Source organism: Varanus komodoensis, unplaced genomic scaffold, assembly GCF_004798865.1.
Source record: "Varanus komodoensis strain SLA01 unplaced genomic scaffold, ASM479886v1 scaffold10, whole genome shotgun sequence".
In the NCBI taxonomy this organism is placed as follows: Eukaryota; Metazoa; Chordata; class Lepidosauria; order Squamata; family Varanidae; genus Varanus; species Varanus komodoensis.
The window spans coordinates 19,175,300-19,319,478 of record NW_025335269.1 but is presented as its reverse complement, the minus strand read 5'-3'; the positions used below and the strand labels follow the sequence as shown (position 1 = coordinate 19,319,478).

Sequence of the window (144,179 nt, the reverse complement as noted above, 5' to 3'; positions counted from 1 at the left end):
ATTCATAAAGAATGAACCTAAAAATAAATAAGCACAAGGGTCAGGAGGAAAATCTGCAGTCTCCCACGCACCTCACTGTGTACAGCAGCTTTACACCTATCAGAGCCAGGCGTTAAGCAGCAGTGTGCAGTGAGGTCATATATCAGGGAGGAATGTCCCCACAGGCATTAACTGTAAATGGGGAAACACATGGATCACTTCTCCAAGACACTGAGTTTGGCCTTAGGAGATGGCGTAATAATCATAGCTTGAAGAGATAACTGTGCAGCATAAGAGCTTTACCTCAAATATCTGAGGAACCAGACTCCAGGCCTTGCACAGACTTTCAGGAATCTTGCCAAAAAGCATGTCTGTGTCCCTGCTCACATTTGCACCTTTTCCTTCCCTCCCCTTGCCTCTATTTCCTAACTCTTGAATGCCAAGGAATTTCTTATCCATTTGCCATGCGCTGCCAAGGCATACATTATTTTAAATCCATATCTGGCAGATTCTTTTCATATTTATTCTAGTGGCCCTAATCTATATCGGATTCAAAGGGTAGCAGGGCTTTGAAAATCTGGATTGGGCCCTTGATGCTGGATACGAATTTAAAGTAATGACTATTTAAAGTAAAGCAATGTCTGTTTTGGTCCTGAGGAAATTTGCAGTATGAAATACTGATTACATCAAACTCATAATGTACCTTTTTTCCTGAGTTCTTCTGACTTATGTTCCAGGGCTTCTATGCTGTCATCTAAGCCATCCGAAAATATCAGTACCACCTACAAAAAGTTAGAACAATTGTTTGTGGACTTGCTAAAACGGTATCATATATTGTTGGTTGTAAATGCATGAGGATGAAACTAGAGCACTTACCTTTCTTCGATTTGCAGATTTGATTTGGAATGTTTCCCAAAGGGAATCCAAGAAGTCTACATTCAGATGAGATGCATGCTGGATGGTGGTGCCCACAAGACTGTTCAAAAGCTTTTCACTGTCAATCTGGAACTTTGGTGTCACTGGTGGATCCATGTTTCTCACTTTCAGTGCCACACTGGTTTGTGACTGTGATCCCACATTACAACTCACGTTAGTTAACGAAGTGAGGGCATGCATAATTTGAGGAAGGTATGTTTCCAGTTGGGACTGCCCGTGGAATATGTGGTCACCTTGTCTTTGTGAGGAGACATCTAGTCCCACAACAACATCTATGAAGCATGCTGATTTTTTTTGAGGAGAAAATAGCAATAGCATCAATTACTATACACAATGGATAGTAGAAAAAACAGCAAAGGAAAAATAATTACAAGGCAGGAGGTGAAGGATATGGATTGAGATTTAGAATCACTGTGAGTCACACAACCTTAAAAGGAAGACTGGGACACCTAATACTGAAAGATCTAAAATCAGACCAGATGCTTGACTCTTTCATTACTCTAAACTGGTCATTTCTAAACATTGTGGCAGATTTTGCAAAAATTTATTGACAGATACTGAAATAAGTCATCAATCAGTTGTCAATGAATCATGCTTTTGCTAGAGATAGTATCGCTGTCATTTTTCTACAGTGCTTCTCTCAATTAAAAAGTTTACGGACAGCACATTCTGGCCATTCACTGATAGTCATCATTACCATTTATGGATCAAGGATGGATTTTTGGTAAATTTGTGGCTGGATGGAGGAATGGACATATACCCCACTTTTCTCAAAGTCCCAAGGACAGGGAATATTTAACTGCATGAATGCTTGAGTGTGAATACTTACTTGTTTTATCTTCTTCCTCACAAATATCATCAACTAGTCTTTTTTTAATTACCTTCAGTTCGCTGAAATTATCAACTGTGTATTTCCTGTCTGAGGAGCCAGCTATCTGACTAAGCTGCAAATGGTCAATTCTCCCTACTCCTACGGCATACATGTCAACACCTCTCTTTCTCAGATCTTCTGCTGCTTTAGCAACTTTATCGTGTGATCTGCCATCTGTGATCACCAGCAAAATCTGTTGGATGTTTTCATTGATTCTGCTGCCACCTTCTGGTGTAAAGTAATGCTTCACTCTCTCAATAGCTGCACCAATGAATGTCTGAAGTCCTTCCATCTGTCTAATGTGTCCAATTTGAGTTTCAAGTTCTGATTTGCGTGGGAAAATATTCAGGCTGAATTCTTCCCGGTACCTGTCACTGTACTGAGCAATACCGACTTGTACATTGTGGCCAGTGTCAAATGGGCGCACTACTTCTTGCAAAAAATTCTTCATCTTTGTGAAGTCACTGTCACTTATACTGTTAGACCCATCAATCAGGAATACCAGATCTGCTGGAATTCCACATTCTGCAAAGGAGCAGGGGGAAAGGAATGAAATTAATTACATGTATAGACAAGTGCATGTCAAAAAATCATGAGATCTTGGAGAATAAATTAATATTATAGACTAGTTAGATTTGTTTGTGTTTTAGCTCACTTTCCTATGTACTTGGAATGGATAAGTCTCTGTGTTTTGCTTTCTACTATAGATCACATTGTTTTCAAACACAAGTTTGTTCTATCCCATTCACATAAGAGTGCAGTTTTAAGCAAATACTGTATAAAAATTCAATATAATGTACCATGTGCACATAAAAATCCACACACCTTTGTGCTCAATTTCCCCTAATATTTTGCAATCACTTTACAGTAAAATATACATTTGATATGTAATTTTCCCATTTATAATATTTTTATTCACAATTTCCTCTAATACACACATTTTCTTTTATCAGATAACTGCTTTACAAAATGCAGAGTTAAGTGGATACGTGTGTTCCAACTAACATATTATTTGCAAAAGTAGAAATTAAGTTGTCCTCATCTCTATTATGTGCACTTTCATACACAGCCTTTCATGCAAAGGAAGGTTCTAGTCCATAAGGAGGAGTACTTGCTGCCCACAGAGAGATTTGAAATCTCCTTCAAAGTTTCTTGCCCAAACCTTGCAATGCTCTGATTAAACAGGAAGGAAGAGTGATGATTTGCTGCTTGAATTAGGAGTCCAGCATCATATGACATGCAAATATTTCCATTCAACTATCAATGGTATACAGGATCTTCTACAGTGAGTTTGTCACTAAGAATATAGGCAGTAAACCATATTTTGGAGCACAGCTAAATGGGGGATGCTAGGAGCACAGTCCATAAATCTGTTTAAGACTGCAATCTAATGCACACCTACTTAAAGTAAGCCCCACTAAATACAGAAGGATGCTCATTTGCAGTAAGCAAAGGACAACACTATAATTCCAAAGGCTTAGGCTGAAGTTGCTTTTACACTCCATCTTTACTGTTAGGTGGATCAGCCTTTAATAATAAAGGGTGATGCAGTTTTCATGCAAGTCTTAGCTTAAAACAGAAGCTTTTTAATAAAAAAAATATAATTGCAACCTACCTGGTTTTGAGACACTGCATACTCTGTCAGATACATTGCGATAGAGATGTTTTAGCCCTTCAAATGTATTTACATAGAAATATTTATCTTCTGATCCTGCCATGGTCAAGAGCTCATCTGGCTTTGCTCTTTCAATTCCTATAGCATAGATAACAATGCCATGGGCTCTGAGTCTCCGGGACACTTCATCAAGTTCTGCTGTATCATGGGAGTCCCCATCAGTTATCACTATAAGAACTTGGGGGACGCTGCTGCGTTTGCGGCTGCCATGAGCCTCGGTGAAAAGACGCTCTGAGTGTCGCAATGCCTTCGCGGTATAGGTTGTCTGCCCGATAGGCTTATCATTCTTGATAGCCTTAATGATTGCTGATTTTGTGCTGTAGTCGTTGAGATAGAAGAAGGTCTCTGGCTCTGCAGAGTATTTGACAGCTCCAAACTGAACTCGGTCACGGCTAACGTCAGATTTTTTTACCAAGGCAATCATGAAGTCTTTCATAATGTCATATTCTTTGGGATCTATACTTCCAGAACCATCAATGACGAAAACAATATCAAGACGTTCTATCCTCCTGCACTCTAGAAAGAGGAGGAGGAGGAGAAGTCACTAATACATGTCAAAATAAATGTATTTATAAATAAATAAATACGGATCAGACTGGATTTCTCCCAAAAAGATTCAGTGTTTGAGACTTCCATGCTGTTTTAGGCTACACAGATTAAAGCTAGACATGTGTGTATTTTGTAGACCAATATTTTCTCTAGCTCTGCCATGAAACAGATTGAGATGACTGCCTCAGAGAGTAAATTCTGAGCCTCCTTAAAGGAGAGCAGCATGTTGGTTGGTCAAGTGATTATGTCACTATATTAATTACTCAAGAATAGTCACCAAGAATGCTTACAAGGTTTCCATGAAGGACATGTATACCTCAAGACAGGCATGGCTGATGATGCCAAGTCAGCAGGACTCCTGAACCATTGTACCTTTTCATTCTGAGCTTTCTAGGGATGATCCATGTTGAACTCCAGTCCCAAAATAGCTTCACCACCATGGCACCCCTTGGATAGCTTCTGGAAGTTAAAAAAGGCTACAGTGCATGCAGCATAGCAGTCACTAGTCTCCACTGCCTGAGTGGTTTAAGTAATGGGAAACTAGAGAGGATTCAACAGGGACTCTGGGAATCCAGTCACCAAGGTACAGTGTTCAAGGGTTTTCCTGCTGCTTTATGCCCTCTTTGAACAAATTTATGTGGCTCTTAAAGCTTTGATAACAATGGAAGCAGTTTGTCATCAGAAATTATACTGAATCAAAGTCCTTGCAACTGTTTTAATTCCCAAGATTTTCCCCAAATGTAAGTCCCATTGCAAATAAATATAATGTAGCACTGAAAGGATCTGTTGCAATGTCTTCTATTTGCAAGTCAAATAAGTGTATGACAGAAATGTTAGGACCAATTTGGTCTCCTGGAAGTTCATTAGCAGATGTGGGGATAAGTGCTTCCTTTATGATGATTTTTATCACAGAAATCATTTTTACAAACACTCTTTTGAATTCAAGTTGTAATGTAAGGTCAGTCTTTTACTAAGCCTTACAATGTGCTCAACTGTTTCTCCCAGAAGGAGTATTAAGCACATTTCAATAAAACCTTCACATCTGGGCCTTATCAAACTGGCTTAGTGGTCTAGTTTTTCCCCTCCTTCTGACTTCCAGTTGTATTTCTTTATGTATCCTACAGTTTTGTTGCCATTCCCTGACCGCAGACATAATTTTACTGCCTAAGACATATCTTCCATGTCATGTCTATTAGCTTAATAAGACAGCTTAATGTCCCACTATAAAGGCATGGATCCAAACCCAGAGAAAGGAAGGAAATTAGCCACAAGCACTGCTGCTTGCACACAGACTTTTATGAAGTACTGTAATAGGTTCAACAGCAGCTCTCATTTTCCACTTGAGAAATGTTTCACCAAAGAAGTGCTGGGTAGTGCTTGGAAAGTTGGACTGGAGCTCAAGATATCTGGGTTCCAGTCCTAACTGAAAGGGCACCTTTGGATCCAACCCAATGAATTTTGCACCCTTCTTTTCAGAATGGGGTGGATCTTTCATCAGGCAAGACACTCCTATGATTTTCAGCAGTTCTCTGAATATAGTTTATGTTGGCACTACTGCACACTTTATAGCAACTATGAAAATACACATATGAGCAAGAAGCATGGGTGTAAATTATTCTAAGATCCAGGTTTAAAGGGACATTAGATTATTTCATTAGATTTTTATTTATTTATTTATTTATTTATTTGCAGGGGTTAACTAAGGACAAAGAGGGGGCTAAGGTTCTACTGTCTGTTTGGACTTCCTCTACACATACAGGTCATTTACTACCAATTGCATTGTGGGAAGAAACCCAGAGGCAAAAGAGAGGATGGCAGACCAAGGTAACGTTAACCCTTTTCCAGTTGAAATTTCCCTTCCCCTCATCTCCCACCTTGGGCAATATGCACATTTTGGTCAGTGTTTTTTATTGCACATATTTTTTCATGACTAAATTTGTGTAAAATTGCCAAAGGGTCTGTAAGTCTGCAGAGTCCACCCTACTCAGGGCAAGCTGGTCCACTGTGGAATTCATGGCTCAGATTCTGACCATTGGCCAGACCCAGCTGATGGGAGCTGGAGTACAACAGCATCTCTGGGATCTCAGGCTCCCTTTCCCTGCTCTAGTGAGAAAGAAAAGCAAAGAGTGAGTCAAGAGGACCGATGAAGTATTCTGGGGGCAGAGCAAGCAATATCGCTTCAGCATTCAGCTCAGTGCTGTAGCAATTCTTCCCTTCTGATTCTGAAGCCAGGAAAAAGCATGTGCTCTCTCTGCCCCAACAGCTGTGAGATGCTGTGACAACAATCTTGGAAGTCTGCAGTCTGAAACCAAGCCAGAATATGAGAAGATTTATGGATGATGTGAAAACTGCTTTTCTACTCACCATCATAAGGGCTACATATTCCAAAGAGAATCTGACTTTCTAAGTACTTCAGAACATCAAAATCCTCCACATAAAACACCATCTCAGGCTTCCCACTTATCTCCGCCAGCTGTGTTTTATTTGCGTTAAACATGCCCACTGAATAGATAATGACACTTTCATCTCGTAAAGCTTTTGCAGATTTTTTCACCTCATCCTGTGCTTTCCCATCGGTGATGAGAATAAGAACTTTCTTGACATAAGGCCGTGCCCCCTTGGCAAGCTTGAAGTACCCTGACACAGACTGCAGAGCTGCTCCAGTGAGGGTGTTCTGTCCCATAAGAGACATTCTCCCAATAGCATCAATGATGTCACTTTTTGTTGAGTACTGGTTGAGCTGGAATTCTTCTTTATTTCTGTGACTGAACTGGACAACACCAACCTGCACATGGTCAGGACCAATGTCAGATTTGATCACCAGTTCGCTCATGAAGTTCTTCATTTTCACAAAGTTCTCAGGACCTATGTTATGAGAGCTTTCCACCAGAAAGAGAATATCAGCTTTCTTTTCCTTGCAGGCTGTTAGACGAAAAGTAAAAGAATTCTTATTTATTTATTTATTTATTTATTTATTTTTCGATTTATATCCTGCCTTTTTCCTACAAAGGGCTCAAGGCAGCTTACATTATTCTCCTTCTCCATCTTATCCCCACAACAACCCTGTGGGGTAGGTTGGGCTGAGTGTCTGTGACTGGCCCAAAGTCACCCAGTTGGCTCCATGGCTGAGCGGGGACTAGAACCCAGATCGTCTGAGTTCATATATGGTATTTTTAAAAACCTGCATATAACAACATACTGTCCCTGGAGACCCAGGTGACAGTGGTGGTGAGGAGTGCCTTCCTTCAGCTTTGGCTGATCCAACAGCTGTGTCCTTACCTGGACGAGCTCTGCCTAGCAACGGTGACACATGCCCTGGTAACCTCCCGGTTGGATTATTGTAATGCACTCTACATGGGGTTGCCCTTGAAAATGGACTGGATACTTCAATTGGTACAAAATAGAGCTGCCAGGTTGCTGACAGGGGCCAGCCATTGTTCTCATATAATGCTAGTCCTCTAACAGCTCCACTGGCTTCCAGTTGAAGTCTGGGCCCAATTCAACGTGCTGGTTTTGACCTATAAAGCCCTAAACGGCTTGGGAGCAGGCTACCTGAAGGAATGTCTCCTTCCTAATATGCCCTCATAGCTCTTAAGATCTGCAGGAGAAGCCCTGCCCCAGGAACCCTCTCTAAGAGAGGTAAAAAGGTCATCATCTTGAAGTAGTGCCTTCTCTGCTGTGGTGCCCAGACTCTGGAATGTACTCCCCAGAGTGGTATGCCTGGCGCCATCTCTCTACTCCTTTCAGCGCCAAGTAAAGACCTTTTTATTTAACCACCATTTTAATAATATCAATAATTTTAATAATAATAATCTTACACAGTTGCATGTTCTTTTTCTTCTTTCTTTCCTTCTTTTCTTTTTCTTTAGTTATGAATTGTTGTTTATGCTGTGTTATTATTGAATGTTTAATTGTATTTTATACCGCTATTTTTATTGTTTGTACTGTAAGCCGTCCTGAGACTTGTTTCAAAGGATGGCATAGAAATGTCTTAATTAAATTAAATTAAATTAAATTAAACATACAACACAGATTTGGTCCTGATATTTATTGTTATATTATTTTTAGCTGTTTGAAACCATTAGAAATGTTTGTCTATGAATGATTGTATATCATGCTTTAGCCTGTTTTATTTGAGGGTTTTGTAAACTACAGAGCTTTGGCTATCAGGCAGTACAGAAAATATAGTCATTTCTGTATGGCCTGATACAGTACAGGTAGCAACAAAAACAACATTGCAAGATTTAAGTCCCAAAGAAATACATTCTTGTGATTTTTTTAAATACACCTTAAAAGGAAGGTGCATTGGTGAATGAAAGTGATCCTTGTAGGTCTGCAGTCCAAATAATGGCCAGAAAGGTGTACTGCAATTCATTAGCCCAAGTGGGCCATGTGATCTATAAGGCCAAAGGAAGTCCCAGCTGGCCTTAATTGCTTCTGCAGGCAGCAGTTCCAAAGGCTCCTGTGCCTCATCTTACCTGACCCCTTTTTTTCCCCTGGATTCCTTGTTTTTGAAACCCAACCATCTGCTGGCCTATAGGGATGTCCACACATTACCTTCTGCACACATAGGTCCCACACACAGTTATTCACATGTAGCATTCAGCACATGTACAATCAATGCATGCTTATCCCAGGATTGCTGAAAGTTAAAAATATGCATATTCGTACACATGCACCCTGAATTAAGTAAGATATAGTACCTGCATATGTGAAGGAGGGGCAATTGTATGGCTCCTGCTGAGGTGTGAACCCTGGGAAGGGCCCTCCTATGCTTACCCTCGAGGCTGGCTTGCGGCTCTATCTGGGTATGTTGACAGAGGAACCACACTGCATTCAGTTATGTGATCCCAGGGACTGCTGGTAACTTCCATCAGGGCTAAGATCTAAAGAAGCCCTTAAAGACACCCAGTGTTTTTGTACTTGCCAAGACCAAACTGAACTGAATCAAATTCGGAAAATGCTGCTGCCTGGGCACATGCATATTGTGCCCTAACGTTTTTCCTCTTTATCACTACTGCTAGGTGCTAGAAAGCTTGGCGAAAATGGGTTTTAGCATAATTTATTTTAGTGGGAACAACAGGAAAAATGAATGCCAAATGAATACTTAGAAGATAGCAACCTTAAAGGGAAATATTTTGCTTGAGGGTATTAGAAATAACTTAATTTTTTCAGTGTAAGATAATTTTCAAGTGTGCACTTTGCAGTGGAGATCAGTGAGAAGTTTCAACATGTCTCTAGTTGCCTGGCAAAGCACTGTGTAACAACCCCATTGTCCAGACTCAGGGAATTGTTCCTTTCTTGCTTGGGGATCTTGGAAACAGGAATTCAGTATTAGTCACATCTTGTTTTCCATCTCAGTAAAAAAATCATTTCCCTTGGGAAAGACACACAACCGCTAATGGAAAACAGGATTGGAACTGGCATTTAAATCAATGCTTCTCAAAAGAGATAGAAGATAATAAACTAAGGGAAGCCCCAAGCAATCCATCTATAATTCAAAGTCTTACATCTTTAAAAGATCCATGGAGTTGTATTTCAAATTTTAGACTTGTTAGGAATGCAATAACAGGGACCAGATGGTCTGAACATGTAACACCAATTCTGGCCACTTGCATTGCCTGTCTACTTGCTTCCAAGCCCAATTCAGGGTACTAGTTTTAATCTATGAAGCCCTACATGGTTTAGTACCACAACACCTGATGGAAAGCCCTTCTCGACTATAACCTACCTGGACTGTATGATCAAGATACAGTTGATCATCACCCTGCCTCTGACTGCCACCTCCAAAGGAGGCTCAGTTGGTGGCAACAAGAAGAAGGACTTTTCCAGTGGTGGCCTCCCAGTTATGGAACAAGCTCTTTATCAAGGCCCTTCTGGCACCAACTGTAATATCTTTTCTGCATCAAATTAAGGCTGTCCTCTACCAAAAGGTATTTAATTAGTTATCTATTACATTACGACTTATGCTAACTGTTTAAACATGTTTTATGGTTTATTTTGTTTCAGTGATTGTAGTTTTTTACATTTGCTTTAAATTTGGGTTTAAAAATTTATCTGGCAATTTTATGATATATTTATTGTTGTCTGTATTTTATATTGCATTTTATATGTCATTGTAAATCATCCAAATAGCCTCAGCTATTGATGGTATATAAATAATAAGGGTTCAGTTCTTAGGCACTTGAAATAGGGCATTAAGAGAGCAATCCTATAATCCATGACTGGGGCAGGGAAGTGTCCCAAGCACCTCATGACATGGAGCTTTTCTAGGTGAAATTGTTGATCAGCTCTCAATCTGGTTTTGTCACAGAAGTGAGATTTGGGCAGGGCACAAGGAGCATTTCCTTTCTTGCTGTTCTGCAGCACAACCTATAAGGGGCACTGTGGTATAGCAAAGTTGCACAAATTCACAGGAGGAAGGTGCACTTTCTTTCACACTGGCAAGTAAATTTCTCCTAAATTTCATGCAGAGTAAATTTTTCCTACTCTAAAAAAAACTTTACCAAAAGTGTTGGTTAGACACAGAAGCAGAACTAGAGGCTCATGGTGTCATCCATATGTAGGGAATGATGAATACAAAAATGGCCCATCAAGAAAAGTCTGTTGTTTATAGAAATGAGGTCTTTAAGCTGAGAAAGGGGCTCATTGCTGGAAGACTCTTCATTGCATGGATTTAAACCTCTGCACATCTTGTGCTTTTGGTGCTCTAATTGTGTTAGGGGGCTTTTGGGGTCATGTTGGAGTGGGGAGCCCTTGATTCCAAAGCTCTCTCATTTCCTTCACATCTCCTGAAGCAACTCCGAAAGTAGCCAAGGAGCTCCCACTGATGTCAATGGGACGTAATCCTTAAAAGCAACAACACAGGAGTGAAAAGCAAAATTAAATAACTAAAGAAGCTTTCCTCTCCCTTCTCCCACAGTAAGCTAGCAGAACATAGAAAACTGCACAACTATAGCTGATTTCTCCCCTGCACTTGCTATTGGATCATCCTGCATCCATGTATGTATTCCTATTACTTGTTTATTCAGAGACTGTAGGGCATTGCTCTTGGCATTTTGGACCATCATCTTGGATTTGGAGCATCATTACATTATCCTCTTTGGAGAACAATGATTTTTATGAAGTCTGAACATTACTGTGACTGATCTGTTATCCCTCTTACCTTCTGCAGCACAGATGCCTTGAACAACTTCATTCTTGATATATTTCAAGGAGGCAAAATCACTCACAAAATAGGCTTGATCCTTAGACGTGGCAATCTCATAAATCTGCGACTCGTTAGCATGTCTAACACCAACGGCATACATATTGACCATCTCATTCTTCAGCCACTTGACAGGCGCCTCCACATGGTCCTCTGAACCCTGGTCCGTTAGCACTATAAGATGGCAGGGCACGCTCCTGAGATGCTGCTCCTGGGACCTTCTCAGCAAGGACTGGATGAATGCCAGAGCTGCTCCTGTGTGAGGGCTCCCACCCAGTTGGCGGATATTATCAATAGCTTTCAATATATCACCTTTCTTACCGTACTCCTCAAGTCCAAATTCCAGCTCATTGGTTTGGCCATACTGCACAACGCCAAAACGAACCTTATTTGGTCCTATGGCAAATAATTTCACCACATCTTTTAAAAAACGTTTCAGATCCGCAAAGTCAAAATAATCCAGGCTTGATGAACCATCGATGAGAAAATAAATGTCAGCTTCTTCAGTATCCACACATCCTATGAGGAACAAGTTTTTGCACAGGATGATATATTAGTGTATCTATTCTTTCCTTATTAGTGCTTCTATATTATCTATATAGTGCATCTATTCTTTCATCTCTTCTGTTTTAAGTAAACAACAGGGAAGAGCTATTACTTTGGGGCAAGTAGCTGAAGCTAGGAAAGACATGAAAGGAATACAATCCATTTGGTAGACTGGAAAATATGGGTTTTCCCCACAGGAAAAAAAGTCACAAACTTGGCACATGTCCCTGGTAGCTCTTGAGGCTAGTTTGGTGAAATGGGGAATTTATTAAATGAAGGATTTCTTCACATGTTATACTTTTTAGACAGACGTCAAAATGTTTCAAAATCTACATCTAAAATGAAATGTGTGGATGTGGCAAACATGCATTTATCACCACATGGAGGACACATGTATCTAGTTCAACAATGAAATTCACTATCACAAGATGCCAACTTGGACAACTTAAAAACGGTTTTTAAAACACATTCATGGAGTATATTATCTTCAGTATAGAGCAATAGGCCTCTGTATGGCAGTTGTGAGGCTGAGAGAATGCTGCGGCATTTACATTGGCCATAAATATCAGTTTGGCCGCTGAGGGCTGAATTAGATGGCTGTTTGGTCTGATCCAGCATGGCTTTTTTATGTTCTTATGAGCTTGCCAGGGAGCCAGGCTCAGTTTTGGCTGAGTCTGCATCTAATGACAAACTTGGATTTGCAGTGTTGCAATGTGCGCAGGGTCCCTGGGGGCTTTGTTCCCATGCCAAATTGTTGTTACATTCCATGGGAGTAGGCAGAAGAAGTAGTTTCTCATGCAAGGTGCCCTCTTCCCCTCTCCCTCAGCTAAGGCAGTCAGCATGAAGCATGAATTAACTTTGAAGCTTCTCACCATCACAACAATTCACTATGAGAGAGATGTGGAGGGAGCACTCACTTGGACTGAAACTAGTTTCTCCTCCTCTCCCTGCTCCCATCCTACCTTGACCACTAGGAGATGTGGCAAGAAGCTGTGAGCTCTGTGTGAGAACTCAAGCTCGGGGGCCTACATGGACACTTCCACAGCCCTTGTGGCTCTCTGGGCTGAGCCAACAAAATGTTAGGAAGCGACACTAAGAGCCATTGGCTATTTTCGCAAGCTGAATGGAAAACTTTTTGTCATCAGAATATACATTCCAAAATATCTCCCACATGATAGTATTAATACCACCATTCATAACAAGTATCATATTCCAGGACTAATCCCACATCATGGTAAGTGAATCCTCTCCAGGTACAGTGGAAGAACTACCTGTTCTGCAGATCAATCACATTTGACATGGTGAAAAATTGGAGTCTATATATCTGAGTTTCTTCAAAGTTAAAACAAAAAGTAGAAATGTGGGCTTTTGATTGGTTGAGGAACTAACCAGAAACAAGAAAGCTGTTCAAACCCATGAGAGAAATAAGAGAAAAATAATCAGACAAGGGGCTGCAGAAGTCTATTTGTATTGTCAAAACTTTTGAAATTGTAAATTTTGAAGTGCAGGCCCTCAAGGTGCCCTCAAGGTGCCGAATAGGGTCTTAGTTGCCTATTCACCGCCAAGTCACCACAAAATTATTGATGTTACATTACCCATAACAATAGAGTGTTGCAGGGGAAGGGGAAATGTGATCTCTGGTCTCCAGCTACTGTGAGGAGAGCGACTCAGCTCAGAGGGATTCAAGAATGCTGATGAGGGTGGCAGATGACATCAACATTCCTGAAAAAGCCAGGTGAGGTTCTATGACACCATTGGCTTTATGGCACTGGTTCAAGAATATTTCCCTTTTCCTGTTCCTGTGTTCTTTGTTTTTCAGTTTTCAGTTTCTCTACTATTCTCATAAAGTTTTTGAGAATAAAACAATATTTTTGCCACCCCTTTGGAGATTTCCAACTGGTTTTTCTGAAGAAATGAACCTCTAGCACTTCTCTCCCAAAGTATGAGCCCCAAATAGCAGCCATTTGACAAGACTTTACCTCTTTTGAGAAGTTCTGTTCTTTGGGTGTCCATATAGAGCTTTTGGTGAATTTGATTCATAATCTTCTTATGGAAAACCAGGGCTTGATGTGGCAAATGGGAAAATATGTTTAAATTAGTAACATAGCGTCGTGGTGGGTAAGCAGCTATCTGGACTAACTGGGTGACATTGGCCCCTTCAACGCCAATGGCAAACAGAGTTACACCAGCCCTCCTGAGAACAGTTGCAGCATCGCTGACACCATCTTCTGAAGACCTGTGAGTGAACACAATGGCAACTTGCTCCACCCCCTGAGTCTTCCTGCTTCCTCCACTTACTGTAAAGACTTTCTCCCTTGTGAAACGAAGAGCGGAACCAGTGTTGGCCTTTCCCGACCTTGGAGAAAGGTTTTGTATGTACTGCAAGACATGAGTCCTATCAGTTGCCATTCTCAGTAAAAATACCACCTGGGGCTTATCGCTGTATGTCACCAAGCCGACCCTCATGCATTTCTCCTTCACATCCAGGGAAGACACCAGGTCTTTTAGAAAAAGTTGGATCTTCTCAAATTTGGTTGATGAAGAACCTGCATCCACTATGAATACCACATCAGCAACTGCATCACCTTCACAAGCTGTAATGGAGAGGTAACATGACATTGATATTTGACTACTACTTGGCTATTTCAGGTAACTTAATTAATGCACTTTGGTTTCTACCATTCTTAGGCATTTATAACATCCATATAAACATATATATTTGTATGTGCAAAACTGGCAGAGCAGCGGAGCAGCAGAGGCAGAGGCTAGGAGAGTGTGCTGAGGGTGGCCAGGGGACTGGCGAAGGCAAGAACTGGGCAAGTGAGAAGTAGTGCAGGACAGACAAGGCGGGGGAACAAGGTAGGGTCTCTGAGGGGTTCCCAATGTCAGGCCAGGAGATGGCCTTGGCGGGAATCACAGGTGTCGGGAGAGGCAGGGATACACTTGCCCTCGGTGCAAGCTTGTGACCCTCCTCCAGGAGGAGGTGAGGTGTCTGAGGGCCAAGAGAGCTCTCCAGGGCCCCTGGGAGCAGTCCTCCTCCAGACAGAGGCTTGAGGGAAGGGCCACAGGAGGAACAGCTGAAGAGACATGGAGACATGCCGCCCATAGGAGGAGGAGGCCATGGATGCAAAAGGAGGTGGTTAGAGGGATTAGACACAAGAGGAACCTCCGTAGGAAATGGGTACTGGGGCAAATAGACAAAAGTGTAGACCGGGAGGAGGAGGCCCATTGCAAAAGGATTCTTCTCAAGGCTAAGGCTGATTATAAGCTGAGACTTGCCAAGAATATCAAGAGCAACAAAAAGGGCTTCTATCAGCATGTAACTAGCAAGAGGAAGGGAAGGCAAGCAGTGGGATCACTAAATAAGGAGGAAGGGGATCCAGACACAGATGCTTAATGACTGTTTTGCCTCTGTGTTCTCCCCAAAGCAGGACAGGGGAGATCCACCTGGGAGATTAGATAAGGCCGGGGACTTAGGGGCACAGATTAGAGTCACCCCCCTAGAAGCTGAGGGGCTCCTCAGGGCACTGGATGTTACAAAGGTGCCATATCCTGATGGGTTACACCCGAGAGTACTTCGAGAGTTGGCAGGGGTTCTCTCACACCCGCTGGCCTCCATTTTTGAGACCTTGTGGAGAATGGGTGACGTTCCAGAGGACTGGATGGTGGCGTCAGTGGTCTCAATTTTCAAAAAGGGTAGTAGAAGGAACATGGAGAATTACAGACCAGTTAGCCTTATGTCCATTGTAGGAAAAACAATGGAAAGACTCATAATAGAGAGAGATCTACAGATGCTAGATGGGGAAGGGAGGCTGGTGGCCACACAAAATGGCTTCCGCAATAACAGGTCCTGCCAGACAGACCTTATGGAATTCTATGACAAGATTTCAAGGTGGCTAGATGGAGGGAACTCAGTGGATGTGGTTTACCTAGATTTCAACAAGGCCTTTGACAAAGTTCCCCATGATATCCTGGTTGAGAAAGTGAGGATTTTTGAGATACATTGAGAGAGGTATTACTACCACTCTGTACAACTCTTCTAGATTGAGAGAGGTATTACTACCACTCTGGTGCGCCTGCAACTGGAGTATTGTGTTCAGTTCTGGGCCCCTCATTACAGGAAGGATATAGCCAGGTTAGAGTCAGTGCAGTGTAGGGCCACAAGGATGATGGCCAGATTGCAGGGAAAGCCGTATGAGGCGAGACTGAGGGAACTGGGTCTTTTTAGCCTGGAGTAGACTCCAGGGGGCTCTGTTGGCATATAGGTATGTGAGGGGGTGTCACACAGAGCTGGGTAGAGACCTGTTCTCCCGTGCAGAGGAGGGCAGGATATGCTCCAATGGAGCAAAGCTCAGGGAACTAAGGTTCAATTTAGATGCCAGGAAGTACTTTCTGACAGTTAGGACCCCGAGGGTATGGAATGGGCTTCCACAGGAGGTGGTTGAGGCCCCATCAGTGTGGATGTTCAAGGATAGGCTAGAAATGCACATGGTGGGCATGTTGTGAATGGAGCCGGCTAGAGTTGAGGGTCAGACTAGATGACCTGAGAGGTCCCTTCTGACTCTCTCTGTTTCTATGTTTCTATATATATATATATATATTCATTGTATCTCGATAACTTACCTTCTAATATTGTTCCATTATTCACACTGTTCACATTAGTAGTTTGTGATAGATCTGGGGTATTATTTCCTATGTCAACAGCATCAGTAATGATCCTGGAAATGTTCTGAGTAAACAAAGTGAGTTCTTCTGTTCTTGGAAAAAAGAAATAAAATGGTTTAGTGGCCATCAGAATTAGTTCATCATAAGAGGCATCCTGCATTCCCAGTGCAATGACCTTCACTCCATTCTTCTGCAACATTTGGGCAGCTTCTTCTACATCATCTTCAGATGGATGAGGTGTCATTACTATCAAAATCTTTGCCCTGCCTTTTCCAATTGTTGGTTTCCAAAATTGGGTTTCCTGAATCTTGCGGAGAGCATTGCCAGTTTTAATGGGGCCACTTCTGAGCACAATTTTGTTTTTGATATGGTTCAGTACTAGAATCTTTCCTTTATAGGTTTCCAGTTGGAATTCATTATGCAGCTGATCATTATACTGAACAAGTGCTATGCGAAACTCATTGGAATCTAGTGGCAAACTATGGATTGCTTCACTAATAAACATTTTGACATGGTCAGAAGATAGGCTACTGCTAGCAACCAAAAAAACAATATCAGCAGATTTGGAATCTAAAAGGAAAAAAGAAAGTATAAAATTAAGCCTCACCAAAGTGTAGTGCTTACTGAACACAGTCTTGGAGTAATGGTATTTAATTTTCATGGGGCACAAGGAAAGACTTGAGTAATTAATCTGGAGCATGGCAGCCTATGAGACCAAAAGGATTACTCTAGAGATAATTGAGGTTGTGGAGGCAGGGCCCAAGGCCAAAAAGCATGTTAAATCGTGTGACTTATCAAGTTATTTGGCAAACAACATCATACCCAATGTTTCTATCCTCCCTACTTCATTGTTTTTGGTTGTCTTTAGTCATGTAAAATCATTCAAACAGAGTAGAACAGAACATATTGAATGGGAAAATAATAGCTTTTTGCCCCAAGGATGTATAGATAGATCTATCAATTTTGGTTTCTCCAAGTTTCTTATTTTTCGTGTCTTCATTTCTGGTAGTCCCAAATGTTGAGAATTCTATTTTAAAGTCCACATAAAAATGCACGATCATTTTAATGCATGCCTCTCTTATATGCTTTTTATATGCACTTTTTGCCTAATCTAAAGTTTTTCAAGCAATTATTCTGCTATACTGCATTTTAATGTCATTTCTTAATATATACATTTCCTGCCCATTCTTGATTGGAAAACTTTAGTGTGAAATCTGAGCAAGTGTGAATTTTTAAAAATCACTGAGCTCCAGTTCACATGATATTTTGAAACTGCAAAATTAGGTAATGAATTTGTCCCTCTTTCATAGCTGGCCCCATACCTGATCTGCATGTGTTCACTGGAAAGAGGCAAAACCCTGAATAGCCCAGTGCATGTAAACTTTGAATACGCGCTCTGTACCTTCCATTTTTGCAGGATACAAATAACACAGATTGGAATGTCCACGTGTCCTACCCTTGCACTGACTCCAGTGAATGCAGGGCAGGGCCAGAACGTGTGAATCCATCCCTCCACACAGGCATACAGTTCCTTGTGTGCCCCAAGCTTTTACAGTTAATCTGTATAATTGATATACAGCCTTTCTCCAATTATGCTGACTAGGGAAGATAGAAGATGTAGTCTAACACACCAGGAGGCCACCAAGTTGGGGGCAGGCCCCTACGGTGGAATCTGTTCCCCAGAGAGGTACACCTAGCACCGACTCTTTATTCTTTTTGGTGCCAGGCTAAAACCTTTCTATTTCCCCAGTATTTTAATATTTGAATGCTTTTATTTTATACACTGAATACTACTTCTTTAATTGAAGTACTGTTGTGCTGTTAATGTTATTATTGTCTTATTGTCTTTGTAAACAGCATTGAGATTTCATTGAAATATTAGCTGGTGCATAAATGTTTTAAATAAATAAATAGGCTATTAACTGCACTATGAACCCAGAGGACAATCCTTCTCTCTAAAGCACTTTTGGCTTGCATGCAGAGGTGCTCTGCAGCTCCTGTAAACCCCAGACAGCCCGGTCAATTGTCAGGGACTGTGCAAGCTGTAGTGAAAAAAGATCTGGAGGACAGTAGGTTTGCCTAGTCCATGAGCTGTTTTCCGCCCCTGCACCACCCTGGCACATTCACCCATTCATTATAGGAAGCATTTCATTGCAGCTCAGTTCTAAGAACTCTAAAAGCAGCTAAAGGCACATTAAAAACAACACTGGAACAACTTCTAACAAAACTAATAAAGCAAACAAAGAGTACGGCTACATCGGCCAGACATTTCCGCATTAAAATAACATTCCAAAAAGTGTTAAAAGATACGTTAAAAGTCTGGGACAATAAAATGACCTTCTTATGGAAGGCAGCAGACAAAGCTCCCGGGAACTACTTTGGGGGATGTGTTCCCAAGCTTCTGTTTACTTCCCATATCCCTTACCCAGCCTCTCTTTCTCTCTTGCAGAAAAAAATCTGTTTTTTCACTATTTTAAAACAAGAGGAGGAAAGAAGTAATACCTGGTTTGTGTGCTGCACATATTTGAGTCCCACTCATTATGAGAATGAATGTCAACAGCATCTTCATATGTGAAACCATCGTTCAAGACTTAGCTACTGAAAAAAATGGGAAAGTATTATCTGGGGAAACCCCAAATCCATGCACAAGAGCCAACCAGAATGACAGCAGAATCTTATTTTAACTCAAGCTACTATATGCTGCACAGCACCAACACCCAAGGGTAGTAAACTAATGTATGGGGTATAAGAACACTAAGCTTAGCCCGCTAGGAGAGGGGAATTGTTGAGGGCTCAGGAGGAGCCACAAATCCCACAGCATTCTCTACCGGAGGCATTGGAATCACTCCACCTACCAGTAAGACCTGCATTGGTTGCTCCCTTTGAATCTGCTATCTCAAATGATCATTCATCTTTCCTTGAGGCAGGGACATTCCTGCATATTTCATCCAAGACCTTCTCCTATAAGGCCAAAATTACAGAGCTGGTAGCTGACTATCTTCCCACACTGCCCTCTTCACAAAACCTTTCTACACAGTTACACATGGAGTCTAACCAACCTGGCAAAGTATGTCACTTCCCATTCAAATCATGCTGTTTGTGTGTGACAAACAATGAGTTTATTTCTGCCTGCTGAATAAAGCAAGCCCTGCACCTTTCTCCAGTTCAGGCGGAACTACAAGCTGGAGGCGAATTCTTGGAATAACCAGACCTAATCAAGTTAATGATAGCCTGATGATTCTTGGAGAAATCCAGGAAGAGTAGTAGGAAATTTTATTGATATATTTGGTTGGTTGATGTACTGGTTTGAATGAAAACTCAGCTTTTTGTTCTGATCTTCACAATACTAAAACAGGAGTGTCGCAGCTTATTTGATGCAGCAGGGAATGGAGACAACATGAAGGGATAGAGCTATGCAGTCAATGGGGGACAGGCTTGGCCGTGTTTCCTAACATCCTCAGCACTCAGCTTCACTGTAGGGCTTCTCTCTCTGGGCAAAGCAAGCCCACCTTGGAATGCATCAGGAATCTGGTCTGGGGGTGGAAATCCATCTGATTCCTACAGCTCAGCTTCCCAGACTCCAGCCCTGTTTTTCTCAGCTCCAAGTCCAACTTGGCACCAAGCCTGCTGAGCATTTGCAAGGGCAAATTGAGGAATGGAGTCTGCACACCCACCATGCAAGCGGAGCCCCTCTTTGGCGGGTGTGATTTGTGGGCTTTGAATATGTGCTGTGTGTTCTGCCAAAGGTTCTGTGAGGCGTTCTTCTAGCATTTGCGGACTTCATCTTGGCTCGGCTCACTTCCTGAGCCAGGGCCAAGCATGAGAAAGAGGTCCAGCAAGCCAAAGAGACCCTGATTCCAGGAGGATCATCCCCAGCCTTGCCCATCACTTATGCCAAAGGATCCACAGCTTGAGACATGGTGTTGATGCTCATGGGCTCTCCAGCACCTCCATTCTGTACGTTGCCTTCACCGAAGGCAATTGGGGAACTAAATAAATCATTTAGTGTACTGCTCATCCTCCCAATTGGGGGTGCAAATGGTGCACTAAGGAAAACCCCTACTTATAGCTTGTGGATTGGGTAGGGCTGTGCGCACACATCCTGCCAGAGCTCAGATGCACACACAGGAGGCTGCCTGCTTTGGCAGAACTGACAGTTGAGGTGATAATGGTAATGACAAAGAGGCACACAATGAGAAGATACCCATATTGGTGGGACTGACTACTCAGCCTATGAGAATGAGACTTTGTGAAATGGTCCAAGCCCAGCTGTGGCTCAAGGACTTGCGACTCCACAAAATGTGGAGATGGAGGAGCTTAGCTCAAGGGCAGTTGAGGGGCCCAGTCAATGGGGCCATGGGAATGGGTAGGAGCTGAAGCCTCCTCTGGGAGGAGATATTGAAATAGGTAGTTTTTCAGATGGGGAACTCCCACCACTTGAAGAAGTAGACCCAGTCACCAGACATCATCTTTGGAGAGAGGTCCAATTAGGGCCACAGCAACAGGAGTGGAGGTGTGCCTGCTTTCACAGTGCTCCTTCCCTAAGGGGAAGACACAGAAGGATTCAGAATGAGAGCGTTGGGCAATGAATGTCAGAATGCATTGAACACTTCACTTGTGTAGGCTCAGAGAGTTGAATGTAGCAATATGATTATTAGCAAAGAAATGCTGGTGGAATTGATATTTCTGGGATTGAGAAACACTGTTCACAACAACTAGAGAGCACAGTCTTCTAGTTGCTGTGCATCCCTGCACTAAACAGTGATCCATAAACATAACCACACTTTTAGAAGTATTTCAGTCTCCCCCTCTGTGAATGTATATTCTGCAGATCCACATCTCTGAACATGTCTCTGGCATTTCCCCATTCTCCAACACTGAAAGATCCTTGGCAGGGACTGCATACCTTCCCACAGCCTCAAAGAGGAAACGTATAAGGTCAGATCTTCATCTGAGGGCAGGCATCAGTTTCTACCATCAGAGAAGGAACTCCAAAAACTTCTATGATTCCAAGAAACCCTCTTAGGGACCATTGGGTTGCAAGCTTTAATCAGGACTACTTTAATGTGTAACCAACTTTGTTTTACACAGAATGGCTGGAAGCAAGTGGGAGGTAATAGAAATGGAGGTTGATTTACATTGGTATGCAACCAGAACAGCAAAGAGTATGATACTGTCTGTATCATTCTAATTTTTTCTGGAGGAATGGACTGCTCAGAACATTTGTCATGTGAGCAACCCAAGATGTGGTAATGTCTGGAAGTTTGAATAAGAGCTATATTTGTTTTTCAGTGCTGTTAATGAAATTTGCCATCATTTGGGGCCTCATTTTTCCATTCATTTCTTGAAAATTTCTTTACCCAGGATAGCAGTGCTTTAAAACAGATGGCTTGGCAAAAATTTAATTTGCTTTGCATATGGTATTAAGCTTCATGAGCCAAACTATGTTCTTGGACATCCAAGAATGGACTTAGGAGGGTACGTTTATATTAGTGAATTGAGGTAAAATGTAAGCAAGGAAACAGTGATAAATGACTTTTGAGGTCTGGGTTTTGTGCTTCTTTGGGAATTTCAGAAGGTATCCTCGATCTTTCTTTTTAATTTTACCGCAAAAAAACAATGCTAGTAGGACAAATGAGGAGATCAAAGCATCCGTGTATAGAAAAAGTCATTGTAAGTGTTCTTCAGATAGAGATGGTCTGGCCGTCTAGGAAAAGTCATGTGGCTACCATATTGGAATCCAAGCTGGGAGTTCATCCTTTTGTCAATATTTCTAAATCCACTGGGAATGAAAAATCAAGTCCAGTGACAAAACAAAAACTGCAGGAATTGAAAAGACAGATTATAATATTTTCATCATTATAACAATATTGGATACAAAGATGGCAGCCATAAATTTACTTTTTGTTTACTGTCAGATTCTTCTGGCTAATGATTTGAAAACTTGTTACATCTGTTTTGTTTCAGACTACCTTGGTGTAACATTCGCCAGTGAAGAATGGAGATTATGAATCAGAGATTCATCCTGATATAAACATTACCATGGAGCCAATACTTCCATGGAGACTAGCGAAATCAAGTAAATACAATGCATAATTTACAAAATGAATCATACGTTAAACTATAGGCTTGCAATCTATGATTAGGTGCTAGCTGGACATTAGCAAATAAACAAGCTCAATGCAGAATAGTTACTGAATTCTTTTTTTCCATGTATTAAAGGAAAGCATTGGCGACTTCCAAATTGGGCATCCAATACTTAATAGCTTGAAAAGGAGTATTATTTATGGATGTGTGAGGGATCCGTCTTGTGCAGAAAATCTGTTGGATTCCCTGGTATTGGCTTGTTTGACTTTGCCCAGAGTCTGAATTCCTCATGGGTACATCCAGGGTTGATGGGGCGCTTGCCAGGAACTGAACCCTGCATGTTGTACAAGCAGCACCATGCTTCCACTGCCGCTAGCAGCAGTGAGCAGGGCAGAGGCTTGGCCACAGGGACGGCAACCAGGGAAGGCTGCTGTTCCACAAGCATTCATGGATTTTCTTTTGGTTCAGCCCAGTTTGCAGAACTGGGCCAAGCACAAGAGGAAGTCTGCAGCTTCTGGAGGGATGGCAACTGAAAGCATTTGTCCCAACCTTAGTATTATTGCACAGGTTCTCAAAGTAAGGGGTTATTTGTTGGGTGATGAAATAATAGTTCTTCTACTTCATCTCTTCCCATTTTATAGACATATGCTACACAACTCTATTCAGAAATAAGCATCATTAGCTTCAATGGGACTTGTTCCCAGGAAACAGTATAGATGCGGAACCATAATTCCTGCATGCAATCACTAGGCTTATTGAAAAGCTAGACAACATCTCAGTTTAATCCTTTGCATTGAGCTAGGCAAAGACACAATCAGCTTGTTTGTCAAATGTTTTCATTTTGCTTTGCTTATAATTCTTGCTGCACAGTGATGAGCTTTCCCTTTCAACATGTTGATAGAAGCATGTTCCCATATCACTTGGCATTCTTTCGAATGCCCTTCTAGAGGACAACCAGCGCAGCATAGCAAGGAGAAGGCTGGCCTGTTACTGGGAAGATCTAATTCTTGTCCCCACTTGGCCATGATGTCACTGGCTGACTCTGGGTCAGTCATGGATTCTTGGCCTACCCTATTTCACAAGGTTCTTGTAAGGATCCTATACAGAGGAATAGGAGAATTATGTAAGCCATCTTTAATTCCCTGCAGGGAAAAAGATGGGTAAGAATATAATAAATAACTGTCTTGAGGTGGTAAAATGATTGTTAGATGAACAAAACCTGGGTTCAATGACCCTAACCAGGATGTTATGGCTAAGTGTTGTCTCCTGAGGTATTCTGTCATGGTTGTACATTGCCTGATGACAGTCTGCAGGATGTTGTGGTCAGATGATGGTGCCAGTACATGGCTCTGAACCCAACAGTTGCCTTTGAAAAAGTGCCGCCAGCAGTGAAATGCTGCTGACCTTGATGCCTCAAGGTTCTCCTTCTTGCCTTCTGTATTCCACCCAATATTCATGGTAGCTCTGGCGTCAGTTGCCATCTCAAGTTTCACTCATGTCTTTACTTGCATGTGAGCAAACATCATCACAGCTCAACAGGCTAGTTGAATTCAAATGGTGCATCATGCAAATTCTTTTTCATCATGTTCCGTCCACAAGCAGTTCAGTTTCAGCTGGTTTGGTCCACTCTGTGGTGCTACAGTTTGCATTGCATGAAATGATTGGTTTCTTCCCAGTGGCTACTTGAAGATGGCAATGTTTTCTGATGAGAAGTAGCCAGGAAGCAGATCCACTGGGATAACCCCATTTCTGCCAAATTCCTTCAAGTTTTTTGCAGTAATGATCATTTTGCAGTATGACAAAATGCCCCTTAGAGAATTTTGTTTTTAGCAGCATGAAAACAATGGTTTGGATACTTAGAAGAGACCCATTGAAACCAACAGGACTTATTATTTAAAATGGATGCCATAAATTGAGTCTATACTAATTATGACAAAGTCTGGATCTACTCCTTTGCATCAGCTTCTTAGATCCATTATCAGGTCTAACACCATATACTTTGTTTTTTTTTTTTTTTTCATACTTATGGACATCTGAGCCAAATCCTGACATATTTTTGGCACACACTTTTCTAGATTCATACTGCACACAGCTCTCAACATCTGTCAGCCATATTATCTGATTTCAGAATCAAATGCTTCATATGATTAAGGTTATCAAACACATATTTGTGGGCTTACTTTCCTTCAGTTTATTATCATTCTTCATGCTATCTGTAACTTTCAAAACTTCTTTGAACTTGAGTGCAGCAGAAAATTAGCTCCATTTATTTGAAGACACTTCTCTGAACTTAAATTGAACATCTTCTTCAACATTTATATGAAAAAAGATGAGGATATAAAAAATGTGACTTCATGATCACCACTGTGGGATTCCAATATAGAAAAAATATACATCAGTTGTCAAATACTTCCTGACTTTTAGAGCAGTATATCAATAGAAATAATTACCTAGGGAGGTTGTGGATTCTCCCACATTAGAGGGATTCAGATGCAGCTGGAGAGCCATCTATGAGAAATAGTTTAACTTGGAGTCCTGCACTGAGCAGGAAGTTCGACCCAATGGCCTTTCAGTTCTGCTGTTCTGTGATTCTATGAAATGGATAATATGACAGCTCTAAGAAAGTAGACTAACTGAAACACAGGTAATGATATGGTAGTAAAATCTAAATCTACACTCCAATAAATTTCCTTCTTTCTGGGCAAATAAGGATAGGCTTTTAGAAATAATGATTTACAAAATGTCCAATTTATGTCCAACATTTCAGACAAATTGGAGCTGATATCCATGTGCCTTCCTGCACCATGGATGGTTCAATACACCTTTTGAATGAGTCACAAGATGATCGCACAGCAAGAGCAATGTTGGGTGAGCCATTGAAAAAGGAAAAAAGAAAAAGCCTTGATCACTCAAGATGACCAAGCTGGCTGACAACTTGAATGCATGCTGACTCATTCATAAAATCAGTATATGTGGCTATCCATAAAGAGATAAATAATGCAGCCATCTTTTATTTTACAAGATCCATAGGGTATGAACTTGGTCTCTGCTGTGCAAACCTTGACTCTTAAACATTTATCCTGGTGTGAAACAGGGACTTGTAAGCATAAAATCACTTGAATTACACTGAAGCATAGAATAAGTAGCAGCATTAGTTCCATTATGTGTACAGATAGCTTTCCATTCTTAAAGACATTGGCTTGATTCCTAAGATAGGTTAATGTAGGCCATAGTCCTATATATATTTAGACAGAAAAAAAAAATCCCACAACACCCAAAGTTCTACAGCCTGCTGGGAGTCAGAGTTTTTTTTCTCTGCTAAACATGCATTTGATTGCTGGGAGTTGTAGTACTTTTTTCTGCCTAAACATGAAAGGATTGCATTCTAAAGGAAGAAAGCGTAAGTAAGGAAGATTTCCCATCTCTTGTAGCTCACAAGTTCCCCCACATCCCAGACACATTAATCCAGGAACGACCTCTGCAACCTTTCAAAGAGGCTTTCAAGGTTGCAACAGGAACAGGAAGAAGCAATGGGAAACTGTCTTCTGTGAATGTCCTTAAGTTACTTTATCTTCCCATCTATGCTGTGATGTCCTTGACTTTCAAACTACATCATCACACTACAGGTGCAGAAGGAGTCAGCTGTGCTTTAGTTCCTAGACTTTTTAAAAAGCTGTCATTGTGTAATCTTTAGCCACTGAATGTTGGCAATGTTTTAAAAATAACATGTTGTAGGGCTGCCAGACACTTTTGGCATTGCCAAAAATTTAAAAATATACACAAACCATTATCTGGCCATATAATTTTAACATTTGGGGGGAAATAGGGTGGGATTGAGAAAACTGGCAACAATTTGGGAACTCTTCTGATGTTAATACAATTTTTGTTTGTTTCTTATTTCTCAATGGATGGATATGGGCTATATGTACAAACACCTCTGCACATGCACACACATTCACACACATATATGTAGTGAATACAATATATAATAAGCTATAATCACACATACAGATTGATATACACACCCTCTGGCCAGAGTTTACACATTTTCACTTTGGAAAACTTCACAAGTATATCTTAAAACATATTACATTTATATTATTGTGGTGGGGAGAACAAGGCTGCCTGTAGGACAAACATGGAACAAACCAGAAAGAAAGAAACTCTCAAGCTGTATTTCATTGTCCAGGTCAAATTTTTTTCAGATCAACAAATCAAGATGCACACCTACAATGGGAGTAATCCCACTGAATTCCAAGGGGGCATTCTTCTGAATAGATATATATAAACATAAATCAGCAGTGTAAAGGAGATATGTCATATTCATATTCAGCATAAAAACAATTGATACTACTTACCAAGTAACGAGGGCAATGCAGTTCAAACTACAACCTGTTCAGAAGACAGCGGTGGCCCCTAGAATTAATTTGACATACAGGGCACTTCTACAATTAAGCTACATGCATTTTTAAACTTTCCCAAATTTATTTCCCCCTATCCTTTCTACCCTATTCCTTGCTCCAGCAAGTCTTCATTGTTGATTTCACTAGTAGAGAGGAGAGTGTGCCCTTGCCCAATGAAAATCTTTTACTAACCTGACTTGCTGTCTGGGAATAGATCCAATCCTATAAATTCCTTAGCCAGGAGCCGGCACTTCTTAAATGATTCTGGTGTTTGCAGCTTGCAACAGGAATTGGGGAGGGGAAAAAAAGAAACCTAATATAACTTCTTTATAGGCAGCTTATCAGGTGAAATTATTTTTCCCCCGGTACAATTTTGACTGGCAAAGCAATACCCATGGACAATGGCTCTGGAAATTCAGTTTGGAGAAATATCTGAGCTGCTTGTGAACCTGTCTTCTGGTTGCTGCAAAGTGACAAATTTACAAGAGATCCAGTGGGATGATCCATCAAGTGATTTTTCTGGCCTTCCTTGTCCACTATTCTTGGCTGAGGATATGGACAAAATTAACTGGATGGTTTCTACCCGGTGGAATCCAGGAGCTGCTTGGGGTTGGGTCAGGGAGGCAGTGGCACTGGCAGCAGCTCGCTTATATAAATATAATATATCCTTCAGGGATTTAATGAAAAATGAATGCTATGTCTGACTCTATGCTTTTATGTAAAAGCATTTCTTGCCATTTCCAACTATAACAGTGGAAATGAGCCATTTTAAAAGGATGCTTTGCATTACACACTTTTGCACTTACTTCATTGCTGCATTTAGCAGAAGACCACACACACACACACACACACACACACACACTTGGGTCACACTCACTGGCTTACATGGCGCCACACTCTGGGGCCCCTGTGCTGAGAAGTCTGTTCAACTATTCACTCAACAAATATGACAAGCATTTCAGTTTGGCTCCTGAAATTGGTTCATGAAATTGGCTCGTGAAGTGTTGTCTTTACATTTGTTTTTGTTATTATTCATTGAAGTATGCAGGACAGGTAACAAGAGCCTATGGGATTGGGGTGGTATATAAATATTAAAAATAAAAATAACGAACCTACAATGGCAATAGAGAGGGGAGGAAAGAGATTCCAGAAATGAACAACCAGTAATGGCACTGGAGTTGGTCTTCTCTGGGCCACCATCTCGCCTAGGGCTTGCTCAGCTGGACACTGTGTGCTTTCATTTCTGTGCCACAGGAACAGAAATGAAAGCACAAAAATACTTCACAGATTGTCAAGGATGTTGGCCACATTGTTGCTCTGGTGGCCTTTTCGCTCACCTGGGTTTCCACTAGAGCTTAGGTGCAGAACCACAGGCCTGGCTTCCAGGCCTGGCTTACTGAGGGGCTCCAACCAGCCCTCTGTTGCTCCCAAGAGGTGCCTCTTCCTCTGGTGCCACCCACTTTACCTCAACCATCAGTTGTTTGCCAGTTCCCCAGTTTTGAGCCGTTTTCCCCTGCCTCTCCTAAAGTTAGGTTCTGGGCAGAGGAGTATTAAACTAAAATATGCTGGTATTCTTGGCTCTGCCACTTTTGCCTTCAGTCCTACCAAGCTTCAATGCCCTTGCTCCAGAGTTAGGCCTACCTCTTCTAAGTAGCATGCTGCAAATCCCGTACTGGATGCTTGCATGGGCCTGCTTTGCATGTGAGAGGTCCCGGGCTTAGTTCCTGGAATCACCAGGTAGAGCTGGAAAGTTCCTCCCCAAAACCCTGGAGAGTCACTGCCAGTCAGTGCCAACAATACTGAGCGCAATGAACCAATGGTCTCACTCAAAGTAAGGCAGAGCCTATGGTCCAAGGGGTTCTGTATTGGGGTGAGGGCCATAAACACAATCTGATGGCACGAAGGATGGCTTCTGGTCCAGTCCTACAGCCTCCTGATATTGTTCAAGAGTCCATAGGATTACTCAGACTTCCAGCTGTGATATTACAGGCTTTCCAATGGCCGAGACCTTCCCCTCTTGTAGTCAGCACCACCCAGCACTGAAAACAGGCATCTAGATAAAAATCAGGGTGCATATTCAGGGGCTTACACACATCAAGCACATGGATAATAGGATTGTGCCTAAACATCTTTCCTCTTTTGCCGCCACATTTGAAAAGAAAGTGCCTAGCCCCTGCAGCTCTGAACATGACTCAGAAAATGTACGGGCAAAAGCACAGATACCCATGGCAGGGATGTGGGGGAAAGATAACAAATATTTCCAGTGGCCTTGGTGTGAAATTTCAAAGCTCTGCCTAACTCTTTGCCCCACTGCATGTCCAGAGGAGAAAGCAAAGATATGCAATGTGCAGAAAAGAGGTGAAATGACATTCTAAGCAAAAGGATCATCCTTATTTACCCTGCAGCAGAATATACCAAACACCACAGCTCTGCCAATCTGAGTGATCTCTTGCTCCAGGAACTTGTTTAAGGCTCCAAATTTCTTGGATTCTTCTATAGCACACTACATTTCTTACATGGGGTTGGATCCAGATTTAAGTTGGATCTTCCAACCAAATGGGTAGAAGTGAATTTCTCTGCCTATGAGAGCCCCTCCAGTCCCCCAAATAACAAGTCAGGAAATTCTGCTGCATGGGGTGAGATGAGGGACAGAAAGAGCCTCCATGACCCTCCCTTCCTCTTCAGCAAGACAGAGATGGGATGAATCCCTATATATGCAATACATTCTACCCTCAGAAATGAATTTTCCTCTCATGATTGTCTCCAGACACTGCCAACAAATCTCTCAGCACAAATAAAGATGTATTTGTCAGTTTATATCCTGTGTTTTCTCCTCTTGCAAGGACCCCAAGGCAGCCTAGATGGATCTCCACCTCTCCATTCTACCTTCACTGTCAATCCATGAGGAAAGTTAGCTGGAAAGTCAGGAGCTAGCCTGAAGATATCCAGTCCTCCAGCTTCATGGCCAAGGAGAAGGCTTCACAGCACATGGCCACACTCCAACTCCTGTGAGCATTTTGTGGCTCCTGAGATCAGAGCCAATGTATAGGCTGTGGGCTCCCCAACAATGGATCCAGAAACTACTTGTAGAGGGTTTTTCTTAATGCCAGTTGTGCTTATATAGGCTGGAGAACCAGTTGTGGCACTGCTGCTCTCTCACCCATCCCAAAGCTCTTTCACTAGCTGCAGGGCAGCGTCTTCTGCATACAGAATAAGGATGTCAGAGAAATCTACAACAGAGTCAAATGAGCTTGAGATTTTATGATTCCAGCCCACAAGCTTTTCTCACTTTGTGAAGTCCATTTTTGTTTTGTTTTGCTTTTACTTTTACTTTCCAGAATACACCAACTGAGCTATACAAAATATGAAAAATGTGTGTGGCGGTGGTGGGGTGGGAGAAGAAAGATAACACTGATCAGAAATATCATCAGTGCAGATTGGGGGGGAATATCATCAGTGCAGATTGCGGGGGTGGGGGGGGAGATTTGCACAACTGCATAAGTACACACTTCCTAATGTGGATGTAAGTTTGGGAAATAGAAAAAATTCCATCTGCATCAATGAGTAGATGACAGAATGAAAGGTGCCCAACAATCTGTGAAAATGAGATGAAACAGGTTCATGAACATCAATATATCTCTGGTACAGTTTACACAGATGTAGAATCTGTTCACACAACACATTGAATGCAGGCAGGTCAGTACTGGTTCTTACCGCTGCAATCTCACTTCCTATCTCCTTGTGGTTTCTTCTACTCAGATGTGTACATGAATTAGGATAACAACTAGGAACAGATATTTTAAAATAATTACAATGGATTCTATGCAGACTGAATTTGTTGCACTCAGTTCCCACTGAAATCAACATGATTTAAGTCATGAATGACTTGATTAATTGGCTAGCTAAATCTAGATCCAACTCACAGGCAAAATCTGAGTTCACAAACAGGTCTCATTAAGATTAATTGAACCGTAACTTGGTAACTTGTGACTTTCAACTAATATATTCAGTTATAGTTTGCTTTTGTTCTGACAGTCTGAAAAATACAGCATATTGAAAAACCATTTCAAGATTTGTATGAGAAATCCAAAATCTGGGCTTCTATATACTCCAGACAGTTGGGATTTATTAGTTTTAAGGAGCATAAATAATATGAAAACTGCAAGGCTTTCGCATGCTGCAAAAAATTCTTTGTAGACATCCACTGGAGATTATTTGCAAAGCTCACCCATGGCTTCTCCAACATGGCCCTTATTTGTTTATTTGTATTAATATAATATTCACCCAAATAGATTTCATTTAAAAGTAGGCTGCATTGTGACTCATGCCTATAGATTCTTGCTTTGACTGAGCATGACATTTCATTCAAAAAATGTTCCCATTATTATTGGCTCTATCATTAAAGCAACCAATTAAACAGTGTTTAGTTGCTTAAACATATGCTGTTTAAATGATTAATTTGGTGAATTTAAAATGATGGTATATTGCCAAAAACCTCACTAGAGCAGTCTTTCTGAGATAAGGAAGTAAGTGCAAGCTAATTTACAATTTAGTAAAGCTATCGTTCATATTTAAGAAATCAGTAATATTTTCTTTCTTAAAAAAAGTTAGTTTAGTTTTCCTTTGGTCAGTTTTATTTACTTGTCATAAGTTTTACTTAGTGGCAGAGATTGCCAGATAATATTTTCTTAAAAAACAAAGAATTTGGTTTAGGCAGTGCATTTTTAGAAATCCTGTATATCATTCCAAAAATTACTAGGTTAAAAGATATCTGGGCATTCCACAAAGCATGCTTGTGTAGCCTTCCCTACCAGGAATCCTGATAAGGGAGGGCTCACAGTCATGGCAGCTGGGTAAGTGTATTCATCTGAAGGTGCTTCAAGCCCTTTTTCAGATCCTCAGTACAATCAGGCACAAGGAGAAGTTTCAAGTGTATTTTTTTACTGTGGATTATTTGCATTTTATATACTTTATAAATATATACTTTATATACTTTATAGAGTATTGCTTCCCACCCCGATTGACATAAACCACTTTGTATATCTTTATATGATGGATAAGGCAGGCACAGTTTGTCTCTTTCACTCAATGTATTGTGAATGACTGTGATAAGAATGTTCAGATAATGCTAAAATAGTACCTTCTGAGAGGAGGGGCTGGAAATTACACCAACATCAAAAATGTGTGGGCATTTATATCTCATAAGTGATGGAAATATTTAAAATGATCACACCATGCAGTTCCAAGAAAAAAGGATTTTATCCACATGTACTGTGCTTATTTGTAACAAAAAGCTGGACTGAGAAGAGTAAATTGCTTGAAGCATTTGCCAGATACTACCATTTTTATTTTATTTTACTTTTATTTTATTTAGGGAGCTTCTATGCCGCCCCATTTGCCGAAGCCTCGGGGCGGTTCACAATCATAAATAAAAAACATAATATAAAACAATATAATTTAACAGTATAAATTAAGTCACCATAGAATAAAATAAATAAATAATATTAACAATTAAAATAACATTTGAATAAAAAGGTCTTTGCCTGGCGCCGAAAAACAAATAATGATGGCACCAGGCGGATCTCTCTGGGGAGTGCCTTCCATAGATTGGGCACCACCGCAGAGAAAGCCCTCCTCCAAGTACTTACCCTCATAATTTCCTTCACGGAGGGTTCCCAGAGAAGGGCCTCTCCCGCTGATCTCAAGGGGCGGGCGGGCATATATGGACGTAAGCACTCCTTCAGGTAACCAGAACCCAAGCCGTTAAGGGCTTTATAGGTCATCACCAACACCTTGAATTGGGCCCGGACTTCAACGGGAAGCCAGTGAAGCTGATGGAGAACTGGAGTCATGTGAACATAACGCCCAGTCCCCATCAGCAGCCTGGCAGCTCTATTTTGAACCAATTGAAGTATCCAGACCATCTTCAAGGGCAGCCCCACATAGAGCGTGTTACAGAAGTCAAGTTGGGAAGTCACCAACGTGTGTGTCACTGTCACCAGGCAGTCATTCTCCAGGTAGAGGCGCAGCTGCTGGATCAGCCAAAGCTGAAAGAAAGCGCTCCTCGCCACCGCTGTCACCTGAGCTTCCAGTGAAAGCTCTGGGTCGAGGAGCACTCCTAAGCTGCCGGCCTTGTCCCTAAGAGGGAGTGTAACCCCATTCAGGACTAGGTTCAATTCACCTTCCCCGAAGCCCGATCTGCCAACCAACAGGACCTCTACCTTGTCTGAATAGAGCTTCAGTTTATTGGCCCTCATCCAGCCCATTACCTCGGCCAGGCACCGGTTCAGCACAGCCACTGCCTCACCTGGATTGGTGGAAAACGAGAGGTAGAGCTGGGTATCATCAGCGTACTGGTGATTTTGCAGCCCACACCTCCTGATGACCTCTCCCAGAGGTTTCATGTAGACGTTAAACAGCAAAGGGGACAAAATGGATCCCTGCGGTACTCCATGGCATAGCTGCCATGGCACAGAGCCATAGTCCCCCAGCACCACCTTCTGGAATCGGCCATTGAGATAGGAGCAGAAACACTGCAAAGCAGTGCCTCCGACCCCCAATCCCGCTAGCCTATTCAGAAGGATATCATGGTCGATGGTATCGAAAGCCGCTGAGAGGCCCAGAAGAACCAACAGGGACGCACTCCCCCTTGTCCTTCTCCCTGCACAGGTCATCGTACAGGGCGACCAAGGCAGATTCAGTGCCGTACCCGGGTCTGAAGCCGGACTGAAATGGGTCCAGATAATCAGTTTCATGCACGAGTGCTTGGAGTGGTCCCACCACCACCTGCTCCAACACCTTGCGCAGAAATGGGATGTTGGCCACTGGTCTATAATTAGTGGCCATCTCTGGATCCAGTGATGCTTTCTTCAGGACTGGTCGGACTACCGCCTCCTTTAAAGGGGCAGGTACCCAACCCTCCCTCAGAGAAGCGTTAAACCAAGATCCAGGTCTCAATCCCGTGCTTGGCGTTGTTAATTAACCAAGATGGGCAAGGGTCCAATAGGCAAGTGGTGGGACGTACTCATCCAAGCACCTTGTCCACATCATCAGGCCACAATAACTGAAATTCATCCATTAATTTTGGACCAGACAGCAACATTGGTATCTCCCCAGAAGCCTCTGAATCACTAGTAGAGTCTAGCTCGTGACGAATCTGAGCGATTTTCTCCCTGAAATGCTTGGCAAAGTCATCACAGCGGGCCTTCGAAGGTGGAACCAGATCTTTCTTAGGGCCAGGATGGACCAGCCCTTGTACCACCTGAAAAAGCTCTGCCGGACGGCATTTTGAGGAGGCAATGGAAATGGAGAAGAATTTCTTTTTTGCCACCCTCACTGCCACAGCATAGGCCTGATAATGGGCTCTTAAGTGTGTTCGGTCAGATTCATCCCGTGATCTCCTCCACCTACACTCTAGCCATCTCCTGGCCTGCTTCATCACCCGCAATTCAGATGTATACCAAGGGGAAGAGTGGGCTCTGCCTGGTGGGAGAGGATGCTTAGGAGCGATCGTGTCAACAGCCCTAGTCATCTCCCCATTCCATAGTTCGACCAGAGCCTCAACAGGCGCACCAGTCTTGTCAGCCGGAAACTCCAGGGCCTTCAGGAATCCGTCCGGATCCATCTGGCTCTGGGGGCGGACCCACACAATCGGGTCCGCACCCTTACAGAGGGAGAAGTCGCTCTCGAGCACAAACCTCACGAGGAAGTGATCTGACCGTGACAGGGGTGTCAGACATAAATTCCTCACCCTCAGACCACCCTCTTCCTGCCCTGTCGAGAAAACCAGGTACAGAGTGTGTCCACGTTCATGGGTCAGGCCTGTGACATGTTGAGACAGCCCCATGGCCATCATGGAGGCCATGAAGTCCTGAGCCGCCCCGGTCAGACCAGTCTCAGCATGGAGATTGAATTCCCCCAAGACCAACATCCTGGGGATCCTCAACACCAGGTCCAAGACGATCTCCGTCAGCTCAGGCAGGAAGGCTGTTGGGCAGAAGGGTGCACGGTACACCAACAGAATCCCCAATCTGTCTTGGTCGCCCAGCACCAAGTAGAGGCACTCCAGCCCTGGCCTCGAAGGGACTGGAAGTCCCGTGAGGGAGATGGAGGCTCGGTAAACCAAAGCGACCCCCGCTCCCCTCCAGGCATGAACAGTGCTGAACCAGATACCCGGGTGGGCACATTTGAGAGAGGGTGACATCCCCCCCCCTCTCCTGCCCAGGTCTCTGTTCTGCAAGCCAGGTCGGCCCCCTCATCCACAATCAAGTCATGGATCAGGGAAGATTTATCATGGGCCAACCTGGCATTAAGCAGCAGCACTGTCAGGCCTGAGGGGTGGTTGACAAGACTACCTGGAACCCTCTGGCTGGGGGTAGAACCAGAAGGAGGAACAGGGGTCAGCCATCTGTCCCTCCTTCTTCTACGCGGACAACTTAAACCCCCACTGCTGTAACATCCATTGCCTGCGACCACCCCAATGGCGGCGCGCATGCGCTCCCCAGGTAACTCAACCATCGACATGGCCAGGGACAACTCCATAAAAACAAATTAAAATACAATAAAACTTTAAAGCAGTATAAAACTCGCCGTCTACCCCCCCAATATAAAATTCCACCCACCGACCTAGCCTGCCGCCAGCCCAGCTGCGCACGGCCACAAATGGCCACAAACGGCGGTGACTGCCCTTTGGCCGTCGCCCTTCGGCCGCCGGCCCCAGGCCGTGTCCAGCGGGTTAAGCCATCGCCCGCCCGCGCACCCCACCCCCCAATCCGGCGTTGCTCTCTCCGACGCCGGCGGGGGGGGGGAGCAGAGAGGGGCGCGGAAACCCGCCAGGCGGTAAGATGGCAGCACCCTCCTCCGCAACATCGGTGGCGGCCCTGGCATGGCCCTGGCATCCTCCATCCTCGGGGTGGCCCAGCGGTGGCCGCGGAAGTGGCATCAGCTGGCCTCCGGCTCGGCGGTGCGCCTCAGGTCTGGCGTGGCAGCAGCGGCAGCAGCGCAGCGCGGCGCAGCAGGTGTTCCAGGGAGGGAGGGGAGGGAGCTCAGATCCAGCCCTGCCCCAGGCCGCATCCAGCGGGTTAAGCCGTCGCCCGCCCGCACGCCCCACCCCCCAATCCGGCGTTGCTCTCATTGATGCCAGCGCGGGGGAGCAGAGAGGGGCGCGGAAACCCTCCAGGCTGCAAAATGGTGGCGCCCTACTCTGCAACGTCGGCGGCGGCCCTGGCATGGCTCTGGCGTGGCCCTGGTGTCCTCCGTCCCCGGGGTGGCCCAGCGGTGGCCGCGGGAGTGGCATCCGCTGGCCTCCGGCTCGGCGGCGCACCTCAGGTCTGGCGTGGTGACAGCAGCGGCAGCGGCGGCGCAGCGCAACGCATCAAGTGTTCCAGGGAGGGAGGGGAGGGAGCTCAGATCATTCTACCTCTTGCAAACAGGACAGCATTTCTGCTAGCCACAGTGTAACCATGGCACCCAGAGAGAACGGACAAAGGTCCGAGGCATTGTGTTTTTATTTTTCTCCGGCACAAGGATGGTGTTATGGAACAATATCAAGTTTTATTAATTCTATGGTCCCCGTTAAATAATACATCTTCAACTACAAAAGTATTTTCATATTCCAGAATGTTTGTGATCTTAATGGAGTCTGCTATTAAGATATAAATCAGACAAAGGGTTATCTGTGTTACAGTGCAATTCTGTACTCTTCTACTTAAAAGTAAGACCAATGGAGCTTAATGGGACTTACTAATAGGTAACTGAGTATAAGACCACAGCCTTCCTCTGTCAAAGATAAAAAGAAAATATAAGTTCTCATGGAATGAAAAGCTTATGTCAAATAAACTATATTGATTTTTAAAGTGCCATGGCATCCCAGCTGGTAAAAACAGAACAGATAGCAGATACATGCAAATGAATGCCCTGAACTGCAAACATTAAATGTTGCTTTATCTGAATTTGGCAAATCATATTTTGGTTCATTTCCCACATTTCATTTTAGCAGATAACTAGCCTTCATCCTGCATCTTGGGGAGCTCTGCTATCCCCCATTTCACATTCCGTTGCATAATTTACACAAAAGTAGACCTGCAATAAAATCCTTCTAAAACATGGTCAAAATCTGCGGCTTCAGAAAAATCCCCAAATGTACAACAAAAAGAATTTGAACTCATTGATAGAAAACTTTTTAATGCTCAATACATGTGGGTCAAACTATTGTTATGCAGAGCAAAGTCCAAATGGTCAAGCATTGTTTTACAGATTTTATTATTATGCATAGCCTCAGGAAATATTTAATTTAAAATCACCTGTACTTGCCAGAAGCTGAAAACCATTCTTATGTTGACTGAAACTTTCTACGGGAAACAGCCAGAACAAAAGCCCTTCATAAGTAACATTTTCCTTACATGAGACACTTTTGCCTGGGGTGCAAAATGCCCCCAGATGTGACTAATGCTAGTTTTCATTTAAATACAAGATGAGGGCTAGGGATCCAGTTTATGATGGACAGTCTCCATACTAGGATGACCATATGCATAAAGCTTCACATTCTTCTTGAGATTCAAATTGATTTTGGTTCCCATCACAGCCACCATACCAGAACTGGAAGCACATGTCCTGCCTTTTGTCAAAATACCACTTCAGAGTGTAATTCTCACAGTTGCCACGGTCCATATCCACAGTGCAAGCATCTAGAAAATGGAAAAGTGTTAATTGGTCAACAAAAAGTAGCAAATAATGCCCACCCCATTTTCAAGCCTGTCCAAAGAGGGAGATGTAGAGATCATAATGCAGTGATATGTAGAGTCATTAACAACTTTAAGGAAATTGAATGAGAAGCTCCAAAGGCCATATTGGAGACAGGAGACACATTCATTCACGCTTTCAAACTACTATGTTTTGGCAAATACCGGGATGCATACTGCCCAATCTGACCTAGTGAAGCAGTTAGGAGATTTCATAAGCAAATCCATCAAAGGATATTCTGCATTGAGTTTTTATGCTTTTATTCCCATTCCTACGGGAATCTTTTTATGAAACCTGATGTTCAACGGAAACATATCTGCCAATATGTAGAGTGCTGAATAGAGGTTCTAGTGTTGAAACAAAATAGTGTTAGAAGGCATTATGGTTAGGTATTAGGTCAGGTACAGTAATAGATGTAAATTAGATGTTATCAACTCACAAAGGGTTGCTTGAAATGTGCAAGACTCCCAGGGCAAAACACAAATACAAAAATTTTGAGATAATTGCTTCATTTGTCAATGACATATCAGTTACATGTTATGACAATTAAGGATGTTGTCTCACAGACATGTTTAGTAACTAGAAATCTGGTTTTAATGTCAAAAGATACAGATTTTCAGAGAAGATTTAGTCATGTCTAGATATTTCCAGTATATTAAAAGGAAACATAAAATCTGAACTTAAGTAAGCAAATGAATATGTATGATTAAAAAGCAGTCCAATGATCATATATTTCAGTTCTCCATTGCAGAATTAATTTTTATTATTTGTTTTACTTGATTTCAGAAGATTGACAAGATGCCTTATTTACTATGTTTTGCTCTTCATAGAAGCATTTATCTTGTTTCTAGAATTATATACTGATGATGCTTTGATATTTGCTTGTACTACTAACATATAGTTATTATTTATTCTATACTAGGGATCTACTTGAAATAAATAAAAAAAGAAAAAAGGAAAGGAAAAGGAAGGAAAGGTGAAAGTGGAAAGGAAAGACAAGATCTTGGTCTCTGAAAGTTTTCCTGGAATAAGCCCTCTGTGCGTCTAATACTAAAAGTTAGTAAAACCAACATTTTCTAGTATCTTGCACTGGAGGAAATTGAATGGGAGTGGTTACCTGGAGGTGTAGAGCCCCCAAAATACTGAAATTCCATCTCACAGAATTCATAAACAAACACAAATTTGTCACAGCACAAACCAAAACTCACGCTTCCCATTTCTCCAAAATTTGTAGTGTAATTCTCAAATAAAAAATGTTTATAAAAATGTGTATATTTCAGGCAATTATATTGAAAAATGCATTAAATTAGGAAAACTGCTTACAAAAATGTGTAATGTGTTGGGCAAAAGGGAATGCACTAGGAAAATTTTGTGAATGCATAAAAATGCTAATGAATTTTCATGCAAATGTCTTTTTTTTCCACTTTTGGGACAAACCTAATTGATGAATGGAAAAACTCTTAGAACATAAGACCAAAAAAGTGAGAAACAAAGACTAGAACCAAACTCAAGACTGAAAAAATAAGAAATGAAGACTTCCAGATTTGCCTAACCATAAATCACAAGGAATCAATTATTATGGAGCTGGCATGGAAAATCTAAGCATTGGTACACAAAGATTTGTCATTCATTCTCTAGAGTGGGCTTACACAACTTAAGAACTAGCAGGGCCAAAGGCGGCCTGGGGGCCCTGGATGACCACCTCCCAGTGTGGTGTAGCGGTTAAGAGCATGGGACTGGGACTCAGAGGATCTGGGTTCTAGTCCCCGCTCAGCCATGCAGCCAACTGGGTGACTTTGGGCCAGTCACAGACTCTCAGCCCAACCTACCTCACAGGGTTGTTGTTGTGGGGATGAGATGGAGGAGGAGAGATGATGTAAGCTGCCTTGAGCCCTTTGTAGGAAAAAGGCAGGATATAAAATCACAATATATAAATAAACAAAATGACTAGCTCTTTACCTGGAAGTGCAGAAACAGAGGATTTTCCTGCACACTTCTAAGGTGGGAGAAACCAGAGAGGGTGTCTGACAACAACTTTAATATCAGGCAGGTTTATCTGGGAATAGGCAGTCCCAAAAGTATCCAGGTCCCAACCCATTTACAACTCTACAGGCAAAAAATCTAGCATTCTGAAATGCCTTCAGAAACAGACCAGAAGTCAGTTGTTTTAAGCCTGTTGAGATGTGTTCCATTAGGAAGGTCCTAGTCAGTAATCATTCTACTGTATTATTCATCAACTGAAGTTTCTTCAAAAGACAATCTACAGCCCATTACATTGATCGAAATGTTTCCCAGAATATGGATATTCCTGATCAAGCTGTCTCTGCCTAGGAGAGGCTCAGACTGGTTATGGTCTACAGACATTTATAAAGGATTTGGGTTCTAAAGCATAGAATAGCCTGCAACCTGAGATTTTAAAGCATGTATGGTATCAACTCGAAGAGTTTTTGCCTAGAGTTTTTGCCATTTCTCAAGAAGAAATGGCCTAAGTTAAGTCAACCTTCCTACCACAGTTTTGCTGTAATGTTAAAAGAGAGAGTTCACACTATCTTTGAAGTTAGCATCATAGTCATCTACAAATGGTATCACCTAGACCTTAAGGTGGGAGGGGACTTTGCTTAGAGTAGAGGTAGCCAGCCTAATTTCCCAGCAGTGACCAATATACCATAGACTGACTGGAAATCTTGCATCTATTCCCTGCACTGGAAAGACCTAATAGAAGACCTAAATGGCACATGGAAGGTGCCTCTTGAATAGCAGGGCTGTCCCAAATCTTCACTTAAACCAAGCTGCCTTAATTTGCTTACCCTAATTCTCCTCTTAGTATTAATGTAGGAAATGGTGGTAGCATCCCTCTAAATGCATGTATGCAGGCAAAACAAAATTTAAAAAATTCCTTCTCCCTTTTTATTTTTTAATATACTGCAAATATCAAAGGAATGTATGCAAAGGATTCTCTTTCTATTTATCAATGAAATAGCCAAGGCTGATGCTACATTTTAATACAACTTGGAAATCACTTAAGTAGAAGTACATGGTCTCCAGCTGACTGATCCCCCATGGACTTCAGTGATCACAAGGCAATGTCAAATATAAGAACTTCAGCTTAAATGAATTTTCAGCTGCAACTGCTATTTTTGCCAAGGAATGAAGAAGCTCCTCCAAGCTGAGTTGCCCAGGCTCTCCAAGTCTGAAACATACAGACTAAGTTTGGCTAATACCTGACTACAATATCTGCATGGAGAGGAGACATCTGCTCAATGGTTAGCTTAGGAATCTAGGAAGCAGCCTCCTACCGAGTCAGGCCCTCCAGCCGAGGACTGTCAACAATGACATGCAGTGAGGGAGGAAATCTGCAGGCAGATTTTCCAGCTCTACCTGGAGATGCCAGGGATTGAACCTGGAACCATCTGTATACAAAGCAGATGCTCTACCAGTGAGCTATGGCCCTTGCCAAATTGCCACTGCCAGAATGAATGGAAGGTAACCTCAACTGCCCTCAGAGAGATTTACTTTGTGAAACTTCTGAAATAATATTTAATCTTTAATATACTAAGAGGTATGCAGAGTTCTCCAGACTAGGGGATTCATTTAAATCCAAGCTGACGAAGACAAGCTATTCTCATCATGTGGGCTGTTTCCACAGAAGACTCGTACAGCATATTTAATTAACCATATCAGGTTGCATTCAAAGGCTCCCTTCATCTAACAGGAGGCATTTTCTCCAGAGGAAGAATCTTCTGGAGAAATGGAAAAGTGGATGCAGCACGAAGAATCAAACTTTAGCATTTCCACAGTTTTAAGATGAGTTCACCCGATCATCAAACTGGCAATCTTCTACATCCGGGATGCATGTCCTTCTGAGTCCCAAGGGCCGCACATGATGGTGGCTCAGAGACTACATGCATGCTTGCACACACACGGGGAGGAGACAGCCACCTGCATCAGGATTAATGTGGACAGAGCTAGCAAGTACTGGTGGCAGACATAGTGGTGGCCACTGCAAATACAATGGGATTATCAATGGGAAATACTAGGGAGAATTTAGGGCGACCTAAGGAGCCACAGTTAAGGCATAGGGCCCCACGTGTGTACCCCAAGGTGTGGGTTGTGCACCTCTGCTCTGCATAATATGAAACAGATAGTTATCATGCATACAATCGTCTGGTCATCCACTGCGGTGTATGACTTTGGGTATCCACAGATGCTGTTACTGAAATGTAACCATTAGTCATATAAGGCATTATACATATGATGGCAAGCAGGTAGTCTGATGGTGCTTATGTATTACCACCTAAGTCAGGGGTCCTCAAACGTTTTCAACAGGGGGCCAAGTTCACTGTCCCTCAGACTGTTGGGGGGCCGGACTATAGTTTGAAAAAAAAAATGAACGAATTCCTATGCACACTGCACATTAAAAAATTAATTAAAATAAAATAAATTTAAAAATTAATTAACATTTAAAAAATAATTAAAAATGTTTGCGAGGCGACCGTGGCTTACTCAGAGAAGGCCCACAGGCTGGGGATGTGGTTCACATAATTAAAAAATAGATTTAAAAAGTTATATTTTACTTACTTTCAATCCTTTTTTAGTTTCTTCGTCTTCGCCTTTGCCGTCTTCGCCTTTGCCATCTTCACCTTCACCTCTCTTTCTCTTCCGCTTGCCTCTCTTCTGTTTCCTGCTCCATATTCCCGCTCTGTAGATGTGTGCAATGGGGGTGCAGGGGGGAGAGCCAGCGCACACGCAGTTGAGCTGTTGCAATTTGGGCATGTGCTGGCTCTCTCTCTGCTCAAAGAACGCCTGTGCTGGCTCAGAGCTTTTGGACTTGCTCAGAGATCGTTTTCTCCGAGCAAGTCCAAAACCTCTGAGGTGGGCCAATCCAGCCCACGGCCTGCAGTTTGAGGACCCATGACCTAAGAAATGAATGTAAACCAGGCCTTGGACATACCATAGGGAAGATTCTATCTCAAAAAGAAAAGTCAAGCACTGTTTCTTTCTTTATAGGAAGGATGTCATGAATGAAGTGATGAATGTACTTATTTAGGTTCCACTCTGGAATGTTTTAAGTAAAGAACCATTCTGGTTGGTGCAATCTATTCCAGAATTCGGCACATTAGCCTGGGTAACTACAAAGGCGTTCCATAACTAGGTTAAAATAGGGTATTCTGGATATTACCATCAGTATATATAATATATACAAATATACACACCTGTCATTCTTGGTACTTGCTGAAAATGTTCTTCATTCCTTGTTCCCTTAGGACCCCGAACATTGACACCTGTGAAATACTCATTCTCTACATGCTTATATTCTTCAGGCTCTTGGTTTGCTTCCATAATTCCTCCTTGCCTGCTTTTTCTGGGTAAATCTGATAGCTGAAAAGTATCATGGTTATCCAATTCAGGGAAAGGAATCCTATAAAAAGAGATGATGCATAGATAAAAGATACATCAAAGTTTATGTCCCAGAACTTATTGACCCACAGTTTTGCCCAGCTTAGGTATTTGGCATATGACAAAAGCAAAGTAAATTTTCTGTTTTATTCCCATGGGAGAGGAACAGAAGTTTTTTACCATTCATTTCTTCCGATGAGCTGATAATAATTGTCTCCTCGATCCAGCCCTTCACATTCTTCCTGCAGGCCTTGAGGTGGGTAAGGATTTATTTCCCCTGTGGGAAAAGAATGAGGAAAGGAAAGCAGAATGAAAAATAATTTTTATATGCTGAAGTTAAGATCAGAAAAGAATGCTTATGCATGAAAGGAGAAGAACGAGCTGCATTCAGGCAATCATCCCAGTGTTCATAAATTATGATTTACAAAGCCACTGGCAGGAGTCATTGGCTGGCACTCTGCACTCCCCAGTTGCACTGCCGCTTTATCACAAAGATCCTGGCTTGTTCATCAATAGTAAGCCATGGTTTCCTGGTTGGATCACAATGAGGCACTCTGACTTAATGCAGGCCCAGGAACTTTGCACCAAAACTAGTGCGTGATCAGCAAAGGGTGAGGGGAAAGTGCATGGTTAAAGTGCTCATCTGCACCTTCAAAAGTCATGGTGTAGGCAGCATGGGTCATGAAGCCTTGGCTGATTGATTCAGCATGATCACCATTCTTTGAAAAGTAATAGCAAGAGTTCTCCAGATACATATGTCGAACATTAAAAAAATGGATATCCACAAAATACAGCATTTGGAATCCTTAAATTAATTGCCTTTGGACAAACAGACCCATTCATAAACATGTTCAGAACCTTGCCTGATTGGATCATAACTGATTTGCTGTTCCAAAGCAACAGGAATAAAGTTTAGCAATAGTAGAAACAGATGGAGGTTTCTTAGCACTACAAAACAAGTGTGGGGGGTTGCAGCTGTCCTTTCTTTCCTCCTTAAAGGTGTTTTGTTTTTGTTTTTTTATCTTTTGCCTGTTAAGCAAAAAGATGGAAGAAACAGTGAGGTAAAACAGAATTTTATTAATGCAATATGGCACCCTTATAAAATTCTGTGAATGAACCAGGGTGGAGGTACAATAATAATTAAAAAAAACTTATTTGGAAGCAGGCCAAAATTTGTGCATATGTCTGTTTAATATATTACAGTTTCTGAAAATGTTATCCTGGTAGTGTTTCACTTGATTTTTTTTTTAAAATAGGGACATCCTGAATATTTGGATGCAACCCTGGTGGAGGTTAGTTTCATACATCAAATCTCATGCTCTCTCCACACATGCATGCAGAGAGAGGGTGTGGGGGAGAGAGAGAATGCAGTTACAAACTTTCTTACGTGGAAGTAAGTTCCATTAAAATCACCAGGAGTGATTAAGATCTGTTGAAAGCAGTGGAAAAGATAGTGGAGGAGGGGGCACTTTATTTTTAGGGTCTCTTCCTTTAAGATTCTTAGAACAGTTAGAACAGTTCTGCTTCACCATTTCACTGTGAATGAACCATAGAATTACACTGCCTGAGACTGGGGCATCCATCCCGGTCTCTGCACCTCTCCTCTCCCCAGCCCCTTTTGAATCTAGGAAGGGGCCAGCTGCTTAGTTCACAGGTGCATCTCTGCATACATGTCGAACATGTCACATTTCAAATGTCAGAACCCTGTCTTACTATTGGATAAGAACTAGAAGGCCTCCCCAGCCTTTATACTGTCTTCCTCCCCTTTATACCAAATCCTCCAGCATCCTCTGGCCCTGATCCACAGAATAACAGTGGGCTATTGAAAATTGCAAGTGTGCTCCTTGTGGCCCACCAATAAGCAAAATATTCCTAGGTGATACTTTCTAGAGAGTAAATTGTTTAGAAAATAAATTGCTTAGAGAGTAAATTGCTAATTCATTTCAGGATACCCATCTTTACTCCTTCCCTTATATAAAGTGAAGGAGCTACTTCCATTCAAGGGACAAATTTGATTTCAGAGAAGCTCTTGGGGGCTGCATTTATGTGGGGGGGGGGGGGTGAAGACAAAAGGGGGCTGAGAAAGAGGGTGCGTCCCCAGAATTCCAGTATATTTTAGCTTAAAATTCGTACTGGCAGTAAGAAGCATTTCAATCTTTTAAAATGGAGAGGGGGACTTCACCAAAATGGGGACACCACCAAATGATCACTGCTTTGGCCCCCCGCCCCCCTGCCCCGGCAGCCCTGCCTTATATCTGTTTCCTAATGTTAAAGAAGCTTTCTTGAATTTGCAATTACTTAGGTTGGCTAGGTAATCTTGGCAGACTAAAGCACATCTCTCTCATAAGCCAAACCGTCAGTTTATGCTATAGGCTTTGACATGGAAACGGCAGGGCTGGATAACCTTGATCTTGACTTGCTATGATGAGAGAGGACCAGCTGACTGCCATTTCTGCTGAGGCCTAAAATCAAATTGAACCCATTGGAGTGCCGCCTGCTTAGGAGTCGGAGAAGAAAGGTGATAGATCACAAAGCTGGAAGAGTCACACATTGACTATAGTATGACAACACTTGTGCATCTCAATACCTACTACTTAGAAATTGGTTAGGATTGGAGGTTCATGTTACCTATTCCAGACTAAACAGGGACTCCATTAGAATGTTTTTACAATATGTGGATTAACTTGCATTGTTCAACATAAGAGCAAGCCAGTGGGCTGACCTGAGAACTTCACAGAAATGCACAAGGCTTATGTGGGAGTAATTCTCACCTCATGAAAATGTACAAGGACGTTGGAAATTAGATATAACAAAACTCTCTAATGTGCTGATTCAGGAACATCTTGAGACATTTGAAAAGCACCTAATCCAACTGGGATTCCATCTCCTGCTTTGGCCAGGGGCTCAGAAGAAGACATACAACATGGGACAAGCAACTGGATCATGCCTGAGATCTTAGTCAATTTCAGGACCAGGGACAGCATTCCAGGAAATAGAATACTGACAAAATACCCAGCATTGACCAGAAGCAACTGGCAAGGATCACAACAAATTGAGTCCTTCTGGAATCTCCACCCTCTCAGATGATTTATCTGGTTGTTAAAGGGCCAGCTTTTTCCTTTAGGCATTATTCCTCCTGAGGAGTAAAGTTCAGTGAGAGGAAGAGTAAATTGGAGACTGCTCATCAGGATATCCTTCTTCACTGGAGAAGTCCAAAGTCCACTCCACACAAATGGGGGGAGCAGTTGGTGCCTACTGGGATTATGTGAATAGGATATGAGAACTGAGACAATGGATTTTGGTTTAGAAGGACCAGAAACTAGTTGCTGGAGCCACTGTTGCTGGATTCTCCAAAGGCTCCTGGTCCTAGGCCATGGCACCTAAAGCTAGAATTATCTCCTATTCTAAAAGAACATAAAACCTACATCAAGGAAAGCTAAATGCTGTGATGAGGTTAAAGTGCATGCAACCAAAATTCAGTCCCATTATGCCCTGTGGAGCTTACACAAAGGAACTGGGTACAGAACTAGTTAACACTTATGTGGGAGTAATTTTCACCTACATGGGAGTAAGCCCTATTTACCTCTGAGTAAATTTGTACAGAATTGTGCTCAAAGCATTATTTCCCATTATATACATTAGTTCAGTGGGTACATATCAGATGCAGGGAGCAGCATGAAATGGGATACAATCAACTCAGTAGTCCTACAAAAGGAAGTAAACCAAATTGCATGTTACTTACATTTCAAAAGATTTAAGAAGGCTCGGCTAAATTTCAGAGCATAAGGCAATCCAGGCTTATCCACTCTACCCAGCTGCAGTAGATGCTGCTCCACAGGGACACTGGAGAGTTCTCTTATTTCTGCATCATCCACTCCTCTGCCCAGAGCTAAGGTGAACAGGGTAAATCCTTGGCATTTGGCTTCTAGTGTCATTTTTCTAAGTTTTTCCCGGTCCCAGGAACTCGTCTGGCTCCCAAGTAGAGTAAATATGACCCTGTGTTTTCTTGGACTGGGGGCGTCCAAAAATATATTTTTAATTGTCCACTCAAGGGCATGCCCTATGGCTGATGGACCCTCCAGCTGATCAACTTTTTCATGGATGTGCATTTTCATCTGTTCTTTACTGGTGTAGGTAACCAATTCAAACTCTTCATTTACTGGGCTTGAGTTCCTGTCGACTGTGAAATGTTGGGGGGCCTGTTGCACCAATGCCACTCGTGCCCGTATACCTGGCTCCAGAGGCATAGAATCGATGACAAAATAATCCAACATGTTGCTTACAAATTCCTTCATCGTTTCAAACTCCTCACTTCCAACATTCCGCGAGCTGTCAATGATGTAAGTTATGTCCATGCTTATTGGAATGGGAAAGGGAACAATCATCTCACATTCTGGAGCTGGGTTACACTTATCTGGGGAAGAAACAATAAGGAGTGATTAACTCCATCAGATGACGAAAGAGATGAAGTTGCACATTATTTTTGTTTTGCTTTGCTTCTCTTTTACAAATATTTCTAACGATTGATTTTAGAATACTGAATATTTACAGAGGGTTATGGAATAGTAGAAGAGTTGGAAGGGGCCTAGAACACCATTATGTCCAATCCCCTGCTCCCCTTCACATATCGTCACCATCCAGGCTCAGGTCCTTGCCTTTCTGGCTTAGCAAAGGTGACTTGTCATGTTAGCTCAATTACAGATTGCAGCCTAAACATACTTCCCATGAAGTACCTCCTATGCCTCGTTTTTGTTTTTTAGATTACATGGACCTCCGAGATAAAGCAAATCACTCATACACCAGAAGACTGAGCTAGAATTTGTGCATATGGTGAGTCCTCAAAAGAGAAGCTGTCACAGTGCTCTTTTTTGGGGGATGGGGAGAGGAAAATCACCTTTGGGATTTCCTCTCCTGATACCATACTTGTGTCCATGGCCTCAGGGATAGAAATCTATGATATCCTATGGTCTCTGGGGCTTTGCCTCAGGAACCTTGGGGTGGCTCTTTAAGGGCTCAGCCCTATGTGGCCCTTTATAGGTCTCCAAACTCAGAAGGTTATGGGCATCCAATGGAAGTTAGGAGAGAACAGAAGCAAATACTGTCTCTAAGCTCCCCTTCCCTTCCAAAACATTTAAAGTATCCAATTTCAGTTCTCCTTGTGAGGAGAAGAAGCTGAGGCAATGCCTGGAATTGGTGGATGACAGGCAGCACATAACCCCTCCCCACTCTGCATACCTCCCCACATCTCCAGCACAGAAGACAGTCTTCTGATGCCAACTCTGAGGAGAGTGGGGACCTTCCATAGGCAGTGCAACCTACAAAAGCTTTTCCATGGTCTCAGTGGAACTCTTCCTTTTCTAATGGCCCACCAGACAACATCCACCAAGCACAGGATTGTGCCATCAGTAGCTCATTAAAATAATTAATGAGGCTAATTAAACTAGAGCTATTTTATGCATTGCTATTCAGATGTAAGTCCACTGACTCCAATGGGATTTACTTCCAGGTATATGGATATAGGCCTGCAGGCTAAGATATAAGTTTGTTACTTGATAGATATATATAGATATATAGATATAGATAGATATAAAATTTTATTGCTTGGTAGATTTTTAAAATTTAAAATAAAAATTATTATTAATGGTTATTATAGTATAGTGTAATATTGTTGTTGTGATCTCTTTTTCTGCAAGGAACCCAAGGTGGCTTACAAGGATCACCTCCTCTCTTCTGCTTTGTCCTTACAACACCCTATGAGGTAGGTTAGGTTGGAAGTCAGTGACTAGCCCAAAATCACCTGGTGAGCTTCAGAGCAAAGTGGGGACTGAAACCTGAATCTTCAGAGTACCAGTCCAGCACTCTAACAGCTGTACCATACAGGGTGCACTCAAAGAGAGGGATTCTACTTATATTAACAGCTTCAGGGTGTGTGTATACCTATGTCTCATTCTGAGTCAGCACTCCCATTCCCAACATAGTTCACAAGGTAAAAATATAAATACAGATCACAAGGATTGAAAACAGTCTTGAAAACACACAAAAATAGAAAAAAAGTTAGTGGGATAACAACATAATTGAAAAGCAGCCAAAGGGCTTATAACAAACAGATGTATTTTCACTGGATAACTAAAAACAAAGGCTGCAATATTTAATCAATTTCAGAGTGGTACCTATGATTCATTTCTGGGTAGAAAAAATATGTCAGTGAGTGAAAACTGTCATATGTGACAGACAGAGATAGATGCTACATAAAAATAATCCTACATATACTTTATTTAGGATTAATGGGTGGGCTTACCAAAACAGAGTGCACAGTGTGAGATGCTATCCAAGTTTTCATCATCATTAGATTCCCAAACAAATAACTGAGCAGTATCATCTGTCTAAGTAAACAAAAGGTAAATTTAGGTTAAGCAGGAGAAAAAGTTTTAAAATTGTATTGATTAATTTATATTATTTATACACATTTTTATATACTATTTTTTCAGCCCTGCAACTAAATAACCTTAAAAAATAAAACTGGAGAACGTTAGAAAGCCAGAATGAAAACAAAAGCTCAAACTGGCATGATTTTTTACTACCAAGTGAGAAATCAAGTCACTGAGTCTTTGTGCTTTTGTTTATGCCATATTTCACAAACAAAAAATTATAATATTTTGCCATCTTCACTACCCTTCCTTCTCATCTTGCAAATCTGTGAATGGATGCTTCCAACTGATGTTTTTCAAGTGCAATTACCCTGCCTTATTTGTGGAATTTTGCAAGGGATCTAGACATCATTATTGTCTACTTGCAACTACTTCTCATATAGTCCTTTTCTCGTGGAAAAAATTTATTAAGACAAAAAGACAGAACAGCCTTATGTTGACTCCTAGATAGTGGTAGGAAGTTTCCATTTGTAAGCACCCAATATAAAGAAACAACTCAGCCTTAATAGGAGAGAAAAAGAACGCATAATGTTGGCTAGATCATATCCAGACAGATTGTTTTTAACATGCTTTTTGATCATGCAAAGTAGTCAGATCTTTTCATGCACCTCCATGGCATTTGATAGCTCATGGCTATCCCAAGCCACCAGAATGTGTCTTATAGCCAATCTGCCTGTGAGTGGAGAGGAGAGGGTAAAAAAACTATTTTTGCAGTTTAGAGTATGGAAAGACAGAAAGCTTTGTTAGGTTCTAGAGCTTGTTTGGAACAGCTCCAAAGGGATTTCTAATGCTCAGAAACAGATGTTAGGGTATCAGGAAGCTGGATAGATTTTCCCTGGGGTTAAAAGCATCTGTGAACAAGCTTTCTAGTTTCCATCTGCTTACCCTGTATGCTTGTAAAGAAGCAACTTACTGTAAAGAAACACCCTGAAACTCCCTTGTCACAGAATAAGGGTGCAATTAAAGCAATTTGTCACATAACTTCCTATCATTTCCATCAAGTAAGTATGCAAAACAATGGGATGGAACCAGACTAAGGTAGGTCTGAACTTACATATAGGCAAAATCCCAAGTTAGTCATGACTAGGGATCTGTAAGGAATCTATTTAGGGGTGGGGATACATTGGATTCCCTGGGCTTGGCTCCCCAGGCTCCAGTCTGCTTTGCAGTTGTCCAAAATCTGAGTTACTGGTGAGTGAGCCCCGTGTACTCACCAGGAATTGAGTGTGCTGCACTCCCCATGTGCTGCACAAGCAAGCATTCCTTGAGTACCAAGTTCAACTGCAGTTTGAGTGGCCACAACTGAAAGTGAACAAGGTTGCTGGTTGCAGGGGCCAGGGGTCCTCAAGCATTTGTGAACTTCTTCGCAGCTTGGCTCACTTTGGAATACTGGGCCAAGCACAAGAGAAAGCTTGTGAATGCTTTGAGGGTCAGATTCCAGTAGGGTTCATCCCAACCCTGTTCATAGCTAACCTACATTCCATTGGTTTCAATGAATCCTAAGTGGGAGAAGCAGAGCTTTTCTATATGAAGCTGTTAATTAGCTGTTAGTCCACTGTAAGTACTTTCAACTCCATTACACAACATAGATCCAAATGCTACACCTTTCCTTTTCTGTTTATCCACTACATAACCTCTAGGTAGCAGTGTGGTATAGCAAAACAAAACAAAACAAAACAAAACAAAATCTCACTGCTTAGATGCAGAAGTGACACTGGAAGATCACATTGTTATCTAAAGAACTGCAAATAACCATGAGTAGGGAAACAAGTGCACAATAAATGCCAAGTGTGGGAAAGCTCATAAGAAGATCTTCCACTGCACCCCAAACCCAGCATCCTTGGACTAGCTAAGGTGAAAGCTGGGGGCAGTTTCATTGGGCTTTTCAGTCCCTTATATCACTGAATTTTAAATACCCCCTTCACTGGAACTGCCACAGTTCCAGTGAATCCAAAATTGGCTCAGCCTTGCCCAACAGAACGCACTATTTCAGAGTCATGTGTCAGCTACCACTGAAGGAACACTGCCAATGGTAGGTTTCTGTCGATCAAGCTTCCAATGCGTTGTATGAAAGTCTCCATGTTGGCAAAGATGCAGAACTCATCTTCACTGGTGGAGGGTCAGCCCTGCCCTGTCCTGAGCCAGTCTCTGACCTGGTGCCATGTAGATATGCCAGACTACAATTCCCAGCATGCCTCAGCCATCAGGAGGTCGGGATCACACTGAAAAACCTGAATCCAAACCATATTTTCAGCATGATGCTTTTTGGTTTGCATATTTTTTCAAAGTAGGGGGCAGGTCTGCCTACCACTGTAGGGGAATACGAGAAACCTTATTTATAGGGAACATGATTGAAAGGTGAAATGAGGACACACTGTATATTGTTTAGACTGAATATTCTAAGAAAAAGATCTAAAAGCAAATAATCTATCCTTCAGTTAGGTCCAACAATTGTTCTCTGTTTAGAGTTGGCTGGACAATTTTTAATAGGTTTTGCTATTCAAAGAAAGTTCACATGGATTTGAATTATTATTTCCTTTACTGCTCCTTCTCAAAATTTACCACTTGTGAAAATTGAGATGAGGATTAAAAAGTTGGCAATATGCAAGAGTAAAATTGGAGACTGTAAAAGCCATTATTCTGCTGGACTTGAAGTCTAGCATGTGCTTTCTCTCTCAGGAATGCACGATACGGCAATTAAAAGAGATAGATGATCCTGGTATAAAGATTGTTATATTCCTCCAGCTTACTTCCACAGGGATATCCCCTTCCTTCATTTTGGTGCATTTCTGGAGACCAAGCAAACAGTGAGGTGTAGTTAGAGATAAAAGAAAGTCAGATCAAATAGTTTGCAGCACAACTCATTTCAAAGACATAAATGAGTTAGAGTGAGCATATTTTGCGCAATGTTTCCAGAGAGATTGTCTATGCTGGATGGCATACTACACACAGATGAAAGATTGTGCTTCAATTGTTTCTTGCAAAAGCAAACTAGACCAATTGTTTCTTGCAAAAGCAAACTAGACCAGACAAAAATGGCCAGCTGGCAGTGAATTAAGATCTGCAATGACCATTCATGCCAACAGCTATTTGAAATCAACACATGAACTTCTGCACACCCTAAATCAAGGTTAACAAACTTTTGTCCAAACATATTGCTGCTAGTTAGCTAATGTTGTGATGACTGAGTGAATGTTTTCTTTATGGAACACAAAACAGCTGTGTGACCTATTCAAGGGATTTGGTCTATTTTAGGGATGAGAACCTATGTTACTGGGCTCTAACTGCAATCTGCCACTGTCAGCATGCCCAGCAATAAAGGGAATGGTAGTCCTACATCATGAGTGGCTCTGATTCCCCATCCCTGCTCTACATTTTTCCAGAACTCTGTAAGATGTACATTTTTGCTATGTGTTTCTTCAGGAGCAGGTAGCATAGATGTTGATACTGATACCACGTCCCCCGCATATATTTGACATTTCAGATTTCAAAATGTGGATTTCTTCCTTGAAATCTGATCTCAAAATGTAATATTCTTATTCTGAATTAAAATTCAATCTTGATTCAATGAATTCATGCTGTAATGGCAACATATCCTATCAAACGACAAGGGAGTATCTGTTGATAGAAATTCCGTGGCGGTCTACTGGAGATTGTGGAAAAACTGTCATTTTCAGTTGCATAACTTTGTGATATAACATTTGATGCTCCCAGTGGGAAGCACGAAATTTAAACTGTCCCATATTTTTAGTTAAATAGTTCAGTTATGAACATCTGAGCTGAAATGTTTACATATTGCTTCATATTCTTATAAAAGCAAGTATTTTCATACCTGGACAGATTCCCTTGCTCTTAATGTGACTAAAGCAAAGATGACTAAATGCTGATTTATTAAAAAGGAGAAGGGGTGTGGAGAGAGAGAGAGAGATCCCTAAACATAGAAAACTAGGTATCAAGGGAACAAGTACCAATATAACCACGTTGGCATCAGACCTTAGTGGATCCCTGGTCTGACAATGCTGTCACCCTCGCCATCTCCATCAGAGCCCCCAGCTGGCCCTGTCACTACTTCCTGTTGCCAGTCACTCACCTCCAATTTTCCCCTGAACATGTTTATTTAGCATGTAGTAAGTAAGCTTCCTTCTAATGATGTCCTGCTTACCAAAAAGGCCTGCCTTACATTAGGCACTTCTCTCAAAGCAATGACCACAGGTGTGATGTCCAGCGCGTTGAATTCCAACACAGCTGTATTGATGGAAGTTGCATCCTCTGATGGGCCAGCCGTGAGAAATATTGCAACTTTCCTCATGAGAGCACCATGACGATAGTGCTTAAAGACATTCCTGGCAACGAACCTCATGACCTCTCCAATATTCCGTCTTCCCAAAGATTTCTCCAGTGGAATTCTCTGGATTGCCTCCATAAGGAGGTTTTCCTTCTTGAAGTCAGAGAACCGGATAAGGTACTTTGTGTTAGTGTTGTAGGAAAGAACTGACACCCGAGCACCAGTTGGACAGTTGCTTTTGCTAATCTGTATACCCCTCAACAAAGACATCATAATCCTTTTCATCCGTTGAAATGAAACTTGGGTTACATCTGCAGACATATCAAGGGCGAACACCACTTCTGTTGGATATACTGGACATTGGCTTACACCTTGCAAAAAAGACAAAAAAAATTGTCAAAGGATTTCCAGAATAATTATACACTTTTTCTATCTTCTCAAATCTGTTAAAAAGTACTTACCTATACAGCAAGCTAGAAGGGACGAAAGATAATGATTTTAATTTATAATCTCAGGTTTTCTTATTTATATAATATTTCAACACAAAAAACAGCCACTCAGACAGAATTTAGACACAGCATATTGTTTATTTCAGCATCCAAGGACAAGCTCATTTTTTTACTTCTGATACTATGCTTTATCCAAAATCTATAGGGAAACCATATGGGTAGCATATCTTATTTAGACCAAGGAGCTTTGGGTTCAAATTTTAACTCAGCCAAGAAATCACAGAATAGTTTCCTGAAATTTGCTACTGTTTAGATCAGGGGCAGGCAACTGCTGACCCACCGCTTGTTTTGGCATATAGCTCACATGATTCTCAGTATCTGGTAACCTGGCTAGTGCTGATGAAAATGATAGCCAAAACATCTGGAGAGCATCACACTGTCCACCTCTGCTGTAGACTCATTTATAAAATAAACTTGTCTATCTCAAGGGGTCATTGTGCAGAGTTAAAAATGAAACAAAGAAAACATTTGCATATTGGAGATTTCAGAAGAACAGGACTAATTTGGAATTGGTCAGCACATGTACAATGAGAATAATGCAATTCAAGAAGCCAATTTAAATCCTAAAAAATGTGATACATGTATATTTGCAAAGGTTTATCCTTGGGGAAGTATCTTTTTGGAAGCAACAGATACACACACAGACCAAATACAAGAACATAAGTGAAATTTCATATGATAACATCTAAACATTTTGGTGAGATCTTCAAAATCAGATCAATACTCATTCCATTGCTGTTTTCCTCCCTTTAAACCTCTAAGCACATCCTGCATAAGTAAGCCTTTTTGAAAGTTAAGGAACTTAATTCCTTAAAACATAAGGATTGGGAATTAAATAAGTTTAGGGTACAATCCAGCGCTTGCCCTCAGTGCAAATAAATTGCCAGACACAGAGGCTTACATGCATCCAACACATGGGGTGAGGAACAGCAGGGTAATCTCCACCATGCTTTGCACCATGTTTTTAATCCAGACAGCTATTTTTGTCCTGGGGCACTGAAGAAATCAGCCTAAGCTGTCAGCCCCAGCCTCCTCCCCTCCCCAGGACCAGCCACAACTTCTGGAGACAGCTGTTGCGGTTCTTTCCATGCTGGCTGTGAGTGGGCAGTACAAAGCAGGAGCTCAGCTTCTGGTGTCCCAGCTCCAAGGTTGCATGTTCTTGTTGCTGGAACTCACCCAACCCTCAAACAGCATCAGATTGTGTCCAATTGCACCCTTACTGCAATCAAGCTATGTCAAATTAAAACTACTAGCTTTTCAAGGCCATCTGCTAGTCCCTCCAACCTGCCTGTAGTACAAGAGAAGCATCATTACTTACGGCAGTTTCCTCTTGTAAGATTAACTAGTTCACAAGGCTGTGGGTGAGAAGAAGGTTGACATGATTAAGAGCACAATATGATTCAGCTGAATGGGCTTTATTGTTGGGTAAATATGAACAGGATTGCAATCTGGGAACCTGGATATTTTATACAGCTCCCATTATAACAGCAATAGCTATTTTCTTACTGTTGTTGACATCAGCTAGAGCAATGCAACATCTCCAATGTCTGAAATGTGTATTTCCTCCCATCTTATGTCTACATTATTGATTATTTGTTGCTCTTTGCCTTAGCGAGGAGAGATTTTGAAAAGAAGTGGGTGAAAACTTTACTCCATTAATAATTTCCACTTATATTTACTAGTTAAGGCTTGCTCTCATGTACAGTTTCTACTCTATCAAATAGTGAGAAAACAGTTGAATACGTACAGTCATAGCTATTATGCTTTTTTCTCCCTTCTGACCCTGAAAAATATGAAGTGTAAATTTAGAAAATCAAATTATCATTTCAATTTTTACTGTATGTATAGGAGAAAAGTTGAAAGAAAGAAACCAAGTCCATGTGTGTGTGTGTGTGTGTGTGTGTGTGTGTGTGTGTAAATAAAATGATTACTTTCCTGGATGACCATTTGCAATGTTTCCTGCCTTCCTGGCACCATATTCTGTGATTTCACTCCTCAGAGGGACAATATAAGCAACCACTTTTCAAGATACTCTGCCAAACATCCATAATGACATGCAGCAAAATTTTCTTTGTCCCTGAGGTAGAATGATGCAGATGATAAGGCTACAGATTAGTCTAGTTACTCTGTAGTAATTTTGTTAATTCATTATTTACTTATTTAAAACTTTTATATGCTGTACCTTATGCATGGCATCTCAGGATGGCTTACAATCATTGTTCTGTGTGTAATCACAGTTTTGAACCACTATCAATTCTGTTCCATGTTATTCAAGGTTTTTCCTTAGCTCACAATGTCTTTTCAAATATATATATGGAATCAGATCACCATTTGAATTCAAAAGCATAGTTGCTTCCAGATTGTGCCCTTGATAAACCTGATTGGCTTGGCTTGGCTTGGCTTGGCCTTGCTTTTTGAAATGCCTGAACAGTCAAACTTAACCTGCCAATGTATTTTGAGCTATGGTCAGTCTCAAAGTCGAATGGGGGAAGCATGCATTTCTCATTAAATCATATTACCATTCTTCCAGGAGGTCCTCGGTCTCCTCGATCACCCATTGCCCCTGGCATTCCAGCGTTGGCCTTTGAAAAAATGCAAAGAAGCACATTAAAAATCAAAAGATTCAGTTGGCTCACATACCAGGTACATATTCTTCTCTCAACAATTATGGCTAATAGATTCTAGTTTAAGTTACTGAAATTTAACTGAAAATGATGGCGTATATATTCACTTGAAGTAGGAAACCCCTGGCACAAATCCCTCAGTTTCGGTTAGTTCCTGCATTCTGGTTACCTGCTCTGTGAAGGAGAGACAGGGCCATGAATAATCATGCAAAATCTAACCCTTCTGCCACAGGTGACCAGTGCCATCACCTCAGAGTCTCAGTTGGTTGTCATGTGTAGAGGAAAAAAATACTTCCTATATGTCACATAAGGCTACATGCAATCTAGTACACTGTTTGCATGAAATCAAAGAGTCATGAGTGAAAACCCACTTTCGTCCCAGGATTTGCATGACTAATTTATCCAAGTTGAAGATAATAGAATGTCCAAAACAATAAATGAATTCCATATGCTGATATCCTACCAGTTTTCTCTTAATTGTAAAACCTGCCAGCAATTCACACAAGCAAGGAAGCTATGTCAGCTTTATGAACCATAAGGATGGGTATTATTCATCTTTACAAATGAAAATCATCCATGAATGTTTAAAATCATCACCCTTTGCCCTCGACTTCCTTTGGCGCCTCTGTCTCCTGGAATGCCTTGGTCACCATCTTCTCCCTTCAAAGAAAACAGACACAGGGTTTTGCAAGCAAAACAAACATAATGTCTTTTTGGGGGGCTCTTATCTTTTTCCTTTCTGCAAAAGCATCTGTAGAGATACCTCCGATGCCTCAGAAGGAAGGGATAACTCCCCATGCTGCAGCCCCAATCCAGACTGTTTCCCCAAAATGTCTTGCTTACTTGAATCCCACCTTCAAAAGAAAAAATCAAACTTGGTGGCTTCTGAGACTTCTGTGCCCTGCCAGGCTGAAGCAAGCAGGGCTAGAGCAGCAGCAGAGCCAGGCTTCAGCACCTTGTGCTCGGATATCCAGTATTTTCAATCAACAGGATTTCCAGCCTGTTGAGCAAGGGAGCTTCAAAAAGTGAGGGATACTGAGCCCCACTGAATAAGCGTGTAAATTAATGAGACACCAGTCTCCTCTGGCATTGCTTTTCTAACCTCAAAGAAGGTGCTATTCTTTCATTGCCAGTAGCAAGGGTCTGAGATTAGATTTCCAACTCCCCTTTCCAACATCAGAGCACTGTCTCCAATCTTGGAGGGGTTGCCCAAGCCATCCTCTGGTCCCTAGGACCCTTACCAGAGAGGGATTGCTCTCTCTCAAAATAAATCATATACAACAAGCAACAACTACTGAAACAATGATAATATTGAACAGAGGGTTTGAGTTATATTCTGTGCTTAGAGTTACCCCATTAAATTGCAAGGATACTTTAGTTGGTCATAACTACCGTATTTTTTGCTCTATAAGACGCACTTTTTTCCCCCTCAAAAGTAAGGGGAAATGTCTGCGCGTCTTATAGAGCGAATGTGTGTGTGCCCAACGCCTGGAACACTGCTGGCCTGCCTGCACCATGTGGCACCACCTGGCCGGCAAGTGCTCGGCACGCACTGCTCCGCCCCCCCCCCCCGCTCCGGCGCAGGTGAGAGCTGTGCCGCTCAGGGGGAGCGGTGCGGAGGAGGAGCTGCGGGCTTTAACCCGCCGGCCACACGGAGAGACGGACTGCTCACCCCCACCGCCCGGGAAGACCTGCTGCTGCCACCGCCGCCCGGAAGACCACCGCCGGCATGCTGCTGGCGCGGCTGCACCACACCTGGCCGGCATGCACTCAGCGCGCTCTGCTCCGCCCCCTCCTCCGGCGCAGGTGAGAGCTGTGCCGCTCAGGGGGAGCGGTGCGGTAGAGGAGCAGCCGCGTGCTTTAACCCGTCGGCCGCACAGAGAGACGGACTGCTCACCCCCACCGCCCAGGAAGACCTGCCGCGGAGGAGGAGGAGCTGCGGGCTTTAACCCGCAGACCGCACGGAGAGACGGACTGCTCACCCCCACTGCCCGGGAAGACCTGCCGCAGAGGAGGAGGAGTCGTGGGCTTTAACCCGCCGGCTGCACGGAGAGACGGACCGCTCACCCCCACCGCCCGGGAAGACCTGCCGCCACCGCCAGCCAGAAGACCACTGCCGGCACGCTGCCAGCCCAGCTGCACCACACCTGGCCGGCATGCGCTCGGCACGCCCTGCTCCGCCCCCCTCCTCTGGTGCAGGAGAGAGCTGTTAATCACAGGTCGGTGTGTGTTTTCAAATGGCAACCCGTCTTTTAATGAAGCCCATGGGGAAGTGATGGGGAATGTGCCTGTGATTATCAGGAAGCTTTCCATGGATCCCTCCTCTAAAAACTAGGTGCGTCTTATGGTCAGGTGCATCTTATAGAGTGAAAAATACGGTAACTCAAGCCCTATTGATTCCAATGGATGTACATAAGTATGTCTAATTTCAGATTCAGCATATAATTAACATAACAATAAAGAGCAATACAAGAACAGATACTGGAAATCATTAAGCATAAAAGAAGAGGCTTAAGGTGCAATCCTATGCATGTTTAGACTGAAAAACATTCTATAGTTCTAGAATCCCACAGGCAGCACTGGGATTGAAGAATGGCTGAGAGTTGTAGGACGTTTATAGCAAGGTTGGCTGGGAACTGTTGGGAGTTGTGGGATTTTTTTCTTTCTGACTATGTATAGGATTTCATCTTTAAACACAGTAGGCCAGAAGGGCACTTTTAGAGAGCCACACTTTAACCGACTGCCTAAAAGGATAACACGTCACACAGTCTCTTGGCAGAGCAGTCCAAAAACACCATTAGATGCTAAGGTGAAAACATCATGGATTTAACCTTTTAATCCGTAACTGTAATTCTTTGCAGCTAACAGCTGCTTCAGAGCATTAATCTGTGTCAGGACTGCAGCACAGAATCAAAGGGTGCAATATCCTTCCCCTAGCTCATGGCCCCAGTTCACATGGCTAGGAACAATACAAGTAAAATTGACAGCAGAAGCCATGAATACAGAAAGCAATACATTAACAACCGCAAAACTAGCATTGGTATACCTGTGGTCCAGGGTTTCCAGGAAATCCATGCTGTCCCTGGTGTAAGAGAAACAGAACTTTGATCTCAAGGTGCTTTGATTATGCTTATTTCACAAGACAGTTTATAAGAAGATCAAAGAATACCAGTGATTTTTTTTACAGTTTAATTTGTGCTGTCAGTACTGCTTTATCCAAGAGTCCCAGTGCAAAGGTGAATATGTATTCCGAAGCATCAAGTCTTGGATTGCAACTGCAAATGTACCTAAAATGCTGCTCTTACACTTCTAAGGAAGGAACTATCCTACAAAGATAATGCATACAGCCAATCAGCTTTGGAAATTAGCTCTGCAAGCCTAAGCCCTTTTATCTGTGAGTCCCACAGACTTCTGTATGCATTACTTTTAAGCAGAAATACATAAGTTGTGCTGTGAATCAATTTAAAATATCTATTTTGTTCCCATTTTGTTGGAACTGGACATTGGCAGAAATCCAGATATGCTGCTAGCTTCTGCATCCCTACTCTAATATACACTCACTCAAGCTTTTATATTCGGCAGTTTGCAACCAGTGCATGTAATTTGCACTGGAGATGTATGCAATTATTGATGCAACTGTCAGAGTATTGAATGGACAGTGTCCAACAGTTTTTTCTATTTCCCACCACTCCAGGTTTTAAAAATACTGGTTACACACCACACCCAGCACTGGATCTAAAAAGAGATTTCATCAGCTTAAGAAAGCTTATTTACAGTTATACTTAACATCTATTCAGGCGTTATCCTCCATTCAATCACATGGGAAGACTGTTGGACTGGGCATGCTGACCTTGCTTCCATAATTGGATACCTTGCCCCAAATCAGAGGTCTGGAGATGAGAGCCTAGTCTAGGCTTTCCCTGTGAACCCTGCATGATCAGAGTACTACTATCATGAGAGTTGCTCTCACCTTTGAATCTGGCTTGCCTTTTCTGACCTTCCTCCATCATATAAGGACAGGGCCATCAAGGGACCCAGCAATGGGGTGGGGCCAGTGACCAAGGCCCTGTTCTCTTTTCCCATGTGATTAAAACTGCACAGAGAATAATGCCCAAATAGCTCTTCAGCTGTTAGTATGGAGACTAGAAACAGATAATACAAAAACTGGGCTCCAGTCTGTCAAAGCATCATTTCAAGTCTCTCCAGATGAACTAACCAGCACTGAAATGAATTCTTATTAATTTCCCTCCGAATTTTTCAGATGTTCATAAGACTGTACTTGATGCAGACAAAATTGTCTTGCTTCTCTTCCAATCACAGCTACTTAGAATACCCTGGGAATGCTGTAATATCCATAGTTTCCACAGAATGGTATGTTAAGGCTGTTTGTTTTGGGCACAGTAAAAGATGATGGGCAGAACTCCAAATCCCCAGGTAAAGCAACAGAGCAACTCTGTGAGTCCTCTGCCATTCACACCAGACAAGAGTTTTGCTTTTAATGTTAATTTTTTAAAAATAAAAATCACCTTTTGATGTTAATTTTACTATAACCAGCTTGAGCAGAATGCACCAGGAGCAGTAATAAAAGGAATTTGTCTGGATCATTACCTTTTATTTTTTTATTTTTGAGGCATCCACATGAAACATTCTCTACTGCAGGGATACAGAACTTCTTTCAGACTGAGAGCCAAATACCATTTAGAGAAACTCTTGGAGGGCAGGGGGACAGGCTAGTGAAGGCCAAGGTCAATGACAGAAGGAATGTGGCCAGAACCCCAAATTACTAGGAAGTTCACTTAAAGTTCTAATTGCTGGTAATTCAACCTTAGGAGAGGCTTTTCAGCCTATTTAAAATGAGGGAAATGCACAGACACCAAGATGCCACCAAACAACCAGTGGTTGGCTTTCTGTGGGCACCAAAGAATGGGACTTTGGGCCTGTGTTGCTGAACACCTGCTCTGCATAGTAAAGTGCATGTGGTTTGTAACAACCACTGTTGCTATGTTTATAATGTCACTGCATAAAGCGGACTGCAACCTGAGACCCAACAGCATAGCTCTCACCTTTGCACCTTTCCTTCCTGGTAGACCATAGCCATATTCACCATCAAAGCCCTGCAAGGAATGGGAACATAGAAAAACTTGTTAATTGTAAGCCTTACCATCAGGCAGGTCAAGGCATCCTCCATGGGCAGCCAATGTTGGATGTCATGATAGGTCAGTAAATTGCTTGCAATTTTATTTCTTGGGGGTTTTAATGGTCATGTTGGAAGAGAGATTCCAGAATTTTCTATATCATATGTCAGAAGAACATGACTAGCTTTTAAGTGGAATGTAACTGGATTTAGAGACAGGGATGGCATCTCCCACCTCACTTCCATCCCTCAACTGGGTTGATTATGGCATAAAGCCTTGTTGGTTGTAATAGCAAAAGAGATGAGAAGCACATGGGTGTATTTTAGAAGAAATGATAAAGACTCACGATGTCTAAAAACTCCATTCCTGAAGCACTTTGATTCACTCATGCCCATAGATATCTACAGAGCAACTTGTTTGCTCAAATTTCAGAGAGCTATTTTGAGTCTTCCTAGGTTCAAAGAACAGTGGCTGCAAATAACAATACATTGCTCATACTAGACCTAAAACCTGAAAGACTAATTTGCATCCTCCCTTGTGCTGATCTGAAGAGTTGTGATTTTCAATATTTAAATTGGAAATTTGAACTGCAGTGACTAAACTGAAGAAGTTCAACTCAAGGTGACATGTGGAAACCCATATTTTAGTATTGTGATTTGAGGTTTGCATCAACCTAAAAACTTTGAATGATTATTTTGAACTACATGTTCTACCCTCAGAAACCTGACTTCTGTCTGCCTTGAAATAAATGTGCCTGTATTTCTCAGGATGGCAAAATGATGATGATGTCATGAACCAGAAGTAACAAAGAACCAAGGAAAATTGAAAGATGCTAGAGTTCTTGAACTCTACTCAGAGTCTGAGGGCAGTATCTAATACAGTACCTACTCCTCCACTGAGTATGTTGCACCATCGGGACTTGCCACAAGCACAGCAGGGAGTTGGTTCTTCCTAGAGCAACAGGAGAACAAGCCAAGAAACTTGTTCCCAGAATGGGATAGGTCTGGAGATTTCACTTCTGCTAGCTCCACTCATATATTCTGCTCTGGAAGCTAGCATTTTGGATCATTTCCAGTTGTTTTCCTCTGCACTAGTGCTGAATCCCTGTGTTTATGTACAGGAAGCACTAGGTGCTGCCCTCAAAGAGAAATTCACTGACAACATTCAAATGATAAGACTCAGAATAGGCAAGGCTATACTCACCGGCAAGCCTCTCAGTCCAGGCAGGCCCTGTATGCCTTTTTCTCCAGGATCACCATGTTCACCCTTTCATGTTGTGTGTGTGTGTGTGTGTGTGCACGCGCACATGCATGTGTGTGCATGCGTGCATGTGAAAGAGAGGGGGAGAGGGGGAAGAAGGGGGAGAGAGAGAGAGAGAGAGAGATTAGCCATTGACCATCATAAGCGATTACCTACCAGACATACAGGTCTGTTTTCTATAGCTTTATTATCCTGATGGTGGGAGATGTGTCTGGATTTTACCACTTCAAACTACAGGTGGGGGTGTACTTGATGGAATGGTTCCCCCTTCAAGATAATGGTCTTGACACAGAAAACTAAATGTCGGGGAACAGAGTTTTAGACTAGCCTATTCCCTGACAGACCCACCTGTTTGCAATGGGTACCTTTTGCCCTGATGTAACTGGGCTAAAAATTCAGAGGTAAGGAAGAGCATGCTGGCTCCTCATCCTAGCAATAGCCCATGGAAGCCTGTGGGGGGGAACCATGAGGAAAACTAACCACGGAATTCTAAAGATGCTATTCAAATGGCAATTGATATAATAGATTATCAGTAAGCATTCCTTAACTTTTTGTTAAAAATAATAATTCCATAGAACCAGACATGAATGAATAGCAGGTGCTTCCAGGTGGAGGCATCCCAGTTAGGAATGTCAGAGAAATTCACAACAGATTCAAATGAGTTTGGATGCCAATTCTAACCTAGGAATCCACAGGAAATCAGTTTTTTTCCAAATCCCACAGATTCTATGGACTTGAATGCTGCTTCTGTACACTGTCAAGAGGCCATAGGATTGCACTGCCTGTATGTAGGTTTGAAGTAACAATACTATCCCCAAAATATTTTGTGGGGGCAAAACTAACCTTTTCTTCCTACACTTGCAAAACATGAGGAAAGATATCCCTCCTACATCCCCACCTTTAATTATTTAGTTTCTTCCTGGGCTTCTGCCTATCATAGAAGACAAACAACAAGGGGAGCAAAGCAGATCTTCTGGGACAAGGATTTCCACATACTGAGTGAGGCCCTTCAAGTGGGCCCTTGCTCACCCTCCTAGCAGGGTTGCTTCAGATGTTGACAACATGCACAAAGGGGCTTCTCCCACTGATTGCAATGGGCAGGCAGAAAAGATGGCGCTTTTAAGTATCCTGGTCCCAAATTGTTTAGGGTTGTAAAGATAATAACCAACACCTAGAAATGAATTGCACCTAGAAATGGAGCACCAATCAGCAGATTCAGTATAAAAATGAAGTAACGTGCTCCAAAGGACTGACTGCACCTACATTTTGCAACAACTGTTTACAGCTGAGTGAAGCTTTTTCAGCAGGAGGGCTGCATTGGTTCTGGGTAAGCCAATAGTGGAAATGCCAGTACTGGGTGGGATCATACCCAACAATGGGGTGCCCTGCACTGCTGGCATACAGCCTCAGTGTGATTGCTGAGACCTCATTCTCTCTCCCTCTCCCTCTCTCTCTCTCACACACACAAGCTCCACCTACTCAAATGTCACTCCTTCCCCCAGCCCACCAAGCACAATCAGTGGTGGCAATTAGGGCTTTTTAAAAGTTATGATGGCAGCTAGGTAAGGGCCATTTACCTTCAACAACCTCAAAATACAGGTGATACCACTCTAATGGCAGAAAGTGAAGAGGAACTAAAGAGCCTCTTGATGTGGGTGAAAGAGGAGAGTGCAAAAATTGGCTTGAAACTCAACATCAAGAAAACTAAAATCATGGCATCTGGTCCTATCACTTCCTGGCAAATAGATGGGGAAGAAATGGAGGTAGTGACAGATTTTATTTTCCTGGGCTCCAAGATCACCGCAGACAATGACTGTAGCCAAGAAATTAAAAGACGCTTGCTTCTGGGGAGCACAGCTATGACAAATCTAGACAGCATACTAAAAAGCAGAGATATCACCCTGTCGACAAAAGTGCGTATTGTCAAGGTTATGGTTTTCCCAGTTGCAATGTATGGCTGTGAAAGTTGGACCATAAGGAAGGCTGAACACTGAAGAATTGAGGTCCTTGAATTATGGTGCTGGAGAAGACTCCTGAGAGTCCCTTGGACTGCAAGGTGATCAAACCAGTCAGTCTTAGATGTGAACAAACCTGACTGCTCTTTAGAAGGCCAGATACTGAAGATGAAACTCAAAAACGTTGGCCACCTAATGAGAAGGAAGGACTCACTGGAGAAGGCCCTAATGCTGGGAACAATTGATGGCAAAAGAAGGAGGCGATGGCAAAGGATGAGGTGGCTAGATGGAGTCACTGAAGCACTTGGTGTGAGCTTAGGTAAACTCCAGGGTATGGTGGAGGACAGGAGAGCATGGAGGAAGATTGTCCATAGGGTAGCGATGGGTCAGATGTGACTTTGCTTAACAACAACACAAGGCCATTTGGGGACAAGGGTTACAGGGTTAGCCCTTCCCTCCTCAACAGTTGTCTTGCACTCAGAAAAGCAAAAGATGCTGAGCCTGTTGTTAGGCTTTGAAACACTGCCATAGTCACCAATGAAGACTTTTTAAAATCTTAACTTGCAGAATGGGAGGGAAGAGGAAAATCGCTTATCTCTGATTTGTAACTGGAGGTAAGGTAGGGGTCAGGTGGAGAAATCTTGTGGGCCCTATTTAACCTGCAGTCTGAGGTTCCTCATCTATGCTATACAGACCATAACTAGTGTAGCTATACAAGACAAAGTGAAGGCTGCATTTTACTTTAAGAAACACATTATCAACTTCCCAAAGGATAATACTGGAATCAGGAATGCTTACCTTTCGACCCATATGTCCTACTTTTCCTGCAGAGCCAGATTCACCTTTGATTCCTGGACTACCCTCCAATCAGAAACACATATTTAAAGTCAAATTGAGGCAAAAAAGTCTGACTTCTATTCAGAGCACAAAACCAGTGGTAAACTGTTCATTTTCCACAGCAAATGCCCTTCCTGACCACAGAACTCACTAGCAGCCAGTTGAATAGTTTTTATGTTTTCTCTATAATCATATCCAAATTTGCAGCTATCCTAATGCTGTCTGTTAAAGCACTCTCCAAAAAGACACAGACAGAAAGACACTACAGCTGGAAGTGAATTCATTCCTTCCTTTTTAAAATGTCACTCCACGTCTCATGAAGAATCCAGCCAAATGGACAAATGGACAATGTACAGCCCACAAGGGTTGTATTTTCTGGGTCTTATTCATCCAGGGAAATAAATTTCCAAAGGAAAAAGTCATGTCAGGAAAAGGCTTTAGTAGTGCTCACAGGACTTAGAAGTTTTGATGAAAGGGGATAAATGGTGGAGACTATTGGATTCTGACTTCCAGAACTTAGAAGCCAGGGAGGTCCCCTTAAACATATCCACACAAGCTTTTAAGCAAGCCATGGGATATTAATGCCGACCTTTCGTATAGGCCTATACAAAAAGGAGACAAAGGGCAAGCATTATGAAATACACATTTTTTAAAAAAGAATGCCTTGCCCTACTTCTTATGGCCTTCAATTTATTTCTTGAAACATCCCTATTTTATTAAATGCTAAACAGCAGATAAGACCCCTCTGCATGCAAGAAGTCCACCTAAAGGAAATGGAGTACCTCCAAGTCTCTGGGACAGAGTTGTGGTGGTGGAGGTGCATTTGGAGAGGATTTGCCAGAGGCCATTCCTTAAAATCTGTTCTGCCAGCAGGTTGACAAAAACTAATAAAGTATGGATTCAAAACAAATTGAATGAATACGGCTGCTGTACTACAACTGCAGAGTATAGACTACAAAGCCCAAGATGTGATGAGACTGTGAACAAAACATGCATGCCCCAAAACATCAAGGGAGTCTAAAATAAGTAAGGCTAACTGAAATTCAGCAGAGCAGGCAGATCTCCATGCCACTGGGCCAGGAAAAATTTGAGGTAGGGTTCATAATCCTGTGAGTGTTTGCCATAAAAACTCTCACCTTTTGCTCTCTTATTTCTGTTTTATCATGAGCCAAAATAAATAAATACATTCAGAAGGAATAGAATGTCATTTCTTTGAGTGTTTATACTATTTATGTGCTATAAAATATTTTATACAATCCCTGAGCAGTTATAGAGATTTCATAAGACGTTATGAAACACACTTTAGGAATTAAGAAATGTTATAAAACATACTTGAAGGCCCGGTAAGCCGTGCGGCCCGATAGGTCCAGGTATTCCTTGTTGGCCCTTTGTGCCCTGATGACATAGGAGACATATTGGACAGTAAACCATAAAGTACAATGAATGAAATGTTCACTGAGATGCAGATGTAGCCTTGGTTTAATGATTTAGGCTGATTCACTCCAGTTGTGCAATGACTGCACTAATGCAGAGAGCTGGTCACTGGTCAGATTCCGCACATGTGATGCAGAATTCCACTGTGGCAACCCATCACGAGCTGTACAAAACACTGGGTGTCCCACAAACCCTGCCTTATACTTTTTACCTGTCACACTGACCATTCCTTCTCAGTATGGATTTGTATTTACCGGATAACCTCGTGGCCCACTTTCTGCAGGATGACCCGCTTCCCCTTCGTTTCCTCGTACACCCTGCCAAATCAGACATAAAGAATTAAGGAAAATGTGCATTCCTGAACAACTTCTTGCCAACCTGAGACTAGCAGAAACTTGTGATAACCCAACCTCAAAGCTATTTGTCTTCTCCCTGATACAATCTTCCCAACCTGGATTCAATCGATGCTTTGGATTACCACTCCCAGCTTTCCTGGGCCATTGCCCATGTTGACTAGGGCTAATGGGAGCTGAAGTCCAGAACAGCTGGAGGACACCAGGTTGGGAAAGACTGCTCAAGCACTGAGTGGGAAGGAGGCATTAATTCAACAGCGCTCTAGGACAGAAGTGGGCAGAAGGAAGGTCTTCAAATTGTAGGCTTACAATTCTGAGAAGTCCCTGCCTGCATGGACAATGGTCAGAAAGGCTCAGAATTGAAGTCCAAAACATCTGGAGATTACTTTCTGACCACTCTTGGTCTACAATAGCCAGAGGGGGGCGGGGGTTATTGGTGAACATTTTGCTAAGATCAAGAACCATGAAGGCAACCATTCTCCTTGGCCCTGCACCCACACAACTGGCAGCAGCCACGGTGACAGGTTGTGACAGCAGCAGTGGCAGGTGACTTGGAGCTGTCACGGAACTTTCCCACAATGCCTGCATGATAGTATCACTGCTGGACATTGCAGGAAACTGAAAGGGCAGCTCCAAGCTGTTTGGTTGGAGGACTGAGAGCAGGCATTTGCACAGTAGTAGGCTCTGTTCAGATCCAGTAACTATCTGAGGATGTGGCATGTCTATTCTGAGCCCAGTTTAAGAAAAGATAGATCGTTCTTGGTAAACGGGCACCTTTATGTTTGTCAAGGGCATTAAGGATATGAAGCAGAGGGATGAAACATCACTGAGGATGGTTCAGAGCTGAATCCTTGGTCTAAATTTGAGTCTTGAGAAATAAAATGAGGAATGGCAAACAGCCCCATCATTATTATGCTTTCCAGACCTGTTTTGTTTGTTTGTTTGTTTTAATTTCCCATTATTTTCAAAAATCACTCAACTGATTTTTTTGGGCTGAGGCCTCGGTGCAAAACTGATGTAACTGGAGAGGTGGCTTAAGGTTATTGTTCAATGTTAGTGCAAAATGACTGGGCAAAGCTGTAGTTTGAAAATGTTTATTGATACCTAAAATAATCAAGGAGAGGTTTGGAAAAGTAAGACTCACAGTGCTGACTAGCAATAAACTTTGGATAGGAAGGTCATCTCCTGTAACATGTTAAATATGCGTTTATGATAGAATCAGGAGAAAAACATTCAGATAAGTGTCAAAGCCTGTGGGGCCCTCTAGATCTCCTCAGGAACAGTATCAGTACTCAGATGGTTTGCAAGGCAAGCCTTCCGTAAAGATGATATTGTGAGCAAGCTCACAAAGACTGATGAGGAAGCAATGTGCCAAGATTCTGACATAGGGCAAGAGACATTTGATTCTAAGGCCAAACTCTCTTTGTCCCATTTCTGAAAATTAAGAACATAAGATGATTCCTGCTGCATCAGACCAAATGGTCCTTTAAGTCCAGCATCCTGTAGTGCTTCCAACAGCAGCCAAGGCCCACAGGCACGCTTTGCTGGCGAGAGTCTGCTGTTGCTTTGGCTCTCAGAAATCAATCTTCAGTGGCTTAGTGACCTTGAAAAACCCCTATCATCTAGGAGTACAGTCCCCAACATGGTGTTCATGGACACCTTCCTTGGTGTCCACCAGACCCTGCCCCTCCTGATTTTTATTTTATTTCTTAAGTGTGCTTTTAAAAATTTAAAATAATACTTAATTGGGATGCTGTCATGCTGCAGTCTGCAGGGATACCTCCCAGGGCAATCTTTCTTTGGGGTTCAAATGAATGGTTCCATGATTTGAAGCTCAGGCCCTTCCCTGCACTGTACTTAGCTTCTCTGCAGCTCTCCTGCAGCGTCACCATCTTGCCTTTCGAACAGGCAAGCAACTTCCCCACCCTCCATGGATGTCATTTTGTAAGACTGCCCATGAAGCTCTTAAAATTCTAAATGTCCACTAACCCTAACCTTCTGAAGACCCCTGACGTAATGCTGAGAAATGCGGACCAGCTTAAGGTCATCCAGGCAACTTGATGTATGGATTGCCTTTTCATGTACGGCTGGCCAGATTGCTGTGTTCCACTCAACACTCAGCAGCTGGGGAACAGGGCCAGAAGAAGTACAGACAGTAGAAGCGGGCCAGCAAGCCCACTTGGGGATCTTTCAAACGTTCCAGTTTTTGAAAGTGCAAGCTTAAATGAAGATTCAAGGAATGTCATTGAATCTTTATCATTTGAAACACAAAACATTTTGAAGTCCCTAAGTTTATGATATGTCATTTCTCACACTAACGCAACTATTAGTAGTTAGCACTGCTCTTCTGCTACAACACAAAGTATCCGAAATGTAATGTATTTGTTGACTTGATTTCACTATATTCATTTCATCATACATCTGTGGCAGGAGTACAATCCTTCTAAGCATTCTGGCCCAGAGAGGTTGTGAAGCTTAATCATGGTTAAACTTTGTGTCCAGATAACTGGACCATGGAGCCATAAACTAAAAACTGAAACCACAGTCCGAATGGGATTTGCAAATCATGGTCTAAGTTTTACCTGCCGGGTTCTTTGTTTCAGTCTTACTGATTTCTTTCCACTTGTTGATACACATCTGGACAACAGTCTTACCAAGAACAATATTTAGAAATGTCCTTATTTTAATGAGAGTCATAGTTCCTCTTCAAATTATTAACTCCACATGTCTAGAATGCTCCAGCATCCAAATAGAACTCTAACGCAGTTTATTACTATTCATAATGCCAATAATAGTTTCCCCTTCAATTTCTGGAAGAAGAGGCATCAAGCTTTTCTACAAAAGGCTGTTAATCCACTGTATCTACTTTTGGTTTTGTCACAAAATAGAGGTTTAAGAACTACACAAGGAGCATGTCCTTTCCTGCTTTCCTGTTGCTTAACAGGGAGGTGGCATTGTGGGATAGCATAATGGCACAAATACACAAGCAGAAAGGTATTTCCTTCCTTTCTGTACCACATTTTCCCTGCCCTCAAAAGACTTGCTGAAAGCACTGTTTAAAAACACTGCTTCATCTAAAGAGTCCATAATCAGCTGTGAGGAGGGAGCAAGCTCATGCAATAAAGACTCAGCTCATAATAATACATTCAGCAGCATGGAAGTGCAGTGACTACTGACCTTTAAACCAGGAGGACCTCTGCGGCCAACACGACCCTAAAATAGTGGGTGGGGAAGAAGTAACTTCAGCACACGGAATTCAAACAAGTTCAAAGTAACAGCAACAGGTCTTACATATGAGTGAAATGTTTATCTTACACAGTCCCTTACAAGTCCCTGGAGAGCATTAGTCAACTTTTCCAACTCCACCAATGGGACCCTCAGTCCTCTACCTCCTTGGAGACTTAATAGATCAACCCCTTATTTTGAACAGGACCCACCCAAGAGTCAAAACTGGCTTGCCTGCTTGCATTGAATCTAAAGAAACCTATAGGGGAATAAGACACGAGAAGCATATGATGAACTCTGACATGAATTTCCTAAGGCATCTGAAGAAAGCATCCAGATGGCACTGAACTGCCACTCCCAGAAATCCCAGACAGCTATACACATTGACTGAGGATGACTGGGGATTTATAGTCCAACAACACCTACAGACCCACAGTTGGAAACAGCGGCAGGTAAGCAATTAATCCTAAATTCTTGATAAATTAGCAAAACCCATTTGCTGCAGACCCAACTTTCTAGCCTGAGGGACAAATGACCTTCATGCAAAAGAGGGAAAAACAAACAGGAAGCCATCAATTTCAGGAATTAAAAGGGAGGTGACCTCCTGGTTCACAAAGGAGCGCTTAATAATGTTTAATATATATTTTCCCTGTGTGCCTAGTAATTTCCTATACCTTGTTCATCCCACCATATTACCTCTACTTAATTTCATAAAAAGAATTTATATTGGGAGAGGGAAAGAACATGTCTCTGTAAACTTGGACACAGCAGGTACTTCATCTTTTCTACAATTGTTCTTACATTTAGACCCTTTGCTCCACTTTCTCCTTGTACACCATCAGCTCCAATTTCCCCCTGGAAAGCACAGTGAGATTACTGAATTATATTTGTGTTATTCCCATACCCCAGCATCATGGCATGTTATGAACTCTGACATGTAACTCAAGAAACACACACTCCACTCTTCTAACGCTCAGAATATGACATTGCTTTGTTAGCAGCTTTGTGGCCATCCACTGTATCAAACATATACATCTATCTAATGTAGATGAGTCAGAAAAGAGACTTCTCAAGTTTCACATTCTAAGTCTGTTGTCCAAGTTGACTCATTCAACTGGTGTTCAACTGGTTCTGCAGATCTGCCAAAATCCACAGGGAGCAATGGAACATTGTGCTCATGCGTTTCGCTGCTTCTAGCAATCAGGTTGAAATTGCAACCAACCAGATCCAAAACCTTGGTGGCTCTTTTTGTTTCTAATGCAGAGTTATGAGGCACCACAAAAACATTCACAATAACAATTAAATAAAAGAATCAATCCTCAATTCAGTATAAGAAGCTAACAATGATCGTCTTGCAAAATTACACACTGCTATCTTCAGAATTGCCTTAGTTTTCCTTAGTGATTTCTACATGCTTGGTTACCTGCCGCCCTGTTTTCCCTCTTGTACCCGGAGGACCAAAGACTTCATTGTCAATTCCAGGAATCCCCTGAAAAAAAATACAACAAATTCTTAAGTGTTTTCAGAGTCCTCAGCTTTGCTATTGTAGCTTAAAAAAACAGATCACAGAAATAGGCTCAACGCTTGCTTTAGTTGCTATAGGCAATCCACTGTCTAAAACTACAAATGCTTTCCCTGGAGCAATGGAAAGGAAATAATTTTGGAAGGCAATGAACTCAAGCATGCAATCCAAGTGGGTGGCTTTAAGACAGGAAGGTATTATTTTACAGGGCAAGAAGGTATTAAGGCATTAGGAAACATTTCAATCTGAAATAATTGTCTTCTTCTTATAATACATCTTAGGGGAAAAAACAAAGCAGCTGCATTCTTCACTAGCAGAACACCAGATAGTACTTACATTCTTTTATTCTCTAATAATGAGCTAGGTGAAATGCTCTGCTTGGAGCATGAACCTGTGAGATGCATATGTACACTGGAAAGACAATAGTACCTTGGGGCCCATAACTTGGGCAAAACAATCTCTTGTTGGGCAAGAACTTGAAGCCCCCATTTCTGTGAGCAGCTGCCCCATCTGCTGAGCTGTAGTAACTTGGACAAATTATTAGCAGTGAAGTACTCCCAGGAGCACTGGATCCTCCTGAAGAAGGGCTATTAAGGGTCTCCTCTTTGGGCTGGGACCTTGCCTGCATTCATCTGCTGGGTTCCTGTGTGTTCCTTTTGGCCCTGACTTCTGCTCCTTGCTCTTTGGTCCTAACTTCATGGCTTGCCCCTTGATTTTGATTCTCAGCTTGGTCCTTTGGCTCCAACCTCCTTACTCAGTCCTGGCTCCCAGGTTACCTCTGATTAAAGTGATGAAGGGACAACAGAAGCAGAATAGGGGTGCAGGGCCATGCCTTTAGCCATGCTCTCATGAAGACATTGTGTTGTGGTGGTTTGAACATTGGAATGGGCATCCGAGAGAGCTGAGTTCTAATCCTGACTCAGTCATGAGGTTCACTTTGGGCTAGTCACAGACTTTCAGCCCAACCTACCTCACAGAGCTGCTGTTATGAGGATAAAATGGAGTTATGTAAGCTGTCTTGGGTTCCTCACATAAGGAAAAAGTCAGGATACAAATGCAGAGAAGGAGGAGAAGGAGAAGGAGAAGGAGAAGGAGAAGGAAGAGAGGTGGCGGCATCAGCAGAAGAAGTCCAGCATAACTTCTGTAGCAGGGAGCCTTTTCTGCTCCTGGAAGACCAGAGTTTGGTGAACAGAAAAGGCTCCCGACTGCAGTACTTGCCCTGGAACTTGGAGAAGCTCTAGGGTGGAGATAAAGGCATCTCATCATGAGTTACTTATGTTTCTGGAAGAACCATCCACCACCTCCACCTGCAAGGACAGAGCTAGGCTGAGAGCATGCAGGGAAATGGCAGATGACATCGGCAACTTTGCTCATCAGAAAGTGCCAGTGCTGCATCCCTGTGCCCCCTTGCTCTGCTACACCACTGTAGAAAATTCTGTTTCTAATTACTCAAGTTCTCTTTACTTAAAAAATGAAATACCACCATTACTCACATTGTCTCCTCGTATACCAGACTCGCCACGCTCACCAGGCTCTCCTATGGGGCCTTCTCTACCCTTCAGCCATAAAGAAAAGAGGAGCAGCAGTTCAGATATCATGCACTACCTCATATTATCTGTGACAAAGCTCGAGATTGTCAGATCTCAGCTTAGAATGTCAATGGTCAGTGGCCCACCAGTGATAAACATGCTCATGTTCACTTGTAATGTAGGGAGTGAGAGGGGGGCACGTTATGCACATTTAACCCTTTAATGCATTGTGTCTGATATTTCTGAGGCTTTTGATAAATGCTGATCGGCACAATCAGCTCCCACATAGAAATAATGGATTGTATCTAATTTTGGCCCTGCTTAAAAGTATAACCATTGAAATGCATGATACTTAAGTTGGTCATGATTAGTTAGGTCCCATTAATTTCATTGGGTCTACTCTAAGTAAGGCTAATATCTATCCATTTTAAATCTTAATCATTAAAAAATTAATACAAGTTTCCAAAGGGTTGGAGATTTTCCCTAAAACATAATATATAGGGAATTACAGTGGCCTCCACCAACTGCGTGTTACAATACAGAGCTAACTTTACCCTTCGTCCTGGGGTGCCCTTTTGTCCAGATGATCCAGGAGATCCTTTTTCTCCCTAGATCCCCAAAAGGAAAGAAAAAAGGGGGGGGAAGTATGTTTGGTTTCATTTAAACAACTCAGTAATCTTGTGGTATATACTTTCCCCAGCAATCTATCTGAGGCAATGCCTCCAATCTTTCAAAAGTCATACAGGCCTATTCTGAAGACATTTGGAGAACAGTTGTGTATCCGGCCTTATCTTTAAGCAATTCTGAAACATGTACAAGATTTTAATATTTCAGAAAATTACTGACTCTATTTTAGCTGTTTTGTAATTTGGTCTTGTTTGATTCCATTTTTCTTTAAATGTTATGCATTCTTTTGTTCCCTTTCAGAAAGTGAACATCTATGAAAATCATCATCATCAAATTATGGTTCAATGGTACCTCCTCTCCATCAATGCCGTCAATCCCAAAATCTCCATCTTCACCCTGTTGAAACAGTGTTAAAAGATGCTTATTAGGAAGTTCTTTTTGACTGCTGCTTCTAGCACAATTCTGCTCAGATGAGATATGGCACGGTTCTCTGCCAGACTGCCCTACCTTTAAAATAAATGGCAGCAGGTGATGAGGTGCAGCAGTAGCAGGCCTCAAACTAGTTCTCCTGAGCCTCCTCATCATTCAGCTCTTGCAGGAGAGCACTGGGTGCGATGCATGGCTTGTAATGTACCCCTAAGCTAACCTGCTGCCCTCAGGAGAAGCGGAGGATGCTATCCTGCTGCTAGTGTCGAAGTGAGTGAGTCTCTATATGAGGAATGGAGCTGTGAGTGGAAAGGTTGGTTCCATCTTGCACTTTCCTTGATATGACCAAAATATCTTAGGCTGCCTCTAGTTCTCCATCTATGGTTCAACACCCATCATTCATCCAGTGATTCAACACCCTCTCAGGCCTCTTGTCCGCAAGAGTATTTAGCAACTTGGTAGAGCAACTTTTTTGCAAGCAAAAGGTCCCAGGTTCAGTCCTAGATCTTCAGGTAGGGCTGGGAAAATTCTGTTTAAAACTCTGGAAAGCTGCTTCTAGCCAACACAGACTGCATCAGGGTACATGGACTTATGGCCTGACTCAGTAAAAGGCCACTTCCTGGTATATAAGAAGTTTGCATCCAATCATCTTTGTACTAGTCAAACCCAAAGCCACTTTTTCACAAGGTAGTGACTAATGACTAAAGTGAAATATTTGGGATATTCTTTAAAGTGAGGGAGCTGTAGCCACATTTTAAAGCACATACCTTGCTTCCTCGATATCCTCTTGCTCCCTGAAATATAAAAGAGACAAATTGCGAGTGAGTGATGCCAGAAAGCTTCTAGAAATTCTGTGACAGAATTCAAATAATCTTTCTGAACTAAGTAGCAATGTCAATTATTACTAATACTTATTGCTAATTAAAAGAACTTGTATTTAATGCTATCAAATATAAATACTAGTTAAGTAGTATGAAATGTAATATTATTATTTAATACTAGTTTAAAAAACTAAACTGGGTGCCTGTGGTACCAGAACTGAGCCTATACCAAACAGCAAAACAACCCATATTTGCAACCTGGCAGCATCTTTCTGTCTATTATTGCTCATGAAACCAGAAAAGAAACCAAGGCATCCTTCCCTTACACCACCATCAATCAACACAATAATCTCAAGATCCCTGTTAATATTTACCCCGGACCAATGTGTGTATAGTCCTAACAGGAGACGGGGGTGTATTACATTTGAAGCTCAGTTCTCAAGTGACAAACTTACAAACACAAGTCTGAGAGAGGGAGGGAGAATTCTGACTGTGGTAATGTTATGATTTGCATAAACAAGGGAAATAAGAGGAATATTGACTCGTGCTCTTGATAAATCACACTCAGACATACAGGTAAGTATGCAAACATTTGCAAACAGGGAAGAAGAGAAAGGAGTTGAAGGTGGAATACAGCATTGCACTAAAAGGCTGCAGAGAGGGTAATTTTTATATTCACCCATAATAGGTGTAGAAGAAACCCACAAACCAAAAAATAAGGTGTCCAACTCTGAATTCCATGTGGTTTTCCAGTGTATTTGTGTTCAATGATCTGCAGACCATGTAAAATTTGCAGTTCTTGGTCCAGGAGGACTTGCATAACAGTTCATGTCTCATTCAGGAGGTATGCACTGTGAACAACTGTGTCATGAAGAGGCTTCTTCTTGTGAACTTATTCCCATTTACCTAGACTCATTAATTTGTTTTACTTAATTTTCTTTAGTAGAAGCTAATGGACATCATTCCTACTTCATGCTTTCAGTTGATTGTTGCCACGATCCTGTACTTGGAAACAGACACTAGATTTGCTGAATTGGATGTATAACTATATGGATACAGAGGTACTAATTCTACATTCATTTGGAGGGGGTGGAAATCTGAGCCATGCATGCTGGAAGCACACAACTCGCATACCAAGACAGTGAGACACAAAATATGAAAAGGAATAACATGTGACAAGACACTGATTGGGATGCACCCTGAGGACAGTGAGGCTTCCAAGCTGTTCACTTGCCTTTGAACCCCTTGAGCCAGGGCACCCTGCTTCTCCTTGTTTCCCATCCATACCAGTTGGCCCCCGATCTCCCTAATGAAGAAAGAGAAATAGGAAAAAGCTGTTCATTACACATGACCAAAGTATTAGGATTGCTAGTTCTTGGCTTTGAAGTGCTTCTATATGGTTGTGACATTTTCTGCCGCTGTAAGAGTGCTTCCAGATGGAACACTCCTAATGCTATGAGATAACAGATGCTGCGCAGCCCCAGCTAACCACAAATGTTTTGCCTTCTGAGGCAAGTCCAAGATGACACTCCCTTCCATTCCATGTTTCCAGTTGAAACTTCCTTCTAGACCAGCTCTTATACAGAATCCTTCCCCACACCTCAAGGCAGCAGGTTAGCTTAAGGGGTGCAGGGCAAACACAGAGTTCTCTTCTCCAGCTCCTTGCTGCTCCCTCCCAGCATTAGCTGCCTGAAGCAACAGCTTCACTTTCCCCAATGGTAGAGCCGACCCTGTGTGCACCTAGTCAGTCTTTCCTTCTTTAAAGAATTTGTTCTGTGGAAATAGAAGCTATAGCATATGGGAACTGCCAGATAAGACTTGGAGAATGATGGGGGAAGACTGCAGTTTTTACACTCTCGGTATATAAAATGGTAGCTGCCCCAGAGGCCCCATTCTTGCGGTAACAGGGCAGGAGATAAATGTTTATACAGACAGATGAATAAATATGTCTTCCCAATTTAGGATGTTATAGAAGCCACTATTATGGATTTCCAGGAACAGATCCAGATTACTCTCTTATAAGGCAATCATACTGCTGTTTCTGTACCACTGAGCTGTATGTTACTTACAACAACTCCTTCGTCACCGGGGTGGCCTGGATATCCTTTAAAGCCTGTATTTCCCTGGAAGATAACAATAGGGAGAAATAAAATTCAGTAGATTGTTTCTTAGAACTGACAGAGCTCCTCTTATTTTGAAAACCTGACCTGAGGTGTTTTATCTGGCAAAACACAGACAGTTCTTAGACCTGGTCAATATGCAATCCAAACTATTTATTTATTTTTATTTGAATTTTATTAAATATACACCTGCAAAATAAATATAAAGTGAAATACCTCAGAATCTCAGTTATAAGAATATTTTGTGGTTGAGAAGGAATTTTTAAAGAACATTTTCAGAGCCTCAAAAGTTGCATTTGGGGTTGGGAAGAGGGTCCAGCCTCAGAATACTGCACAAATTCTTATGTTTGGGGGCGTTTTCTGTTCTTTGGCTATTTCACAAGCACACTTTTTTGGTTGTTCATTCTGTGTAGTCTTGCCTGGTCAATTTCCTTGTTGCTTTAGTTGTCAAATGGAATGACAGAGCGGAGCAGGTAACAGATTGATAAGGCAAGGCTGCATATAAACTCATTTGTACAGTTGCCAGTGACTTGTTGCCAAGCTGTCAATTGAAAAGCACTGGTAAAGGCAGAAAAAGGGTGAAAGAAGCTGCAGGAAAAGGGACGGGACAACATCTTTCCCTTAGCAATGCAATCCTCTTGGTTTTAAGTGCTTCTTTGTACTCTCTACCTTTTTAACAGTTCCCAAACTTTGCAACTCCTCAAAAATGTAGCTCCCCCTGTCATTTTCATGGCTCCTCTACAGCACTGAGAAGTGTCAGTTTAACACTTAAAATTCAGAGGAAGATACAGTCTCTCTTTAGACAATTACATTCTCAGCTTTTTTCCCCATTTTCCCTTTTGATAGCTGAAACAGACAATGAAAGTTGAACAGGCAAGACTACACATATCAAATATAAGAATCCATTTGTGCACTTGGCAAAAGACTGACAAAATATTGCTCAAATTGCACATTTCAGACACATCCAAATATAAAAAATAAAGAACAGGGGAACAAGTGATGGTCCTTCCTAAATGCTCTTTTAGCATTGGTGCAAAGGCAGTCACTGACAAGCCCATAAAAAGTAAGTGCCTTTTCTGCCACTCACACTGAGCTGCTTCATAGCTGCCATAAAAATGTTTTTCCCCACTTCAGATAACATGATAACTTATTGTGGCAAAAACAACCCTAAAACAAGCTATGAATTCTTGTCATGGCTTGCTTTTCCAAAAATAAGCTGCAGGCTGAGTTGATGTGACAACCCACCATAGGGGGCTGTCCACAGTGGATTGTCATCCTGTCGCACAAGCCAGCACACAAGTGCCATTTCTTGTCTTAAGCTTCTCTTCCTCCCTGCTCTGCTTCCTAGGTTACCTGGGTTTTCCTTTTTAGCAATCAGCTTCAGTGTGTCCCCACTCATTTTACAACAAATTCGTGGGAGCTTTATTGAAGTTACACAAAAATGCTGTGATGTGTTTTCAGCTCAGGTTAGTGTGTGCCAGCCCATGCTTTCTTTCCCTTTTCCTCATTAGAGAAGGTAGCGAAAGCTTCCCATAGAAGACTGCAAAAATAATCAGTGAATCAATTGTAAAAGTTAACAAGGAACTCTGAATAATATCCCATGGAAAACTCTGAGAAATATCCCATGGGACCCCCATGGGATATTTGGAATGACAAAAGATTTATGTCTATCAAAGTTATGGTTTTTATTATACATTTGAGATTTGGAGGATTTCATACATTTCTGTCAGCCTGTATGGAAGTTACAGAAAAAACCACACAAATGTGGTTTAGATACATATTCTGTATTTCCCTTGCTTATTTTTCCAGTAAAACATACTACCTTCAAGATCATGGCTATTAAGTTGAGTTTGGTGTACTGTTTACTGTTCCTTTCATGCTTAGCTCTTTGTTTCATTACAAAAACAAATGGCAGAGTTGGTTTGCTGTTTGAAATCACTGAGCCTCTAAGGCAGGAGTCTCAAACTCAACTTACCTGGGGGCCACTGGAAGTAGAGTCTGGGTGAGGCTGGGCTGCATCAAGTATTCACTGTGGTGGTGGTGGGCCGCTCATCCCACGTCGCTCCTGGAGGCCGGCCCGGGCGCTGCCGGCGCTTTGAAGGCCACAGGGCCCCCCCACCTTGCCCTGCCCGTCCTGGCACGCAGCTTAGAGGGAACATTGCGCCCAGGGTAACGACTCACGCAGGTGCGTGTGAGAAAAACATGCGGGCCGCACTATCACTAAACTTTGATATCAAGTGGGGGCCACAATATATCATCCCACGGGCCACAACTGGCCCACGGGCCGCGAGTTTGAGACCCCTGCTCTAAGGGCACAATCCCAGCATGGAAGTTGTAGGCCTTCTGTTTAAATCTGCATAGGATTAAGCTTTAAGCATATCATAAATCACTGGCCAAGCAAGTCTGGGTCTAGTCAGAGCATGCATGGAAGATGATTTCTGTGTCCTATGTATGCCTTTTAGAGTTTAGTTGAAGAAAGTAGATACATCAATGTAACCAATAAAAATTATGCTTCGGTAATTTCCCAAATATGTTAGGAGCAAAGCCCACTGTGCGACACAATCCCCATGCCACCTTACTTCCTGCTGGGAGTCTGGTTCCCCTGCCCCTTCTTCCATCAAACAGCAGATAGTTATTTTGCATATAAGCACTTTATTTCCTACACACAGCCAGTAAGCTAATAGTCAACAGAGGAAAAGTCTCTGAGCATGCACTGAGCAATTTTTGAACCCAAACTAAAAACTATTTTAAAAATTCTCCACGTCAGCAACCCTGAGCTCCACCCCTCTGGGTGTCCTCCTCTGGTTAGCCTTCTAGATCAACGCAGGCCTCTAGTCGGCTAGTCCTTCTCTCCTAGCACTGCATCATGGGGTCAGGGATTGGACCAGGATCCTCTTGCTCCTCGCCCATGTTCCCTCCCTGCTCTTCCAAACCCTGTCGGTTCCCAAGGTCTGCCTGAACACCTGGAGACAGCAACCTTGAGATAAGCTCTCCCTCCTTCGGCATCTCAACGTCCACAGGCCTTGTTTCCCAGACCTTACATTCCTCATCTGAAGAGTTGGTGCCACCTTGGCTCTGGAAAGAGCACCAAGAACAACTGCCTCTTTCTTTCCCAAGCCTTCCTCAGTTTGCAGAGAAAGGGACGGTCTGAGAATCAGTTTCACACAGTCCCTCAGTGACGAGCAATATGAAGCAATGGATGTATCCAATACTGATGCCTTCTTTTTGCAGGGAAGTCAAAGCACTCTTCATTTGCTCTTGCAGTGCACCAGTGTGTCCTATCACAGTTCAGGGGTCGCATCCTTAATATATGTCACTCATTACTAATCTTACCTCCCTTCCACCAGGTCCAGGAATACCCTGAATTCCAGCTTGCCCAAGACATTTGCAACAAACACGACAGCATTCTCGTTCTGCAATTGTGTCCTGCAAAACAAAGAATGGCCGCCAATCATTGTTAATGCATTCATTGTTTGAACTGAGAAAGTTATCTTCTTTTTTTCTCCCTCTTCCATGAACAGACTTACAAAGGTTCTCCACAACATGCCCGGGAGTGCTGGGTTTCCAATGTGCAAAGGTTCGTGATATTCAAATCCTCGACCAAACTCAATTTCCTGCAGTTCATGAAATTCCTGAAAGTTTTCTAGGCCAATAATTAAAAATGCACTGAGCCCTGTAAAAGAATAAAATGTTAAAACTATTCAGTTGATTTGCTTAAGTGGACACTTTTCATATATTATTAAAACGAAGAAAGGACATAACGGTTGCTGTTCATAATGCTCCCAAAAAAGCATTTTCCATTTGGAACTAACAAACTTACTGATGGTTGCCAAACTGCAGAATGGTCATATTTTCATATAATGATAACTCTGAAAACTTAAGTTTTTAAATGGCGATTTGACCAAACACCATGATGTGCCTTCAGCCTCTTTGTTTCTCTCTTCACACTAGCAAATAAACAAACCAGGAGGGAGAGACTAGAGCTATGTTCCAGTCTAAGATTATGGTTTATGGTGCCAAAGCAAGCCAGGATTATAAATCAAATAAATTTAATATCAACAGAGTTTGTTGCCCATGTGTGAAGCTTGGCTTGCTTGGATGCAATTAACCATACTTAAAGACTTAAATATTGCACTAATCAATCCCTGCCTGGTTTGTTTGCCTTTTCACAAAAAAGAGAAGAGAGAAAAAGAAGCAAATGATCTGTATGTATCAACGTGCAGTTTATTCACACTGTGAAGGATTCATAAGCCAAAAATCCTAGCTTATCATCTTGTTTGTTTACAGACATTTCTTCATCATAGAACTTGCCAGCTATGTAGGATTGGCATAAATGACTCTCAAAAATGGCATTTCTAACATAATGTATTAATAATAAATGCATAAAGAACTGGCAAAGGGTAAATTTGTAGAAAATTAGGATGTATTGATTTCTTATTGGAACATAAGCCTTAAGAAAATTTCCTACATACATTTTATTCTCACTTGTTAAATTTTATTATGCAGTACAAACACAAGAAAAAATCACACCATTTGAGAAATAAAATAAAAGATATACAGTTTATTATATTATGCTAATATTACAGAATTTTTAAGGTCTTATTCAAATAATTATTCTCCCATTTATATGTTTTATGGCAGGGGAGTGAAACTATGACCATCCAAGAATTAGTGGATGCCAACTCCCATCAGCCCTAGTCAACATGGCCAACAGACAAGAATGGTGGAAGTTTTTAAAACCCAATTAACTGCTTGATTTTATTTCCAAATAATCAGAATAACTGCGGATGATTCATTTTCTCATCTGATCTGATCAAGTCAAATTGGCACGGTGAAATCACTAAAATTAAGATGGACCTTATGCAACTATATAATTCCTTTCTCATGTAGCGGACTGGCCAAAGCCATTTCTCCACCTTCGAAATGCCTTAAAAGCAGAGATGAAATACAATTTTCATGCTTTCTACTGGGAGGCGAAGAAACTCCCAGAGTCAGCTTTGCCATAAGAGATACTAGGAGCATTGTGTTGGAATTAAGACCAAGTGCACAGCCGTAAAGGAAAAGTTGGCATTCTTTATTTCTAATGAATTTCGCAAGAAACATTTTCTCAAGAGTTTTAAACATTACATATGAATCAAGACAGCTGGAATCTGCTCATCTATAACACCTCTTTAAAACAGCTGTCTTCATTTTTCCTTGGCTACTTTTTAACAGTTTCTTAATATCCCTACCATTTCACATGAGTCTTCATAGATCCCAGACATGTGCACCCGAGTTAGAGCTATCCTACTGGGCTTTAGAATTTCCAGATATTCATTTATTTCCTATCTTCCTCTATCACCAATAGCCAAAACTTTCTTGGTGTTTCATAAAGTCAAAATACAACATGAGATTGTGGGGGCAGATTCCATGTACCTTTCCTACGAAGAGAGTCCACAGTTGTTTTCAGCATTTCTATGCTCTCATCTGGCCCATCAGTAAATGCTAAGAGAACCTGTGACAAAACAATAACACTCCAGAGGCATACATATAAAAAAGACAGTTTTAAGACAAAACGTATGAAGTCACAATATGTTGGAAGGTCATATTTTTTTGCTTTCTTAACCTGTGTAGTGCCTGGCTATAAATCACATTACTTGCGTAAAAAGTAACCATGGATAACCTAGGTTTTGACAGCTGAGGATTCTGAAAAGTCCCCAGGAGACAGGCAGAGAAAACTGACAGGGATCATAGAACTGCTGAATGTCTTCTTCTGTCCTTTCTTTATCTATGCTAGTTGTGGATGAAGTACAGCCCTTCAGATATTTTAGTCAGCATAGTCAGAGGTGATATATCACAGGAAGCAAAGACTAAAACATCTAGAAGACCACAAGTTGTCCACTCTTGATCTATGTTTGTCTTGAGAATATCAAGGAAATAAAAATATCAAAAAATACCTCCCCATGACATTTCCATGAATCAGTTTACTTTCACTTTCTATATTTTATAGAAAATCAATATACGAGTACAATAGACAAACAAACAACGGGCATGGAAAGGCAGCCAGCAGCTTTCTGGTTTCCCTGAAGTCTCCAGGGAAGCTTTCAGTATTCTCTACAATCAGAGCCTGATTTAAACAGGAATGCTTTTCATGTGATGACTGGAACATGTTGCAGTAATGGTCAAGGTGACAACAATGTTTTAAACCAAACCTGTGCAGTGTGTTACCCAGCAAGACCAAGCAATGGCACCTGCTAATTGCATGACAACACTCCTGTTCTTGCATATCCTGATGTTTTTGGAAGCGCTGCTGGGCCATCACACATGACTGCATTGGGTTTGGTAGACCACAAGTTCTGCAGGCTTCCTCTACACTCAGCCCTCTTGGAACACAGTTATGCCTGCTAACTATGTCAGGCTTCTGATGGTTTTGAGAGAAACAGGAGGTGGAGATGCCAGAAAAGGGAAGGCTCAAAACTCCTTCTTCCCTGGGCAAAGACCATGGCATGTACTTCACTGAACACTCATCCAGGAGAGACTTGAAAATGACTTCCTTGCCCTGAAAAGGGAGTACTTTGGGGGATCGACTGACAAGTGATTTAACTAGAATCCAACAAAATGAGACACCCCACAAAGGAAGCTACACAGCAAAAAAGAAAGAAAGGAAGGAAGGAAGGAAGGAAGGAAGGAAGGAAGGAAGGAAGGAAGGAAGGAAGAAAGAAAGAAAGAAAGAAAGAAAGAAAGAAAGAAAGAAAGAAAGAAAGAAAGCACAAGAGATGTTTTATGCCACAAAACAAGCAATTCCAATGCATTTCAGATCCTATGCAGGTCCTTCTTCTGGAGAATTCCAGGTGATCAAATTTGATAATGTTTGTTCTTCAAGCTCCAATCTGCTGTGCTATGCAGAATAAAGCATAGTTTTTGCTTACCCTATTGCTTGTGGCTTCTTACTGATGTCACTAGCAGTTAAGCAAAGCATATTGCACTGAAACCTTACTTGGACACAGTGTCGTAATGGAGATGATGGAAGATGGGTGCTTCAACATGTCTCTGGGATGGGAAGGTGTGGACAGGGCCATAGTCCAGGAGGACCATAGAGTTGCCCACCCCTATAGAAACTCTGGGTGTCCCTAAGCAGAGCAGGAGTTAACTATAAATACATCTGCACCTGCTCTGAGCCAGCCACCAGGCTTATTGCCAGCACCAAACCATACCATGTGCAGCTTGGAGGAGTGTGTGAAGAAGGCTGCTGATAGGCCACAGTGTTGGACCAAGGTGCAACCTTATTGGCATAACACAGCTCACAGCAGGCAATGGGAAATGTGACTCATGGATAACATGGGAAACACTGTACTTCAGAGGTGGGAAAGACCCTAGCTTAGGGAAGGGCTGTTGCTCTGCTGTAGAATGCCTGCATTGCAGGTTCTCTTTCATCCTCTCCAGGAAGGGCTGGAAAACTTCACCATCAGTCACTGCTGAGAATACCAGGCTAGATGGGCCAAGGGTCTGACTCAGCAGAAGGCTGCTTCCTACATTCCTCACTGAAACCAGAATGGATGCAAGTTTCCCTAGCTGAATTCTTTGTAGGCTGATTCACCTGTCCACCACCACCCATCCCCATGTAGGCCCCCTGCCAGCACCATGAATCCTTCTGCAGGAGGCCAGGCAAGAATTCCATGATTCAATTTGCTTGCCACTCAGCAAATGAAATGCAGTACCTCCCCATCAGCAACTGCATAAACCATTCTTGTGCAAGGAGAAGAATCAAGCCCTTATTTGTTTAATCTTTTTCTATGGAAACATATTTTCCTACAGTATATGCATCCTTAGATAGTTATCTGGTCTGCCTGGAACAAAGCAAGTAATGATTCAGTATCCATCAAAGTTGGCTCCTGATGATCTGGTGCCTTTTCCACCATACAAAAACAGCAACAAAAAAAGAGATTACCTTCACTTTGGCGGAGGTCAGACTGAGGGATCTGTCCCAAAAGGACTGCAGGAAATCTTTGTCCAAGTAAGTGTCCACTGTGGTTTGCACAGCCAAGAATTTCTGAATGATCTCATCATTATATTTTTCAAAGTCAGAGTCAAACAAGGCCTGGCCGCTGTTATCAAATACTTGGTACCTGAACCTGATGTTAACGGGAGATTCAGCAGTGCAACTTATATTGAGCATGGAACCCTGCTGCTGCATGAGCCAGGGCAAATATGTTTGCATTTGCTGCCTCAAACGCAGTGCAGATGGAGGCCTCGTACGCCCAGAAATATCAACTCCTACAGAAATATCTATGTTGCAATCTGTAAAGGGGAGTAGAGGAGCAAAGATGAAACATGTAATTAAGAAACGTGTACATTATGACCTTCCCAATCAGCAATGGGAGTAGGAGTAACATAGGAAGAATTAGAAAAAACTGAATCTGTAAACATAGCAAAAATAATTCAATTAATCTAAAATAGCTATATGGTATTGGTGCAGAAACCAAATCTCTCCCTTAAAGGGTCACACTCAAATCTGAACAAGGTCCCAAAGCTACATTCTAATGGTGGGAGGGGTGAAGGCAAAAGGGGAGGAGGCAACACTCCCAGCATATTTTAACTTCAACCCTAACCCTAAACTATACCATGGTTAACTAATACATGTGTGCAATAACTTTACCTTGTCTGTGTGCTAGAGTCTTTGTGGGCTACATAGAAAATTAAATGCCCATTATTTTGCAGGAAATATGGATCTAAACTCTAGGCCTCTATGAAAACTCACTGCAAAAGATGGAGGTAAAAGCTCTTAACTAGGAATGTATGTCACAATTCAATACTGAAAACTCTGAAAGGGTATTATTATATTTATATTATATTTATTTATATCCCACCTATTCCCAGAGATTGGGACTCTGTACTCCTATACACCATTACTTGCTGGTGTATAGGAGTAGGGGTCTGATTGAACTTAATACAGCAAACATATGCATAGAATTGTGCTGTAAAGAATACAAGAAAATTGTTAAATTGGTGTAAGACAATACTCATGTTGTCAGATTAAAAGATCTCTGAAAGTATCTGCCTTACCTCTGTGTGCAGTTACCGAAAACATATACTATACAGGGTGTTCAGGAGTTAAGGCACTTTGAATAGTCTGCCGTGGTAGCATAACAAGAAGCCACTGGGAGGTGCTGCTGAACCATTTTGCAAATCATGATTAACACATTTTTATTAGTTCCCTGTACAGTTATACTTTACCCTTTTTGAATGCATTTTCTTTGAAGCAAACATCTGGACCTGAATGACTTTCGCTTGCAACAGACTCAGTAATCCAGCCAATACCATTCATGTTAACAGGTGGGAAAGATCCCTAATTTAAAACAAACCTTCCAGCTCTTAAAACATCCCTTCTGGAAGGCCTGTCTGATTCAAACCAGCTGTACCAAAAGTTTGTGTAGTGTCTCCCTTCCCTTTGCTTTCCTCACTTGGCTTCATTAGGGAAGTCATTATTCTGTGAATGTGTGATTTATCACCTTGCATAAGAAATAGGTGATTCAAGGAGACCTCTGCTTCCAACATCATGGATTCACCTCTTAGAAAGTACTTCAGAAGTCGCTCCTACATGCAACAGTGTCACATCAAAGTGGAATTTCTACTTGTACATTAGATACATGCATACCAAGAATCTCAGAGAGATCTGCCAAACTTTGCAAAAAGGGGGGAGGAAAACAAGATCATTAGAGACAGATCACACTGGTGGGTCAGAAGTAACCTGCAAGGATTGTAAAGCATATTCAGTTGGAACTAAACAGTATCAGGGGGTTGGTGGAAAGATACCTTCTCTGTAAGCCAAAAAGTGTATTAAGCAGACTGATCTTTCCCCATCACAGTCAGATGCTTACATCTAGTTAATTTTTAGTCAACCTTTAACAAGGCAATTCAGTGACATGCTACAGCTGATCCAGTCTGCATCTCAATTCAGCTTCTGAACTCATGTGGCTACTAGGCCCTTGCCTCCAAGTAATCCCACCGATGGAAGTAGGAAGAGATACAATATCCCAACGGTAGACCAGCTGCTTGATATGCAAGAAAGTCCCAGGTTCAAGTCCAAGCTTCTTCAGTTGGAACTAAAAAGGGATCATGCCTGACACACCAAACAGCTGCTGCCAGTCAGGATTGACAGTACTAGGCTAGATGGATCAAGAGCCTGACTTGGTATAAGGCAACTTCCTAAGGCCCTGCTGCTCCCTATTGAAGAACACCGTTTATTTTATGTTCCTGCTTATTCCTTGATCCTTTGTTCTACCCTCCTTGGACTCCTTTGTTTAGATTGTGGCTTGTCTGATTTCACATTATTAATTTATCCTTCTGGCTAGACATTGTAGATGGGCCTGAACTGCAGAGTTTGATTGGCTAATGTTCTTGACTGCCTGAATTTTCCTCTCAGCCTGTTCTGGAGTGTCTGGCTTATTTAACAAGTTATCTCCTATGATCCAGCTCCTGCTCCTAATTCATAAATCCCTTCTAATCATAGAATCAGAAAAGACCGAAGGAATCTCCAGTCTCTCAAGCATTCCCAAATACATCTGTCTTTTTTTTGCAAACTTGCCAGAACATTCAATTGCTGAACTGTTCTGAAAATTTTGGAGGTTTCAACCTAATGACAGCCTAAATTTTTTGACCAGTGATTGAACTCCAGAGCTTCAAATTCTAAAAGGCAGAACAATCAATTATGCCTTTTGTTCCTTCATTCATAAAGATAAACATTCCCTTCTTTATGATCAACATGTTCAGCTGTTCAGTGTTTCCTCTCAGATTCATTTCTAGACCTCAGTCTCTTTTATCCTTCTGGGTTATCAATATCCTTCTTGAACACAGTATGTTAAAAAATGCTTGCATGTCACCCATATAATCAGTTAACTTCTCCCTTGGGAATAATGGGTAATATTCCTATGAGGGAGTGTACAGATTTTTAAAAAGAAAGAAATTGCTAAGACTTACCCTGTCTAGGGCGATCTCCAGAATCACAGATCTCAGTGACAAGCTTCCTTTCAATAATTTCCAACATGTTAAAGGTTTCCACCACATATACTCTTTTGGCATCACCAGCAATCTGAAGGAGCTCAAAGTTGTTTGGAGTTGCTATTCCTATCGCAAACACTTGGATCCCATCTCTTCTTAGAGCAATGGCTGCCTCAGTCACAGAATCATTGGACTTCCCATCGGTGATGACAATTAGAGCCTGGAGTACATCTTTGTTCTTACGGCCCCCATTGGCAGGCTCAAAAAATCTCCTGACAAACCTCAATGCATTGCCAGTGAAGGTCGAACCTTTTAACTGGGAAATGGTGTCAATCTTTCCCTTTATGGCCACATCAGTATAGAATGTGTTGAGATAAAATTCTTCCTTGGGATTTTTGCCAAACTGGGCCACCCCAATCCGGACTTTGTCCTGAGCAATGATGAAGCTGTCTACAATTTCCTTCATGAATGTCTTCATAGTGGCAAAGTCATGATCTGATATGCTTCCTGAGCCATCAATCAGAAACACAAGGTCTGCCATTTGAGTTCCACAAACTGCAAAAAGAAACATCCACTTTACTATGAAGACCATGTTTATTCAGTAAGATGGGTGTGTAAGAATGGATCCTTAAAATGCTTATTGTGCAATCCTGTGCAAATTGAGGCAGAAACTCTAGCTAGGCATGCTGGGAGTTGTAGAACTTTTCCCTGTCTAAATATGGATAGGATTGCATCCTAAGGCTGATATTCTAATACATGCCGTGAAATAAGTTCCATTAAGCTCCATGAAACTTAGTTCTGTGGAGGTCAAGTAATTAGGAGAGAAGAATCCTACAGAATTCAGTAGGAATGTTGCCTAATAAGTATCTCCAAAGTGGTAGATGTAATATTCTGTTTTGAAATAAGAAGCAACAAAAGCAGACTTGCAGAACCTTAAAGACAATCATTTTATAGTGCATGGCTGTGGACTCTAGTCCAGGGAAGTTGTCCAGGACCTCTGTAACCTGGTGTGTTGGACTAAAACTTCCATCATCCACAACCAGCACAGTCAATTGCCTTGTTGGCTGATGATGATAGGAGTTGGAACCCAACACATCTGGAGGGCACCAGGTTGGAGGAGACAGGATTACACCATACTGCATGTCAGGCTATAGGGTGCCATGTGGTTCCCCCTTTTGTGTTTTTTCAGCTATGTGATTTGAAGACTGAAATCTTTGACATGTTGAGTTTCCTTTAGATTTCCTCATCCTCTCTAGTGACAAAGGCAATTGGGGTTTATCCTTAACAAGCAAACATCAGAAACCTGAAAGTCAATTTAAATGGCTTTGTTCCAGCTGCAGTCTCTTTATATTAAACACCAGTTGTATCCTAATAGAAAATGAATGCATTATCTAACTTGACTATCTATGAGTTTAGGCCAGCTTGTTGGAGCACCTTCTTAAAAAAAAGTCCCCCTCCCAACTTTCATTTTGCCTGCAGCTCTCATCAGGGCTGGCTAGCATAGTCCATGGGGATGGATTGTGGCTGTTGTTAATCAAAACATCTGGAGGACCACAAGTTGTCCAATCCAGTTCCATGGGCTGGCTCACATAGTCATCATATATGCCTCTGAGTTGTGATGTGACATGGGGTGGATTGTGTTGTATCTGTGTCTACAGATATATCTGATGACCCACTCAAGATTACCTCCTTTCTGAGAGAGAAATCTGGTGAATTAGTACAGTTGTACTTCTATACCTTGTACTTACCATACTGTGAGAAGTACCAAGTTCTCATGCTGCCAAAATGTGCATGCGATCACTGTTCAGCCCTGCACAATCTAGCACAGGATGGGTGTAGCAGAGCATATGCTTTACATGTACGTTGTCCAAGCCAAATCCCCACATTGCTACGTTAAAGGATTTTAGGTAGCAAAGCTGGATAAGCCTGTCTCTGAGATCTTAGAGTGCTGCCAGTCAGAGCTGGCCACACTGGCCTAGAGGAACCAATGTTCTTACTTGCTGTCAGCAACTTCACATGGCTTAAGCAGCTGTACAGCTTTCAATGAGTTTCATGCATTATGCTAATATGGCTTTACATCAAGTGAGTTGCAACACTGCAGGAGAAAGGTCCTGCCCCCACTTGATCACTTCATGTCCTTTTGCTAGTGTAGTGAAGAGCCAAATAGATATTTCATTGCCTGTACATCATATTGAAAAATCAACTGTTTCCTGCTTGAAGGGATGGCAGGGTCAATAAATCTGCTTTCTGAGTGACCTCAGAAATACTGGGGTTCCCTTGTTCTCCCTCCATTCCATTCTGAGGTATGTTTCTGTAATTCAGTCTTTTCAACCATGATGATTTTGTCTTGGATTGTTTCTTAAGACATTCTTTTTCTAGGTTAAGCTCAGAACCCTCAGCTCTGTTTTCTCATCTCAGCTCCTTATGCAGACCCTCCACTATCTAGACCAGACTAAGTTATGCATGAAAGCCCCAGTAAATTTGGCTAAAGTGCTACTTTTCTGAGCCACCTCTACCAAAGGGACAACAGTCTGCAGAGGGAAGAAATTTCCCTGCCATTAGCTCCATTCATCTGTTATTCCTGAAGGGCTCACTCACCAAGCTCAGACATGGATTACAGACATGTGTTGTGGGCTAAGGAAGTAACAGAAATGCTATGAACACTACAGATAAATTAAGTCTGTGCATTTCAAGGGTTCTAGTTACCTGGCTTTGATCCATCACATATAACTTGAGTAACAGTTTTGTGTAATCCTTCCAGCTGATTGTAGCTTGGAGCAAAAAACGAACTTCTTTTGTCACCACCAATTTCTTCAAGTTCTGTTCTACTGGCATCATGCATCCCAATGGCAATGATATGGATACCTTCCTGATTCAATGCCTGTACTGCTGCTGGAAGATGGGGTCTATCTGCTGCTGTAGTTGGTTCATCAGTGATGAGCACAATCATCCGTGTGACACCAGGAAGTGATGTTCGACCACTGTGAGCTTCCCCAAACCTTTTCCTTGCAAAATTCAAAGCCCTTGCTGTGAAGGTGGGCCCTCTTAAAGGTGTCAGCTTAGAGATGGCTTCCCTGACTTGCAACTTCGTAGAATACCTATTCAGTGGGAACTCCTCTTTGGGAGTATTGCTATAGACAACTGCGCCAAACTGAACATTTTCTTGTCCCACCAATGAGTTATTTACAATAGCTTCCATGAGCCACTGTATACTCTTGAACTGCAGTTCTGTAATGTCTCTTGATCCATGCACTACGAAGATGATATCAGCAAGTTCAGTTCGTTTGCACACTGCAGTCGAGAGAAGAAAGTAACACTGTTATACATGGGTTTTTATCATTACCTGTTTTTTTACCTTGTTAACTATTAATTAGCATCTTTTTTAAAAAGTCTTTTTAAAAAGTGGCATAACATGGAAGGTAGATTAGAAAAGAGCTCGAAAATTTGCTTCCTGAGGCAGAAGACAAGATGATGCCTTCCTCATTCCAGATATAAAAGCCAACTGGATTGACATTAAAATCATATTTCAACACTGGCAAAAGGGACAATGTACTTCAGGGAAACAGGCTCTTTTAGGGGATGCAAATCCTGTGGTATACTGAGCTTTGCACTCCTAGCACCTTGCTCCTGCTCCCCAATGGTAGAACCAGCCCTTACAATACCTGCTTCAAGTTTTTAAAAGTCTTGGCTAGACAATAGAAAGCAGGGAGTAAATGAGACAAACCCTCCTGAAGTAGAGAGCTTCATGGTTTTGCTGCAGCCACTTACCTTCCTCAGGGTTGCAAATTCTAAAGAATATTTTCTTGTCCAAAGGCATGAGGGAAACAAAATCATCCTCAGAATACACTTTATCCTGACTACCAGCAATCTCCCTCAGCTGGGATGTGTTTGCTTTTGATATTCCAATGGCAAATATTACAACTCCTTTGTTCCTAAGAGATTTGGCAGGTCTTTCCACTTCATCATCAGATTCACCATCTGTGACCACTATCAAATACTGGTTTACTCCTGAGCGCCCTCCTTTGGATTCATCAAAGTAAGGAGAGGCAAAGTCTAGCGCTTTCCCAGTCTTCGTTCCTTCTTTAAGCTGCTTCATTTCAGATATAGCTTTCCTCAGGTCAGCCTTGTTGTTGTGTCTCTTGAGTGGAAACTCTTCTTTTGGATTCGAGCTGAACTGGAGCAGGCCTATCTGTACCTTATCAACCCCAACATCAGACATATTGACGATCGAATGAATGAATCCCAGTGTCTGGTTAAACTGAACTCGATTCATACTTTCCGAAGTATCGATTAGCAAAATAATGTCAGCTTTCAAGTTTTTACAGGCTGAAAATGAAAGAGAGGGAGATGGGCAAAAGTGCTAAACAAAGATGATTAATTAATAATTAATCATAGTAATAGAGTACTCATATGGTCCAGATCATTAAGTTCAACAGTGTCTTTTCATCAATATACACAGACTAATATTCTTTGTTTGATAAAGTGGACAAGTGTTGTGCCTGAAGCCCCGACAGAGACAGCACCTCACGGGGAGGTCTTGTGCTTGGGACCTTGTATCCAAAAGCCAACCCCGCAACCTAGCTTGGGGGTGGCTGAGCAGAAAGCTGCACCTCCCCCTGACTCCCTGCCCATTGAGCAAACACCCGAGCCCACATCAAAGCAAGAGAGCCCTGAGGGAAAAGACACTAGAAGTTCTACTCAGAAGGAGTCAGAGCAGGCTGCTGAACTTCCTGAACATGACACAGGAGACGCAGGGGGCGTAATAGACTTTTCCCTAGCAACCAATCGTGGAATTCTGAGGAGGTACGAGCAAAGGCAGGCCTTGTTACGCCAGAGGGAACAAAGGCGTGACCAGGACAGCTAGTCCCACGTGGGCTCGGGGAGAGACACCACTAGAGGATTAACATCAGCATTCCAAAGACCTCAACAGAAGAGCTTATCTATAGAGTTGTAAATCTTGTAGACAAGTAGCAATAATGGACTTTAGTTTTATTGCTCGTGAATGTGTGGGTTGTTTACATGTTGAGCTGCACCTTGACAACAAAGGAATATTTCTGTGACTTTAGGGAAATTAATAGAGTTTGTCCGGAACCTGGACTGTGGCTCAGCTTTGCATTTCTGAGCTTCCGTTGTTTAAACAAAACAGAATTTCTTCCCAGTTTCCCTCAGAGAATACAAAATTAATGATTTCCACTCCGATATGAAAGAATTCAGATTGTTTCTAATTTCCACTCCAATCTGAAACAAATAGCCATGCTGCATACTTTGTGTAGGAGTTAGGATTTGTTTGGCAAATGCATAAAATATTGGACAATAATTTGATGTTCAATCCATTGGCTATTAGCATTACTGAAAATATTAGTACCTCAGTTCTCTATAATTTCTGCTATAAATCTTGTGGCAGAATTCTTGACAAATTATCTCAGACACATGTTAGTCAAAGGACACATGGGCATGTGTCCCAGCATATGGTGCAACCTTCCCCAACCAGCTTCTGTTCAGATGTGTCCAGCATCCTGACCTTGACTGGCCCTGACGGGATGGGATGGGATGGGAGTTGACGTCCAAAACATCTAGAGGGCACCAAGTTGGGAAGAGCTGAAATAGTGTCTTCCCCCAGCATATGCTGAGGCAGTTGCATGTACATCACACAGAGAACTTGCTTTCAACATATAGTGGACAATCCTGGGAAAGCATTCATATGATCATGCCAAGCCACTTGGTCATGTCAAGTTTCAGAAAGCGGCAAGTGTGGCCTCTTACTACATGTGAGTTTAGACAGTAGGTGAAGCTGTTGTGAGAGCACTCTTTTAGCAATGCAGTCTACATGCTAGATTTGGTTTGCAAAGATGCACAGAAAAGAATGCTTTGTGGCTGTTGAACATGGTTCCCTTATACCAGGGATGAAAAATTGTGTTTCAGAGAAGCTCTCAGAAGGAACATTCCAGTGGTCCATGAGGTCAAAGGCAAAGGTGTGTTTCAAAATAATGCAAACTTCATGGAGTATTATAGCATAAAGTTCTTACTGTCAGCAGCTAAGCCTTGGGAGAGTTATTTCAGTCTTTTAGAGCTTTCTAGAGAGGGGAAAAAACCCTGTGCAAAAGTCAGGAAGCAAACTATTGGTGCTTGGGACCCTTTAAGAACCCTGAAGGGCTAGATTTAGCCCCCAGGTCTGGGGTTCCTTATGCATGCCTCAGACATTCAACAAAGCTCAAGCATCTTTTGGAAGATTAATAAAGCAATATATTACAGATGCCTTTTGGAGGCCAAGGCCACGCCAATGAACAGCTGCCTTTTACCATTTGCAGCACTCATAGTTGCTTAACAGGATCTTAATGTCAGTCTCAACACTCAATATAGCTAAGAACACAGTCAATTACATTTTAGACTATTCTTCCATGGCAACTGGATCAGTGGACGATTACGAAAACACATATTCTTAAAGATTACAGGTTTCTCCTGGGGTATAGTTCTAATAAGCTGCCCACTCAACTTTTGCCTCTGGCAAACTACTTACCAACCTATTTTTCCAAAGTATCATGAATCTATATACACTGTTTTAACAAGGTCACACTTAACCATTTCTTCTTCTGACAGATGACTCCATTAGACTTAGCACAAGATCAGTGTCACTGAAGTTAATTAAATTATACTGTATCTAAAGTGTATTCTTAGCTATATTGCAGTATTATTGTAAGAAATGCAGCTGTACTTCGTGGCTTGCCAAACCACAACCTGTTTCTTCTGAAACTGTCTAAGCAGAAGACTAAAAGCTTTGCTTAGTTCTCTTTATGCAGCAAAGTTATCCTGAAAAAAATATTCCATGGGTTTGGAGGATGTCCCATCCAAAGTGAGTTAATAGCAAAACAAGAAGTAACCGTTGCTAACAAGATCTGGCCTTGTAGTAAACCAAGTGCAAGACCCCCTTTCCAACTGTGCATGTTTACTCAAATGTAAGTCCCAATATGTTCACTGGGAGCTTACTCCTAAGTAAGTGACTATAGGACTATAGCCCTAGATTTTGTATCTTGGCTGAGCCAGGGAGATAGCTACTATTAACTATATTATATCATATTAACTATAATATGAAAGACAGTAACATTTCTCTACTGTCAAGCCTACTGACAATGCTGAAAACTGGTGGAGACTTTTTCTATGACATTATGTTTGGCCAAGAGACCAACTTAAGAAAATGTATGATCAGGTCCTAGTTCCTTCCTCTCCTGGTCTAGGAAGGTAGAAATTGTACAAAACTCACTGAGGGTTCACTTACATACAGAAAATATGTCATGCATCCTGTGACCGATGCTAAATGCTTAATGAAAGATAGTATTTGCACAGTACTGAAATAAATGCAAATAATAACATGCAGTACCCCAAGGTATGCCCCAGCACAACTAATTTGCTCCTTGCATCATACAGCCACATCAAAATTTCTTACGCATACTCTGGCCTTGATCCACATACACAAAGCACAAATTCAAATGTTTCATAATAGCATCTGATACCATCATCAGGAGACTATACCAGAGTGAATGCACTTGGGACAATCACTTATCTGAATGTACTCTCACAGTTGGAATTTCTCTGTGTGCACAAAGCAGCCATATTATGGCAGATAAAGCCTTGGCTGCTATAATCCTCATGTTATAACTCCTGCCTAGAAATGGTCATAACTGGGATGACAACTGAGATTCATGTTGACATGAATTCCCTTGAGTCAGAATGCTGGAAACTGATACATAACTTGTGAAGAAACAAAATGCCACTGGGGCCATTAATTTAATGCAAGCAATATTTGCATACAGAAATGGAACCATCAGAAAACATGCTATTACAAAGTTTGAGAAACTCTGATTTAGGAAAACACCTTACCCTCAGGGGAGCAGATCTCCTGCACAATCTCATGTTTGATGGTCTTCAGGGAATCAAACTCATTCACAAAAAACACCCTGTCTTTAGTCCCTGCTATATCTTCCAATTCTGTTTTGTTAGCATCCTTGACACCAATGGCATATATAACAATATTTTCCTTTCGCAGTTCCTCTGCTGCTTGGATCACCTTGTCTTCGGATTGTCCATCTGTAATGATGATGAGGAACTGGGGAACATTTTCCCTGGTCGCCCTTTTAAAAAGGCTCAGCATGTATTTTAAAGCATCCCCAGTTCTGGTGCCACCACCAATCTGCCGGATCACCTTGATGGCCTCCTTTAACTGCAGCACTGTGTTGTACTGGTTAATCATGAACTCGGTTTGGGGATTACTCCCATACTGAACCACCCCAAAACGAACTCTGTTGGTGCCAACCTGGAACATGCTGATCAGTTCATTCATGAAGACTTTCATGTCATTAAAGGGATTTGGGTAGATGCTGCCTGACCCATCAATCAAGAAATAAATGTCTGCTTGCTCAGTTTCCTTACAGCCTAATAAATCAGAAAAGAGAAGAGAAGATGGGGTGCTCAAAAAGGGTTTGATTCCAACAAACAGAAAGAGAATGTTACTGAAGGTTCAAGCATTTGATGTTCAGGCAGGAAAATGTTCCTATAACTCCCAGCATTCCCTGGCCAGCCATGGGTGGGGCATGTTGGGAGTTGTAGGGCTTTTTTCTTAATGTCCTAGAGCAGCAGGTGAATTCACAGCAGACAGTCATCTGCCAAGTGATCATTCGACACAGTGGGCATGGAAACATTAGAGCAAAAATGGGGGACATGTTCCAATGCCAGTCAAATCCATTTCCTATATGCTGGAATGGGAACAAGTGTAACGAGCTGTCCAGAGATTAAAGTGATGGATGGGCTACAAATATCCTAAATAAATAAATAAATATACAAACAAGCAACATGAGCAGGGAAGGGGGTGCTGGGCCCTTCTTGGATCAGGCTTTGGCCCCTAAAATTATTTATCTTCAGAGGTCTTTCTTCTGGTGAGAACTATTGCCAGTCTTCAGTCCCCACCAAAGAAAAAGCTAACCAAGAGAAGCAGCCTGGAAAGGGAGGGCAGGAGCAACACAATTCAGCACTCTCCACTTTCTTACTTCATAACAAGTTCACACTACTCTCACTGTAATATATGATTCGCACCACTGTAACAACTGATTTAGTGAAGGGTGAATACAAAAGTGCTTGAGCCCAGAACCAATTGCACCCTGCAGAAGTTAATGGCAAATGTTTGCATCTCCTCTGGCAGCTGTTCACTAGAAGTCTTTGCATGGGACTATTGCCAGTCAGCTCACTGTCACCTGCTTCTCCTGCCCCCTCCTCAGTGGGAAAAAAACAGGCCCAGAGAAGGTGCCCTCTGGTTGCAGAATCATCTGCAGCAGACAAGAGAAGCCCCACCATACTTGCTCTCCTGGCTGTAGGAGACAGGCATTGCTTTCTATCCCTGCACCAGGATAATGGGCTGGACTATAAGCTCCATCATAGCCTGCAGAAAAGAGTGCCTTTTCCAGCTGAAAGGGCCTTCTGCATTTGTTATCCCCCTTCTGTTTCCAAAAGCAGGTCTTTTAAAGGGCTTTTCTCTGACCAGGAGGAGGAAAGAGGAAAGCAGGCAACCAGTCCTTGAGTGAGCTTAACTAGAATCAAGGTGGAGAGGCTTATGTATGATGGTCTACCCACTGTGATTCAGATGCCTCTCATTCACAATTACCCTGTCCCTCATCCAGTTCTACTCTAACCGGTAATGTTTGTGTTTGTGCATGTATGTGGATACCCCAGCAGTTAGTCCAGGAAACTTCCCAGACATTCACTGAGTATCTTTATATTTGCACAAGCTTTAAGGACTGGTCATGACACAGTTCTGTCTTTTACCTTCCTTCAGGATGCGGAATTGCACTGGAGTGGCAAATGCCTGAGTAACTATCTCATTACAAAGCCTTTTCTTGATCCTCCACTTTAAGTTTGATAGCTGCAAAAAAGATCCCAAGTTGGTGACATGTTTTCTGGGTGGATAAGATGCAATTTTGTGTAGCTGACTGTTGTCTGAGATATTTTGGATGCCCAAAGCATACACTGTAACACCACTACGTCGAAGGTTGGATGCAATTTCAGTGAAATTATCTTGTGACTGGCCATCCGTTATTACTACTGCCAGCTGCTGCACCCCTTGATTCTTCCTGCTCCCTGCTGCTTTGGTAAACACCTTTTTGCTTAGGAAATCTAGTGCTGCACCCATGTATGCTTGGCCCCCACGATATGGCAGTCTTTTCACATAGTTCAGAATCTCTGATTTATCTTCAAATGTATCCAGGCTGAACTCTAATCTTGGTTTGTCACTGTAGAGGACTAAAGCAACTCGAACATTATCTGGTGCAATATCCAGAGCACTGATAACCGTGAGCAAAAAAACCCTGATCAGATGAAAATTCCCTTGACCAATCCGACTGGATTCATCCACAAGAAACACGATGTCTGCCACAGAGGCACTGGAGCAAGCTGTACACAAAATAAGCAGATTACAAAGTTAGAAATAAATTTTAAGAAATGGGGACAGCATCATCCTAGAAGTGATCAGTACTAAGAAGATAATGCAGCAGGATTTATTCCCAGGTAAATGTGTTTAGGGTTTTGGTCTGAATATTTAACTATTGAAGCATAGCCATCCATCCAAACAGTAATAGCAAGGGCAATGTGCAAAGCGTGGAGAGGTGGAGAAACTGCCCTGCTGGTGAAGGGTGGCCCCACTGTCAACCACCCTGGGTGGGTGTTTGGTATCCTGGAGGACTGGTGGAAAGTGGAGAACTGGACAATTTACACTATCTTCCACTGGGTTTTTCTAAACAAGGCTGTCAGTCTGCTAATAAGCTGTTGCAGATACTTCCAGTTTCATCACAGAACTGAGATCTGAGCACTGCACAAGCAGCATTTCCTATCCTGCTATGCAGAAGCTAAAGAGAAGGTCAGTCATAACAATGTTAACATTATGATCCAGACCAGTCACATAGCTGACTTAAAGTAGTCCATGGATATTAGAATATTTATGAACTGTGCCAGCGTAACTAAAGCCAGACCAGTAGCACTCCTTACAATGCCTTTGGTCATTAAGGAAGATACTGACTATATTATGGCCCTTTTGAGAATCAGTGACATTCTAGTTCAAGAAAAATTCAATTGCGGAAAAGTCACATTGTCACAGTGAGGAGTATTCACTGAATTCATGGAGAACTTGCTCCCTGAAAATTATCCATAGTTATTACCACTACCATTATCATCTAGAAAATGACCTTTTAGATGAAGTACAATGGGAAAAGTATAGAGCAGTGTAAATTAGTGCACCTCACATCATGCACTGGATACTTGGAGCGAGGTACAGATGGCAATAGATTGAACTCTTAATGAGCAATCATGTCTCTAGTGATGTAATTATACCTGCTGGCACTTGTGCCTCTATGGCATCGTAATACTGTTGCTGAACTGGTACTTCCAAAATGTCTACTATGTTTTTCTGGAACAGATCGATCTCCACTTCACTGGTTTGAACACCAATGCCAGGAATTTCAGCTGCCCCCATTTGTTTCATGTCTGAACCTAAAATGTCAACGGTTACAACATTTACTCCCATTTCTTTTAGTTCTTCTTCAGCTTCCTTAAAATCATCCTCCAATGTAGCTGAGGTGACAACTACTGTAAACTGTGGGACTCCTTGGCTGAATCGGCTTCCTGCTTCCTCAGTAAAATAGACTTCACGCAGAAAGCGCAGGGCTGCTCCAGTCCACACATTGCCGCCCATAAATTCAGTGCTGCTCTGAATGTGGTTCAGAATGTCTTCTTTCCTCTCATATGTATTCAGAAAAAATTCTATTCTTCCTTCTCCACTGTATTGTGCAAGGCCAACCCGGTACTTATCAGCTCCAATATCTAGTTGTTCAACATTTTTGGCAACAAATTCTTTTGCCTTTTTGAAGTTGAAGGATCCCATTGAATCAGACGAGTCCAAGAGGAAAATGACATCAGCATAGTGCTTTGTAAATACTAGAGGAAAAATAAATAGTATATATTTTTAAAGACAAAGCAATATAGGATACAGCCTATATTTTAATTATAACACCTTTTGAACACCCTTCTCCCTGACCTGTGCAGGGAAAAGGACAGGGGGAGTGCATTCCTGTTGGTTCTTCTGGACCTCTCAGCGGCTTTCGATAGCATCGACCATGGTATCCTTCTGGATAGGCTAGCGGGATTGGGGGTCGGAGGCACTGCTTTGCAGTGGTTCCGTTTCTATCTCAATGGCCGATTCCAGAAGGTGGTGCTGGGGGACTATGGCTCTGCGCCATGGCAGCTATGCCATGGAGTACCGCAGGGATCCATTTTGTCCCCTTTGTTGTTTAATGTCTACATGAAACCGCTGGGAGAGGTCATCAGGAGGTGTGGGCTGCGGAATCACCAGTATGCTGATGATACCCAGCTCTACCTCTCGTTTTCCACCAATCCAGGTGAGGCAGTGGCTGTGCTGAACCGGTGCCTGGCCGAGGTAATGGGCTGGATGAGGGCCAATAAACTGAAGCTCAATCCAGACAAGACAGAGGTCCTGTTGGTTGGCAGATCGGGCTTCGGGGAGGGTGAATTGAACCTAGTCCTGAATGGGGTTGCACTCCCTCTTAGGGACAAGGTTCACAGCTTGGGAGTGCTCCTCAACCCAGAGCTTTCACTGGAAGCTCAGGTGACAGCGGTGGCAAGGAGTGCTTTCTTTCAGCTTCGGCTGATCCATCAGCTGCGCCCCTACCTGGAGTACGACTGCCTGGCGACAGTGACATACGCGTTGATGACTTCCCGACTTGACTTCTGTAACACGCTCTACGTGGGGCTACCCTTGAAGACAGTCCGGATACTTCAATTGGTTCAAAATAGAGCTGCCAGGCTGCTGACGGGGACTGGGCGTTATGTTCACATGACTCCAGCCCTCCGTCAGCTTCACTGGCTTCCCATTGAAGTCCGGGCCCAATTCAAGGTGTTGGTGATGACCTATAAAGCCCTTAACGGTTTGGGTCCTGGTTACCTGAAGGAGTGCTTACGTCCATATATGCCCGCCCGCCCCTTGAGATCTGTGGGAGAGGCCCTTCTCTGGGAACCCTCCGTGAAGGAAATTAGGAGGGTAAGTGGAGGAGGGCTTCCTCTGCGGTGGCGCCCAATCTATGGAATGCGCTCCCCAGAGAGGTCCGCCTGGCACCGTCATTATTTGTTTTTTGGTGCCAGGCGAAGACCTTTTTATTCAAATGTTATTTTAATTGTTAATATTATTTATTCATTTTATTCTTTGGCCAGGGCGACTTAATTTATATTGTTAATTTATATTATTCTATTTTGAAGTTTATTTATGGTTGTGAGCCGCCCCAAAGCTTTGGCGAATGGGGCGGCATAGAAGTCTCCTAAATAAATAAATAAGCACTTATTTTCATGGAAATAATTATTTACTTAGTGCATTTTCATTTGGTTAAATTGTACTTGCAGTGCGGGGAGGTTGCACACACAGTGCTGCAATGCAATTAACAAATACCATCACATTATTTTTGTGCTCCTCAGACTAAAAGCAAACACAATGGCAGTCCTAAAAGGATAAACAGCTCTTTGATCAGATTAAGGACTTAAACTTGAAATAAAATCAAGGCCATTTAGAGTGCTGGCTAGCTACATTATCAAAAGTAAGCATCATCAGAACAAGGGCCTACATCATCCAAAGAGGTATCTGTCTAGTCCTACCTCCTGTGACCCAAAGACGGGCTATAGGCATTGCAAGCTGATGGCTCATCCATTCCTAAACATCTTGATAGTTATTAAAGGATGACTCAGGAAGTGATGGAGTATGCCCGAAGTAGTTCTATCAGAAGTAATGTTTATCATTTGAACCTACTGTAAAGGTGACTAAGTTGCATTAAACTGACATTTGTAAGTGTGGGAATGGCTGGAGGGAGAAAGTAGGAAAGCACCTGCTGCACAAACAAAGCCAAGTCCACCCTTATCTCTAATCAGAGGGATGTGATGGAGAGTCTAGCTGCAGCAAAAAGAACGACTGCTCTTCCTGGCACTGGAAGAGTAGTAGGGAAGGCAGAGATTCTCCCACACATGGAAGAGAAGCTACTCTTCCTGGCTACTCTCATCAGAAAAGAAAGACAGACGGCCAGATGGACAAGCAACCTTCCAGAGGAGTTCCAAGGGAATACAGCAATGGAAAATATGACCTCCTTTAAATTTGCATCAGTTGTGACTATTTGAAAGCTTGAGTATTTTTACAATAACTTTACTTATTACTGTCAGCATGATCTGTTTCAACTTTGTTCTTCATGGTGTTTTAAACAAATAAATATTTGGATCCTAGTTTGCACTTTCCTTGCTTCCTCTGGAATGCTATCTGTTCCTGTAGCCCACCCACAGCTGGTTCCTGTGGTGGATCCCTTCATATTCCCTTTGCAGCTATCAACATTCCATCCTTCCAGCCATACCAACCTTCTAGACTTCTACGGCCAAGAACACCTTAAAAATGAGTATGGACTTTGCTTTTAATACAGAGATGCTATTCAGGCAATCCCTCTGTGTTGTTCTGAAGCACTTTTTGCTGAGATACGAGCCATTGAAGCACAACAGCAGAACCTGGTCTTTGTTTTATGACAAAGCAAAAGTCTATGCTAGAGCACTTCCTTTTCCATATACTCACTGACACTGGATATTTCTGAGAATTTATGAGAAGATCAATTATGGATCAATTGTGGATCTGTCCTTTGTTGTCCATTCAGAATTGACAGTCAAGAGACAATTCGAGACAAGCTAGGCCTTTTCTTCACTTAAAAGCAGCCATGGGGAAGGAACTTGATTTGGGGCCATGGTGGCAGCCATGGTGGCAACCATTTCCAATACTGTAAATGTTTTTCTGATGCAACTGCCTCCCTGCAATCAGTTATTAAAGTTGGGGAGGAAAAAGACATGCAAAAGATAAGTCTCCTCCCCACCCAACTCTACTTCAGTTAATAGTAGCTACAGTGTACACAGTTTAAATCTGAGAAACAGCATAAGGGAGAATGGGAAATCCTCATTCCCTCAACACCAGAGCCATAATCCAAAAGCCATGTCCCAGCCACAGCTGCTTTTAACCCAAGAAAAATACTTTGGAAGAGGCATTTATAGATCACCTACAATATGTTTAGTTTGGCCCTTTGAGGCACCCTTAGCCTGAATTTGAATTAATTCAGGTCGGAGATTTTGTGGAGCAGCTTTAATATTTAAGGCCTGGATTTAAATTCTGACTTGGTTTTTGGGGGGAAGGGGCACAAATCTGTCTCTCACTGCCTCAGCTTCTCCCCTGTGCAGTGAAAATTAAGAGGCCCTGTCTTACAAGGTTGAAATGATAATTAAAAGAAAGAAAACTTAGGGTACAATCATATGCATACTTAGGCAGAAAAGATCAATTCCCAGCATGCCTCAGCCAGCTGGTTGCCTGGAGGGACGCTGGGAGTTGTAGGGCATTGTTCTACCTGAATGTACATTGTAGCTTTGGTCAACTACTATGGCAGGGGTGGCCAAACTGAGGCTCGGGAGCTGCATGCAGCTCTTGTGTTGATTTTGTGGCTTGCCACTTGTTGCCATGGACACTCATGGGTGCCCACTAGCCACCTGCCACCACTGCCCAAAGGCACCCGCTTGTCAAACCTCTGACATTTACCACATGTGGCTCTTCTGTTGAGCAAGTTTGTCCACCCCGTACTATGACTTAAAAGTAAAGTAGGCCACATGAGTAAGGGTGCAATCCTGTGCATCTTTAGATAGACCAACTTGGTCACAGGGGAATATGGCCTGGTAGATGCAGGAATGCTGAGCAGGGTAAGATCTTTTTCTGTCTAAATGTATGCAGGATTGAGTCTTAAATTAATGATTGTGAACCTCCGGTCTTGATTTTCTTGTGCACAAATTCAACTTTTAAAAAACTGTATGATCTAATCCTTGAATTTATTTCCAGGTAATTTATATGTCAGGTTCCCTTTTAGTCTTCTAATACAGCTAATACAATATCACTCAGAAAAATAAGAGAAAGCACATCCTTGTAGTAAATTTAACACTGGAAAAGCAGCAAAGCATTGCCTGGTACACTTGTCACCCCAGGTCAGCAATTTTACTTACCTTCAATCTGGCTTTTCACATCAAAACAAACTGTTTGGAGAAGACTACTAGTAAGATCCTGTAGAAGATCAAAATTGTCAATAGTAAACAGAAACTTATTAAACGGCTTGCTGGCCATTTCCTTGAGCTCAGTAGTGTTCTGGATATCAACTCCCACCACATAAATTGAGATCCCCTTTGCCCTTAGTTTGCTAGCTGGAAGCTTGACTTCATCAGTAGCTCCTCCATCTGTGAACAGAATGACCATTTGAGGAATGTTCTTCTGAGCTCTGCTCCCAGCACTTTCAATAAAATAGTCTGTGGTGATAAAATCCAAAGCAGCCCCTGTGTAAGAGCTTCCTCCTCGGAAAGTCAAATGCTTTATGTGTTCCAAAATGATATCTTTTGAAGAGTATTTGTTTAGCATAAACTCAGGAAAGATGATATCACTATATTGGGCCAGCCCAATTCTAATCTGGTCATGGCCTATATAAAAGCTGGAAATCAGAGTGTAGAGGAAATCTTTCACCTTCTCAAAATTCTCCAGACCAATGCTGGTTGAACTGTCCACCAAAAAGACAATGTCAGCCACAGTAGCTTTTTGGCACACTAAATGAAAAAGAAATTAAAAAAGGGCAGGGAGAGAGAAGGAAGGGATTAGTTAGTCTTTTTCAGTTTGAGGTTTTTTCTGGCTTCAAACTCAAACACAACCTGATAGCTACTTGGTCCACCCAACTGGATTTTTTTTCTCCCCAGGTGGATTTAATTTTCATGCAATGCAAATAAATATGATTGGAGCCAGGAGCTTCTTTATTCCTTATTAAGGCAGCATCCCATTCCAGATGAGTCAGGGTAGAGCCATAACATTCTTCACAACTTGCTACTCAAATGGCCAGTATTTCCTCTTGTCCCAGCATTAGGAATAGGAACCAATTTTTCCTAATGCCTTAGTCTGCCATGGCATGCCTTACCATACCAGGAGCAGTGAGATGCTGGAAGACAAAGCTGTGTGTGCCACACAGGAGTATGGTGGCTCGGAAACATTAATCAAGCTATCCTCATTCCTGACCCCTACCCCCCAAATAGGCTCAGCATCACAGATGTCTCCTTAAGAATTCAGACTGCAACCTGCAGTTGATACACAGTTCTAGGCCTCCACTGTGTACCATATAACCTTTCCTTCGCCCGCTAAGTTAGTTGCTGCCATCAGTTACAATGGAATTACCAGTGCTAATTCAGCTGTAAGCCCAGTCAGCTTCTGTACATAGAGTTTGGGAGCGGGGACACCAACAAATTACCAGGGGCCATAGACTAGTCCGATCCCACAGAGAAGCACCAACAAGTTATTTCCCTGAGCTAGAACCAGAAATGTAATTCCAAATCCTATTGGCTGGGCTGCACAGCAGAGGACGGAATTCGGTCAAAAGAGAAGTCTTAATACCAGGCCCAGTATGGCATTCCAGACATATTTTGTGTCTTGCAATGTGTTAAGCACTTCCACTGTTTTTAATTCCCATGCAAGCAGCAAAACCAGAGAATACAGGAAACTGTCCTATGGAGCTTTTCAATCTGATATTTCTCAAGCTGAGTTGCTGGCAGGCCTGCTACTGACCTTTGACATTTTATGAAACATGCTATTAAATTATAGTTCCCATTAACCTATTCCAGCACAGTAACTTTCTCTCTGTGTGAAAATACTTCTGGGATGATACTGACAGAGAGCCATAAGAAAGAAACAGCAGCTAACATCAGACTAGCATCCTAATCATGGATGTTTCTACATAGCTCTGTAGTGAAGAGCTCCCAAGTGAGGAGATCCATGACTATTTCAATATGCTGTTCTTTCAGAAAGTACTCCTGTGAAAGAAAATGCTATGTCCAGTGCTTTTTTTGTAAGAAAAACGGTGCCAGAACTCATGAAATTATTTACCTTTTGCACGTAGTCAATCGCTGTACACACACCCACACACGTCAGTTGTATAACGAAACATAACCATCGCCGCCTGCAGTAAGCACTCAGCGCACGACCACACGACCAATCACAAGCCAAGCAGCACCACAAGCCAAGCAGCGCCATCACAACCAGTGTGAAGTACGCATGCCACATGGACCAAACATCAAATTTTCAAAAGTTATTTTTAAAACTTGGAAAATCTGTCAAAAAAAGGTGCTGGAACTCCGTTCCGGTGAGTTCTATGACAAAAAAAAGCACTGGCTATCTCAGAACCAGCTCTTTGCTGAAACCAGAAAACTGTGGTGGGGAAAAGATGTTATGTTCATGTATAATGTTAAAATCATGTTTTGTACTTCTCGAACTGTTTGTATTTTGAATTTTGGCTAAAATTCTACACTTGGCTAAAATTCTGCTGAATACTGGCAGTTTTATATATTATAGGAACAGCATTTGGAAATGACATATCTTAAGATAAGCAGTGGATTCCCATATATATCTACCCAGAGTAAGACACCTTGAATTCTGTGGGAATTATTCCCAGGTATAGGACTAGAGTCTTTAAAAAACACTCATGTTCTCACAGTTGTTCTGAAAATGTCTTTTGTATTTTTTACAATCAATTTCATTCAAATTGATAGAAAATAAATTGTGTTCAAAAATATGCTAAAAGGAGAAGGGACTTCTAGTGACATTTCTGTGGGTTACGAAGTGGCTGAGTGGTGTGTGTGAGCTTGTCTTCTCTTTCACTGTACAGTTCCTTCTGCAGCAGTCCAGAGACTCCATGGATTTTCATGCATCATTTCAAGCTCAGGATAAGACCGCCTCTCTTGGTACTTTTTGGATCAGGAAGTGCAGGGAGCCAGACTAAGGGGTACTGCAGCCCAATGGGGAGATGTGTAATTGAAAGGAAACATACACAGCACACTTGTCCACCTTTCAAAAAACCTCAATGAAAAGAGTGAAGGAAACTTCTAGGAAATTGGAAGAAGATTTTAGCACAGTCAGCACAACACTGTCCTAACTGTTGTGAGTGAACACATCTTACTGGACTAGAGAATCTTGGATTATGTTCTTACCATGCCACAAATTCCCTTCTCTGATTATGGAACTGACAGCTGATAAGATGCTGCAGAATATGAAAGCCAGAAATGGCTGTTTGACCTACAAGACACTATGTTGAGGGTGGGTCAAACTATTATTATTATTCTACATTTATTTCCCAACCTTTTTCCTCTTGCACGGAACCTGAGGAGGCTTACATAGGCCTCCTTCACTCCATTTTTTTTCATTCCCCTAGCAACACTGTGAGGTCAGTAAAGCTGAGAATGAGCGACTGAGCCAAAGTCACCCAGTGAGTTTCACAGTTAAGCAGAAACTAGTAGATCTTCCAAGTCCCCAGTTCAACACTCTAACTACCACCCTGTACTGGCTCTCTATTCATATTCTGCTGTAATACCTAGAAATTGATGGGGGCAGTAGGTCCCACAGGTTATGCCCATAAAATGGTTCAAAAGCTTGATCTGAAATTTGGCCAAGTAGAAGAGATCAGCTTGCTTGAGGATAGTTTATGCTGATTTTGAGGTAGAAAAAGAAATTGATGACTTATTTATACAAGTTCACATTTTGATGAGTCACCTCCTATGGTTTGATACATGTTGCATATTTTCTTTTTCATAAACTTTGCCAGGGTTAAACTATATGATCCAATTTCTGCATTAGTGCAGCATCTTTGAGAATGCCCTTTGTTGTTTCAGATTGGGGGAAGGTCTCGTATATGGTATGCCATAAAATGCATGCAGTTTTTCTTTAAAATTCAATTTTCTGACTCATTTTATCCTACGGAAGTTCATAAGGTCTGTCTGTAGGCATGATCAGATTCAACCTTCAAGAAAGAAGGGATATTATATGAGTGAGCCAAGCTGCTTATTAAGGAACAGAATGGAGGTATGGAATGACATTATTATCTCAGTTTTAAGGTTAGATGAGGTTTGGAACAACAGGGAGTATGTGCTGCAGTATTAATTCTTCTTTGAACATATAACAGAGTAATATGAGCCTTCATGTCCTAGTGCCCTGTGGTTTGTTTTTCACTAGGCTTAGAAGGCCTAGTATAAAGGTTTACCCTTAGATCCTGACCCTAAGAAATCAAGTTATTTCTATTGAGTTTCCAGAGTTTTAGGACGTGTTAAGCCTATTTGTGCATAGTATACCAAGTTATGTTACTCTGCTGGCCAAGAACATCTGAGGTTGTCGGTTCTGTAATGTTTGCATTCCTCAAGTTGCTGATCAGGTCTAGGACTTGAGCCAAGTCAAGGTGCCCCAAGCAATTTACACAGGGAAACCTGAAGAATAGCAGTGTCTCAATTGCAAGCAGGTTTGGTGAAACCCTGAAACCCAGTGTATTGCCATCTGCCTCTTCCCTTGTGTCTGCTTCTCTAAATATCTGTTGAGTAAATCTTTTTTTTTTTTCCATATTGCATTTGGCACTGGTATAACCTGCTGTTACTGGAAACACCTGAGCTTGTCATGGGTTTGCACTTAGTGCATTTTTCTAATAGAGGAACCATGTATAAGAAATTCTACTGCAATGGTCTATGATTTCTGTATACTCTTGTAATTCTGTGTGTAGCCCTAGAGGGGGTGAGATACTCTAGTGGTAAGATCTCTTTTACCTGGTTGCCTTTTTTCTTGCTTTTATCTTGTGATAAAGTTGTATACCTTTCCTTCAAAATGGGTGTGTGTCTTATCTCCACTCCTAATAAGATCCTGTGGAAACTCAGCCTGATCTTTTCTGAGCTTTTCTGGTTGAGATAAAGTTTTAAGCATCACTGAGGGGAATCCACAATATCCTATGGTTGCTTGCACACTCTCCCAGAGAGGGAGTAGTCCCCACCATATTTCTACTATGATTGTTTCATTGTACTGCATGGGTGGAGAACCAGACTGTGAACTTTTTAAATATAGAACTTCAAAGTTAAAGCATTCTGAAATCGGACTTTCCCAGAGATTTCCCAGACACAGCCACTCTCTAGGCCTGCTTAAGGAATAATTGAACTCTAGGACTTCTTGTTTGCAAGACAAAGTGTTTGACTTCCTATGAGCTATGGCCTCTTAGGAATGACATGCCCCAAAGTTCCTTTATGCTGGCTTTTTCTGTGCACTTGAAAGGAGCCATTTCTACTATTATTTTTACTGGCCCCAGAAGAACATGAGAAAAGCCCTAAAACATATTCTCTCCAAAAGAAGACCATTTTTTGGACCAACTTGTTGGTGCTCAAGTAAACATGGAAAAACACTAACACTACATGTTAAGCTGAAAAGTTTTTTGTGAGTGAAATCTGTTTACAGAAAGAAAGGGAAAAGACCTCTCTCTCTCTCTCTCTCTCTCTCTCTCTCTCTCTCTCTCTCTCACACACACACACACACACACACACACACACACACAGTGATATTCTTGTAAAACTTGGGAAAACTTGGGTGATTTGTCGAGTGGCTTTCTCTACAGTAGTACACAGCATTTGAACAATATTTTGGGATATACTCTGAAGACTAGCAAAATCTTCCACATTAAAGACATAGGCTTCATCTGGGTCACTTGCAATTTCTTGAAGCTCAGAAAACACAGCATCTTTAATGCCTATGGCATAAACAGTGATGCCTGCATGCTTGACTTTTTCTGCTGGCTCACTGATATTATCCTGTGCTTGCCCATCTGTTATCACTACTGCAATCTGAGGGACACCTTGATTCTGCCAACTTCCAGCCATTTCATTAAACTGGTTGTCCAACATAAACTTCAAGCTCAATCCAGTTTTAGTACCCCCTCCTTTGTAGTGCAGATTCTGTATTTTCTTTAAGATGTCCTCCTTGTGAAGGAACAAGTTCAGAAAGAACTCATGGTGGGGTAGATCTGTGTACTGAATCAGTCCAATTTGGATTTTATCCTCTCCGATGTCAAAACTATCCACAAGGGTGTATAAGAAATCTTGTACCCTGTTAAAATTATCTTTTCCAATACTCCAAGATCCATCCACCAGAAACATAATATCTGCAATAGCAGATTCTCTGCAGGCTGGAACAACACATTACAACATTCTTTCATTCTTAGCAAAAACTTTCATTCAATGCTAGATGGACAGAACAAAGAACTTCATGTAACTTATGGAATTCACATCCACTAGATAGGGTGATGATTATTAGCTTAAGGCCACAATCCTGTGCATGTTTAGACAATGAAGTAAGTACTAGAGAAGTCCTACAATTTCCAACTGTGCATTACCAAGGGTTGTAGGACTTTTCAATCTAAACATGCAAAGTAGCTTTTTTTCAAATGCATTTAATCACATTCATGAAGGTTTCATCTATACTATCTGTTGATGATGATAACTTAAACTGAACCTCCATGTACAGAGGTAGTAAATCTCAGAGCAACAAATATTGAAAACAAATGACAAGAGCGCCATTGCTTTCATGCCCTGCTTTCTGTGGAGAGACCTGGCTGGCCAATGATAAGAACAGGCTGCTCGACCAGACAAATCCAGAAAAGTGCTTATGGTCATAATCCAATTTATAATTTCAGAGGGTTTTAGGTTTCATTGGGGGAATTGGGGGGGTCTTGTTTGTTTTGCAAAATAAATTTCAGTCAAATTCAGAATTAATTAATCTCTTTTTCTCCTAGTGGCATTGGTAGACATGGCAATTTTCAGTAAAACTTGTATCCTAAATACTAAACAAAAGATGGGGAACTTCCAGAAGATGGGATGCTTCTAACAATCCAAAGGCATTGTGCAGAAATTCTGCCTTTTGTCAGTTTGGGCACAGAATAAAGAAAAAAAGATGGAAGAAGCAGCAGGAAAATGCGGAATTGCTATGAATGTAAGATGACAACGTTTGGAGCCTCTGCAAAGTTCCAGCATGAAGCAGACTGATGGCACAATAATAACCTGCTCTAGAGACTCTCTTATCATGTTTCATATTTGCTTATTTTGAAGGAGAAAATGATCATCTCTCCATGACAGTGGTAACCAAGCATAGATTCCCTTGTAGTGCAACATCCATCATCCATGCGGTTTTGGGAATGATGGGAGTTGTCATTCGACATCTGCAGACCAAAAATTGGGAATCATTGAGCTAGGAGAATTTGATTTTTTGTACAAGACAGTTGCAGAAAGTAGAAGAAGTGTATGTCAGGCCGAATTCTGAAGAAATCCAGAATGCCAGACATTTTTCAGCATGAGCACACAATGACAAGATACAAAAAAAAAGATACCTGAGCTCTGTCAGATAAAAGAAACAACCTAACATAAATCAATAATTAATTCAATTGTACCAGTGAGTTATACCCATTATTATACCCATTATATCATTATTTGACATTAAAGACCACAGAACTTTGCCACCTATCTCATGCAGTACCAAGGAAGTGTGAGCATTACATTACCAGTAATTTGGTCATCAGTGGAGCACAGAGTGGTCAAACCAATAAGAATTAAAAACGGTTTCCAATTATCCATCCTGAAAGCACCCCTAGAGGTAGGGAAAAAAGGATATCCATTAGGCATACTGACAACATTCCCTTTGTTATACTTATCCAGATTTCTCTTGTATGAAAGCCAGCTTCTGCATGTAACATTTGAAGATATAAAGCTGAACTGATTCCATTCAAAAATATTGTGTTTGGGATGGTAATAACCATCGCTTGCTATTGCATTCATAGTAAAATACAGGCATGGGAAGCAGCTCAGCAGAACTGACATTGGAAAAAAGTGGTGATTGAACAAACCCTTTCCAGGGACTACATGTGGACATAACTACAAACCTTCCCACAAACCATGGTCTGTGAGGGGCTGCCAAACCAGGACATCAAACCATGGTCTGAGGCTGACATGCAAACCACTGACAAGCTGTAGTTGTGCTCCCCTTCAAAGATGGAAGCTGTGTGCTGAATGGAAGAAATATGAAAATAGACAAGCATCCCTAAAACCTGGTTAGCTTCGTTTGGACCTAGAAATCCATACCAGAGTGTGTGTTCTTAACTATAGTTATCACAAACCATGGTTTGGCTATGTCTGAACTGAGCCATTTTTAGCATATAGCAGTCTGGTCAAAAATCTGCTTTTGGTCTTTTGCCAGTGACAGGCCAGATGGAGAATAGTAGTATTTATGGAAAATAGTTATGACAATAAAAATAGATTAGCCTTTGATTAATCATGACAAATAGCATCCTGCAGACAGGGCCAGCTTTGTATGAGAAACCAAGTGATTAGAATCCACCTCTCAAATACACATAATTTATAACCGCATAGTCCAGCACTCCTACAAACCACTGGAATGCCTGGGATTATCCATTTCAGAAGCTGCTGTAGCTTGACCTTCTGAAAGTATGTAATACAGATCTACACTGCATTCTTTTCCTTATGTAAACCAGACTGGGAAGTCAGCACCATCTGTTCAAGCATGACCCCAACAGCATTTTAGCCTTAGAAGAATACTGCTGTCCAAGTTTCTTTCGAAACTGGGTCAGTCACAATGCCTGATCTAGAAATGTGAAAGACATAGTCTTGCTTTTAATGCAGAGGAGTTTGAAAAGCAAGACAGTAACATCAGGGAGGCTGTACATAGACAACCCATGGCAAATAAAGCTCATAGGAATTTAGATGCACAGGAACCTCAACTCAAGGGTTGAACAGCAGCTGGGAGTTGGTGAAGGGACCAGAATAACCTCTGCATGGCTCACCATTCACCATTACAAATGTTACAAAGTCATCCCAGCTTTTTGCTTTTAAACAAGCTTCTGGACTTTTGCTCATTTTGTAATCTGGGTCCTTTGTAGTTCCCTTGCATATACCCCAACTTAATATTATTTGCTTAGAGAGAGACCCAAATAATATGATAAAGTTCAAGACCTGCTTCCTTCAATCCCAGACTTCTTGCTGGTCTGACTGTTCAAACTGACTGGTCTGTCATCTTCCACCCCAATCAAAATTCTTTCTTTCCTTTGGGCTTAGCTATAATTCTCACAGTAGTTGGGGGACTGGGGAGGGGTATGGGTTTCTCAGCCGCAGTATAAAGCTGTAATAGGGCTATCAGAGAAATCTGCAAATGGATTCAAAAGTGATTGGATTGCTAGGAATTTGTTCTGCAGATTCAGCTGTGTGCGCCCCCACCCGCCCTTTTAAAACATTTTGGGAGTTTGCAATTTTGCACTTGCATTAACATATTAGTGCAAGTGAAGTTTTCATACATCCCTTTAAAAATCAATTTCGATCAACGAATGAACAAAAAAAAAGAAAGAATCAAAGAAATGTAGACAGAACAGATCAAGTCAAATCTGTGCATCCCTATTTTGAGCTGTCCCTGTTGCAATGCAATATTTTTTTGATTAGCCTTATCTTCAATGGGCAATTAAGACGCAAAAGCATTTCAAAAGACCTGCTCCTGGTAGAGATGAAACTGCTGGTATGAATTGAAACAGCTGCCTGCATATTTTTACTTTTCTCAGTGCCATCATAATGAGTGCCACCTGCACTCCAAAATGTGTCACTGCACGGCTGGTTTTCTGGGATGTGAATACATCATTCACATTTGAAGATATCAGTGTATTGCTGAATCACATTCCTGCATCCTGGAACCTATCCTGTGGCCACAGCAAGTGGACTATATGATCCTTCATGTGGGCTAAGAGACTCATACTACAGGGAGGGAGACACAAATCATCTCCCTCAACCACTCCATAGACTATGGACCTCTCGCCACTGGCATCCTGTGAGAGAATAGCTGATGATAACAATTTCATCTCAACACCCATTCCAACATTTGGTTAACCTCCTTCAACCAATATTAGGGATACGGAAGAGGAACTTTGAATATTTCTGTCCACATATGTGAGTATACATGTATACATATATTTTATTAGTAATACTTTCAAGACGAGTTCAGTGATTCTCTGATCATTACTGTGTGGCTATATGTTGTTCTTCTTGTGTCTGTGTTTTTGTTTTGTTCATTCTGGTAAAATAAATACATAAATAAATAAGCTTTCATAGAAGGTACACTTGTGTCTTGGTGCTGAGGCAAAGTGGTGTCAAGACAGCACAATGTGTCTTTTTCCATAGCTAACCTCTTTGCCCAGTGGCTTGTTCCCAATCAGACAAACTGCAGCAATGAATTGCATATGATACACATGGTATTTCTGGGCTGCTTGCAGAGAAGCAAAGCCACAGAACAAACATCAGGACGGGGAGATGTAATCAACTGGCTTGGAAAAATAACCTGCGTCAGTAGTTGTATTCCTGTTGTCCGAATGTTAAGGACCACACAAGTGAGTCTACATTAACAATACGCCAACATCCATCTTCATACAGAAAAAGGACGCACATTGCATTGGAAAACAGGAAAGGTTTGTTTGTCATGGAGGTTACACAAAGATCAAGCCTACACAACATTACAACTAATCCTATGGATAAGCCAGTTTACTGAACAAGCCACAGTCGGTGTGACAGATGATCAGATTCACTGCAGATTGCCCCTCACTTCCTTCTCTCTCAGTTCTCCAGTAGGCCCAGCAAAGTATCTAGCGAGTTACTTGGAAAGCGTGACAAAAAACTTGCCATGCTTTCAAGCCTATCTGTGCCAGCAGCAGCCACCACTCCACTGATGCTCAAGTAGCATTCTGGAGTGACCATCACTAGCTCAGTCTCCTTTCCAGTTCCTGCCACAACTTTTTTCCTTGTTTCTGGGTCATGAACTTTTTGTGATCTGTGCCACTGCCAGCCCTTCAAAATACCCAAGCAGCACACTAGAGCAGATGTCACTGGTTCTCCACCTTTTCTTCTTCTTCATCGTCGTCATCATCACCACAAATGTTCACAAATAGTTGTAAATTATTTTAAACCCAGTCTTTCACAGGTGCACCCTTGCAGGTAATTGAAATGAAAAGTCAAGCCCACTCAATGTTGTGGTAAATGTGCTGTCAAAGCACACTAGGTACCAGCCATCGACGTTGACCAAGCAAGGCTGCAAGCAGGTTATTTTGTTACTTTTCTTCTCACTTGACAGCTGTCACACAGCAACCTGTCAAGTAAAAAGCAAAAGTTCTTTGCTTGTATAACAGGATGGTGAATATATTATCCCCAGTGAGATTATTTTGCTCTGAAGTGTGGACCTGACAGTTTCAGTGTCCTGTGGCTTTTCCATCCTTTCCTGAGAGTTTAGGTGTTCAGGAAAGTGGGAAATTGCATTTCACCCCATTTATTAACAGCTCTCAAAAGCAATGGTTTTTTTTGTTTTTTTTTTTTTTTTTTTTGCAGGGCTAACCATGGTATTTTGACAGGAAAATATGCAGCCATGAAATTTGCTGTCTAATTGACAAAGAGGGGGGATATTCTGAAAGAAGGCACAGGTGGAACCCTGTGGTGAACTTCTAGGAACACACCACACTGTAACATTTTGTACAAGTCCTACATGTACTACTGTACAAAAGAATATGAGCCAGCCAAAATTGTTTAGCTATCTCAGTTAGGGAAGAATTTATTTGTTTATTTTGGTCTCTTTCTCATTTTGCAGTTTTAATTTTGGTCTGTCCTGAACTTTGAAAGATTTTTTCAATGTTAAGTTTGGTTTATCTCAAACTTGAACGTTTCCCTTAGTTTGTTTAAACATCCACATCTGTATGCCTTCTTTTTGCCTTTTTTTTTTTTTTCCCACTGAGTATATGCCTTTTTTGTCCACTGTAGAAAATGTGAAAGAGAGTCCAGCAGTAATACTGAAATACAACTGAAGCACCTCTCCTAAATGAAAGAGTTCCTCCTTTATTATCCCCTTTGTATTTTCTCTTTAACCTCTATAACCCATAAAAATCATAATTATATCATATTTCTGTTCCTTTATTAACCCATTAACTTTAAGCATTCATAAGTAACTGTAACCAAACTGAAATAGGGAATATTTCAAACCAAAGTATTAATAAAATATTTATTAAAGTCCAGTCTTTGAACTGATAATTTTTCTATTTTATTCCTGATTTTTACTCTGTCTGCATTAGCTGACATATCTTTCAAGAGACTTTGAAAGAAACAGCCCTTTCAAAACAGAAATGGAAGTGTCTTTCCCAGAAGAGAGAGCAACTCCTTTGTGGAACTGTACCTCTCCTTCCTAGCTTCCCTTTAATGACTAAAGACCATAGCATCATGCCCCACAAACTTTGTCTAATAGGTGGATTTCTGTATGCAATTATGCCTGACACACACACGTTTTATTAGTAAATTCCCTAGTATAATGAATTTCAGAACATTTTCACTAACGTGCCCTTTGTATGCCCTTTTCCTTAATAGACTCATTTTTTGCATGAAGTAACAGGCACATTTTGAAAAAGAAAGGAGTTTTGGTTAACATATCGGATCAGAAGTGTGAAATCAGCAACAACCGTATTAAAATGCAAATGGACCCAGTGGAAGAGATTTAAACATGTGCTCAGGTTTCTCACTGAAGGCAATGTACTGGGCACTGCAGTCCTGTGCCTACTGGACAAGATTCAGTTGGCCAAAGATTTTTTCACAATCCCAACTGCATCTTCAGAAATTCAGGTCAGAGGTCAACTGAGGTCAGAGGTGGGACCCTGTGCTTGGAGTACCACCCACACAGCCATCAAAACCAACACTGAAGAAACTGCTCTGACTGCTTCTCCAAGATCAGAGAACATTGGTGGACATTTGGGAGTGGGGCAGAGGGATTCGACATGCACAGCTGGAATAAGAGGAATCCTGCTGGTCGCTCAGCTGCCTTCCCGGATGTTCTGAAGTGAAATTGGCTTCCAGTAAATGTTTTACTGGAAGCTACATTCACCTCTGCCCTTCTCCCACTTCCATGGGATGCCCAGAATCCTCCAAATTTGGAGGGTGCAAGCATCCACATCAGATTAAACCCTAAAAGTACTTTGCTATAAATCGGGCTCAGTATAGCTGGGGCCATAGAAAAAATAAGGGTTCCACTGTCATGACCACTGTTCATTTTGTGTCTCTAGAAACCCAGGGCCTTTTCAGAGCAGCTTGACTAAAGAACATTGCACTGCCAGATCAGAAAATTAATTTCATACCTTAGTTATAAACACCGCACAAACAAAGGATAGCAAAAGAGAACTTTAAAGAACAATATTTTGAAAAGACATATAACAAAGTGTGGTATACAAGCTACTTTTTTAAAAAGCACAACCATTTCAAATGTAATTGGCATGCATAATTTTAATTTGTGAAACTATGCCAAAACAATGCAAAATCAGTTCCTCTCTTTTGAGAAGAAAAGTTTTAAAATGAAACATCTGCTAGTTGCTACTCAGCTTACTTGTACAAAACAGTTTCTGGAACATAAAAAGGCAGGCGTGTTTACTTTTTTAACCTGCTTACTATTATATTATCAGTTATGAAATACAGTAATTTTGAAACTACAAAACCAAATGAAACCTTTAAAGGATAGATACTGTACTCTTGGTCTTCCAAATATAGTTAAATACTTAGACCAAATCATAAATAAACACTTCTTAGAATTAATATTTAATGTTATTTTATACAATGCTTGCATCTTTTATTTCCTGCTCAAGTATATATTCATGCAATGTGTCAGGAGAACTTGTAGTATAAAATGCAGTCCCTCATTCTTTTTCCCATTAGAAGGAGAAAGTACACTTGAAGAGGAAAGAATCAGATTCACACTTAGGCTGGAATCTAGAGGATATCATGAGACATACCAGTGTGTATCTTACTTGCCCTGCAAACTCTCTATTCTTCATTTCATTTCCTGTATAATTAAAGATAAAGGAGCATCATTCTGTTTGTGGTGAATTAAAACACCACTGTGCTTTAAGTAACCGTGAATAACTTACTTTCTCCTACCTGAAGAAGCTCTCCCACTTGCACTCTTGTTTTTCTGAACTTTCTTTTCTTCAGGAAGTGATATACGGAGGCTGAACCCCAAACTATGAAAGGAGTAAAGTACACAACGTTAACACATAGGTCCAGCATTTTAATGGGTTTTTGAACTTTTTCTTGGCACTGCAAGCAGCAGCAGCATTTAGGAAGTATCTGTTCCAATACTCCCCTCCAGCCACCCTCAGCCTGTACACTTTACTTCTAGAACTAATTATGAGACTCTAGGAACATTTAAGCTGCTACCCCTCTCATGGCTAGACATCCTATGAGCTAAGCTGCAACACTGTAAAATAACTGATGTCTTTCTTATCTGCATGGAAAGTTGATCCATGGACAATATTTTATCAGTACGTTTTTCAAAATAACATAAAAGTGCTCAGTGAAGAACGACACACATTTCTTGGGGAGACTGATGGGGAGTAGCATATATTTTCGCCCTTTTTAAGAGAAGCACAAACTTCTTAAGAGAAGCACAAATCATTTATTGCGGTGAATGAATGATGAAAGGCATCCTACACATTGTACTCACTTAACTTCTTATGTCTAGTGGTCCATATGATCTCCCATCTGTCCTTTTGCAGGTCCTTTCCAGAGGCATTAAATTTCCAGCTGAGACCAGCCACCAATTGGAAACTCACTGAGAGCTTTCTTCTCAAGAAATCCCCTGCATGATGTACTCCTTAGATAATGTATCCTCCCAGACTGAACCCTGACTCTTGAGTAAACAGAATTAAAGCTCTGGATTATTCTGGGAGGAGAGATGTTTCTAACATAGATCTAGGCTTAATAATCATGTCAAAAATGTTCCCAGTACTTAAGAAAGTAGGGTACTGGAGCAGTATTAGTGTCTATGTATCAGCTGAGTTAGTTTTGCAATCAAATTCCTCTTTGACCATGAATTCTTTAAATGACCTCAGGCATTTCACAGTCTCATTTCCTTATCTGTCTACATAGGTTCTCATTACTAGCCATCCAGTGACTTTTGAGTGATAGCACAATCCTATGACTGCTAGACAGTGCCTAGGCGGTTATTGGATTTTCTAGAGCCCAGCTGCCAACTTGAGCTAAGGTAGACCATCCTCCTGCATCTAATGCAGAAAGAACTACACTGTCTGCCTCTCCAAGGCCATAAATGCACCCTCAGAGATGGGGCTGTCTGGGTATTCAGAGGCAGAGAGGAGGCAAGTGATATACAAGGTATCCTGGTGGACCTCAGCCTCCTTCTATCATGCTCTGCAGTTGCCAAAATGGACTATTTTACCTCTCACACTGGTCCAGATAATGGTGATGGAGAAGAGTGGGAGCCATGGCCTCCTTGCTCAAGGACTGCCAAGCAAGCCTGGGGTAGTAGCGATGAGAAAGAGGATGAGAAGTGAGAGCAGGTGTGACAATAGCAGCAAGAAGGTACATTTGTTGAGGGAGAAGGGTCCACTGAGGGAAACATGTCAAGAACATGTCACTACTCCAATCAGTCTCATATAAGCATGTACTAACATGCTACGTTAATACAATGACAAATATGGGATGCTTCCTGATGGCTTTTATCACACCATGGCCTTCTGCCTCAATCATAGTGCAGATGTTGTTTCCCACCGATGTAGCTCCAGTGTTTTCCAGCACTTCTTCCGTCTTTTTGCTTACCATGGAGAAATTCATTAAGGAGAAAAAGTTAGAATAGCTGCATGGTGCCTTCCAATTGGTAGTGCTCAAAAGAACATAAGAGCTCTGTAGGATCAGAAGGGTCCATCTATTCCATTATTTTGTGTACACCTTGGCCAACTAGCAGCCCAGAGGAAGCCCACAGTCGGGCCATTCGTACATCCTCCTGCCCATGCTCCACAACACGTGAGGACATCAGCATGTTGCTTCTGATGCTGGAGATAACACGTTGCCATCAGGAATACTAGCTATCGATAGCCTTCCCCTCCAAAACTTGTCCGATCCTCTTCTAAAGCCTTCCAAATTGGTGGCCCTCACTGCCTCTTTTGGCAGTGAATTCCATAGTTTAACTCCATGCTATGTGAAGAAATGCCTCCTGTTATCTGTCCTGAATCTCTCAGCAGTCAGTTCATGCAATGTTGCTCATATGAGAAATAAAATGACCTCACACACTTTCTACACAACATGCCTAATTTGTGCGTCTTTTTTCAGAAGCCTCCCACCTGGATACAACCATGATTTCACCAAGAATTTCAGGATCAATAAGGTGTGTTTTTGTCATACAACTTTATAGCAACCGATCATATCTATAAGAAGCTGCTAACTTTGCATGCAATGTTTACAACGGCACCAAAGCTAAGCCAAGAAAGAAAAAGTCGGAAGCAAAACAAAAACCCATCAAAACAAATACTCAGACAACAAAACTTAGCCTCATTAATTCATGAACTTCTAGATGAAATCCAAGAAGAGGGATTTCTTAGACAAAGGGCACGAGGCATTTACTGTGCACCCAGAATCTCTTGCTCATGGATGCCTGCAGTGCCTTTTAACAAAGGCATCATCTTGTAGAATACCTGCCATCTTTCCCAGCCCTTTTCACTTTCTTTAGACTGAGGAAAGTCTGATATTTTCCTGAGTAGCACCATTACTTACTACAGAAGCCTAGTTCATTTCCACAATTCAACTTATACCACAGCACCATCTTGTGTTGTTTAATGGAATGTAAAGGGACATATTGAGAGGCAGAGAGGAAAACTCCCATGAAACAAACTCGGATAAGGGACACTAAACTTCCCTCACAGCAAACAGAAGAAGCAGCCTTGACAAAGTACTGTGTTGTTTGCCTCATACAGAGAAATCCAATTTTGTTGTTGTTAGTTGCGAAGTTGTGTTCGACCCATTGCAACCCATGAACAACCCATATTCAGCCAGGCCCTCCTATCCTCCACCATCCCCCAGAGTCCACTTAAGCTCACACCTACTGCTTCAGTGACTCTGTCTAGCCACCTCATCCTCTGCCGTCCCCTTCTTCTTTTGCCATCTATTGTTCCCAGCATTAGGCTCTTCTCCAGGGAGTCCTTCCTTCTCATTAGGTGGCCAAAGTATGTGTTTCATCTTTAGTATCTGGCCTTCTAAAGAGCAGTGAGGTTTGAACTCCTCTAGGACTGACCGGTTTGATCGCCTTGTAGTCCAAGGGACCAACAGGAGTCTTCTCCAGCACCACAATTCAAAGGCCTTAATTCTTCGGCGCTCAGCCTTCCCTGTGGTCCAACTTTCACAGCCATACATTGCAACTGGGAAAACCATAGCCTTGACTATACACACTTTTGTTGGCAGGGTGATGTCTCTGCTTTTTAGAATGCTGTCTAGATTTGCCATAGCTTTCCTCCCAAGGAGCAAGCATCTTTTAATTTCTTGGCTGCAGTCCCCATCTGTGGTGATCTTGGAACCAAGGAAAATAAAATCTGTCACTACCTCCATTTCTTCCCCGTCTATTTGCCAGAAAGTGATAGGACTGGATGCCAAGATCTTAGTTTTCTTAATGTTGAGTTTCAAGCCAACTTTTGCAATCTCTTCCTTCACCCACATCTAGAGGCTCTTTAGTTCCTCTTCACTTTCTGCCATTAGAGTGGTATCATCTGCATATCTGAGGTTGTTGATATTTCTCCCGATAATCTTAATTCGAACTGGTGATTCATCTAGCCCCACCTTTCTCATGATGTGCTCTGCATATAAGTTAAGTAGTCAAGGTGAAAGTATACAGCCTTGCTGAACTCCTTTCTCAATTTTGAACCAATCAGTGGTTCCATATCCAGTTCTCACTGTTGCTTCTTGACCCGCATATAGGTTTCTCAAGAGACAAATAAGATGGTCTGGTACTCCCATCTCTTCAAGAACTTGCCACAATTTGTTGTGATCCACACAATCAAAGGCTTTAGCATAGTCAATGAATCAGAAGTAGATGTTTTTCTGGAACTCCCTAGCTTTCTCCATGATACGGCATATGTTGGCAATTTGATCTCTAGTTCCTCTGCCTCTTCAAAATCCTGCCTGTGCTTCTGGTAGTTCTCGGTCCACATACTGCTGGAGCCTAGCTTGTAGGATTTTGAGCATAACTTTGCTAGCGTGTGAAATGAGTGCAATGGTGTGGTAGTTTGAACATTCTTTGGCATTGCTCTTCTTTGGGATTGGAATGTAAGCTGACCTTTTCTAATCCTGTGGCCACTGCTGAGTTTTCCAAATTTGCTGGCATATTGAGTGTAGTACTTTTAATGCATTGTCTTTTAAGATTTTGAATAGCTCAGCTGGAATACTGTCACCTCCACTAGCTTTGTTGTTGCTCAGACTTACTAAGGTCCTTTTGACTTCACATTCCAGGATGTCTGGCTCGAGGTCAGTGACCACCCACCCCATCATGGTTATCAGGGACGTTAAGCTCTTTCTGGCCACCTCTTCTTAATCTCTTCTGCCTCTGTTAGGTCCCTGCCATTTTGGTCCTTTATCATGCCCATCTTTGCATGAAATGTTCCCTTCATATCTCCAATTTTCTTGAAGAGATCTCTGGTCCTCCCTAGTCTATTGTTTTCTTCTATTTCTTTGCACTTTTCATTTAAGGAGGCATTCTTATCTCTTCTAGCTATTCTCTGGAATTCTGCATTCAATTGGGTGTATCTTTCTCTTTCTCCCAAGCCTTTCGCTTCCCTTCTTTCCTCAGCTATTTGTGAAGCCTCCTCAGACAGCCATTTTGCTTTCTTGCATTTCATTTTCTTTGGGATGGTTTTAGTTGCTACCTCTTGTACAATGTTGTGAACCTCCGTTCATAGTTCTTCAGGCATTCTATCTATCAGATCTAATTCCTTAAATCTATTTGTCAGCTCTACTGTATATTCATCAGGGATATGATTTCGGTCATACCTGAGTGGCCTTGTGCTTTTCCCTACTTTCTTCAATTTAAGCCTGAATTTTGCCGCAAGAAGCTCATGATCTGAGCTACAGTCAGCTGCTGGTCTAGTTTTTACTGACTGTATAGAGCTTCTCTATCTTTGGCTGCAGAGCACATAGTCAATCTGATTTCTGTGTTGACCGTCTGGTGATGTCCATGTGTAGAGTTGTCTCTTGGGTTGTTGGAAAAGGGTGTTTGCTATGACCATTGTATTCACTTGACAAAATTTTACCAGCCAATATCTTGCCCTGCTTCATTTTGTACTCCAAGGCCAAACTTGCCTGTTATTCTGGTTATCTTTTGGCTTCCTGCTTTAGCATTCCAATCCCCCATGATGATAAGAACATCAATTTTTGGTGTTAATTCTAGAAAGTGTTGTAGGCCTTCACAGAACCGGTCAACTTCAGCCTCTTCAGCAGCAGAGGTTGGGGCATAGACTTGGACTATTGTGATATTGAATGGTTTGCCTTGGATTCAAACTGAGATCATTCCGTCATTTTGCAGATTGTATCCCAGTACTGCTTTTCCTACTCTTTTATTGACTATGAAGGCTACTCCTTTCTTCTGAGGGATTCTTGCCCACAGTAGTATACTTGATGGTCATCTGAATTAAATTCACCCATTCCTGTCCATTTCAGTTCACTGATTCCTAAGATGTCGATGTTCAGTCTTGTCATCTCTTGTTAGACCACATCCAGCTTGCCTTGATTCATGGATCTCACATTCCAGGTTCCTATGGTGTTTAATTTTATACATTGCATGCAGAAAATTCTTGCTTTTCCATTTGCAATTAAATAAACAGACCTCTAACATCTATGCTAGGGAAAAGAAGTATGTCTGAAACCTTGGACTAAGTTAGCATAAGACTGAACAATACTAGGGTGGTGAGTCACAGACATAAGCAGTCTCATGTGTTTCAAATAGTCTGAATTAACTATATAGTGAGGCTCATGTTTGAGAAATCAGCTGAAGTTCACTCATTCCCACAAGAGATCCTCCATGATTCTGCTATTCAGTGCTTCTAGTGAAGACTCACACAATTTCTGAAATGTTGTGGGGCATTGTAGCCAACCCATTTTGTGAACACCAGGTTTAGCAGGTCTTTATCTGTTCCCAAACAGTCACTCTGTGTCACTGACTGGATTCAGACAACGGGGTAAGGATAAGGTGAGTGTGGGTTTGCTATTGAACCATGTGTTGCTGTTGAAATGCAGTTGTTGTGTTGTCTGAAGCCAGCTGAGATAACACACCATGGTGAACATTCCACAGTTCCCAACCGAACAACAACCAGAGGTTCTCTTCATGGGTTTGTTGTTAATAAATTAAAAACGTACATTTTTCCTGATGACCAAATGACAAGAGTCAGTTATTAGAGTTCTGTCAGACAGACATAAGAAGGCCTCCATCAAGAAGGTCAGAATTTGTAAGGATAAGCCTAGAGACAGATGTGTTGAGACCAGATGTCCTAAAAGGAAGTGTACATCAAGATAACCATGTGAATGCTTCCTGCTATAACCTTTTCCATTACTAATCTTTATAAAAGCTAAACATATAAATTCACTGTGTACAACTGTGGCAACTGGCCCCAGTAAAAAAGTCTTTTTATTGTATTTATTTATTTTCTATAACTTACTGACTTACTGGTATTGCCTGTCTCTCTCACTCTTGGACAACAAACAAGAGGAACTTTTTTTTCCTCAGCATTAGCCATGTCAAGTTCAATCCACACAAGAATGAAAAGCAGTTGGTGGGTGGTTTGTTTGACCAGATGGAGAGTGTTCGTCATGGGGTTACATTCCTCCTGAAGGAGCAGGCTCATAGCTTGGAGTTCTCTGGATCATCCTCCTCACTTCAGGCTCAGGAGTCCTCAGCAGCTTGGAGTGCTTCCTACAAGCTTCACTTGGTGGCCCAGCTGCACTGCTACCTGGGCAGGGATAAGCTGATCTATACCCTGATAGGTTCCATGGGAGTGTCCTTGAAGATGGTTCAGAAACAGCAGCTTGTGCAAATGCAGCAACCAGAATGATTTTGAATGTATAATACCAGCTCTGGCCTGCTTACACTGGTTGTCTGCATGTTTTGGAGCCCAGTTCAAGGTGCTGGTTTGGACTTAAAGAATCTTACATAGCTTGGGACCAAAATACATAATTGAGTACCTTTGTTAGTAAGAATATACTTGTATTCTACACTTATCATCTGAGACTCTACTTTGAGTGCTTCCTCTGATGAAGGTTCAGAGGATGGCAGCAAGAAGAGGCCTTCTCAGAGGTGGCCCCCGAACTGTGGAACACTCATCCCTCTGAAGTCTGCCTGACATCAATGTAGTCATCCTTTTGGCACCAGTTTAAGACTCTCTTCTACTCCCAGGCATTTCACAGCACATGATAATGTTTCTAACCAGTCCTGGATGCTTACTGATGAATCATTTAAATTGCTTTGTATGTAAATGGTTTTATACTATTTTATATTGTAATTGTAAGGTTTTACTATTTTGTAAACCACACAGGTAACTTTGCTATTGGGCAATACACAAAGGTTGTTCTTGATGATGATGTCCCATTGAATTCAGTGAATAGGATTCCAGTAAGAATAGAATTGCTGCTTTAAAATAATTTTAAAAATAGAACAAGAAAGTTTTGACAGCTCGCCTCAGGCCGAAGAGAAAGGGCCAGGCTAACTTCCTTTGGGGTATTGCTCTGCAGAGAGTTCTGCCACAGAAAAGATGCTTTGCTGTGTAAACACCAACCTAACCTCTTGTGGCAATAGGATATAGAAGAATAAGAAATCTTATTCTTAAACTATGACCAGGCTTGGATGGAAGCAGGTAGTCTTTCAAATAACCTGAACTTAAGCTGTTTAGGGTTTCCACAGCAGTTCCATTTGTGCCCTGAAACTGATAAGCAGGCAGTGTAGTTGATACAAGACCAACACATTATGGTCAACAAACCTCACACCAGAAAGCCATGAGGCAGCTACCTTTTCAGTGAAAAGGGAAATGAAAACTAGGATACCTGTTCAAAGCAGAGATATGCCAAAATGGCATTGTTCAGTGCAACAGCAATGAAAGCTGTTTCATTTCCTGTCATGTCTGCATTAAACAAACTCATTTGCAGCATACTTCAAAATCTGGGAGTAAGAGTAAAGGAACAAGATCAAAGAAGCTGCTCATAAGGATTTGTGATGAAGTTGTTGGATGTGTTCATTGATTTTTATCCTGTTCAAAGGTTTCCTCTGCTCTTAAAAGAACTGTAGACTAAGGAACTGAACTTGCAGTACTCTTGGATAAACTTGGCAGAACTTGCTGGTCGTTTTTTTTAAAACCTCACTTAAAAATTAAGATTAAAGAAAGCATGTGGTACCCAGAGATGACTGGAGATTTTCGAAGCAGGAGAAGCTGAAAAGCCACTGCATGGAAAAACTGTACACTTTGGCCCCACAACTGACAGTATTCCTGGTAGTGCTAAGTTCTGAGGAAGGATCCTCTGCTTCTGTCCCTGGCCAGCATACCAAGGGCCACTGGGAGGTTCCACCATAGGCTGCCAGGAAGACCATCTTAGCAAGGGAGGGACAGGCCCTGCCCTGCCATCAGCCAGAAAAGGAGCAGCTGTAAGGAGCTTGTCTCCCTTCTCCCTGCCTGAAAGCAGGCTTGTAAGAACTTTGCAAGTAACTAGTGACTAAATTTGCCTTTTTCTGCCTTCCTTCCCAATCCATTTTCCATTTGTGCAATGCCTTCTACAGTGTGATCCTGCAGGGACTGTCTTATGTCTTTTCACATGCCTTTTTAACTGAAGAGCAGGGCAAACAGGTTTAGATTATGATAATAATGATAAGCATTTTAATAATTAACAGCTGTGACTACTTTTACAAAGCGATAATCATTTAAACGAGAAAGCATACACTTCTGCATGGACTTCAGTGAGTTTTCATCCAAATCTCACATTATGGGAGCCCATTCTTTTTAAAGCAAATGAAAAAACCAAACAAATGAGACCCATTTGTTTCAGTTCACTCTTTTGAAAAATGCTATTTTTGGAAGAGGAGACAGTGAAGGCCCTTGGAATTCGGCTTTATCATGACTAATAAATGAGATTCACATGTGTTATCCTGGCTGACCCTTCTGCAACCTGGTGCTCCTCAAGTGTTTTGGACAACAACTCCCAGCATCCTGACCATTGGCTATGCTGGGTGGGACTGGTGGACATTGAAATCCAAAATCTCTGGAAGGCAGCAGGTCTAGAATGACTGGTATAAGGGTTAAAATACCCTAAAGAAGAAAGGGCTGAATGATCAACACTGCACTCCTGGATCCCGCACTTGAGACTAACCCAAATCCTTTGGTTCAACACCCTTAAGGGCAAATGTTTTCAGTGGGACATTTACAACTAAATGCATCTTGGATTGTGCTGTGTAGATGCTCTCTTGTGCATTTATACCTAAAAAGGATATAGTTTATTGACCCTGCTGTTTACAGTATCTGCATCCTAGCTGAAATGGAACACAAAGGTTAACATATTGTGTAAACCATATAGCACATGGATATTTACATATTACTTTAACTAAAATAACACAGGATGGGACCTAAGTAAATACAGGATGCTCAGTTGTGTCCTAGTTACTCAGTTAGATGGAACAGACATTACTGTTGTAACTGTCTATATAGTGTCCTAAACTGCCCCCATACATAAATGAATAAAAAATATCTTTGCTCCCAAGTCTCTCAACTTTTCTTCCAGGACAAATAAAATAGGTTGGAGCAGGGAAGTGACTTTCATCAGGAAATGGGTGCAAGAAGGAAAGGGTAACCCTCTGCTGCATTCCAGTTCTGCATCAGGACTAGGGTGGCAACTTGTGGATTGCCAAAAGGAGGGATGTGCATTAACAGAAAAGAAAGAGCATGAATTTGCATTAATGCAGAACTGCACCAAAATAGATGCTGTTGATGAATAATTCCAGGGTATTTGTGCTTTCTTCTGGTGATTTTTTTAAAAACTCAATACTTGACTTAGACTGGGCAGCCCTTCAGATAGAAGATATCTTCAAAATACAGGCCAGTTCTCCTGTAGTCTTTCCAAAGAGGATTGTCTTCTGTAAAAGAGGACATGTGATCTTCTGCGGTCGCTGTTTTAAAAACCCTTTAAAACAGTCTGGGAGCAACTTCTGACAGTTCTACGGCAATTTTGCCCCCTGAATCCAAGACCAGTCCAGAGAAGGATGCCTGAAAAGAGCCGAGCTTGGCAGCAAACCACTCCATAGCAGTTGACAACACTATAATAGTTACGTGTTGTTGTCTCCAACCTATTTTTTTCCATTTGGGTGCCCCATAACAACTACCAATGATATTTTTCCAGATTTTTTTTAATTCAGGGTAGGAATTACAACAAGGGGAGGATTCATGAGGTCTATAGGCTACATGTTGCTTGCCCAACTTAAAGATATGCAAATATGATCCCACACATAACATGTCATTTTGGTTGGTCCGTGTTGCTATCTATGTTTCTGAGCAAGGATAGCAATGGTCATCCAAGTACTCATTTCAGCTCTTGATGTTGCCTGTCTACTCCCAAACTTGGATGCTCACCCCTAGCACACATCCTTCCTTATAATTTAGCTCAGTTTTTATCTCCCAACAAGTGTTGTTTCTCAAATGCTTGTTTTGGAAGGGAAGAAATACCGGATTTCCATACAACTTACAAGTAGAGAAACTTTGGCTGAGCTTTCCTATTCATTTATTTATTTATTGAAAACTTTTGTACCCCACCCTATACATAAAAGTCTCAGGATGATAACAGATGATCTTCTATTAATATTTATTTATTTCATTTCTACACTGCCCCACAACCAAAGCACTCTGGGCAGTTATTACTTTGAATCTCTGCCAACAACTCAAAGGACTTCTGTACATGCACAATGAGCTAATCCTTCACTACAGCACCAGCCCACTTGGCTGAAGTGCACATACCACAATCATGGGGATGGAGTCAATTTTGTGCAGTGAAATGGAGGATGACTGCAATTTATTAGAGTTGTATTAAAGAATGTACTCGAAACTGTTTCTGGCTCACAAGAGATTTAATGTACTGTGCAAATCCAGCCCTTGTGTTTCTAGGAATCAGTAGTTGGATGAATTTTATTGTTTCTGAGAGGGGAAGACAAATAGTTTCCTGTTTGACCCTTGCCCACATTGAGTCCTCAGCCAGGAGGGAGTGCCTGGTTGGATCCAAGAGAACACTGATGCTTCATATGGGGAAGACGTGGTCCCAGCTGCCTCCAAGAAGGCATCCATAAAGTCATTTCCAAAGAAGCCATCTCTGCATTCAGACAATCTCACCAACTATTGACAGTGGTGCAAAGTGACTTGGAAGGACAAAACCCCACCTTTCCTACTGAATGGTTTGAGAATCTCCCTGTTCTCTCTACATTTGAAGAACTATTCTACAGTTGTTAATCTTGCTTGGTTACCTGCTCAGATATTTGGACTGCTTACAAGTGATAAACTCTTTCTTCATCTGTTTTGTTAAGTTGAAAATTAAAAATCAAAGTAAAAACAAATCATTTGCAAGTCTATAATATTCCCTTTTTGAACGCAAGCAGTTGATTGAGTCACCAAATGTCTTCTCCCAACAAGTGTTGCCATGTTCTGAGATACAGAATCTTTTATCTTTGGCAATAGCCTCTCATTGCAAGGGTGAGCCAATGATACACACTCAAATAAGTTTCTTCAGAAATGGGAAAATTTATTGAACACACAAGAGCCAAACTATATTAGGACTATTCTGGGGGAAATAATTGTTTGGCAAAAGGCACTTATACCAACTTGAGAATGGATTCAGTTAATTCACGGATAACAGATGAAAGGCGGATAAAGCAAATGTTCACAAATGACAAATGGAGAATGTGAATATCTATGCACTGGGATTGAATGGTGGAGAAATTAGCTGAAATCTAAGCTGGGAGTAAAGCCAAGGTCTGCTGTGCACAGAAGATAAGGCTGCTGACAAGCATAGAGTGGTTACAAGCATTCATATGCTCTAGGACAGGGGTCTCAAACTCGCGGCCCGCGGGCCAATTGCCGGGACAGGTGGGGCACGGGGAAGGGGCCCTGTGGCCTTCAAAGCGCCGGCGGCACCCGGGCCGGTCGTGGGATGAGCGGCCCACCACCACCGCGGTGGTGGAATACTTGATGCGGCCCAGCCTCACCCAGACTCTACTTCCAGCAGCCCCCAGGTAAGTTGAGTTTGAGACCCCTGCTCTAGGACATGCCTATGCGTGGAGAGTCTGGGATGAACAGGGCAGGTTACAGCTCTGAAGGTATTATGGGACTTGCAATAAATTGTGGGGAAGGAACTCATTCTATTGAGGGAAATGCCTAAACTTGCAAGAATACCAAGACAGAGAAAGAGATCTTACAGTGTCTTGGCTTGGTGGGTGGGCTGTGAGGCAAGGCTGGTTCCTGGGCAATCTCATTTTCACACACATTCTGAGTTCCAGTGTCTTGTGTGCAGCCTGTTGTGTGCGTAAACAGGAAAAAGCAACCAGAAGGGCTGCAGTCTGTTGATAGATTTGATGGGAGCTGGAGTGAAGACAGTGAAGACAAAGCACTTTGGAATGTCATCAAATGATAGTGTCAGCTCAAGGTCATGGAATGTCTCCAAGCACCATTGTCCTGGCTGGATGGGGGTGGCGACCAACCATCCCATGGGAATGGAGAGATAGCCCAGCAAGGGGCGGAGCTGGCGGCAGAAGAGGAGGAGTGTTCCGATCTGCCCATGGAAGAACAGGAGGCGGGTCCAAGGTCTGCCCAGGGGCAGAGATAGGAAAGTAATGACAGTGCCCCCCGCCCCCACCCCCAGCTGGGATGAGAAAGTCTCTTAAACATGACAAAGATTAAGGGGAGAGCTCAGAGAGGGTTCAACACTTTACTCTGGGTGAACTCAGAAATGCTTGACAATACAGAAGTGTAACAATAAAGCGCTGAGGAAAAGAACTCTGAAGCAGCATGTTTACTTGGGAGAAGGGCCGTTCCTCACAACACTGCCCACCCTTTTTTGCTCTTCAAAATATCAGTCCTTCACCCACTGACCACTGATCCTGCTGCTCATGCTGGGTGTTAAGCCAGTTGCTTCAAAGAAGCGAGCTTGATCATAATGGGGGGAAGAAAGAGGAAGTTTATACCAATGAGGAAGCCAGGCCAGATTTCTCACTAGATCAGCCTTCTCCAGCCTGGCGGCCTTCACAAGCATTTGGAACACATCTCCCATCCAGCAGGGCCATTGACTGGGATTTCTGGGTGTTGCAGTCCAAATGAGTCTGGAAGGCACAAGGTTGGGGAAGGCTGCACTAGATGATCCTGGGAAAGCTGTGGTAAAGTAGATGGCCTTCCAACAACAAACTGGTTCCCAAGATAGACTAACTTGTACCACCATTACACAAGCACCAGATAGGTATACAGAGGGAGGTTACTATCAGTAGCTGGAAGACCTCCAGAAGATCCTACAGGGCTTGAAATGTACTGCTTCTATAAGTTTGATCTGCCTTATAAATGAAGCAGAGGATGTGGTGAAACTCCTACGAAACTCTCTTTCATGGAATGGGGTCCTAAAAATAAAAGGATTGCAGGTAAGCCATCATTCAGCAAACCCGGATACCCAGATGGGCAGACTCCAACTGAAGCTTTCCAGATTGTTTGCACCACAAGGATAAAGAACAGAACCCAGGGTTCCCTGGCTGAAAGGAAGAGCTGACATATGCCACCAGGACTAACTGTGTTTGTCGAACAACAGCACAGAGTGGTAATTAGGCCCTTGGAAGCCATGGAACTATGGAGTTGACTGTATTTTCCCATCTTGGTGGGCTGGCCAGGAAACTAAGTTATTTCAGCAAAATAGAAACTTGCCTCTGGATGGCCCAGAACTCTGAAGACTTCAGGCCTGGAATTCTTACAGGGATCAAACAAAGACTTAAAGAAGAATAAATGACTTTGAGTTCAAACATGATAGCAAAACAAAAGGGTTTTCCTCTAACAGAAGACTCTTGGACTGAGTTAATAGTGTGTTCAGGCTCCCTGCAACAGACTAAAGTTGCAAGTTTAGACAGAAAAAGGGCCTGGCTGGAGCATGCAGAGAGATGTATAACTTTTTCAGTCTAAACTTGGAAAAGAATGCACCTTAACTTGTTATTTAAGCTATCAAGGGTCCAAAAAGCCTAGATCATGCTGGGAACAGTTGAATCAGGGCACTGCTGAGCCTCAGACTGGTTATGCTGAAAAACCACTGGGAAATCTTCTGCCATGCATCACAGCTAAGGGAAAATCACCATGTCTGAAACATACAAAAATATCTACCACTTCATTATTGTACATCCATCATTTACGGGACATGATTGTGCTTAATTTAAACCTGCATATGTGGTTTAACATGGCTTTCTGTCAAGATTGCTTGCCTAATCATCCCATCATGAGTTCAAACTCTGAATCAGCTCTGTTCCTGAGCCAAGTATCTTAAAACACCATTTGAGATCCAACACTTCATCGAGTTGACTGACCCCGCCTGCTATCCTGCCAAACAGCTTGCCAATAGTGGCCACTCAGATCAAGGCACTTTTGGGTGAATCTTATTTTATCGATCCATTTCAGTGTGGATGCAGACCCAGTTTCCGGTTTGAAAGTGCCTTGGGGGTGCTAGGAGGTCCTCAGCTTGTCCTACGCAAGCCGAGATGTAAGAGGAATGCAACCTTTTGATTGCCAAGGACATTATTTTGCATCCTTCCCTCCCTCCCAAATGCTCTTAATATAATCTTGGACATGGAGGATTGCTTTCAATGCACACATAACAATCCGTTTTTTAAGATATTAATTTCTTCTTGAAATTTCCCCAGAATCACACAACAGCAGCTGACCCAACGAAAACATGTTCAGTTACAACCAAAGATCTATGTTGGGTAGAGAAGCTGCAAGTAAGCATTTGATTGTGCAAAATCTTTTCCAAGAAAAAGACCATCTTGGGAAAAGCAGGGGGAGAGTTCAAAGAACTATAAATAAATGGCCAACACTTCCAGATAAATTCTGGGGACTTTTTTCCAGGTTCTGTAAACCCCTTTCACTGTAGATAGATCCATTAAATGTGAAATGTTACACGTAATACTTCCCCCAGCTTACAGTAAGACACAGGATAAAGCTTCTTCAAATATTTCCTGGTATTTATCTATTGATTTATCTATCGATAGATATGGTCAGAAACATCAAGTATGGACATAACTGGGAAGGGTGCTAAAGAAAACTGTCTGAGATTTGCCATGAGAATGTCACCTAAAGTTCAGTGTCTTGTGAAATGATTTGATCAACAGCTGCAGGGAGATGGGTGGGGGTGGAATAATAATTCCTCCAGCTATTAGAGCTTCCATTAAAGTGTATGTTAAAGACACTGAAAACTGCAGTCCCAGAGCACTGAACACCAGCTGATTGACTGGCAGGATTATGACATCCCTTCCGAGCCACATCAACCATCCTGTCTCCCTTGCTTTCCTGATCAATGTGCTGTCACTTTGCAGAACATACAAAGCCTGCTTTTCCACAGGAGGCCTTTTGAGGATAAGAAGCCAGCAGGCCTTATTTGGGAACTCTCTCTTTCCTAACCGCCAACTCTAAGAAACGTATTTGGAGCTGGACGGGGGGGGAAACAGAAGGCAAGAAATAGCAGATCATAGTGGAAAACTACTGGACTTGAGTGAAAGGAGAGGTCATCAACAGTCCAGAGATGTTTAAAACCACTGCATTAGAGCATATCTGTCACATGTCCAACATTTATCATGATACATCCAGTCCAAGCCAAACCAATTAGAGGCCTCCCACCTTGGGAAAGAACATACTCTTGGTTTAACAGAACACAGACCATTGCACTGTTAGAAAACTCAACTAGGCTGATATTTACTGCTTACAGAATTTTCCTTTATCGTGGCCATGTCCCATACCCCATTGTGCAATTCCACTACTGATCATCCCGCTAGTTTTGAAAAGTTCAGCCCACTAAATGGGAGGAGGAAGTTTGTAAAATATATAATTCAACATGGAGGGAGTTCTCTCATGGTTCCCCAGTGCTTGTCTTCAACTATGACCTGGAGACCTAAAAAGCTGTCAAGGAAGATGATTTATAGGGTGCCATCTGTGCACATAGGATTTCTTTTACATTGGAGGAAAAGGAGCTGTCAGTCTAAGTCTGGACAAGGTGGGGTTGGTGGCAGAGAAACTACAGACAGAAGGGGGTGAGTGCTTCAGGATGTAGATCATGAGCAAAAAATTTCCACACGTTACCTCAAACACAAGATTAATAGAAGATTAAACTAGATGGACTTTATGTTACAGAAAATGTTCCCTTAAAACAGAGGAGTTGAGACAAACAGGTGGACTAAAGAGAAAGCTTTATTTATAGGGTTTTATCCTGAACAAAATATTGCATTGGTTGGTTGGTCCTTTTTGTAAAAACTGGTTCACCAGCATCCAACTACACTAGCAAGACCATTGGATCAACTGGTGTTTCAAATATGCTGGTCTAATACTAGAAGCAGGCTTCTACACTAAGTTTAGGTTATTCTAAACTCTTTAAGCTCGGGTTATGAGATCAAAATTGCCAGAGAGATTACCTGATAGTTACCTAGCTGCAGAGACATATGCCATGAGACTCCTTAAGAAATATGCTCTTGACCCAGAAGATCTTAGTAACTTAGTAAGATCTTAGTAAGTCAGCAGCAAATGTTCTTTTCCTGGGCAAACTTTTTGAGTGGGTAGTTGACAACAAACTCCAGGTACTCTTGGATGAGAATGATAACCTGGATCCATTTCAGTTGGAGTCCAGTCTAAGGTTTGACATGGAAACGGTCTTGCTCATCCTGTATGACAGGAGAGAGGGAGAAGGAGTATGACCCTGTTGATACTCCTGGACTTCTCAGTGGCTCTCAGTGCCATCAACCAGTATATCCTTCTGGAGCTACTCTCTGCATTGGGAGTGGGGGGTACTGCATTGCTGTGGTTCCACTCCTACTTGGAGGGCCAGAAGATAGTACTTGGAGAATACTATTCAACCATGTGGATTCTCCTCACAAGGGGGAAATATATAAATGGATATAAATGCAATGGAGACACAAATACATACATACATAGCCATCCTGATGAACTGCACATCTTGACTTTATTAGCTTGTGCTTGGGTGGGCAACTTGCAGCCCCCGACACCACATGTAGCCCTCACCATATGTGTGCGTATTCAACCAAGGGACATTTTTTAAATACTTTTACTTTTTTGTACTCCCACTGTCCATTTTTGAGCGGTATGTTGGTGCCCAAGACTGCATGAAGTTGCCCTTGCTGGGCTAGGACAAGAAGGATGCCATGCTTCACTTTCCCTGGCTGGTTGCCCGAATGTGTAACCTGCACTGTGGACAGAAAACTACTGTTAGGACAAAATACAGAGAGGCAATGGTTTCCTATAGCCAAGGCATCAGACAATGGTGCATTTATTTCCTTGTCTGTATGTTCTGTATACAGAACATATCATAAAGAAAGCTGGAGTGAGATCAGAGGAAGGTGGAGTGAAAACTGGTGGAAGAAACATCAATAATTTAAGATATGCAAATGATACCATATTACTGGCAGGAAGCTGCCATGAACTGAAAGGACTCAGTGAAGAAACTAGAAAAGAATATCAAAGATGTTTCACTGGAAATAAGGCCAGAATCATCCACACTACCATATTTCCAATCAATATATATGGGTCTGAAAGCTGGACAGTGAAGAAAATGGGCAGAAAGAAAACTGAGTTTGAAACATGTGTGCATGTGTTGTGTGTTGGTGATTCCTTAGCCATGGTTGTTTATGGGATCTTTCAATGGCATTGTGACACCCCAGTTTCTCTACTGGGGTTTTAGAACACTTCCCCACCCTGCTTTTAAGAAAAAACAAACCAGGTAAAATTAGGTATTGAATTATTACAGGAATAATATTGCTTTCTCCCTGTATCTTTGCACTATTCCACTATAGCACAGATCCACCTAGAAGTGTCTAGCACAAAAAGAGGAAAGGAAGAGCTTTGTGTATTGCTTAGATGAGGATGCTGAAGGCAGATAAGTAATTAATGGCCTTGTGTTGAAAAACTCCACATAAGCCACCACTGATAGAGTAGCTTTCACACCAACAGAGCTTTGCTCCCATTCTGAGCACCAAGTGTTCAGGGGGGGAGCAAAGGGCTGAAGCCTCTTCTCCATGCTATGATCCTCATCTGATCTATTTCTTAAATAAAAATCAACCACACCAATAGAACAGAACAAAGATCATGTCTCATTTGGCCCACAGTCTCTGCTATTTCTGGACCATGTTTTAAGCCTATTTTATAAAAATCGTCATAGCTACAGCAGCAATTCTTTGTTCTTCTACCAATTAGGCATGCCACTAAAGCACTGCTGGATCTAAGAGCCAGGAGAAATCTCAGTGCTATAGAAGCTCATTCCAATGCAAGACTAACTCAAGCCTAGTTAAAAGCGATTTATTCTGTGCAGCATTGCTAGCTGCAACTTACAGTACATTTGTACCAAAGAATCCTTACAGAAGCACTGAAGTAGCTGTAGCCCTTAAAAGAAAGGACATCCAGCTACCCCACTTAAACAGTAGCTTATTAGCTTGTATCTTTGCAACGTTTTAGTTCTGGGTAAGCAAACTTTCCCCTTCATGAATCACTGCCTTGTCATGGCAAAGGGGTTTCTGTAGCTCAATGAAGCAATGAGCTATGCCGTGCAGAGAGCTCTGACAAAACGTGATCCACTGGAGAAGGAAATGGCAACCCACTCCAGTATCTTTGCCATGAAAACTCCATGGACAGTACCAAAAGGCAAAGAGATATGATGCCAGAAAATGAGCCCCTCAGGTCAGAAGGTGTCCAATATGCTATTGGGGAAGAGCAGAGGGCTAGTACTAGTAGTGCCAGAAAGAATGAAGTGACTGGGTCAAAGCCGACAGGACACTCAGTTGCAGATGTATCTGTTGGTGAAAGGAGAGTCCGATGCTGTAAAGATCTATACATAGGAACCTGGAATGTAAGAGCCATGAATCAAGGCAAGCTGGATGTGGTCTAACAAGAGATGACAAGACTGAACATCGAAGTCTTAGGAATCAGTGAACTAAAATGGACAGGAATGGGTGAATTTAATTCAGATGACCATCAAGTATACTACTGTGGGCAAGAATCCCTCAGAAGAAATGGAATAGCCTTCATAGTCAATAAAAGAGTAGGAAAAGCAGTACTGGGATACAATCTCCAAAATGACAGAATGATCTCAGTTTGAATCCAAGGCAAACCATTCAATATCACAATAGTCCAAGTCTATGCCCCAACCTCTGCTGCTGAAGAGGCTGAAGTTGACCAGTTCTATGAAGGCCTACAACACCTTCTAGAATTAACACCCAAAAATGATGTCCTTAACATCATGGGGGATTGGAATGCTAAAGTAGGAAGCCAAAGGATAACCAGAATAACAGGCAAGTTTGGCCTTGGAGTACAAAATGAAGCAGGGCACAGGCTGGTAAATTTTTGTCAAGTGAATACGATGGTCATAGCAAACACTCTTTTCCAACAACCCAAGAGACGACTCTACACATTGACATCACCAGATGGTCAACAAAGAAATCAGTTTGACTATGTGCTCTGCAGCCAAAGATGGAGAAGCATTATACAGTCAGTAAAAACTAAACCAGGAGCTGACTGTGGCTCAGATCATGAGCTTCTGGTGGCATAATTTAGGCTTAAATTGAAGGAAGTAGGGAAAAGCACTAGGCCACTCAGGTAGGACCAAAATCCTATCACTGATGAATATACAATAGAGGTGACAAATAGATTTAAGAGTGCCTGAAGAACTATGGATGGAGGTTTGTAACATTGTACAAGAGGTAGCAACTAAAACCATCCCAAAGAAAAAGAAATGCAAGAAAGCAAAATGGCTGTCTGAGGAAGCTTCACAAATAGCTGAGGAAAGAAGGGAAGTGAAAGGCAAGGGAGAAAGGGAAAGATACACCCAATTGAATGCAGAATTCCAGAGAATAGCTAGAAGAGATAAGAATGCCTTCTTAAATGAACAGTGCAAAGAAATAGAAGAAAACAATAGACTAGGGAGGACCAGAGATCTCTTCAAGAAAATTGGAGATATGAAGGGAACGTTTCATGCAAAGATGGGCATGATAAAGGACCAAAATGGCAGGGACCTAACAGAGGCAGAAGAGATTAAGAAGAGGTGGCAAGATTACACAGAGGAACTATACAAGAAAGAGCTTAACATCCCTCATAACCACGATGGGGTGGTCACTGGCCTCGAGCCAGACATCCTGGAATGTGAAGTCAAATGGGCCTCAGGAAGTCTGAGCAACAACAAAGATAGTGGAGGTGACAGTATTCCAGCTGAGCTATTCAAAATCTTAAAAGACGATGCATTAAAAGTGCTACACTCAATATGCCAGCAAATTTGGAGAACTCAGCAGTGGCCACAGAATTGGAAAAGGTCAGTTTACATTCCAATCCCAAAGAAGAGCAATGCCAAAGAATGTTCAAACTACCACACCATTGCACTCATTTCACATGCTAGCAAAGTTATGCTCAAAATCCTACAAGCTAGGCTCCAGCAGTATGTGGACCGAGAACTACCAGAAGCACAGGCCGGATTTTGAAGAGACAGAGGAACTAGAGATCACATTGCCAACATACGCTGTATCATGGAGAAAGCTAGGGAGTTCCAGAAAAACATCTACTTCTGCTTCATTGACTATGCTAAAGCCTTTGATTGTGTGGATCACAACAAATTGTGGCAAGTTCTTAAAGAGATGGGGGTACCAGACCATCTTATTTGTCTCTTGAGAAACCTATATGCAGATCAAGAAGCAACAATGAGAACTGGACACGGAACCACTGATTGGTTCAAAATTGAGAAAGGAGTTTGGCAAGGTGTATACTGTCGCCCTTCCTATTTAACTTATATGCAGAGCACATCATGAGAAAGGCGAAGCTAGATGAATCACCAGTTGGAATTAAGATTGTCGGGAGAAATATCAACAACCTCAGATATGCAGATGATACCACTCTAATGGCAGAAAGTGAAGAGGAACTAAAGAGTCTCTTGATGCGGGTGAAAGAAGATAGTGGAAAAGTTGGCTTGAAACTTAACATTTAGAAAACTAAGATCATAGTATCCGGTCCTATCACTTTCTGGCAAATAGACGGGCATGAAATGGAGGTAGTGACTGATTTTATGTTCCTGGGCTCCAAGATCACTGCAGACGGGGACTGCAGCCAAGAAATTAAAAGATGCTTGCTCCTGGGGAGGAAAGCTATGGCAAATCTAGACAGCATACTAAAAAGCGGAGACATCACCCTGCCAGCAAAAGTGCATATAGTCAAGTTCATGGTTTTCCCAGTTGCAATGTATGGCTGTGAAAGTTGGACCATAGGGAAGGCTGAGTGCTGAAGAATTGAGGCCTTTGAATTGTGGCGCTGGAGGAGACTCCTGCAAGTCCCTTGGACTGCAAGGTGATCAAACTGGTCAGTCCTAGAGGAGATCAACCCTGACTGCTCTTTAGAAGGCCAGATACTGAAGATGAAACACATATACTTTGGCCACCTAATGAGAAGGAAGGACTCCCTGGAGAAGAGCCTAATGATGGGAACAATAGATGGCAAAAGAAGAAGGGGACGGCAGAGGATGAGGTGGCTAGATGGAGTCACTGAAGCAGTCGGCGTGAGCTTAAGTGGACTCCGGGGGATGGTGATGGACAAAAGGCCTGAAGGAATGTTGTCCATGGGGTTGCGATCTGTCGGGCATGACTTTGCGACTAACAACAACACCACAACTACAAGCAAAATTTTCCATTTCCTTCATTTCCAAGGAATAACCCCCCCTTGGAAACAGTCTCTTTAGCAGCTGAGATGTTTCCAAAAGGCTTATACCAATAGATGTGAAGACGGGTGTTTCAGACTTCATGTTTGCTTTGTCAGCTACAGCATGCTAGAAATTGTTTATGGAGATGGGGCACACATTCAAGAACACTTCTGAAGAACTTGTGTGGAAGCACATTTTTTAAAACAATGATGTTTTCTGCTAACCTAAGTATTTTACTATATAGGGTAATAGTATTGTGGAATGTTCTCCTGGCATAAGTTTGAATCAACAGAGAGGGTCCATCTGGCCAGTGGCCACAAGAATAAGGAGCTTGAAATTGGCCATGATACAGAAAAACAGAATGGATTTCAACGTCCCCCACTTACTACCAATCTACACCCACAAAGCATCTCTCTGTTCCAGCATCTGTTCCTGACTCCTTAACATTTTGGGAAAGGGCAGATGCTAAGTGAGGAACAACTGGGATCAGGCTCACAGTTCTAGGGTGGTGGGTTAATTCTTTCTACCAGCATCATTTTCCTGTTGAAAATACCCCATTGCCTATTTGCTTCATTACAGAAACATGCGTGTACACAAACCAGGTTTAGAAAAGAGGATTTCATCAGGAAAATGGTGCTGGTGGAAATTTCCACAGCACTAAGATCCCACTCCAGCATTACAGTTGCTATTTGGTAAATTTTAAAGAGAGGAGAGATCTAATCATGGATTGCTGATATTTCATGCATTTAAAGCTTAAGGCTGCAACAGTAATCATGCTTATTAACAAGTCAGGGCCAATAAATGCAATGACATGCTTAAGATCATGTGGCACATTTAAATAAGCAAATGGGCGATACTGTTTGGCTGTTGTGGATTCTGGATGTACATATAAGGGCATGCACACCGACACATCCAGCAACCCCTTAGCTATCTATTTGCACAGTAAATGTTGCTGAACTTATTTGACTTGCAAATATCCTATAACATGCATAGGTTCCTGGAATGTGGGGTGAAGGGAATTCTCAGCAGCAGCATTCCACATTGCAACATTTTATTCTAGTGCCCATTTTATGCTCCCTTCTAGAGCAAGGAAAGTCAGTTATTTTCCTGGTTGCTGCCATTATTTGTTACAGGAGCCTAGTGTAATTTTGCAATTCTTCTGCATAGCACAGTGCCACTTCTGGTTTTCTGTGTTGTGTAATGGAACATATAGGACTTCTCTACACTCAGCATTTATTGTGCGCTTGTGATCCATCACTCACAGAAGTGTGAGAGTTTTTTTCATGGTGTCATCTTCCTCAAGGAAGATGCCTCTTATATTTTCCAGACATGTTTCACAGGTTTTTTTTAAGTGAGAGACATCCGCTATTAACTTTCAAATGTAGGAGGAAGGAACTAGAAGTAAAGTCTAGGATGGTGGAAAGATAGAAAAGACAGAAGGTGGTAGGGAACCCACGCAAAGGACACACACTTCTGGTAAAGAAAACAGGGGTAGGAGAAGCCCATACTTAAGGGGTAATGGGAAAGAGTGAGGAAGGCAAGCAGAGAATGTGATAGTCAGACGGTATACAAAAGCTTTAAACAAACAAACAAACAAACTTGGCATAAGGGATGACTCATGATGGGCCCCCTTTTTTAAATTTTAACCTTCCCTGCAGCATACTTCTCACCATGATAACTGCATCTCTTTCACTCTCACTTTCTATTTAATTTCATTTATTTATTAATTTATTACATCTCTGTCAAAACTGACACATTGGCTCTCAATAATAAAATACAGATGAAAAACAAAACCCCAATTAAGACAAAAATAAGGCAATTAAAAACATAACAATAAAAGAAGCAGACTTCAGCCCTTCAGCAATGACTTTAGCAATACCAAAGGCTTGGCTAAATTAATACGTCTTTGCTAACAGATGGAATAACAAGAAATGGGGAGTTAAACTAGCCTCACTTGATGGGAACTTCCAGAGGCTGGGAGTCGCCCCTGAAAGGGATCCCTTCTTGCATCCACACTAAATGGGCCTCTGGTGTTGGTACCAAAAGAGAGAACTCCTCAAAGATCTTAAACAAGCCTAGGCAGGCTTGTCCTCCTTCATGGATCACTGCCTCGTTGTGGCGAGGGGGCTTGTGTAGCTCAATGAAGCTATGAGCTATGCCGTGTGGGGCCACCCAAGATGGACAGGTCATAGCAGAGAGCTCTGACAAAACGTGATCCACTGGAGAAGGAAATGGCAACCATGATGAGATTTGGTAGTCTCTCAGGTAGCCCATTTCCAAACCGTCAAGGATTTTACAGGTCATAAACAGCACTTTTCACTTAACCCAAAAACAGACCAGTATCCAGTGTTGTAACAAGGGAGATGCATGCTGTGTAATCACACACACTCAACAATTGTTTTAATGTATTGATTGTGAGCCATCCCGAGATGCTTTGCATGGGGGACGGCATGCAAAAGTTTTAAATAAATAAATAATAAATAAATGGGGCTTCTGCATTTTTTTATCATATACAAGACAGGCAACCATGATGCTGACACTTCTGAAAAGCAGGTTGTATTTTAGGTACAGTATATGCTGGCATTGCAATGGAACAGCACCAACTAGTGGCATGTTGCAGTATTGTCTACAAATAGCTTGATCCTAAACTTACTATGAGGAAGTTATGTCTGCAGTACTTTACATACTTAACAGGGTCCAAGATCGACTGAATTCAATGGGACTCCATGGGCTTCTGCCACACCTTGCATTGAAATAAGTATGCTGACTTTCATCTAGCATGTTTAGAATGACTAGAGAGTTGTTCGGTTCAGTATTCACCCTGTGCTGGTCCTTTGGAAAAGGCACATTGTGAAAAAGCAACCTATGGAGTCTCAGGCCAGGAAAACAAAGGTATGTGTGGACACCTGCTTCAGCTGAACAGTTTCAAGCATATTGGTCCTGATATCATTCCCTAAAGTTTTTGACAGGACCAGCTGAATAAACCTAAGTATTTATTAATTATTATACCTGAGAACTTAGGGGAAACTGATTTGGATGTCCCTCTGCCTACTACCAATCTCATGCCCTACAAGTATCTGTCTGTTCCAGCATCCATTCCTGACCACTTACAGTTTGGGAAAGGGCAGATGCTGAGTGGGATCTGGGTCACAGTTTTAGGTTTAATTCTTTCTACCAGCATTATTTTCCTGTTGAAAATACCCCATTGCCTAAGTTCACGTTTTGCAAAGGGAAAGTACTACTAGAATTGTGGTTTATGAATGGCTACTCCAAAGTAATTCCCCTTGGATTCAAAGGGATTAACTCTCAAATAGGT

General features: G+C 42.0%; 2 protein-coding genes across 4 annotated transcripts in view; both read right to left on the bottom strand.

Moving 5' to 3' along the window:
* The window catches only part of LOC123017648 (collagen alpha-6(VI) chain-like), a 54,817-nt gene extending 36,980 nt beyond the window's left edge, over positions 1 to 17,837 (bottom strand). The window contains exons 1-9 of the mRNA XM_044419135.1: positions 17,831 to 17,837; positions 16,387 to 16,998; positions 13,743 to 14,357; positions 11,176 to 11,736; positions 6,375 to 6,932; positions 3,402 to 3,977; positions 1,745 to 2,311; positions 856 to 1,199; positions 683 to 761 (exon numbers count right to left, since the gene is read on the bottom strand). Of these exons, the coding sequence (XP_044275070.1) occupies positions 683 to 761; positions 856 to 1,199; positions 1,745 to 2,311; positions 3,402 to 3,977; positions 6,375 to 6,932; positions 11,176 to 11,736; positions 13,743 to 14,357; positions 16,387 to 16,998; positions 17,831 to 17,837 (3,919 nt within the window). The remainder of the gene's footprint in view (positions 1 to 682; positions 762 to 855; positions 1,200 to 1,744; positions 2,312 to 3,401; positions 3,978 to 6,374; positions 6,933 to 11,175; positions 11,737 to 13,742; positions 14,358 to 16,386; positions 16,999 to 17,830) is intronic.
* Positions 17,838 to 37,080: 19,243 nt separating this feature from the next.
* On the bottom strand, positions 37,081 to 119,864 carry LOC123036423 (collagen alpha-6(VI) chain-like). 3 transcript variants are annotated; one of them, XM_044455685.1, is made up of 41 exons: positions 119,610 to 119,864; positions 119,035 to 119,127; positions 112,600 to 112,685; positions 105,227 to 105,814; positions 100,490 to 101,092; positions 98,933 to 99,556; positions 96,998 to 97,549; positions 92,891 to 93,448; positions 91,829 to 92,413; positions 89,102 to 89,677; positions 86,073 to 86,422; positions 83,561 to 83,639; positions 81,673 to 81,818; positions 81,479 to 81,571; positions 78,095 to 78,148; positions 77,260 to 77,331; positions 75,972 to 75,998; positions 75,130 to 75,174; positions 74,706 to 74,759; positions 74,116 to 74,178; positions 72,524 to 72,589; positions 71,902 to 71,955; positions 71,053 to 71,088; positions 67,777 to 67,839; positions 67,421 to 67,483; positions 66,050 to 66,112; positions 63,240 to 63,302; positions 61,965 to 62,015; positions 59,948 to 59,983; positions 57,499 to 57,561; positions 56,797 to 56,859; positions 56,025 to 56,060; positions 55,596 to 55,632; positions 54,230 to 54,241; positions 53,646 to 54,139; positions 49,354 to 49,438; positions 46,798 to 47,469; positions 43,236 to 43,332; positions 42,872 to 43,077; positions 42,237 to 42,357; positions 37,464 to 37,603 (listed from the first exon to the last, which is right to left on the bottom strand). In XM_044455685.1, exons 3-40 carry the CDS (start codon positions 112,670 to 112,672, stop codon positions 42,239 to 42,241), a joined length of 7,521 nt encoding a protein of 2,506 aa, XP_044311620.1. In that variant the 5' UTR covers positions 112,673 to 112,685; positions 119,035 to 119,127; positions 119,610 to 119,864; the 3' UTR covers positions 37,464 to 37,603; positions 42,237 to 42,238. The 3 variants fall into 3 exon arrangements, with proteins under 3 accessions (XP_044311605.1, XP_044311613.1, XP_044311620.1); XM_044455670.1 differs by lacking the exon at positions 42,237 to 42,357 and having other exon boundaries at positions 37,081 to 37,603; XM_044455678.1 differs by lacking the exon at positions 42,237 to 42,357 and having other exon boundaries at positions 37,081 to 37,603; positions 119,045 to 119,127.
* Positions 119,865 to 144,179: the final 24,315 nt, after the last annotated feature.

What these genes read in the sequence shown, in the direction of transcription:
- LOC123036423 (XM_044455670.1), bottom strand. Translation starts at nt 112,672, where the DNA reads ATGGATAATTGGAAACCGTTTTTAATTCTTATTGGTTTGACCACTCTG. An exon ending in CTGGAAACCCTGGACCACAG is followed by an intron (nt 57,562 to 59,947) that starts GTATACCAATGC and finishes TTTTCTTTGAAG; the next exon opens with GGAGAAGATGGTGACCAAGG. An exon ending in AAAGCATAATAGCTATGACT is followed by an intron (nt 55,633 to 56,024) that starts GTACGTATTCAA and finishes TCTCACCCACAG; the next exon opens with CCTTGTGAACTAGTTAATCT.